This window comes from Phyllopteryx taeniolatus, chromosome 3, assembly GCF_024500385.1.
Source record: "Phyllopteryx taeniolatus isolate TA_2022b chromosome 3, UOR_Ptae_1.2, whole genome shotgun sequence".
Lineage (NCBI taxonomy): Eukaryota > Metazoa > Chordata > Actinopteri > Syngnathiformes > Syngnathidae > Phyllopteryx > Phyllopteryx taeniolatus.
Window position 1 is genome coordinate 32,376,202 of NC_084504.1, and position 144,179 is coordinate 32,520,380.

At 43.6% G+C, this 144,179-nt stretch overlaps 5 protein-coding genes and 1 long non-coding RNA gene across 23 annotated transcripts in view; 4 read left to right on the forward strand and 2 right to left on the reverse strand.

The window, feature by feature from the left end:
• Nucleotides 1-255: 255 nt before the first annotated feature.
• Nucleotides 256-23,245, reverse strand: slc15a4 (solute carrier family 15 member 4). 10 transcript variants are annotated; one of them, XR_009787886.1, is made up of 11 exons: nt 22,367-22,896; nt 21,569-22,202; nt 18,564-18,856; nt 17,862-18,006; nt 17,603-17,683; nt 15,147-15,327; nt 13,200-13,358; nt 10,633-10,791; nt 4,634-4,803; nt 689-725; nt 256-606 (listed from the first exon to the last, which is right to left on the reverse strand). XR_009787886.1 is itself a non-coding variant. In XM_061768756.1 (10 exons), the coding sequence occupies exons 2-9, from the start codon at nt 22,151-22,153 to the stop codon at nt 4,652-4,654; spliced, it is 1,755 nt and encodes a 584-aa protein (XP_061624740.1). In that variant the 5' UTR covers nt 22,154-22,202; nt 22,367-22,896; the 3' UTR covers nt 256-606; nt 4,634-4,651. The 10 variants fall into 10 exon arrangements, 6 of the variants coding, with proteins under 6 accessions (XP_061624740.1, XP_061624741.1, XP_061624739.1 ...); XR_009787888.1 differs by having other exon boundaries at nt 256-609; XR_009787885.1 differs by having other exon boundaries at nt 683-725.
• Nucleotides 22,898-41,012, forward strand: glt1d1 (glycosyltransferase 1 domain containing 1). 2 transcript variants are annotated; one of them, XM_061768763.1, is made up of 12 exons: nt 22,898-23,096; nt 26,729-26,880; nt 27,006-27,111; nt 27,709-27,760; nt 28,687-28,723; nt 29,671-29,727; nt 34,566-34,664; nt 35,143-35,192; nt 37,291-37,334; nt 37,714-37,855; nt 39,675-39,773; nt 40,506-41,012. In XM_061768763.1, the coding sequence occupies exons 1-12, from the start codon at nt 22,999-23,001 to the stop codon at nt 40,650-40,652; spliced, it is 1,083 nt and encodes a 360-aa protein (XP_061624747.1). In that variant the 5' UTR covers nt 22,898-22,998; the 3' UTR covers nt 40,653-41,012. The 2 variants fall into 2 exon arrangements, with proteins under 2 accessions (XP_061624747.1, XP_061624748.1); XM_061768764.1 differs by having other exon boundaries at nt 22,899-23,096; nt 37,735-37,855.
• On the reverse strand, nt 41,009-70,770 carry LOC133475628 (transmembrane protein 132D). 2 transcript variants are annotated; one of them, XM_061768744.1, is made up of 9 exons: nt 70,245-70,770; nt 64,806-65,685; nt 56,530-56,667; nt 51,942-52,128; nt 48,932-49,075; nt 45,133-45,338; nt 44,677-44,941; nt 43,447-43,638; nt 41,009-43,358 (listed from the first exon to the last, which is right to left on the reverse strand). In XM_061768744.1, the coding sequence occupies exons 1-9, from the start codon at nt 70,315-70,317 to the stop codon at nt 42,051-42,053; spliced, it is 3,393 nt and encodes a 1,130-aa protein (XP_061624728.1). In that variant the 5' UTR covers nt 70,318-70,770; the 3' UTR covers nt 41,009-42,050. The 2 variants fall into 2 exon arrangements, with proteins under 2 accessions (XP_061624728.1, XP_061624729.1); XM_061768745.1 differs by lacking the exon at nt 70,245-70,770 and adding an exon at nt 67,300-67,531.
• Nucleotides 70,771-79,589: 8,819 nt separating this feature from the next.
• LOC133475888 (uncharacterized) lies at nt 79,590-87,071 on the forward strand. Of its 3 annotated transcripts, XR_009787975.1 has the most exons (5): nt 79,590-79,755; nt 83,570-83,743; nt 85,568-85,623; nt 86,148-86,246; nt 86,334-87,071. It is a non-coding gene; the product is annotated as an uncharacterized LOC133475888 (long non-coding RNA). The 3 variants fall into 3 exon arrangements; XR_009787974.1 differs by having other exon boundaries at nt 86,148-87,071; XR_009787976.1 differs by lacking the exon at nt 79,590-79,755 and adding an exon at nt 80,630-81,591 and having other exon boundaries at nt 86,148-87,071.
• Nucleotides 87,072-108,739: 21,668 nt separating this feature from the next.
• Nucleotides 108,740-111,171, forward strand: fzd10 (frizzled class receptor 10). Its single transcript, XM_061768766.1, has one exon. It carries the CDS (start codon nt 109,242-109,244, stop codon nt 110,991-110,993), a length of 1,752 nt encoding a protein of 583 aa, XP_061624750.1. The 5' UTR covers nt 108,740-109,241; the 3' UTR covers nt 110,994-111,171.
• Nucleotides 111,172-135,945: 24,774 nt separating this feature from the next.
• Nucleotides 135,946-144,179, forward strand: part of piwil1 (piwi-like RNA-mediated gene silencing 1) — a 14,418-nt gene continuing 6,184 nt past the window's right edge. For 3 of the 5 annotated variants that reach the window (XM_061768768.1, XM_061768772.1, XM_061768773.1), the window contains exons 1-9: nt 135,946-136,024; nt 136,371-136,463; nt 141,688-141,790; nt 141,976-142,104; nt 142,574-142,788; nt 142,962-143,083; nt 143,180-143,260; nt 143,388-143,585; nt 144,124-144,179. The exon at nt 144,124-144,179 is cut by the window's right edge and continues 53 nt beyond it. In XM_061768768.1, coding sequence (XP_061624752.1) covers nt 136,398-136,463; nt 141,688-141,790; nt 141,976-142,104; nt 142,574-142,788; nt 142,962-143,083; nt 143,180-143,260; nt 143,388-143,585; nt 144,124-144,179 — 970 coding nt within the window. In that variant the 5' untranslated portion in view covers nt 135,946-136,024; nt 136,371-136,397. Of the gene's footprint in view, nt 136,025-136,068; nt 136,293-136,370; nt 136,464-141,687; nt 141,791-141,975; nt 142,105-142,573; nt 142,789-142,961; nt 143,084-143,179; nt 143,261-143,387; nt 143,586-144,123 lie in introns of those variants that run through there. The other 2 variants (XM_061768771.1, XM_061768769.1) reach the window with 2 other exon arrangements.

Sequence of the window (144,179 nt, forward strand, 5' to 3'; positions counted from 1 at the left end):
TCGGTGTACTCTGGTAAAGTCTCATTCTTAGATTGTCATTTGTTTCTCTTATGTGAAACAAAGACTAAAAACAAAAAATCTGCCTGAAATTTGTTTGAAGGTAAAAAGATTTTTTGCGTTCTGTGAAAACAGCTTCAGTGAGTGCTACTTCCTCCAAGAGATTCATTTCATTTCAGACCGAAATGATCGCACAGCAATGAGGAGCGGTGTGGAATTTAGCTTTTTGGACTCAAATAAAGACTTACTAAACAGACGAAACATCTGCAATGCATTTAATTATATGGCTAAGCAAGACTGAATTGAATAAGACAGTCTTATCCGAAAAAGATTGCGACGTACCGCAGCATCAGACAAGGAAAACACTTCAAATGAAGAGCAAACTTTTCCTGCTGACTTAGTTGAAACATGCAACTGTAGTCACTACGAAGATATATCAGGCCTGACTCTAAAAGCCAAAGGCAAAAACACAATTGCATTTGCTGTCCAAATCCTTCTCGCAGCCGAGGCCGGAACCCCATCCACCATGTCGCTATCAGGCCTGCAGTACGGTCGGGCTCCGTGCGTGGAGCAACATATCACCCAAAACAAATCAGGGTGATTTGCTGCCTGCTGGAACACAACAGAATGTCAGAGTCACCTGGCACGAATGTGGTAAGAGGATGAGATGTGTTTATCCTCATACCTGTACCTTCTTATGCAAATCAAGCTCTGCTGTAAAACTGGACCTGCAAAATATTTTTCCACATGAACGCTGTAAAATGCATTCGCCTCCCACGTCCTTCCGTGATTAGCATACCGCTTGTTCTCAACAGGGTCGCGGGTGAGCTGCAGCAGACTTTGGGCGAGAGGCGGGGTACGTAAAGGCCCATATTCTCCTGTTCACACACGTCCCGTTTAGCGCGCCTGGGCTTGCGAACTTTTCAATGTGTGGCGTGGATGTGTACTGCGATTGGCTGGCAACCAGCTCAGGGTGTACTCCGCCTCCTGCCCGATGATAGCTGGAATAGGCTCCGGCACGCCCGCGACCCGCGTGAGGAGAAGCGGCTCAGAAAATGGATGGATGGATGAAATAAATCCAATTAAAAAAAATTTTAAAAAAAAGGACCAAAAATCGAATATTCAGTATAAACGTACCCTTTCCAGAAGTGCTTGTTGCATGACAACTTTCTTTCCTCAGTGCTTGTAACAATTTACAACGGACACTACATTTTCATTTGCAAATTCTGTCAAATCGTATCACATCTTCATTGGAGTGAATTGTGTCATATTTCACCGGAAGTTGCTCCACGCATATCTTAAATGTCGTACGAGAGGTGTATCGCTTTGGCCTTTGTTTTGGAGATGCATAGCCGTAATCTGAATGCGCTCTTATGCAATCTCAAGCAACAAAAGTAACATGTTTGTATGATGAAGGAAACTCTACAAAGTTTACTCTCCATTTTCAGGAGAACTCTCTGACCAGTCACACAAAAGCCTCCAGGACGCAGATGAACAAAGACCGCTCTGATAAGATAATTAGGCCTCTTTAAATGCAAGCGATTATCACACATAATGGTGACGTCTGCTCGGCTATATTCTTAAACATTGCGTCTGCAGTAGTTTATCTTAATTATCGTGCTGCTGGTACCCACTAATCCCCCAATTACTGAACGACCGTTGTCAGCAGCATCTGCCGTCGCTCGTTAGGCAGGTGAGAGTCAGTAATATAATTAAAAGCGTATATAGCGCATGATGTCAGTGTCTCGCATGCCCCATGAATGTCATCTAGAGTACAAATGTTGAGTTCACACATGTACTAAGAATAACCGAAGTGATGTGATATGCCTGCGCAATTCTGCCTGTATGACCGCATCAATGTGTCAGATATTCCTCTCAACACGAAAAACACTTTGTCACACTCGAGTTGTGAGCCTGAGGTATTGGTGTGACTTTCAAACATCAGGCCGTCTGCTCACTCACAGCTAGTGATTGACCATATTATTTAAAACGGGCCTTGTCACTTGGAGGCTTTTCGCATTCAAGAACGATGACTCGTTTATTTCAATTTGTATCTGACCAAATCAGGAAGTAATAGTTTTCATTCTTGAGTCAAGCATAAAGTGAGGCTTGATACAAATTTGTGTGACATGCTTTTATCTCAAGTAGACTTGACTATTGTAATGGTCTTCTGACTGGACTCCCCAAAAAGAGCATTAAACAGCTGCAGCTCAGATTCTTACCAGAACGAAGTCTACACTTGCTTCCAGTCAGCTTTAGAATCGATTTTAAAGTTCTGCTACTGGTCTATAAATCACTAAACAGTTAGGTCCTGAATACATGAAAGAAACGCTAATGGGTATGTAAACCCAGTATGGCTCTGAGCTCTGACAGGCTCGGGTGAAATAGTGCAGCGCGCAGTCCAAAGCAAACGGGGTGAAACAGCATTTAGCCATTATGCTGCACACAAATGGAATAAGTTGCCAACAGAAGTGACGTCAGCCCCAAGTGTGAATGTTTTTAAGTCCAGGTTAAAAACTTCTTTGTTCTCATGCTTTTTAGAGCATTTCCACTTTTAAATATTTCTTGAACTGTACGCTGTTTTAATTGTACATTTATTTATTTTTGTTTTAAATGTTTATAAGCTGTTTTTTTCAGTTTTTAAACGCTTTTAATCATGTAGACCACACACAGTTACCTTGTGTACTATATAAATAAATGTGCTTTACTTTGGTTGTAAACCTTAGCCAAACCCTCGCCTGCCTAAGGGGATATTTTTGTTACTCCACTTTGAGTTCACCCTAAGGCCAATAAAGCTCTTGCAAAATGGTTGTCTTAAACAATAAGACAACTTGTAATTATAATCACTACATATAAGTACTACAATTTGTCAGTTTTGTCACTAGCACGGAAGTGCCAATTTGAGAAATGATCAAGCACAACTGATTCAGAATCTGAAATCTTTTAATGGACAAATAAACTGTTTGATGCAGCAAATAATTCCCAAATCGAGAATTGAAAGACTCACAAAAAGGATGATTTGTTCAATGGATCAAACGCAAACAAAAATGACCCTAATGGCCGGCATAGTTTCACAAATGTAACTCAATAGTGCCACTGTAAACCCTGAAACACAAAAACTCAAAAGGCAGCTTTAAATGCACGAAGACACACTTTTCATTAATACATTGAACGGTTTCAAATTTTGGAGAAGATTTTGCAGAATTCGAAATGGAAGCTTGACAACAAGTCTAACACTAAAATGGCAGTCCTATAAATAATAAAAAAAATATATACAGAAAGACAGTAAAATCGCAGTCTATCCTTGTGGATAAATTTGTTGAACCAAATTTTCCATGTATTTTTCAATTACAGTGGAGGATTATTATTATTATTATTAAGTTTTTTTGACCACTGATAGTTTAGTTCCAGTTGTATTTCCGTTCTCATTTCTCAAAGTGACCTGAATATTGCAGCTTTGCCCCCGCAAAATAATACAATAATCATCATTAAGGCTTCATTGAATTCATAAGGAGGGATCGATATTTCAACATGTTGCTTTCAGTGTAGAGCCAGTGGATTTCAAATTAATCAAACATATGAAAAAATATAGAAACGATCAATAACAATGCAAATATTTTCAAAGTCCTATTTAATTCTAAACGGCATTCCAGAATTTGCATATTAATGATGGACACCATTTGTGCATACGATCGGTAACTGACGCTCGCTCCCCGACGGCCCTTCAAAAGAAAAGTGTGATTAGTACATTTAATGCATGTCGATACATTAGTTGAATGATTTGACTAAATACTGATGTTTCACACCAAGATCAGGAGTGAAGGTGGTTAGAAAAATAGTGCACCCATGACTGAATATTAAGAACGACAATAAAAAAATATTTTCACAATATTGAGTGGATAGAAAAAGTCTAAACACCCCTGTTCAAAGGCCAGATTTTTGGAATGTAAAAAATGAGACCAAAATAAATCATTTCAAAACTTTTTCTCACCATTAATGTCATCAATAACCTGTACACAATACATTGTCAAGGGGGGAGTAAAAATAAAGATAATGAGGTTGCACAAGTGTGCACACCCTTTTATAAGTGGGCCTGTGTCTGTGTTCAGAATTAACCAATCACTTTTAAACTCATGTTAAAAAGAACTTTATTTGGGGTTGATCAGAGGCAGATGTGTGCTAACTCCCATTCAACACGAGTTTGAATGTGATTGGTTAGTTCTGAACGCAGTCACATCCGAAGGTATAAACGAGACTGTGTAGACTTGTGCAACCGCAAAGATGTATTTATTTTTTTTAATTGAGGTTTACAATTCACATTAATGGTGGCAAAGTTTAAAAGGACTCCTTTTTTTTTAATATCACAAACACCTGCATTTGAACAGAGGCGCGTAGACTTTTCTAACGTATCTTCCGACACCATTGCAGTTCTAGTGCAAATGAAGGCAAGAGAGTAAACAGATGTAGCACCAGCCACACAGTCTTATAAAAGCATTTTCAAAGGGAAAACGGAGCCCCTTAAAACGTACGATAACATTAACATGTATTGATTCCAGTGAGTGGAGAACTGAAGGATTTGATTAGTAGGTACAGATTCGATTGGACTGGAAACCGCCAGGTAGGATGTGAGCCATACCGGGGTCGTGTGTCAGGGTCAGGACGAGATGAGTCTTTGCCTTTGGCGTCCTGCTTGGCCTCTCTGTTTGTCGTATTTCACAGTCACGATGAGGAAGATGAGAAGAGTGACGCCCTGAATCCCGGCCAGCAGAAAGAAGTAGTAGTGCAGCGAGCAGTCGTTGATGTTTCCTACACAGACGGAGAGAGAGAGAAAAACAAGACAATGTTTATTCCTCACGTCTGCTGCGAGTTCAAACAGGCAGGAGATACTTTTTAACAGAGTGGAGGAATGACAAAATGACAAAAGGTAAATTGTGAAGAATAAAAGAGGCCTGCAGACAAAGTGAATGACCACAGTTTTTTCATGTTTTCGACAGATGACATTCAGTTATGTAGTTGAGTCTCGGCAAAAGACAAGACTGTCAGGAGGCAAGCCAGCTTCTTACGTTTCAAAATCAAATATGGTTGATCTCCCGCTTTGGAGCCACAACAACAAAGTGATGACTGAAGAATCACAAGTTCCAAATCAATTGGAAAACCGTCTTTGATACCGATTAAAGGAAATACAGGGAATGGGACACGACAAAATAAGCTGCCTTCTCTTTTCAAGCTCAACTGTGATAAATACATTTTTTAAAACAACAACTTCCACCTTACATCAAAAGCACAATGAAAGAATGAACCATCAAATATGGTAAAAATATTTTATATGGGAGGAGAACAGAACACTTGCGATGGTGGTCAGCGGCGTAATGCAGAGGCTAAAGTCAGTCCTGGCCAACTAAAGGATACATATTATAAATGACATTTTAAATATAATGTCCCCTTTAAACGAATGTCCGTAAATGTGGTCAATTATTATTATTTTTTTTTATATAGCTACCAAAATCAGAACTCGCCACTTCAAACTGCCGAGTAAGTCGAGCCCAATTAAATAGGTACGGTATACCAGCGTTTGTAGCAGCCGTGCTGATCACACAGCAAGCATACCCCTAAAATGTGCACTTCTCCTCTTCGTAGGCAATGGTGTCAGAAGATATTCTGTGCCAACACAAAACCTTCATGTTCTTATACATGATTTAACGCCCTGTTCTACCCAGCGGATCAAAGTCCGGGATTAACTCGTATGAAACGAGATCGTCAAGCTGTGCATGATCAGTTGGGCTCAGTAAAGCGTCACAACATCGCAATGTGCTTGCGCAAAGGTTATTTTACCAGTCTCGCTGTTGTGTGCACACCCTTGTAGATCATTAGAAACTCAGTGGAAGAAAGAAACGCTGGGATGACAGGATGCAACATACACAACTGATGCTTCTATCGATGCGCCTTCAACAGAACAGAGCGTGAAATATTTTGTATAATAATAATATTCTTTAAAGCGCGCTGGTGAACGACTGAGATGTTGTGCCACATCATAAATAAAAGAGAAGAGGCAGAGAGAAAAATCTGTCGCAGGGCATATTTATTCTGCTGTCATCTTAATCTGGTCAAATGTTTAGATTGTGAGAGGTGGACCAAAATACCCAAAAGATGTGTAAATAATTCATAAAGTGCAAAACAATGTGGTTGACAGAGGACAGCTGGAGGAAAATGGGGGGCGCATTTGCTGAGAAGGTACTTGGATTATCATTCAATAATTGAATTTAACTGGCGAAATCTCTCTAACCCCTGGCGATGACTGGCGAAGGGGGCAGTGACAAAGAAATCTTGGGGACTTTAAATGTCACAATGTCTTTTTTGTGTTTTTTTTTATTTATTTTTTTTTTTACACAAGATGTCAACACAGCGGCACCAAAGATCACAATATTTAATGTTTCGGCTTTGTTTGTGTTTCTATATATGTCATATTTGTATAAATACATGTAACCTTTGTCTGAATACACCAGCCGTTAAGAATACGAAATTTAGCCTCAATCAATCATATTATCAAACCGGTCAGCTATCCCGTTTTCACAAGCTGTTTCCCATAAAGCCAAATTGGGACCTGTTGTCTGAACTGTCGAAGCGGGAGAATTTGCTAAAATTAACAAATACACAAATTGTATAACAAATCACCATTTGAGGATATTTTAATCTCTTCAAGGGAGGTTTGAAATGTCCAAGGTCTAATATCATCATACGCAGGCTACATTAGAAGTTTCCAGCTCACTTGGCAGCCAGGTGATTTCACAAACATGGTCAACATTCCACAAAGACGAGCTGTTAAAACTCTTATGATGCCTACTGAGAAGCAAATCATCACTGGCTGCACAATTTCTGGGGCCCTGTTTGCACTGGCCATGAATATGCTTGTGAATTTGGTGGAAGTTGAGTGCAGAGGACCTTTGCCCAGATCTGTCACTCGGCAACCCCCGGTGAAAGCATTTATGGATGTTTGAACAACATGCAGTGCCTGGATGCAGGGTGGCCTCTCCAAGGCCTTGAGTGGCTCACTGCAAGGGCAAGAATTGGCTTCAAGCCTGCAAAGTCCAGGTTCTTCGTCTTGAGGAAAGGGAAAGTGACTGATCGGTTCCGCTTTACCCTGCAATGACCTGGACACGAGGTACGCGTCGAGGTGGAGGCACGTCAATGATGTGCACGTCCAAGCAGGGTGCCTGGACCAAGTGGGAATATGTAACTACCCGTAAGCACCACGATCAAGTGCTACGGGCAGTAGCATTAACTGCCATCTGCAGTGGCATTACCAACAGCAAGCAGCAACATCCTATCCCAAGTGTACCATCTCCTTTGTTCGAGCAGACGAGAAGCCCCAGCCCCCGAAGAAGGGCTTTTTTGGACATACTTGGCAAATAAAGATGATTCTGATTCTGATTCTGATTGAGACTTCCCTTTGACTGGGCCCGTTTACCTCACCAAGTCAGCGAATGACAAGACTGTGATTACACAGAGGGCCTTTTAGTCAGTATGTGGGACAATTTACCTGACCATGGCAATCCAGATGAAATGGATCAATATCAATTAAAAATTTGAAGATGGATCAATTGATCTAAACCCAGAAATGTCATGACTGAACATTGTAATGCTTCAACGCCTTCAATATCAACTTGAGCTGCAGAATCAAATTTGAGGGGAAATCAATGCACGTTTGTTTCAGCTATAAATTTGGTAATTTTCTGCAGTCTGTCACTTGTTCATAAAACGAGTTCAACATAACATAAAATGAGTTTTGAACAACAGTCTAATAACCTGTACTGCAAACCACCTTAGCTCTTACAAGTTACATTCAAAATCTAGCCTATTGTGATATAAAAGGCCTCCATTAAAACACTGACATTTCACTCAATGGAACCCTAAAACTGGTTTAGCGGGATGTGTGAATGTCATCTTGCTCTAAATGTCTTAAAACGTCCTGGACATCTGATATTAGATTAGTGACAACTTGAACACTGGTCAAATGGAAGACCGTTTGCCATCATGGGACTGCTAGAAGATGTCACAAAAGAGCTCATTCTGAATTAAATTGACCCACATAAAGGGGTTTCAAATTTTTGATTCAGAAAACGGCATTTCAAGAAACAAAAGCTTTGTATGTGAAGGACATGCTTGTGAGAAGAGTCAAAAGGTGAAGAAGCTGAATAGACTGCTTGTGAAAGTAAAAAGCATCACAGTGGAGGGCATAAGGGAGTTATTCCAGACCTATATAAAGCACATGGGGAAACAATGTATGGTAGGATGAGAAGGATCGCTCGCTTTTGCACATAAATCATACACATTGAAAGTTTAACCAGCAGAAATGACCGAAATAAAAGCATTTTCACCACAACTTTGTCAGCTGATGACAATATACTGCAAGAATATGCTGAACAGCCACAAAATTATCAGCCCTTGCCCAAAATAATGACAATCAAGTATTTCGCCCTTACATAGATAATGATGTTCAGTTTTGACTGACACTGGCAGAGAAGTATAAAAGGTTCCCTTCCATCAGAATCCAATTTTTTGTACTGTTTTATGCCCATCATAAAACTCCTGCGAGGGACATGAATCTCAATGTCGCATCAAATGTGAAACGACATTTTTTGCATTTCCAAACAGTTATCATGCAAACCCGATAAATGGACATCAAAATTAAAAAGTGATGACGGGGACCACTCATTTAATATGTTATCGATTGTGGTCGATTACAGTACAGTGGTAAAGAACTGTACTGCTGCATCATGGGAGAAATGCAGACTATTTGGCTTAGATGAGTCAAAAATACATACGTCACAATATGTTGTTGTTGAATGAATACCTCTCTGACAGTTTCAATCCAAAACTGAACATTATCATCTTTGTAATTGGAGAATTTTTGTTACTCTTTGTTGCTCTCGATTTGATTTCATTGTACTGTGCAAGCAGACAAAATGTGTGGGTGGTCTCGGTACTCCTATGTACAAATTGGTGATGTAGACTATAGTGTTATTAATCCATTACATAGCTGTTGTTTTCTTTTTGACTAGATCCCCTCCTATTTAAAACATTGGTACACATTTAGGGAGCTCAATCCACTGCTCCGACTGGGCCATTCACTGGAAGCTGTTGCAGCAATGAGGCCTAGAACCTCTTATCACACACACTCTAGTCGAAACATTTGTGTACTCATTCCTTTTCTCCTCCTTTTCCAAATGTTTTATCTTGGATAAAACTAAAAATATGTACTTTTCTATGCCACTCAGATTACTGAACGCAGCTGGAATGAAGTCATCTGAATATATTTTTCCAGAGTCTAATTCAATCAAGAGTTCAAATAAAATATACTTTGAATATTTAACCTCATCGTCATTTATACCTTCTTGCTACCTAAACCTTTTGGTTGATAACCTGTGCGAACATGTTTTTTAGCAGAATGTACTATTACAAATTGAAACCAGTCCAAATCAAAATGACTGTTGACTTCTCTGTAAGCATACCTGCCAACAACATCAAACATGGGATTTCAGCTTTTTCCTACAAGATGGGAGACTGGAACTCTTAATGCAACACTCCACACATGCTGACTTTTTTGGGGCCGAGCAGGGGGAGCCAGAGTGACAGCATCAAGCCGTGTGATGCCGGACTAGCACTTCCATCTCCATGTTAATGCTCAGGGGACAGCTTTACTAAAGTCGAGCAGGGAGGTGTAATCAGACCCCCGGCCTGTGATTAATGTTGCTCATCTATCTTCAGGCCAGTGCAGCTCAGTAAGACTCACAACAGTTCACCCAGGAAGCTGTTTACTGAATGCTGTTATGCCTGAAGCCATGGAAATGAGTTGAAGCTTTTCCACCTTGAGAGCTAAGAGGACTGAATGCTAACATCTAGCAAACTGTGGAAAAACAGCCACAAAACCAACTGTACAATTTCTGACAGTACTTAATACCCAAGCTTTGTCATGTGTGTTTTTTCCGTTTGTTTTTTTTTTTTTTTTTTCATCTGTGGCCAGGAGGATGTTTTGTTCCATTTCTTCATCTCACCATTCAAATGACTTGCTTTTGAAAAACAAAAACGTCATTCAGGCAATCTGGCTCACCTTTAACTGCCCCTTAAATGAAGCTAAGCTGAGAAACCGATGGATTTATGAAGCGTGTAACACACCTTCCAGTGCTGTATTAATGAGCGATTAGAGTTTTGTGGGTAAATTATTTTCATGTTTACATGCTCAGAGAAATGTGATCTGGTTCGGCAACCTTCTGTCGGTAGGAACCCATCAATGTGCTGCCTGCGCCTCCCGATTCAATCTGGCACTTGGGCAGATTCGTCATTCACCTGACCCGTCTAGTATTTATTGTGCAAAACAACAGTAGTGCAAAGGGTTTCCACAACTAATTTACAAACTCCTTAAGTGGTTTTAAATCACCACATTATTCATTATTGTGGTTTCAGTTTAGAGCTATTTTTTTATCTTACCAAGAACTATTTCTAACATTTTAACCCTCCCATGGGGTTAAATAATAACATTACAACAACAACCACAAAAAATTTTTTTTTTAAAAACATCCGTGAACCACAGTAAGATGCAGGTGTTTGTAACCTCAGATTGTAATAATATTTACTGACCAAAATCTTTGTGGGATGACATCCAGCCGATCTCTTTGAGGGACACGATGGCCAACAAACCCGAGCCCACAAAGGAGCCCATCCCAGAGAAAAAGAAGAAGAGCCCCATGATGGCGCTCTGCATAGACTTGGGTGCAGCGGAATACGCAAACTCCAGTCCTGCAGACGAGAGAGAACATGAATTTCATTAGTCTGAATGAAAACTGTGGGTTGCTTGGCTGGTTGCTTAATTGGCTGAATGGATGGCTGCAAGGGTAGGTGTATTTATGCAGTTGGGATGTACAAAATAACTGATTAATGGACTGATTGGTAAGGATTGATTGTGTGGATAAAAATATCTGAATAATCGTGTCTTGAAGCAATTGAGGCAAAATAGAATCAACTACTTGGCTGCGACATCAGCAAGACATTTGTAAATTTTGCATTCTCTGGATTTCAATATACATAATCGTCACGCGACATAGGTGACCTTGCCATCGGTCTGGTTGCATATTCTCGGTTGGCTATCTGCTAGGAAATAGTCTGGAGGGCAACCACATTTCTGGAAGACAAATTACACTGTTTGCTGTCGTGAAAGGTAAAATACTAAGAAAACTGTCAAGAGACAGATGAAAAGTAGACTTGCATGAGGGGAAGGGGGGGGGGGGGGGGGTCTTATTTTCCACCAGCAGACCTGTCTGCCTGCAAGCTGACATTGATAATTTCATGGCACCTCGTGATTTTTCAAATAAGGCCCGATAGCTACATCTGTCTGGGGAGATTACACAAGGGTGGTTGAATATGTTTGCTTTTTAAGACTTTAAGGACATCTTCCTCACAGATATCCATGTTCTGGAAAAGGGGCTACAAATGGGTTGGAATTAGAACACTGCAGACCCTAACTTTCCTAAGCATTTAATGGTACATTTGTATCCGAGGATAACCTTTTGATTGCAGGTCACAAGCGCATTCATTTTGCAGACCCACAAACGTAATCCAGTATTACTTTAGGTAAGACTTGGATACAATTCTACCTAAAACCCAAGAGCCATACTCTCTTCATGCATAACCTGAGAATTTGTGTGCTAACACCCAAGCGGCGTGAATCATTGGGGTCTGCAGAAGAGGAAGTCCACGGGAGAATGGACGCAAGGGCCACATTTGACAGGGAAAGCCCACATTGATGTTAGTGATTTTTCTTCCAAAGCAACAAGAAAAAGTCATTTTCCAGCAAACAAAATGTCATGGATCATTCCAGGGAAACAAAATAAAACAAAGTGGCACGGTACACAAGTAAAAGTTCCCAGTTGTCTTTTAAGACAGGGAAATGAATATGTTTGGCGGCAGTGGCTTCTAACAGATTTATTCAAACAAAAGAGGACTAAGGGAAAATATTTTCTTTCATTCAACATACTTAATGTCACAATTCTGTCAGACTATTCTCCTTGAAGTAAGCTCTAAAGAATGACGAGTGAGAAACGGACACTTTAAGGATTTTAGGGAATGATAGTTTTGTCTGCGTTTGGATTTGATATAAAGCCTCACTTTTTAAACAGACCCATGAAGCGCTTTTAAATTCAATAGTTTCATTTATGGAAAAAGAAATGTCTCTATCCATGCATTTTAGTTACAAAATTGAATAGTAAATCCTGTTCAAACGTAGTGACATGACGCTGATTTCTGTAGTGGGTTCTGTCAGATCAGAGTAGGCTCAAGCTGCAACATGGCAATGAACTCAAATACAAAGACAAATTTAAAATGCAGTATTTCTTCAACCCCGAGGGGGTTTATTACTGAACTGCAGAGGGTCCAGACATTCAGGGGTTAGAGAGATTTCGGTTTTGCCAGTGCAGACTATGTCGAAAGATCCCTTTTCTAAAATGCTATGAATCCATTTTTATATTCTCAGGAGAAAAAAAACAACATTTACGCACACATGCAAATTTTACAAACACTGATGTTATACTGTTAAAACAAAACAATTCACAATTGTCAGAGTCTTTCATTCATGCGTTCATCTTCCGTTCCGCTGCTCTTCACGCGGGTCGCGGACGTGCTGGAGCCTATCCCAGCTATCTTTGGGCGAGAGGCGGGGTACACGCCGAACCGGTCGCCAGCCAATCACAGGGCACATACAAACAAACAAACGACCATTCGCACTCACATTCGCACCTACGGGCAATTTAGAGTCTTCAATTAACCTACTGTGCGTGTTTTTGGGATGTGGGAGGAAACCCACGCGGGCACGGGGAGAACATGCAAACTCCACACCGAGCTGAACATCAACTTTCAGCAGAGACAACACAGCTCGGTGGGTAACTTGATACTGGTGAACGGGGCAGTGCCGACTATCTAACTACCCGGGCTTCCTCCTACCGTGCTGCTGTCGTCAGGTGCAGTGTTCGGCTGTGACCTTATGTCACCGATAACGAGGGTAACTTGACTTGTGTGCTTATTTATTATGCTGTCGTATTCCTGTCACTTTAAACTGACAATCCAGTTTGAGTGACATGAGCTAAGACTAGTAGTTACTACTTCATTATGTCTAATTGAAATGAAAGGTCACACAATAGCACCAAATTCAGTACCTGCAATGCTGGCAAATATTTCACTGATGCCTATCAGCACATATTGAGGCACTTGCCACCAAATGGGTAAATCTGCTGCGTAGTAGATTACGTTGCCAAGCACTTGGTCAATCGGCCCATTTGCTTTGATGATCTCCAGGCGTTTTGTCTCCAGCAGACCTGATGGGCAGACAAAAACAGGCAGTAAATATGGGTACAAGTAGAAAGGAAACAAAAACAAAAAAAACAGACTTGTGGCCTCACTGCCAATTTAGTGACTGAGCTATTTTGGATGAATCCTAGCTATTTCATTAAGATCACATTTGCGTCCTTTTGTGTTATGGCCACTATTAGAACTCCTCTACGAAAAGAGCTTCTGTCAGTGGATCATCAACCACGTCAACATTCTTAATCTTATTTGATGGCCTTTATTATGCAACCAGCAGCTACAGTGTTTGCAGACAACAGCCAAAGGCAGCCTCATATCATAACTACACGACTTAATGCTGCACCATGAGAGCAGTTGGAGTCTTGTAATCCGACCGTGCAATAATACCAGCTGCCCATTTCACGCCATGCGGCGAGACTGGGCTGCAGAGACCAAGTCCTGCACGACAAACACACAACCCTGCTGACCCCCTCCATACTAAGCACCGCACAGCCCAACATGATCCATAGTCCTGGACTTCTAAAGGCAATTGAACTCCAAAATCAGCACATTAGAATACACACTTAAAAGAATAAAGTATAAGATACATTGTATAAAAAAAATACATCACACGCAATGTCAGCCATGCTTTCTTCAGCCTCCCTCATTGTGTCAAAAGCTTAGAACCATTGTACAAAAACCAAAATCAAATAAATCAATCGCTCTCTGCAGGCCAGCATATTTTTTGGTGGCCTCTTCTGTTTTTCTCTATGTGCCCTGCGATTGGCTGGTGATAAGTTCAGCCTCTTGCCCACCGACGACCCTCGTGAGGAAAAGCGGTATAGAAAACAGATGGATGGAAAATGTAGAGTACATTTGTGTCAACATGTCATCCAAACTGACTGAATCCAGCCAGGCTGCTTGTGTGTAAACTCACTGTCCTGTGACCAATGCTCCATCGGAAACCCTTTCTCTCCACTCCTAGGAATTGCTTGATGCAATATTCAGAATTTATTTGGCTGTGAAGCGGCTTTACTTTCCTCCAAGAGGTGGGGTGATAAAAGCAGATACTGGAGTGGTCAGTCAACATCATAACTGAGTATGTTACAACATTTTGCCATGTAAAATATCTTAAAATTAGCTAACATCGCATATACTTTATAGAAACCTTTCACAACGTTACTGATGGAAAAGAACTAAAATATTCTCCCCTGACAATATGTCTTACCTCGCACTTCTCAATTTTATCCAAACTATAGAACAAAGATGCGGGCCCATTTCTTTTCATAATAAATACATGACAAACATCTGTCTCCAGCAAAAAGACGAGACGCACATCCACATTTGTTTCGACTGTCATCCTGTGCTGTACCTGTATAGTCGACCCCCCAACAAGACAGGCTGGACTTACATTTTCAAATAATCCACAGGCTAGCACGGAAAATGACTCAGTGGCAAGGATGCAGTCATTCAGCGCCAACCAGTGGGATGCCTCAACTGCTCAAACAAGGAAAAATAACTAGGCTGCCGGTGGGAAAGTGATGTTCACATTTAGGAACAGAATATGATGATATCAAATACATACCTTAATATTACATTTGGATCATATTAAAAATATGGTGCCATTTTTCAAGCATTTGCAGTTAGGCTACATGTTTTTAGAGACATGAAGATGTATTGTGACGTAGACGGGAGGCAGTTCCACAACGTATGTGCTTTGAAACGTGACAAAACGATCCATAACCTTTTTTCTCTGTCCTTGTTTGCCAGGTCAACTTACAAGAAACAGTGCACAGAGGAAGTCTGCTTTGTGTACTCACCCGCTGCCACAGCCGACCACATGACAAAGAACATCCCCACTGCAATCCTCTTCAGAGAGGAGGGCAGTAGGCCACGCCGTTTCAAAACAGGGTCCACCACTTTGTCCTTAAGCGGAATCAGCATGAGGATGAGCACAGCATCAAACATTGTGAGCCAGGCTGCCGGGAAGCGAAACATCATCTGCAGGATTCAGAGGAAATAGATGAGACCAAACTGTACAAAATGCAATAAAGCATGAAAGCTGTAGAGAATTTCTGCACAGTCTAACACCACACTTGACTAAGTTTGTGTGTGTGTGAGCGTTTGCACTTTGGGCTTGCTATTACTTTGGCACCCCCAGGTGGTCATAGTTAAATGTGACTCAAAACTGTTATATGCATTTTATATACTTGCCTTATATGATGCATTTCTGTAACATTGTATTATCGAAAGAATACATTTTGGTCTGCAAGCAGACTATGAGACTACACCAGACAGGAAATCAAACGGAATTTACGAAGCACATTTACAACTTTGAATTATGTACACAGAAACTGCCAAGATTTCAGTTCAAACGTTAAAGTGCCATCTGAGGTAGTGTGTCCCTGGTTCCTAATTGTGTATTTCCACACTAAGCTCACTTTTGTTCACTTCCTCTTTTGTTAGAATATTATAATTTTAAACTGGATCAATTTTCTTTCCCAAAGAAAGCCTGTATAAGCAAGTGGTGCTAGAGCTCCTTTCCACTTATTCATTGTGTATTATTCCAGAAATAACAGTACAATAATTCTATTGGATGAACAAGATAACATTTGGACTCAGCTCAATTTTATGTTTGTGTGTATCTAACGTTTGGGACAAGAAAAAGCACATGGAAATCTTATATAAGCCCTAGGGTGCGTTTGATGTGCCAGATTAAAATAAATGTAAACTAATAAAGCAAGAAGGTGACTTCAAGTCATGTGTCATGAAAAATCAGACTAACATGCATTAGTTTTGCTTAAAAGTCCTAAATGCTGCCATTCCTTTTTTAGCAATGTGCTTAACATTACAATGAACATACTAACCGACTGCACACGGCCGATTCTGCTGCAAAAGTACATGACAAATTGCTCCGTTCCTACGCATGCATATGAATTCACAAGAGGCCCCAAAGAAAAGCATGAATGAGGATGCATAAAGAGAATCTGATGATATATTCTGTTACACCTATGAAAACAGCAGGGGAATGCATATTGCTGTCTATCTATTTTTAGATCACTCACCCTTGAATTCCTGTTTGTTAGTTTAGTTTGTGTTGCAGGTGATTCAATGGATTTGCTCAGTTAGGACGAACACAAATTGCTGTTAGAGGGCAGTGATGCGCTCACTACTACAAGCAATCAGCAGTAGAAGATTATCGAAATGTATATTATACAGTATACAGTACAAAGACTGGGCATGCACTTCTTACATTGCCCACCCTACCTCAGTAAATAATGTATATAATATCTATCCATGCATTTAATAGCACTTAGATAGATGGGTAGATGGGTAGGTGGGTAGGTGGGTGGATGGGTAGGTAGTTGAAGACATGAAACAAATGCATTTAGCTTTGAATGCAACACACCATAAATAATTACAACAGATTCATTTGCTTGCAGCTCTGCTTTTAGTGTGCTCTGTCTCCTTGAATAGATTGAATTTGTTCACTTGTGCCATCGAACTGTGTCAGGTGAGGAAGTAAAAACACTGCAGCATCTAATCTCATTTCCCTTTTCATTTTGAGAACTGTCAAGACTTGCAGCAAACAAAGTCTGCATTTTATTTTTGATCAAAAGTATAATGTATGTGGGGAAAGAAAATAACATGCCATGTCGGTTCTGATACGATTAGTCAAACTGCTGATTGATGCTGTCTTGGAGAAATATAAAGGCAGATAGATTCACAAATGACATTACATTTGTTAAAATCACTAGATCGCTCAAAAGGGTGCATGAAAAACACAGCTGTGCTTTATCATGCGACTATGTTGTACTTTTACTCTGTAGACTGGAATGCAACACTGAAGATGTAATTGGCAACGCGTCTCATTAAATCCTACCAATATCTACGTCGTGATGGAAACGCAGGTAACTCAGACTTACTCTTCGAGAGCCATCGGATGGAGGCGCTGTTGCGGAGTGTTCCAACTACAGACGGGTTGCTAATCTGCAAGGTATTAGTCTGTTATGTAAACTTCTGCCTTAATCCCCAAGGCATTACCGCAACCTTTGCCGCAGCCTCCAGCTGTTACCGACCACTGTCACTGTGTCACTGACCTACACTTTCAAACGTGAATAATCTAGTTTCGACCGACGTTTGGCAGGAAACACCGCAATAGCTATTTATCCACACGCAGATACTTTGTCTTTATGTACACTACAGTATACAAAGGAAATAGCCAGCCTTTGCTAAGAAATGTATAGTATTTGTACCATTCCTTGTTTAAAGTTACCGTGTGGGAGTCAGTAGAGCTATTGGAGGCAGCAACTGGAATCTTTAGATGGAGGCCTTGCAGAATGTATGTTGTCTGCATCTGCAACATCAAAGCGAGACAAACATTGTCGCATTAGAGAATTTACTTTACACATATATATATATATATATAAATGCTCTCTTATGTTAACACATGACAGTGCTTTACCTTTATATTTTGAATAGACTCACTTTTGCCATTGCATAAAATACACATCAGAGATTTGGGGTTGATTTACCTGGAAATACACCGTCCAGTATGGAATAAGGGCTAAGAAAACTGGTAGTATTTTCACCAAAGACTTCAATTCCTCCACTTTCTCTTCTGGGAATTTTCCTCCATAGGTCACTTTGGCACCATCCAATAGTGTTGGTTTATTGCTTCTAAAAAAAAAAATTAAAAAAAAAAATAAAAAATAAAAATAAAAAAGAAGAGAGAATACAATTTATCTGTGACTGGCAGTGGTAAATGATCAAAGTAATTACAAATGAATTCAGCAATTCAAACTCTAGATGGGAGAATCATAATTCTGCCTTTTGTAGAACATCTTACTTAACAGTGCTTTTAAAGATGGAAAAGAAACTTTAGAGCTTTATAAATCTTATAATCTCCATCCCAGGAGAAGTAGTTTAATAAAGCTTTCTTAACGGGCACTGGGATTTGGTAATTTAAGATTCGACGTCAAGTTTTGGGACATTTCAGTTTTTATCTAGTTTTGGTTTTACCGCAAGTCAATTAGAATCTCAGAAGAAGGGTCTACTAGGGGAAAGGAAGTTACAGAGAAAAATTATCATCAGGATCAAACAAACTATAAGGTTTAACTGCACCTTGCTAACTGCAGCAGAGACCTTTTGGCTTTGTTACATTACAGTCCCCACAGCAGTCATTTGAAACAAAGCACATTCATTTTAATATTCTATTAAAAGGCGTAACGTCTTACCGAAGCAGGTCAGGCTCCTTGGGTTTTGAGGAGCAACAAGCGAAGCTCAGTATCTTAAACATATCAGTGAAAGCGCTGCCATCAGCAGGCTTGGTGATAAAAACGGTGCGGCCCAAGAGGAAAACCAGGAAGGAAATCCCAAGGCACACAGTGGGAATGATGTAGCCGAGCTCAAAGCTGTAATTTTGCTGGATGTAGGCCACACCTCCCAGTGACAGGATGGCTCCCAGGTTAATGCACCAGTAGAACCAGTTGAAGAATCGGCGTGTGGCCTCTGGTCCTCTGTCTTTGACCTATTGGATAACACAAACCAAACATCACTGGCACATACGGTACTAAATAAATCATAAAGTCACCTCATAAAAAAATGCTGTGGCCTCCAATAAATCAACAGTGAACGTTTTAAGCAAGTCAACTATCATCAGTTGCACTGGACAAAAAAAAAAGGACGAAACACATCTTAAGTATAAAAAAAAAAAAACCTTTATGTCCTCATTGTACTGAAAAGATTCAAAAAGTTTGACCAATCAATATTAAATACATCAGCAATGCAAAAATGACGCATGTCCTTCAAAACACAGGAAAAATGTTGTGGGATCACATATAAGGGGCATAACATGCATTGCCTACATCACAGGTGTCATACTGGTGGCCCGGGAGCCAGATCCGGCCCGCCACATCATTTTATGTGGCCCGCGAAAGCAAATCAAAAGTGCTCATTGTGTTCTGGTGTAATACCATTGAGATATTTGCAAGCATTTTTTGGTTACCAATCCCCCTTTGAAAAGAAATTTAATAGTTCATCAATGTGTTGTGTATACTGTATGTAATGACAGTATATGAGGTAATCTTTCATTTATACGGGTTCACAGTCGTAGCTGCCCTCCGAGGGAAGTCATGACTACGATGTGACCCGTGACAAAAATGAGTTTGACACCCCTGGCCTACATCATATTGAAGCGACGGCTCTGTTCTTTTCTTGTAATGCAGAATTTGAGTTTAGAGGGATGCCAAAAGCTACATACTATAATAGCTTTAAAGAAAAATAAACCTTACAGAGTCATTTTAAATCTGAATGCTAATGTTTAACACACAAGCAACATTCTGCAGTTCATGAAAAAAATTCACAAATATCAACCTAGCCAGATGTTTAGCTAATGGAAACACTCGTAACAATATGGACAGGATATGGATACACCATGTCTGCATGGTCTGGTGTTCACTCCACCCAAGCAGAGGACATATGCATTTTATAAGCATGTTCTCGTGTAGTGTGTGTGGATGGCAACTTCAAGTGGGAAAAAAGAATATCCGCACCTCTCTAAAGTATCACTTATTGAAATCGAATTGCATATATGGAACTTTTAAATGTAAACAGTACAATAAATAATCGGTTGCTACTTTGCGGACTTTTGTCTATTGCAGGGGTTTTCTGGACTGTAACCGCCACGATCAATGAGGGATTACTGTACATCTTGAGTGTAGTGTGGAGGTAATCCATCCATCCATCCATTTTCCGAGCCGTTTCTCCTCACTAGGGTCCCGGGCGTGCTGGAGCCTATCCCAGCTATCATCGGGCGGGAGGCGGGGTACACCCTGAACTGGTTGCCAGACAATCGCAGGGCAAAAACAAACAAACAAACAACCATTCGCACGTACGGGCAATTTAGAGTTTTCAATTAACGTGCATGTTTTTGGGATGTGGGAGGAAACCGGAGTGCCCGGAGAAACCCCACGCAGGCACGGGGAGAACATGCAAACTCCAGGGCCGGGGATTGAACCCCGCACCTCAGAACTGTGAGGCTGACGCTCTAACCAGTCGTCCACCGTGCCGCCGCCGTGGAGGTAATGACGAATGAAAATAACACAAGTCAAGTGCTGACAGCTACACTGATTAAGCAAGGCATTCTAATTTAACCAACTCTGCTACTTTTACCATGCTGCATACTTAACATAAAATGAGTAAAATAATACATTTTAAACAGAAGTACAATGTTCATAAAGTAGTAACACCATCCACCTTCACTTATTGGAATGTTATACTGCCACTAATTAGTCTATAAATAAAAGCTGCCCATGACAATCATTTAAACACAAATGCTGTATACTGTTGTTGTGAAATGCAAGATCCATTTATATCTGTTCCTCTCTTTTGTTTTCTCTCCTGCAACATAAAGTTTCTATTTGAAGCAGCGTGTTGGTACATGATCAAAAGCATTGACACAAAGTCAGAAACCTGTAACAATATCAGCCCTTCTGTGACAATGTTTTCGAAATCATGGCTGCTGTGATTAGGTTCAGAAAAACAATGACCCTGTTTTTTAACCATTTATATGCATCTTTACAGTAAAGTTTTTTTTTCCCACCAAAATGGCAGCCACGTTTCATGCAAGGTACTGCTCTTTGCTCATGTTTTTGGCTGTGATTTTGTGTTTGTGGCTGGACTTCTGTGTGTACGTGTCTGTCTGTTTATCCATATATAATTTTCTCTAACGCTTATCTAGAGGTGTCCTATTTCATCGACAAATAAGCAATCATCAAAATAATCGACAACTATTTTGAGAACTGATTAATCGTTTAGAGCCATTTTTTAACTGAAAAGTGTCAAAATCCCCTCTCAATAGTTTAGATTATTTGATTAATCTATGGAATAATCAATTTAAAAAATATTTGCAAGTGATAGCGCTACGCTTATCCTCATTAGGGTCGTGGGTGAGCTGGAGCCTATGCCAGCTGACTTTGATCGCCAGCTAATCACAGTGTGTGTGTGTGTGTGTGTGCGCGTGTGTGTGCGTGTAATGCAATTAGTTGGCTGTGACGATGAAGGACGTGCTTGTCTTAGTGAACCCTCATTGCAAAGATAAAGTAAATCACATGTCTGACTGCATTCCCAATTATATAGGCCCACATCAAAAGACATTGAGAGACATTACAACAGTGGGATTAGTATTTGCATTCTGAAATTAAACAGTTCAAATCTTAATGCAATGCTATTCATACTATACCTGGTCTGCCCCAAACGGAGTGATGTTTGACTTGACAGTCCCGACACCCAATGCAATTAAAAAGAGTCCACTGTAGACTACGGGGCCACAATAGGGTGCACGGATGGGGCAGGTCACATTGCTTGGAGGGGTACTGTTTGTGCTGAGACACTCAGCGGGTTGCACAGGAAAAGCCGCCTCTTCTCCACATATATTTACTCTGGTGTCTTCATTTGAAAGGAAAGGGAAAAATAGAATGCCAATCAAGTACAAAATCAAACTCGAGGCAATAGTCCAAAACTTTCCAAGGTATGCATCTGCCAACCAGCCTCCAAATGGGGATATCAGGTAAGTCACCCCCATGAACATCAGAGGAGCCTGGCTGGCTTGTGTGCCCTCCCAATAGAAAGGACTACTGTTTAAAAAGAGAACAAGGTTGGAAGTGATGCCGTAGAACGCAATCCTTTCCAATGCCTCGGCCAGCAAGATAGCAGCACATGCTAGTCTTCTTCCCTGAAAAACGGATGGTGGTGACGCTCTCACATTAGTCCCAGTGTTCGAGTCCAACAGAGGGGTGCTCTCGTCGGCATGCTTGTTGACAGCCATCGTCTCCGGAACTGATGAGAGCTTGCTTCTTTCAATGAAGAGTTCAGCCCTACAACAAAGAGTACGAGCGATGTTAATAATGAACACATCTACTCGTATCTGTTAAACAGTGTCGGCATGAAGACTAGTTGGCACATAACAGTCGTCAAGTAACCGTAAGCTAACTTTAGCATACTGACAGTTCGGCGCGAGTTGAGGTATACATTACATTACCGTCAATATTACTGACACACGTCCAAGGGGTGGGTTATCTCCATTAACCTTTAGGTTGTTTATCCTCCAAATGTTTACTTTGTCAACGGAGATGTTGAAGTCGACCAAAAGTGTCACAGCACTACCCCGTGACACACGAGCCCAGTCAACAAGCTGTTGCATTTGCGCGTGGTTCGACAAGCGATCTATAACTACAGCGCTACACTTTTCCAACTGCTAGCTACTACATCCATGTCGTTTGGATATCTGCTAAAGCGCTTATGACGGCACAGGATCGAAAGAAGGAAGTGGTGCTTCGGCGTTTACACGCGAATACTTTTTTATTTATTTATTTTAACGCCGCGACCCCCTCCACTGTTGTGATCAACTTGCGAGAAATTATATTGTTCTGGTTAAAGGTTTTGTTTTCCGAGTCATTATATCGTGCAGCTTTGAAGGGGTGGAAGTCAGGCATCTGTTTTCAAAGCTGTTTCCAGGGACCCAAATGGCAGACGGACACGTAAACAGTCCAACAAGCACTGAGGTAAATTCCAAAGTCATGAGTAAGCCTCCAGGAAACCTGTTCGGTCAGGCTTGCTAGTCTGCAACATTAGCACACACAGCCTCTCTTCCCCTTATATTTATTGAAGCATATGCGTATATACGAAGCCGTCACTGAAATAATGAAATTACTTTTTCTCGCTTGTCTCGAGCCCAAATCAGGGAACCACACCACAGCTGAGCGAATCAGGTAATTGACCCCCTACCCTAGTTAGGCTGCAGCTGAGCTGATGCATTGATACTTCGGGCGAGATCGCATTAAATGGACCAGAGCTCTCAGCTCACGAGTTAATTGCTAACGCTGCCAGCATCCATACCTGTTGTTAGAGTTCTAGTCTTGGTTTGTCCACACTCCCACTCATTCTTCTGCTTCTGCTTGTGACTGCTTCATCTTAAACAATATGGATTGTGTACAGAAGTGCTCTGAAAAATGAAACGAACTTTTAGTCATCTTAATCACCCTAACAGGGCACTGCAAAACTAACTCCCGTTGAAGTGTAGTTGAAATTATTATTATTTATTTTTTAATTATTATTTTTAACTGTTTTGACATACAGTGGCCTGCCAATGTAGCCTATTCATAACTCTTGGACTTGTCCACGTCAGCTTTCAAACACAAACGTAAATGTATTTCACATCATTAGGATTTCATGTGACAGAGCAACACAACGTGGCGGACACTGTAAATGTGAAGTGGAAAGATAATAAATCATGGTTGTGTTTTGATTTGTTTTAAAAAAAACACACTGAAAAGTGTCGTGCCGTATTGAGCCTCTGTGTACAGTCCAACCACCTTTGACTGCAATTGCAGCTGTAATTCCTGTATGAGGTCAATCTCGACCACCTTGAAACATCTCCTCACGGAAATGTTGGCTCATTCGTCATGCAAAATAGTTGGCGCTGAGTCAAATTTGATAGACGGCGTCTGTGAACAGCAATTTCCATGTGGTGCTGGAGCCAATCCCAGCTATCATCGGGCATGTGGCGGGGTACACCCTGAACTGGTTGCCGGCCAATCGCAGGGCACATACAAACAAACAACCATTCGCACTCACAGTCACACTTACGGGCAATTTGGAGATGTCAATCAACCTACCTTGCATGTTTTTGGGATGTGTGAGGAAACCGGAGTGCCCGGAGAAAAGCCACACAAGCATGGGGAGAACATGCAAACTCCACACAATGCATATTAAAAAATTGTAAAGCAGGACTTATATTGTGTAAAATACCTTAGTAGATTTACCAATACTGTTTTAAAAAAAAGTAATAATAATGTATACGCCTGTATGTGCATTTCAATACTTAAAAAAAAAAGAAACATTCCTGCATAAAAACTCAAATAATATTCACTAACAAGCATTATGCATAATGCATTATACCCATTTTCAAACATCAAAACTTTCCTTCAGTGAGAGGACTGGCGCTGCTTGGATTCCACCAGAGAGTTGTGCGCACGAGTGCGTCTGCTGACGTTCCGCTGGGATGGAATCAGTTCAATGCTCATCCGTCAGGCCGGTTGCGAATTCGGATTTGATGGCATTCTTGTCACTAAAGGCCGACTCACACAGATACGTCGACCAGTCTTGTGTTATTGGGGTCGGAAAAATGATTCCGTCAGCGGGGTCATAGCCTCGGATAATCCCGCCATCGGTGAAGGGCTTGGTCAGGATGTGAACCACTTGAAATGATGCTTATGTTAACGCAGTGACGGTCTTTGAGACTGTGGTTTTTGGGAAATACTTTTGAGCTCGTTTACGTTCTCTTTACGGAAGGATTTATCTTCGGTAAAGCCTCGGGAGAAGTTACTGTGGACTTCGGTGAAATGACTCGCACGACAGGACATTGGCGCTTGCCGGACGGTGCCGCCATAACCCGTGGGGCGACCGCCTCTGTTGCCGCCAAAATGGAGTTCGTCATCCATTTTGCGGAGCATAATTTGCAGTCGGCTAATAAAATGTTGTCACTCGTGTTTACCTTAAAATATCTCCACACGGCTGATACTCCACCTACCCGGAAGGTTTTTGTCAGGCTGGTAAAATGGTCTCGATGTCATAGTTTCAGAGCATTTTTTTTTTGTTTTTGTCCGAGTAAGAGTACAGACGGCACAGATATCAATACTGGTGTTGGTACTGGTGCATCCTTAATCTTCTTTCCACTTCGCAATTATGCACCATGTTGCGTTCTAGCACATGAAATTCCTATATGATACATTAAGTTTGTGGTTGTTATGTGACAAAATGTCAGAGCGTTCAAGGGGTATGAAGACTTTTTCAAGGCACTGTACCACTTCTCCAAAACCAATCCAATCCAATGGATGGATGAATGGCTGTACCAATTTTGTGAAGCCAAAGGGAATTAATTGATTCAAGTTCATTCTCCTGGCCAAATATGATCAACAATTCCCCTTCAATACCTAACAGAGAAGTAAATTGTAAAACAATGTTAAAATTGGATACAATTCACACTAGTAATCAAACTTCAGCAATACGTTTTCAAGAAACCTTCCCAGCTTTGTGTAAATTACCAGGAAATGTGCATTAGGTTTTGAAACGACCAAGAATATGAAACACTTTTGATGGGTAAATATATAGGAAACAAACAAGTTTGGCACAGGTTTGGATAAGTTATCTTGAAGCAGGAATTAGTCATACTTCATCTAGTGGTGTAGTACATTAAAGACAGTCTGGTTTGAAATTGTTGCAATGTTCCAGTCAGGCTCCCCGTGACCCTGCATAGCAGAAATGGTGGAGCTAATGGGTAGATTTCCCCCCCCCCCCCCCCTCATTAAAGTCATACCACAGCATCACATTTGTATTTAAGTCCAGACTTGGTCACTCCAAAACCTTCATTTAAAAAAAAATATATTTTTTTTTTAGCCATTCAGAGGTGAGAACGCCCGATGTCAGAGTTGGACTTGCTGGTATGTTTCCGATCACTGTCCTGCTGCATAATCCAAGAGCACTTGAATTTAAGGGCACACACTGATGGCAAGACGTTCACCTGCAGGATTTTCTGGTAGACGGCAGATTGAATCCATCCATCCATCCATTTTCTTCCGCTTATCCGAGGTCGGGTCGCGGGTCATCCCCGACCCGGAGAGGGCACGCTACCCTTTTCCAACTCAGGACCACGGTTTCAGATTTGGAGGTGTTGATTCTCATTCCAGCCGCTTCACACTCGGCTGCGAACCGCTCCAGTGAGAGTTGGAGATCACGGCTTGATGAAGCGAACAGAACCACATCATCTGCAAAAAGCAGAGATGCAATTCTGAGGCCACCAAACCGGACCCCCTTTACGCCCAGTTCTTTCCATTTGTGGATAATGGCGCTGGCTGTGGTTCTCTGGAGTCCTAAAGCCATTTGTCATTTGTTTTTAAATGTGTTTGGGTCGTGACATGATTTATTTCTTTTGTAGATCTTGTAGCCTACTTCACTTTGTCTGACATGTTCTATATAAGAGATTTCTCGATTTAAAAAAAAAAAAAAAAACTGGCTGTAAGCAAGCCAGGATGTGGCCAGTTAAATTGAACTCCACTTTCCAAAAACTGGTTAATGTCAGTTAACTCGTGATTTAGCAAGGAGGAAGTTTACTTTTTCACATAGGGCCAGATAGGTTTGGAGTTTTCCCCCATAATGAATAAAATCATCATTTAGAGACTTCATTTTCCATTTACTTGGGTTATCTTTGTGAGGTTTTCAAAATTGTTTTGATCCCCAAAAATCAAGTGTGATAAATATGCAAAAAAAAAAAAAAAACCTTTTGAAATTAGGAAGGTGGCACGTACTTTTCCATGGAACTGTATTTAATTCCCCTCATTTGTAGGTCTTACATTGAATCAGCAGGACACACATGTGAGCTCAGACATGTAGAGGAATTTGAGTCATCTTCTGATGTGGCAAACCTGGTTTCACAAAATCCTCAATTCGAGGGCGCGCTGGCCATTCATCTATTCAAAGCAGGCAGACTTCTACTAGGTAAAACGCTTGTTTCTCTTTCAAACTATTGTGTCATCCTGTACACCCATCAAAAAGATCAGGAACCCTGTTAAGTTTCCCATATCTGCCTGAACAAATGTCTTTATGTGTAACCTTCACGACAGACGTCCAAGTACCCTTTGGCATTGTCTTTGGTGGAACAGACATCAATGAAGATGTGAAAGTTGAGACGAGACGTGTGGTTATGGAAAAAGTTCTACAGAAAGCACGGTGATATTATAGTAAATCTAGGAATCTCATCATCTTTGGTTTGACACATCACACAAAATGGGGGGAAAATAAGTGAAAGGCGCTGGAAAATTTGCTCCTGGTTCTGCGATATATTGCCTTGTAAGTCATGGGTCAAAGAAGACTGTTGAATTTCTTGCTAAGTTTAATTGAAAGGCACTTTTGTTTTCTTTCGTATGCAATACTGATCTGTGTTTGCCGAGCTATACTTTGATGTGGCGGCTGTGCACAAACATATAAATCTATGCAATCCCCTTTAGAGCTCTGACAATTCTGAAATGCAGTCATCTTTGTTAGCCTATTGGCCTCTTTAGAAGACTCACTTATGCAAGCGAATCGCCATTATTTTTGCTTCTCGTTTCCCATCGACTTAATTTGGGTTTCAAATGACGAACAGATTTTCCTAGCTTTGTGACTTATTTTACCGTTGATGTTGCTTGCATTTAATTTCCTGTTGGAATTGTTGCAGCTGCTTAAGGCAAATCGATGGCAAGTTTATTTGTTTTTTTTTAATTCTTTTTTACTGAAATGGCATCTGCAAGGGTAAGTGACTATAAATTGTGATTTTTTTTAAAACAGGTTTGCGGTTGCATTTACGGACAAACTGAAAAAAGAAGCCGAGCTATATTTGGTAAGGATTTACTTTTTTGCATTGCATTGGACTATCTGCTGTATTTAAAGTGCAGTTATTGCTTCATTGCTAGTTCTGTGGTCTACGCGTCTCTGATTTTCCCAAACAGTTACAATTATTTCACTCTTAAAAGGCGATCTATTCATGTGCTAAATTATTCACAGCTATGTTTACTGTCTGTCAGTATGCATTATTTTTCCTGCTCACACAAAGTTACAGCTAACATAAATATGTAACTACAATGAATGCTAGAGATGGTATTTTAATTTGTATAAAATGTAGCTCTTTAGACTACTCATTTAATACATAAGCAGTGAGAGGAAAATGCTGTTTTTATTATATATTTATTTGCATTTATGGCGCATCAACAAACAGCAGAAGCCTGATTACTTCAATAAAAATAACAATGGCTTTTACTACACAGACAATAGGCCGCATACCCCATGCCAATCTGGAATTAAAACAATATTGCATTGTTTTATTTTGCGATTATGTTCCAGCAATAAATTGAGGCTTGTGGCGTCCTTTATGTGCATCATTTAGTGCGAGTAGTAGGTTGACAGGACGCACGCACATTTAGAGTCACGGTCACACTTTTTACTTGACAGAAAGAAAAAAAAAAAAAAACAAATGGGTCAAGTGCGTTAGCACATAGTCAATTTCCTTTCTATTTACTCTTGATTTTTTATGTAGAAATTCCAATTATTCTAACTACCTGAGTTTATCTTTTTGAAGGGCAAATTTAGTCTGAACATTTTGACAGTACAAGATAATTGCCTTGTCTGTCATTTCATTCACACAAGCATTATGAAGCAGTTACTGTACTAAATCATAATCCAACTGCTCTGAGCAAAATGCAAAACTATGACCTGTGTTATTTTACCCAATTTTATCTGCCCCCCTGTGCAACTACCCCCACCCCAAAGCATTCCCAGAGCAGCAAAATCTCTGTCCAGCCGCAAGGTAAGTTCTACAGAAACAAAAATTCATGGCAGATGTGTGCATTCTCTGATTCACTTATTTACATTTTTTTCCTTTGCTGTCATGCTTTCACTCATGCTAAGTTGCAGACTTACTTCTGGATAGCACGCCAATGTTAGACAGCTCAAGTAACTTCCCGATGTTGATGCCTGCTTTGAGCTTTATGTCAATAGCCTTCATTTTGTCTTCTTGTCAATAGGTTTCTAGATTCATAAACACAAACATGTATATAGGTGTATATATATATATATATATATATATATATATATATATACACACACGCTACACTTCTAAAACAATTCCATAATGAAATAGTGGCCGCCATCTTTGTGGAATTTTCAATTAAAAAAAAAAAATAATAATAAACATGGAATGAGCACGTCAAAAACCTCTAAAATAACAAATACATAAAGGAAAAGAACAAGTGATGAATAAAGTACATGACCTATTCTACTGTCCATACTGCTCTTTTAACAGCTAGTGTTCCATTTGCACTTTTTATGTGGAGTCTTTAGGGCAAATGACGCTTGGACTTGGAGAACCCCTCGGAATTTCAGCCCGTACGAGCTTATTGGTGGATAGTTTTAACTGAAACTTGTCAGCTCGCAGAAGGGCTTCCCAATGTAGCAGATGAAATTAAATAGATATGTTGAGAAATAATGTTTTGAGCAGAAATCACACAAAAAACATTCCCGCAATGTTTCCCCACACAAAACAACTCAATTTCTCCACAACCCATCATCTGGTTGCATTTTGACAGACTGTCATTTTTATGAAGTCTTGTCACATTGCCACTGAAAGCCTCTTTCTAGAATTTTGTGAAGGTGGCCAATCGATTTTGTGAAGGTGGCCAATCGATGTACAGTAAAATCCTGAACTGAACTTTTACTGCTTCATGATTTTGGTCTTTGTCTGCATGTATGTTAAAGGTATTGAGACGCAAGCAGCAGAGGATTTCAGCTGGTCAGAATTCTTACAGAAATCAGGTACCCCAAAGCATGGAATGATTTCAAGTAAAGAAAACAAATAGTAATTGACAAAGTACTAAAAGAACAGTCTAAACATAAAGCACTACGAACAAATAGGAAGAAGTCACAAAGTACAAACAAAACACTTCTAACAAGTAAAGAAAAGCAGGGAGTATTTACAACAAAAACAATGGAACCTAATACCAGAAAGTCCAACATAGAAGTGAGAGCAAATGCACACAGTGAACACAAGGGACAAAGGAATGACCCAGCACAAGTTTGCTGTGGTGGTGAGGCTTAAGACTGGGAGTTGATTGCAATTGCGCCTCCATGCTCAACTCCCCCCCCCCTGCGTCACCAAGGGGAAACTCACCGAAACACCGGCAAAACTGACAGGGAAAGGAAAAACATAACATTGCTCAGACAGAACATGACGCCACTCTCACGTTTTGTTCAGACTTAGTCGAAAATATGTCTATCAACCGTTCCCTTCAACTCTTTTCAAGTCATCCGTTTCAAATACAACCAAAAAAATAAACGTGAAGCTTTGTAGTTGATGTGGTTACCTTTTCTACACAAAATCATGCTGGTACAAACGTTAAAACAGTTTACACAATACAAAGAAAACAAACACTTGTTGCCAAATGTTCAGTGACTCAGTGGTGGAGTGTAAAATAAAAGTAAAAGAAGCCACGTGATCTTTCACGAAGACAGAAAATTAATTGAGTTGCCGATGTCTTTCATTAACACATGGTACAGAGTTCATCATAAAACATCCATCCATCCATCCATTTTCTGAGCCGCTTCTCCTCACTAGGGTCGCGGGCATGCTGGAGCCAATCTCAGCTATCATCGGGCGAGAGGCGGGGTACACCCTGAACTGGTTGCCAGCCAATCGCAGGGCACATACAAACAAACAACCATTCACACCTACGGGCAATTTAGAGTCTCCAATTCATGCATGTTTTTGGGAAAAGCGGAGTGACCGGAGAAAACGGGGAGAACATGCAAACTCCACACAGACGGGGCCGGGGATTGAACCCCGGTCCTCAGAACTGTGAGTCTGACGCTCTAACCAGTCGCCCACCGTGCCGCCATCATAAAACAGTAATAGTAAAAGTATATGCTAGAAATGACTTGCAATACAAGAGTTTTGAATCTACGTCATGCTTACTTTCATCTTTAACGTGGACTCTGCAACTGGACTGAGGACCATACTGGTAACTCAGTGCTGTGGACAGAGAGGAACGCTTGATTAATAGCGCTCCAGCCTTGGGCCATTTGTCACCACACTTCGCAACTGCTGCAAGTCATACTAATTGCAGTCTCTTCCCCATTCGTACTCAGTACGAAGTAAAAGCACCGTATTATGACTTATTTTTCTTTCACTGCTATTATCTAAAATCTACCAGCTCATGATGCACATCACCGTCAACATTGTTTGTCATTGGGTGACTGATTGAGTTCTACAAGATACAGTATTACTGATATCCTCTTTTCAACTTGGACCACATGAAAGTGCCGAAACATATCCAGTATTCTCCAGCATTCGATCTTTTAGTTTACCACAAATGTAGAAAAGCAACCTGACAAAAATCCATAGGATATTAAGGGGAATTTTTTTATTTTTTTTAAAGCTACCTGGCCCTGTGTGAAAACGTAATGGCCTCCTAAACCTAAGAACTGGTTGGGCCACTCATAGCAGCAACAACTGAAATCAAGCCTTTTCTAGAACTGGAAATGAGTCTTTCACATCTTTGTGGAGATATTCTGGCTCACATTTCCTTGCAACACTGGAGGCTTTTCCACCATGAACGCCCTTTTGAAGGTCATGCCACCGCATTTCAACCGGATTCAAAGTCGTGACTTTGACTACGCCACTTCAGATCCTTCATTTTGTTTTTTCATTCATTTCATTCATTCAGAAGTTGATTGTTGGTGTGTTTTGGATCATTGTCTTGCTGCAGAACCCAAGCGCGATTTAGCTTGAGGTCACCAACTGATGGCCAACCATTCTCCTTCAGGATGTTCTCGTAAAGAGCAGAATTCATGGTTCCATCAATCACAAGTTGTCCAGGTTCTGAAGTAACACGGCAGCCCCAGAACATCACACTACCGCCACCGTGTATGACTTGGTATGATCTTCTTTTTCTGAAATGCTGTGTTACATTTACCCCAGATGTAGAGAGACACACCTCCCAAAAAGCTAACCTTTCATCTTGTCAGTCCATATAATATTCTCCCAAAAGTCTTGGAAATCATTCAGATGTTTTTTTGTTGGAAAAGTAAGACGAGCCTTTATGATCTTTTTGGTCAGCAGTGGTTTTGGCCTTGAAACTCTGCCATGGATGCCGTTTTTGCCCAGTCTCTTCCTTATTGTTGTGTCATGAACACTGACCTTAACTGAGGCAAGGGAGGCATGCGGTTCTTTACAAGTTGTCCTGAGTCCCTTTTTGGCCTCCTGGATGGTTCATTGCTGTTCTGTCGGGGTAATCTTTGTAGGCTGGCCACTCCTGGGCAGGTTCACCACTGTTCCTTAATTTCTCCATTTGAGGTTTAATGGCTCTCCGCATGGTTCGCTGAAATCCTAACGCTTTAGAAATGGCTTTTGTAACCCTTTCCAGACTGATAGATGTCAATTACTTTATGTCTTATCTGTTCTTGAATTTCTTTGGATTGTGGCATATATATATATTTTTTGCAGCTGTTTTTCGATCTTTTGGCCGACTCCTTTTTGTCAGACAGGTTCTTTTGAAGTGATTTCTTGATTGAACAGGTCTCTCGGTAATCAGGCTTGGGTGTGGTCGGTGCAAATGAACTCAGCTTTCCAAAAAGTGGGAATAGCCACAGTTAATTGCTGATTGAACAAGGAGGGAAATTACTTTTTCACACAAGGCAAGGAAGCTTTGAATAGTTAATTTTTTTCCCCTTGATGAATAAAATCACCGTTTTAAAAACTGCATGTGTGTTTTTGACAAGTACTGCACGGAAGATAAATACTTTACGTTACCTTGTTGATGTAGTTGGTTGCATTTGATTCATATAAATTAAACTACAGTTATTATTTTGGCTCTATGTATTAGTGTCTGCTAACAATACAACCATTTATTAGAACAATAAAAGTCAGGCACCGTGACACACACTCTGAATCCCGATTCTGGTCTGGTAACCTATTAGTGAATCTGTTTGTCCTTTTAATAAGTGGTTGGCTCTTTTGTCTGCATGTCGAACATATTCAAACACATTTCTTATGATGGTTGAAATGGGCATCAATTAACACCCAAGACACGCACTTTAGGTTGTCTGCTAGAAAGTATACAGTATTTTACCTGATGACAGCTGCTGGATTTGATTATTGCCACAATGCTACAGTGCCAAAATGTCTCTCTTGCTATGACATAAGGTGTCATTATTTAAACCCTCGCAAACGATTTTGCATGATCGGGGCGTGAGGGAGAGATTAGTTCGAGCAGTTCAAGTAAAGACCACTTTCATGCATACGCTGACACCATCTAATCTTCTCCTCAAAGCATCAGGGTAGTGTACAAAAAGCCCCTGTGCAGTCAAAGGCAGACAAACCAAAAACATTTTTCATAGAGCTCGGTGAACTCCACAAAAGAGTGGTGAGGGTTAAGTGGTGCGACTGGCATATTAGACGACTTTTACATCCCCTTTATCCCCTTTGAGAAAATGAATTGTGGCAAGGTTTTTGCTCATACTGACAGGCCTCCACCACATTTCCAACTCTTAACCATTATTTTCATGCACCTTGTTCTGACGTTAGAATTTGGGTGTTAACCTGAGTCGATGTGCTTTCTCATGACCAAAAAAATCACCGCAAGGACTTCCAAGAGAATGCGGCGCTACATTGACAATAGGCTCCAAGGATCAGGGTCAATGCCCCGACTCCATGCTGTCACATTTACATCCTTTTTAATAGCTTTAAACCACTGCCTCAGCCTCCTGATCTGGACTTAACTGGCAGCAGGGGATTTCTCCTGAATGTCGTGGTAGGCTACTTTTAGCATGTGCCTGTGTGTGTTTGTTGTGTCATAGTGTGGGTGTGTTTACAATATACTCTTATTACCAACATCGAGGGAAATATGAATCAGTTTCTAATGTCGAGCGGTAGCCATTTATCGAGCTCGCTTGCGTTTGTAAATTAGTGTTGCGACGACCAACAGTTTTTCTGACAGTTGAATAGCTCTAATAGGTCAAACATGGTGAATGTTGACAAAAAAAACACTACTTGGCAAAGGGTTCTTATAGTGTGCAGAACCTCTGAACTGTTACTGCATGACAGCCTCCTCCAGCACACGACTGTGAAACCAACTGTTTCTAATACAAGAACACGCAGTGTAGCGTAAGTCAGCTGTGTGTGTGTGTGTGTGTTCACGCGTGCGTGTGTTATAATAATCATGCTGCGTGCTTGGGTTATAAGAATTTACCCCTTTTGAGGGTCAGCTGGTGAACAGTAGTTATTGGCATTGTTCTCCTGCAAATAATCTCTGGCTCGCATCCAACCTCGGACGCGTTGGGCAAAGAGCTGACTCGGTACTTTCCTCAAACAATTTGACATCGCTACTTGTTTTGCAGCAATTCGACGCTGCTCTTGACACTGTCACGTTGTGGCTGTGTAGTTAGGACTTTTTACAGTGATTACGCCTCCCAATTTCCCTGCTGAGCATTACAACTCTCATCAGGGAATTGCGCAAACACATTCGTCACCGCTGTCTTCTTTTCTTCATGACCTTGGGTGATGTATCGCTTTCATTACCTGCCAGTACTTCGGCTGCTCACTATGCAGTGTTTTGTTATTTTAGCACTGTCGTTCTGTGTGTCTGGCCCCTTTCCAGGTGTAAGTGGTGGGCATGTGGAACGTCTCCATGTTTTCCTGTTGATCTGCGGCCTCAGAAGAATCAAGGACCCTCTCTATTTAGTCAAGAGATTCTCAGGTACTTCATACATTCAAATTATTTTAACTCCAACTTTTAAGGGAATGAGTTTCATTGCTGTTGTTGATTGTTCGCTTATTTTCAGAATCACCTAAATTGCCAAGCTGTTGCTATTCTAGCTTGTAGCTAAGGCAATGAATTATGAATGTATTATGAATTAAAGATGGTGCTTGATCTGTGGTTGAGTAGGCTATCATCAAATTCATTCATCCATTTTCTACACCAATGAAAAAGTCTGTTGCTCATGATGGATCTTCTGAGACTGTTTTATGCAAGATTGTTTTTTTTTTTAATTTCTTCATATTTTTTTTTAGATGTACCACCACTTTTTCAAAATCAAACACGATTCCACACGGTCTACATATGTCACCAGAGGCATCACATTTTATTTCAGCGGCCTCAAATTTCAGAGACACAACAACAGAAAGATTTAGGTGCCATTGTTCCTCCTCCAAATGGCCTGTTTTTTGTCTTGCAGAGTGGCATAGTGAGAATCCCCAGAATGTGCTTGTTATAATTGGTCCAAGGGTAAGTACAGACACACTTAAATGTCTAGTTGTGTGGTTTTTTTTTTTGGTCCAACATTTGTCAAGTGTATCTGTTCTCTTTGTATCATGACCATTACCATATCGGTGCTATTACTCTGAGACATTACCGGGGCCTTCAGGCAGCTGCTAATTGGAAGTCGTAGAGATACTGCTTTAACTATTTAGCTGCAATTGTATTCAGCACTGAGCGTAAATCGTCTTCAAACAGGCTGAGTCATCAGGCATTGTGCCTGTTCAATTCCCTTTTGTTTCAAACGGCCATCTGCTTATTGCATATTTCAGATGAGCACTTACCTAAGTAGTCATGTATACGGTAGAGCGCTGCGTCTTTTTCAATGCAACGGATGGATGAGCCTGGAGCTGCACAAGCGCTGACATGTCACATGACAGAAATCACCCGTTGCCCCGTTTCTCACATTGTTTCTGTCCTTGATATTATTATTCCTTCATGTCAAACAGGGAACGGATCGACCATAATTTGATATTTAGGCACTTTTTCAAAACTAGTAGCACAGTAATGTCAGAGTCCTGAATTGTGAAGTCACAGGCACAATGCATCCACGGAAGGCAGCAGCTGCTTTTCTTTTTCTCCCCAGTTTCATTCATTGATATCACACTGCATCTTTATCTCCTTTCGAACTGCTTTGATATAACATCAGTGTAAAGTATTTTTGACTGTTCTCCATTTCAAACCACAGTGTCAAGTGAAAGTTATGTTTGCTTCTCGAAAACACGACGTTAGACATGGCCAAGGTCTTCTCCTCTGCGTTGTGTTCTTCTTTGATAAAATGATTCAATTGAAGCAGAGATGCGTGATTCATCTCAACATGCCTGAATCACAGTGGACACGTTCTTGTTTGGTGCTATGAGAATTGAAAAAGAATTGATTTCAATAAAATAAATGTGTGTTTGTATGATTGTCACATTTGGCCAAAATTGTTTTTTGGCTCTCACAGTTAAGTAAAAAAAAAGCATTTTCAAGAGGCCTAATAAGGTAACCGTGAAATCTGGGGGGGGGGAAAAAAAGACGAGTGACTGTTTCAAATGATACATGCTTTGCCCAAGGTGTTGTGGTGTGCCACAAATCCACAGGAGGAAAATTCAGGTCAGTTTGTCACTGATGACACATCTGTCACTGCACCGCAAACTACATGCTCTTACACAGTTGTATGAAAACTGTTCTGAGCATGCTGCTGTATTTGTTGCAGTAACACTGGAGACTGCAGAATCTAAGTGAAATATGTTTGATCATTCTTCCAAAATGTTGCACTATGATCTGACTCCTGCTGGCACAACGACAGTATAACCACAATCACATCACAGATTATAGTAGGTTACTAAAATGTCGTGTTTATATTATTACATGTTGCCACACTTCTTTTTCTATTGAATTAAACATGTCATGTGCTTTAATGAAAAAGCTCGCTTGGCAACATCCATCCATCCACTTTCTTTAGCGCTTATGCTCACGCGGGTCGCGGGCTGCAGGAGCCTATCCCAGGGAGGCGGGGTACACCCTGAACCGGTCAACATCTTTGACCTAAATTGATATGTGACTTTTTCTGAGGTTAAGCTAATGCACACAAATCCCACATTGCAATTAATCAGATTGGCCATCCACCCTACGCTGACCCCAATCTCTGGGGGGGGATTTTCTGAAAATGATTTGCTCTTGCCGACTGGTTAGCACATCTGCCTCGCAGTTCTGAGGACCGGGGTTCAATCCCCGGCCCCGCCTGTGCACAGTTTGCATGTCCTCCCCGTGCCCGCGTGGCTTTTCTCCGGGCACTCCGGTTTCCTCTCCCATCCCAAATACACGCGTGGTAGGTTGATTGAAGACTCTAAATTGCCCGCAGGTGTGAATGTGAGTGCGAATGGTTGTTTGTTTCTATGTGCCCTGCGATTGGCTGGTGTACCCCGCCTTCCGCCCGAAGATAGCTGGGATAGGGTCCGGCGGCCCGCGACTCGCCTGAGGATAAGCGCTAAAGGAAATGGATGGATCCATTTGCTCTCTGCAGAAGTCATCAACTGTGTCATTGTTTATTTTGTCGTACGTATGAAGCCTTTCTCTCTCCCAGATCGATCCTGTGCTTACTGATCAAGTCGAAGCTGTTGTGAGGAGGTAAGTGCCCGTTTAATTTTCATAGTCAGTTGCGCACTATATAAAAGACCGTGGGATTTGGGAGGCTGCTGAAGCATCTGCTTGGTTGGTTCTTCCTAAAATGTTAGCAAGTGAATGCAGCAAAACAGCAGACGCCGCCGCATCATCTTAAAGGAATGTGAACGGAATGCAAATCTCAGGAATTATTATTATTTTTTTACATTGTTCCATTCTTGGTCTGGGCTTCTCTTTTAGTTTTTGGCCATGGGATTTCACCACCACAAAGTTTGTGCCCTTGTTCGTGTCACGAGTAGTGCAGCCGTGTTTCTTGCCCTAATCTCGTCGCTGCCGCTCACCGTCATTCATGCCTTTGTGAGCCCTGAGTCACACCAGAACTCAGCTTTTGTCACTGCTTCTGCAGAACGGCAGGGGTCTTCTTGGCCCGGGAGAGGAGCCAGCCGGAGCTCCACGCTGCCATGAAAAGGTGCTTTGCTGTGGTCAACAGCTCCATTTCAGAGGGCATGTCAGCAGCCATCTTGGAGGTATACGTCTTAAGGCCTCATGGCTAACTGGGACACAAATAATGTCATGAAACGGCATCAAATTTGATCTAATACATCGTCAAAACTGACGCTAGGACGATTGAGCAAAACTTGCAAACCCACATGATCTGTTCTAAGCACACATAAGACACTCCGTTGTAGGCTTAAGGTTGCATTTCTGTGTCAGCGCGTTTGTGTCAACAACCTGCTGAATGAGCTGACACAGAATCTTGATTCTGAAGGAGCTCGAAAAAAATTAGGTATGCTGTTTAAACGTCACATGGTTCAATATCTCCAGCCCGAGATTGCATGCATGGAAACATTTGCAACAAAGACTTTGTCACACACACAGTTTAAAAAATGTATTCTGTGGGAAAGATTGAATTATTTCACATAACGCTTCGAGTCAATCACGCGATGACTTTAAACTATTTCACTGTATAACCTGGACAATGTGTCACCTTTGTGTGACACTGCTGCATTTAAATGCCTAACGTGCACTGTGCGGATTTGCATTTTGATCAACCATTTCAACTTTCCTTACGCAGACGGGCTAAAAGCTTAAACACCTGCCGTGAGGCAACTGCAAAATGGGGCCGCAAACTCGAACAAGCGTGTGTGAAAAGACCAGCAATACATTTTATTTCACTGTGGATGACATTTTTGATACCTCTGCAGCTTTTCTATGACATTGCCGTCAAATAAAGATATTTTTTCCCCCCCCCAATATCCTTGTTGGAAGAGTTACTTATCATGGGAAAGATTGTCATATTAATTTGGAGCTTAATATTGTGCATCTGAACCATTCGTTTTCTACAGTGGGATAATTATACAACATACATTTTCAATGTGTTTTACAAACAAGATTTAGCTACACAAGTTTGAATTCATTTTTGCTTTTCTCTAATCCACAAAGGGTCTGAATTCTACATACAAGCTCAAATATGTACATAAATCCACCTAAATCAAAACAGAGGTGTTACTGAATGTTCAACATTCTCAAACGTAAAGGTCATTGGCCGAACACGATAAACAGGAACTAAACTGACCAAAACAAAACGTTTTTGAACATGAATGTTTTTCGAAACATTAGCGGAACATTATTACATTGCCATGCTCTGAGAAGGTTTAGAAGAAGAAGGAAGCCCTCGCTCTGAATGGGACACTTTCAAGCTTGACTGAAATTAGCAGCGCACGACACGGGCAAGCTAAACGAGATGAAGATTGAGCCAGTTGGCCACAATGACAAGAAGTACGGTAGGTTTGGACGTGTCAAAGAAAACTGTACCACTTGTCAAGCACGGTGGTGGTCGCTTCAGTGGGACTGCACAAAATGGATAGAATACTCGCGAAGGACCAAAGAACCAAATAGTGGAGTATGTACAATGTATGTTTGAGCCTGTTGTATAATTTGTATAAGATGTATGCTGTATAATCATTGCAACCTGGAAAAAGAATGTCAAGCTATAATCTAAAGCCCAAATCTAATACGGTATTCATGTCCATGATGTGGGAATGTCAACTTCTGACCGGAACTGTGTTCTATATGAGTCATACTGTACTGTATATTACACATAGCCTGAATAGCAAATCATTTGCAGATTTTTACTCCCCTTAATAATGGCCAGGTGTTTTGTTATGGATGAATGGACAAGAAATGCTAGTGGAGGAGTTGCTAGGTTTGCTCTCCTGACCCATACGTGGATCCTCATCCGTTTTAACAAGGCAAATAAGCCGCCAGTTACACCACACTATTGTGCTGGTGAGGAATCTTGCAATGACCTGCGACTCGAGAATCTAATGCTTTGTCGTCCCACAGGCAATGGATCTGGGGCTACCTGTGGTGGCCAGGGACATTCCGGGAAATAAAGCTGTGGTACAACACGAGATCACTGGTCTGCTATACTCTTCCCCTCAGGTATACAGCAAAAGCACGGATCGCATGTTAAGCTTTAATACAGGCTCACTCGATTTACACTGCAGAGACTTTAGCCAAAAAGCTACTGCTGCCACCCCACCGACTATTTTCTGCTAACCAAGCTTATGCCTTATCTTTGACAGTCTCTTCGCGTTTCGCCATTTCAACGCGAAACGCGTTGCACACTGGACTTGCAATTTGTGTCATTCCGACAGATACACCAGAGCGAAACTGGGATTGAAAAGTAGAATATTACAAACCAGAGGAATTTGAAATAGGACTTTTAGGACCTCACGTGAGCCGCGATGGGCTGAGCCATTAGGTCCACGGATTGCGGTGTGGATGCACCGTATGCCAAGTAACGGGGCCTTCACTAAACATTGATCATGTTTTTAATCCTCGCTCTGCCACCCAGCAGGTCTCCGTAACAGACGGTGGCTAATGGTCTTCAGAGTTGGGAGTTCGTTCTTCATAAGAAAATTGCAAGTGACAGCCATTATAGGATAAACTGAAAAAGCACTTTGGACTCGATTTGAGCCTGGGGGCGACAAATAGCTCCATCCTTTTGAAGTATTGACTTATCAATGCAAATACTTTTATCCGCATTCTACTCTCACGTCTTGTCATATTTTTTTGCTTTCTGCTTTCAAAACCTCTTCAGGCAACTTCAATGGCAGCCTTCAAGTGGCATTCGGCAGTAAATGAGATTAATTTTGCCTTTATCCCTGCCAGGAATTTGTACGTCAGTCTCAGAGGCTGTTGTCAGATCATGAGCTGAGACGGCGAGTGATAAGGAATGGAAAAGTCTACGTGGGGAAGCATCACAGCCTGAAACAGGAGCGAGAAACCTACCAGAGGTTGCTGGACACGCTGCACTGAGGCCACGTCTCACAACTCCTCTGTTTACGTCGGCCGTGACCACACTCACGCAAATATTTTCTGTACGTTTAGTGCTCTTTTCTTTCGTTTCGTATGAATGACAACTGTTGATGTGGCTGGATTTGGGCAATGCATTAAGAGTATTTCATTGGTGGATATAGATTTCGAATAAACACTGCTGTATTTTACAACGACATGCTGTAAACGTAGCAAAATATATTTTTTTGTATTGGCGCTTGGATCCAAAAGGGATGACTGAGGCAAGAAAACAGCAAAATGTATGTTTGCTACAGTAATGTATTTTATACATTTGAAAGTGTACTATTTATTTCAGATTTAATAAAGTAAAATGTTGGTGCACTGCGTTCTCCGTGCCTTTATTTGAATTGAAAGCACTCGTTGACTTTTTATGTCCACTCTGTGCACAACCACTTTTTGCTTTTTCCTTTCCACCAAGCACACGGGCAACATCTGCTTAGACATACAGTAGGCTACATACTATTCATTGCAGGTAAAAAAAATGTATATACATTCCAATCATACCTAGACATATTATAAGCAGCTGCCTTTCACGACAAATCTTAATTAAAACTGCCATAAATGCGTTCCTAGCAAGGGTTAGAAGTCATTTTTGATTGACCTGTAGAGGTATTAATGTATCTACATTTTTACTTTTGACATAAACGTTTACAGCGTTATTGACCTGCATTGGGTTGTATTTTTTTTTTTCTCCTCATCTATTCGTGTCCTGGATTAAATACATGGCAACATTTGCACATTAGGAACACATTTGAACATAACAGACTTCATAGCACATAATATGACCTCCATCATGCACACTTGAACATTTTAATATTGTTTTGTTTAAAAGGCCCAGTACTAAAAAAAAACAAAAAAAAAAACAATGGTTACTTTAGGTAAGAATCATGTTAGAAAAAAAAAAAAAGTCCTCATACATTTCAAATTTATAGTGTGCTAAAATAAAATATCAAATTAGAAAGAAAAAAAACTGGCTACTGTTTAAAAGAAAAGCGCTACTTGTGATTATCATATGGATTTAAAACCCATGTTGGTTTCTGTATGATAACATTTCATTTCAAAAGCTCTTCAATTCCTGTAAGTCCTGTAGGTTGGTCATCAGGAAGTGCAAACATTTGAAGAATTGGATATCCACATGCAGCATAGCATTTGGTGGCTTTATCTTTGTGTAAAGTAGGACATCGGGCTCATTTCTTCAGTGTTAACAGTATTATAGAATGCATCTAAAAGGCCTTGACAGGTAATGAAAAGGTTGTGTGTTTTTTTTCCCCCTCCCATTTTTGTGACACTGAGTCAACAAAGGCATTGAGGCGATCAAAGCCACATTTTCTGCAACGTGAGATCTGATCAGACTCCCTATTACGAGCCGTCCCGAGATTGTGCAACGGGCAGTCGGGGTCCCTCCTCACAAGTGTCTTCCTTCCCGACCCAGTGGATGCCGTGTCCATTCTGCCTTAGCGGGAGATGCGGCGAATGCTGACGCTCCAGTGTGGAGAAGGTGGTGAAGCGGACTCGCTTCCTCTTGCTGGTCGGCGAGTGCAGGGACTCTGTGGGCATCGGTTTGCTCCTGAATGAACCCGCACAGCTAACAGGAGAGTCTGTGACTGATGCCAAGCAACTGGGCCTTCTGGACAGCGAAGTAGTTTTATCAGGCCCAATGTCTATCACAGTGGTCATAGTCTGCGAGTCTTGTTGAACAGGACTTCCCGGGACGGTCATCACTAGTTCAGCGTCCGTACCGAGCCACACCCAGTCATGCCTGTGACCTGTGGGCTCCTGGCCGTGCGACTGAGACTTCTTATGTCTGAACTTAACAACATAGGATATACAATTTACGAGAAATACCATGATGGCCAAGCAAAAGACCCCCAAAAGAGCATACATGCCAATCTCTAAGTCGGAAAGGGGTCTGTTCGTCAACATATCTTCCTCACCGCTGATCTCGACCTCCACAGACTCTTGTCCGGGCACAACAATTTTAGTGGGAAAATTATTGAAGTTGACCAGGTTACCGGGAGCCTTCGCAGTACTTGCGTAGTGAACACTGTCCACGTCCAATGCTTTACCGGCGTCACCGGGGCTGCTCTTCATGCTGACGCCGATCGTGCTGGTGGGACTGCTTCCCAAAGTGCTCGGTTTCCCCACGCCCCCGAGGCTGCCGCTGGTCCCGAACGTCCATTCAGTAGATTTGATAGTGGTCTTCGCCAAGGTGCTGGCGTCTCTCTCCGATGTTGTGATGCGCGATGAAGGAACCTGTGAGGGCTTCCTTTGCTTCCTGTCTCTCTCCATCTCTTCCCCATCATTTCTGAAGTCCCCGCCGCTGTTCTTATTTTCGGTGGCTTTGCTGACGGCGCTGCCGTCGGAAGCTCGGCCGTTGCCGTCCGGTCGCCGACTTTTCACCTGAAACTTGACCTTAAGACTGCCGTTGCCCACGGCGACAGTGCTTTTACGTTTGGACTTCTGGCAGGCCTCGCAGATGGACATTTCCACCCGGACCAGAAGCCCTTCGCCCTCTCCCTCTGCCACCACAGCTGGAGGGGTGCCCCGCACTGACACCACGCCCTGATCCAGGGATGACACCGTCACACGGTAAAAGGCGGGATCATAAATGTCAAGAGGTGTCTGGCTGCCATCACTGAACTGCAACCGTGCACTGACCGTGGCTTCCTAATGGGAGAGAAAACCAAAGAAATTGTCATTGTGTTTTGGAACAAGCATTTATTCATGGTGGGCGTAGGTTGATGAAGAATGTCACCTGTTTGGGCAAGCGCAGAACTTCCTGTGTCGTTGTGGTTGCCAGAATGGCCCTGTTGCTTCCTGGGCTGAGCTGTAGGGTCATTGAGAGACCCGCAACCATCTGGACCCCCAGTTCAGTAATGGTCACTTTTTCATCTGTGACCTGCACCGTTGTTTTTGCCAAGATTGTGTCAGAAAGTGGAGAAAACACCTGTTGCACAACAATATCACATACAGTAAGGGCAAAGACCATTTTGTTTCATCCAACTTTATATATATATATATATTTTTTTTTTTTTTTTTAACTTTTATTTTTTTTCCCAAGGCAATCGAGATCAGTTTCTCATTTATAATGCCGACCTGGCTGAGTGAAACAAATCTCTACGTGCCAGTATGTCATTCGAGTTACGCTCATAGTTATGAGTTTCAAAGTGTGTCGTCTGGCCAAGGACGAACTTTACAGCTCGTCCACTTCGGATTCGATCATTTTGGGGCCAACATACAATATGGCTGGTCAGTGAGAGATCTTTGCAATGAGTGATACTCGTCAAATGTGAATGCCGGACTCCAATGTCAACATCTCTTCGAGGAATGAGCGACTATTAGGCACGCATAATCCCAACTTTGTAATTGACTTTACGCGGACCTGTCTGCTCTGAGCGTCGCCTTTTAATCCCATTTGCATAAGCCACTTTGACAGCTGTTTCAGTCCCGGGAATGCCGCTCTTCTATTGAGCTTACTTTTGCTTTTTACCATTCTGTAAAAATTGCATGGAAGGCCAACATATATTGGTGTACCCTACTTGACCTTTTTTTGGTGCAATATCGAAATACAAATAATCTATGATAATAATAATGTGATTGCGGATGGTTGTTTGTTTCTACGTGCCCTGCGATTGGCTGGCAACCAGTTCGGGGTGCACCCCGCCTCTCGCCTCAAAGATAGCTGGGCTAGGCTCCAGCACGCCCGCAACCCGCGTGAGGATAAAGCGGAATGGAAGATGAATGAATGAATGAATGAATGAATCCAACATTGGCTAAGTGGGCTTTGCCACTATGTTGCACCATATTTCCCAGCAAAAAGGAGTTCCGATAGCAGTCAGCTTGTCACAATACTGAAATGTAGTTTAGTCTGTTCTTGCTGACCTTGACAGACAGGTCAGACCCAATCCTCGCGCAGTGCTCGTGTGTTCTCTTTTCCATCCCCGGGGGTTCTCATTTTATTGATTTGATGCTCATGCTTAGTTACCTGGATGGCAGTGGTCCCAATGTCGCGGCCTGATAGCACCCTCCCCGCCTGCAGCCTCGCCACACGGGGATCTTCCACCTTCATAAAATATCTAACCAGTCTTGTTACATCCACCTGCCAGTCAGAGCCCAGGAAATAGGCTTTAGGGTCCCGAGGGTCCGCCTGCTCGGCCACAAAGTGGGTTAGCACACGCACCAGAGCGTGCTGAAACTGCAACGTGCAGCCCTTTGCCTTCTTTTCATCCACTTCACTGTTCCAGCCGGATCTGAGCCATAGAAAACACACCACCTGTTAGATATTGGACTCGTCGGGCAACCCTGTTTCTGTCTGATTGGATCACAGAGAGTGTTATGCAATGCAAGCAAAAGCATCGAACTGAGATGATTTGGATTGGAGAAATGAATGGTTTTGAGGGCACACAAGGTGGACTTTCACGGACACAAATGTGTAACCCACCTCTTGGAAGTTAGTATAGGGATCCTCCAGCTTTTGATTTGGCTCAGCTCTGAGTCCGACACCTCGATCTGGAGGGGGAGTCGCGGCATCCACACATTCAGCTCAAGTTGAGCACTGAGGTAGCTGTAGGTGAAGTTCACCACCATCTTGACTTTGCCTTTTGTCTCCTTGCCATTGACAAAAACATAGTCACACCTGTCCGAGACCTGGAGAGGAAGACACATGCGGATACTTGATCATTTTAATGTCCTTGATTAAGTCAACGAGTTTGTCCAGGCACATTTTTGTGAACTAGCTGCATCTGCAGTTGGAATAGGGTTGTCAATGAGGGTTATGTTAGTCATTTACCTAGTGACTAACATGATCAAATGGTCGATTCTCCCCACGACAAATGTCCTTGAGGGAGTTTCGCACTGCATGTGTTACCGTAGTGACAAACAATAAACTACTGTGGTGACCACTGCTCCAAAGCTTTAGGAAGACGCGGCATTGCAATTTTATGTTAATCAATCATGTGCTATCATGTGGTACAGCGCTCAACAACAGTCCTTCACAGCCAAGTGCATTCATCACACGATCATTTCAAAAGTGACCTAGCTAGTCCAGAAAGATCACATGGCTAAGCTAAAACTTGAAGCAGGAGCTTTCCGTTGGTCCTCACAACAGCCAGCGCTCGCGACAAACTTGATAACTATAAGGCCGCATTTCAATTCAGTCACCAGCCTCTGGAAATGCACACAGGAGTGGAAAAAAAATAATGTGACTTTGACTGATAGCCTAAGGAGGAATACAAATAGCAAATCTGGCTCTTATTTGCACGAATGCAGCACGATGTGCAACCATGTGCACGTGCTATTTTGGAGAGGATCATCAGTGCATTTCAGAATCGTCCCGCACCCGTGTCCGCAGCTAAAGCTTTTAAATGACCCCGTCGCTATGCGTCATCCTGTTGTGGCCTAACTTCCTGACAAATAATCTCATGCATGAATTCAATCCAAACAGCCCATTTACAGTGTGGCAGCGATGGAGAATTCCAAATGCAAACGTGGGATCATAGACAAGAGTGCAGTTGTTTTTAAGCGTTTCAATCTGTACGCAGTCCTCGTATTTTCATGCATTGTGAACGCCATCATCTGTTCACCCATATTCGGACACACATTGATCATTTCCGCTTTTGAATGAGAACATCAGCTTCACGCTTAAACTGAACTGCGAGCTACAGTATGTTCAAATAACACTTCAAAAGATCATTTTAGATGGAATACATTTTAATGTGGCAGCCGCCCACTCTTCTCAGTCCCAATCTCATTCTGTCAACAATAACAGCACCCAGCGGGTTTTTTGTGTCATAAATCGAAATTTGTTTGAAATTGAATCTTCTTTTCATGAGGCACTACAGACAGACTGCTTTCACTGATAATTATGACTGTCGTTTCTTCTGCAAATCTAATTTAAGGATTTAAAGCAGGTTCTATTATTCTATTAGGAAGTCAACTTTAGCAACTGGGCAAATGAAGTTCAGCCTTGATAAATTGATGAGTAACAACATAACACACACACAACAATCGGTCCCCAAAACCAAAGAATTTCTTCACAACGTGTCCGAAACCGTCTCAGGGTGCAGTTCACCATCCGTCCATCCATCGCCGCTTATCTGAGGTCAGGTTGTGGGGGCAGCAGCTGAAACAGGGAAGCCTAGACTTCCCTCTCCCCAGCCACTTCATCCAGCTCTTCCGGGGGGATCCCGAGGCGTTCGTCTCTCGGCTGGCCTGGGTCGTCCCCGGGGTCTCCTCCCGGTGGGACGTGCCCGGAAAAACCTCACCGGGGAGGCGTCCGGGAGGCACCCGAATCAGGTGCCCCAGCCACCTCATCTGGCTCCTCTCGATGTGGAGGAGCAGCGGCTCTCCTCTGAGCCCCTCCCGGATGGCCGAGCTTCTCACCCGTTCTCTAAGGGAGAGCCCGGACATCCTGTGGCGGAAACTCATTTGGGCCGCTTGTATCCTGGATCTTGTTCTTTCGGTCACGACCCACTGCTGGTGACCAGAGGTGAGGGTAGGAACGTAGATCGACCGGTAAATCGAGAGCTTCGCCTTTCGGCTTAGCTCCTTCTTTACCACAACGGACCGATACAAAGTCCGCATCACTGCAGACGCCGCACCGATCCGCCTGTCGATCTCCCGTTCCATTCTTCCCTCACTTGTGAACAAGACCCCGAGATACTTGAACTCCTCCAATTGGTTGCAGCATCTCATCCCTGACCCGTAGAGGGCGCGCCACCCTTTTCTGACTGAGGACCATGGTCTCAGATTTGAAGGTGCTGATTTTCATCCCAGTCGCTTTACACTCAGATAGGAACCGCTCCAGTGAAAGCTGGAGATCGATGCAGCCGTCAGAACCAAAAGTAGAGACAAGATACTGAAGTTGCCGAACCCCCTCACTACTCCGACTGCACTTACAACAGCCGGAGCCTTCCAGAACTCATCAACTCATCAGATCTCGTCAACCCCTGAGGTGCCTTTTGCCACTTGAGTGGTTTTGTGACGCAGCCCAAATTATAAAACTGCACATTTTAGAGAGGCCTTTTATTGTGGGCAGCCTGAGGCACAACTGTGCAACAATCCTGTTGTCTAATTAGCATCTCGATAAGCCATACCTGGGAGGTAGATGGATGATCTCGGCAAGGAAAAAGTGCTCATTAACATAGACTGAAACATTATTGTGAATGACATTTTAGAGAATTAGTTGTTTTGTGTACATAGGAAAAAAACTAAGCTCTTTTAGCAAAGCTCACATTGGATAAAAACAAAAGTTTTGCATTCATATTTTGTGTGTGTGTGTGTAGATATCCAGTCTGTTGGAGGTGGCAGTCCTCCATTTTGTATGCCTAAGTTCTGGAACATATTTTATGATGAAAATGTACAGTATGCTCGCTTTAGACTGGAGCCCATTGTACTTCTTGAATGTACATTTTGACATCCTGAGACCCCACAGGCCTGGGCCCTGACTTTCAATTTCATCAGTGAAAAAAAGCTAGCCATGCCCGGGTTCACAGGATAGAAGGGAAAAGTCACAGGACGAGAGCCGCGTGGCAGACTGCGAGGTCATTGGCGCTGAGCGATCTCGCTCAGCGGCTCGTCGTGGAGGACGAGATTGATGGGTGATCCTGTTGAAGCCCCACTGACACTTTTGTTTTGCTGAGTGGAAAAGAGATGGCGAGAACGGGTGACTTTGGTAGGACGTATTTGTCTCCATTTGTGCTTGCTGTCACACACATGGCCCACCACTCCTGTGAACAGTGTTGGGAAGATGACTTTGGAAATGGTCTTGGGTACAATTACAAGTTACCCTGTTGAAAATGGAATAGTCGTGTCACTATTTCAATTATTTTCTCAAGGTCATATAACTAATTACTAATTTGATTACTTTGGACCATCGGATGTTTCCTCTCAAAAGTGGATTAAAAGCATATTCAATAATACACTGATAACGAAACAGGATTCATTGTAAATACATAAATACATTTACAGCAGTAACTGTAACTTCATTACAAATTTTCTCGCGGTAATGTAATGGATTACAATTGCATACATTTTGTAACTGAATGATGTCATCTTGTTTCATGCCATTAGTTACTCCCCAACACTGCCTGTGGACAAAATCTTCTTTTGTCGTTTGCAGAGTTTTGTGTCATAGAAGAAAACACTTTAAACTATAGCCCTGATTAAAATAAAAGATACAAAGTTTGTATCAAAGCAAGTAGTGTAATGTGTATTGTATATGCGAGTGAAGCATTCAGTACCTTGAGAGCATCTTCATCAGTAGAGCTGCATTCCGTATATTCCGAAACATCGGTGAGCCGGCCGTCCTCTTCCACAGCGACCGTTCTTACAGGCACCGCCACCTTCTTGCCGGTCAGGACTGCGGTGTTCAGGACGTCAGGGTCCTGCAATCGAAGCAATACGCGAGTCCGTTGTCGGTTCAGGTCGACATTTTCAAGAAAAAAATCAGAGCAGACTAGTGGACACTCCATTTTATTGTGCATAAAAATGTATGTAGGCAGTAGAAGCTGCACTGTCGAACACTGTCACGTCATGTTTGTGTTCTGCTTTTTCTTTGGCTTTTGGGGTTTTAGTGCAATACTTCATGTATTGCAATAAGATGGTCATTATGGATGACGTCATACAAGCCATCAGAATACGTGCGGGACCAGAATACGTGCCCCTCGACGACTCCGAGAAACATTTCGAGCAAACATCAAAGGATGAACCTAAATTTGGCTTTTTCTTTGGCTTTTTGTGGCATTTTTGGACAAGTGTAAACAAGGGGTGTTAAGAGAAGGAAAATAGAGAATTAAGAATATAAGCCAGAAATTCCAGTATGTAGGCAAAGTCACATTCAGAGCAGTTAAGACTCCTGTTTCACTTTGTTGTTAGGTTTACTGTTTTGAGAAATGCCATGCCCGGAAGAGAGAACATAATACTGTATGTACAGTACTAAGCATCTAAATCCTCCCTAAAGCGCTCACAGCACCTTGGGAACACAGCATCGCTTTTGGACGGAATCCTCTTATGTCCAAATTTGGTCACTTCAATTTTTTTTCCACAAATCAATACTGTTGGTCTGTCCCCACGTGGGTGGGTGTGTTTTTTTTTTTTTTTTTTACCAATTATTTCCTGCTCTGAAGTGTTTAAAATAGCTTGCTTGCTTGCTTCGACGATACAATGTGATTGGCTCAACAAAGATGGCGCTTTTTGGGTTTCCCGAAATGTCGTGCTTTTGGAGATGTTTTGTAGAAGAGCCCGTTTTCTTTGTGTTTTAACACTTTTGGCTTGTCAACAGTATCCCTCATCACATTCAATTGTAGCGGCAATTGCAATGTAGTTAAAAGGGCACACCCAGTACATTTCGAGGTAATAGCTCTTGTTAATTTCTCACGGAGCAATACGCATGAGGCACATGCTTGTGTGCAGCCCCAAATAATCAAATTGAAGCAGATGACCGTGTGTCTCGTGTAAAATCACAAAATCACATCTAAATGAAGTTGAGTAGCGCGTGTGTGTGTGCATGACAGTTTGAGAGTAGTGGAGCGTGACCAGTGAAATTCTATGATGGGCCGTTAGGGACATTATTCAGGATTAGCTCTCACACTTACTATTCAAATGCTTTCACACACACACACACACAAACTACTCGAAGGCTCTCATAGGGACGACTCAAACACTCTCATACGCACGAGTCTTGCTCTCATTAACACTACTCCAATGCTCCCATTTACACGACTTCAATGCTCAAATCAATAGTTAGTGTGAGAGCTAATCCTGAATAATATCCCTAACGGCCCTCATAAAATTCACTCAGAGGACAGAATAAAGCAGATGGATGCTTTTCTCTCAACTGTAAAACGGGTCGAAATGAGGGAGAAGTAACTTGTCTTTCTTGTTTTTTCTTTTGACTGGCATTACAATATTGTTCAAAAGCAAATATAAACCCAGTAACTGTGTGGCATTTGGCATTGTCGAGTATATTGGAGTATTGAGAAGTAAATCTCATGTCTCTTTCCATTGCCTGGGGTCAACTTCTACTCAACTCTTCTTCTTCTTCAACTTCACAAATAGGGATAACCTGTCCTCGTAACTTCAGGCCCCTCAGCATTATTACAGTCCAAAGCGATATGAATGTGAGCCACTATGGTCAAAGACAAATAAATCCGGTTCAAGAACATGATTGGCTGACATGTGACAGAAGAAATGGCACACTGTGACACACATCACTCCTACACTCATCCTTCTCTGGCACCATATATCCATCCATCCATCCATTTTCTGAGCCGCTTCTCCTCATGCGGGTCGCGGACGTGCTGGAGCCAATCCCAGCTATCATCGGGCAGGAGGCGGGGTACACCCTGAACCGGTTGCCAGCCAATCGCAGGACACACATAAACAAACAACCATTCGCACTCACATTCACACCTACGGGCAATTTAGAGACTGCAATGAACCTCGCATGCATGTTTTTGAGATGTGGGAGGAAACCGGAGCGCCCGGAGAAAACCCACGCAGGCACGGGGAGAACATGCAAACTCCACACAGGCGGGGCCGGGGATTGAACCCCGGTCCTCAGAACTGGGAGGCTGACGCTCTAACCACTCATCCACCGTGCCGGCTGGCACGATATCAAGTTATCGGAGTTATTGTTATTATGATGATTATTATTTTCAATTATAGAGGTAGAATGGGCGGCACGGTGGACGACTGGTTAGAGCGTCAGCCTCAGAGTTCTGAGGACCCGGGTCCAATCCCCAGCCCGTAGGTGTGACTGTGAGTGCGAATGGTTGTTTGTTTGTATGTGCCCTGCGATTGGCTGGCAACCATTTCCGGGTGTACCCCGCCTCCTGCCCGATGATAGCTGGGATAGGCTCCAGCACGCCCGCGACCCTAGTGAGGAGAAGCGGCTCAGAAAATGGATGGATGGATGGATGGATGGAGGTAGAATGATCAAGGCCCACAAAAATAGAAGCATGTGAATCAGGTAGTGAAGGAGAGGATGACCACATTAGTTCATGTCTGAACGCGGAAGAAAGACATCAGCGGGCTGTCAGTCAACAACACAAGGTCATTCTTTGCTTAAAATAGAACCCATTTGCTGAACATCGTCAGCCAGACAGGAATGGATCAGAGCAAAGTGCATTTCATATTTTCATGCACTGACGCTCAAAGGACGCAATCCGCGCTTTAGAATTATCGGGAACGTTATTGTCAGTAATACCAACACTGGTTCATAATGGGACGTGCAAGCTGATGCCGACTCACCGTTATAAGAGGGGCCAGGCCAACAAAGTCTCTCTGAGTGGTGTAGATCCTCATAGCTCCTTCCGTCTTGGCCACATTTTTGGATTGGACCTCCAACTTCCATACGATGACCTGACTGTCGACGGGACTGCTCAGCTCATCCACCTCAAAATCCATTTGAAGCACCTCCAGCAGATTGCCTTCAAGCCTGCGAGGGGAACCAAGCATCTTGTTAGCTTGGCATCTTAGATCATTGCTGCAATGATTATTATTTTTTTTTCAGCAATTGACTATACATATAGTTTGAATGGAAACTGAATAAAGCACAGAGCTCCACAATTGAAACAAAAAATCCTTTTTGTGTTTGTCCATCCACTCGTTACTTAGCAGGCTATTTGTGGTTCATGGAGGGTGACAAGCAAACCTACGTTTCCATTACGGTTTTTTGCAGGTCACTTCCATCGATGCCAGAGGGATGTGAAAGCGTGAAAATCTATTCCTGTATCTACAGCTTTATCCAAATCCTTTCCTACTATGTATTGTTTTACTTAAACAGGGGTCACCAACACGGTCGAACATTTTTTCTATTGCTATTTCTTTTTTAAAATCACACTTGCATTGGTGTACATTTGATAATGACCCTATTTTTAAAAAATCGAGAATAGTTCAAATGTCAGTATTGTAGCACATAGCATCTGTAGAGACAAGCAAAGCTGATGCGATGTTTTAAACCTAAATAATATGAAGCAAATCTGTTATTTCAGAAGTTAGTATCAAGCTGAGCCCTTCGCATAAATCAGTGCCCAAGAAGTAGTTCTCAGTTTCAAAAAGGTTGGCGATCCCCATTTTCGATTCTATTTGAAATATTTTCGGTCAAACAACGCCGCGAGTGGTTTTGCACAGGACTTTGTTTTGGAGATTATTTTGTTTCCTCGGTTGCGACGGTGCAGCAACAGAAACAGGCCTGTATGTCTATTTTGGAATCAGTTATGTTGTTTGTGTGTTATCATCAGGAATTCCTCGGCACATTCCTATTTAGATATCCGCGGTTGAGTAAGCATGTAATGATTTTGTAGGAGTACATTCTGCACTTTTAATCTTTGGCCTGGCTTTGCTCTCAGACTGGAACATAATTTATATTTTATTGAGTCGCTGACAGTCAGAGTAAAATGTACTCTCTGTTATTTTATTCATTGGCCAGCAGAGACCAGGTTTTAGGTCAAGACAAATTCATGTTTACTATACTGTAAATCAACGCCTGTTGTGTTCTTCATCACGAATTGAACGAATGTGTGTACAGTTAATGTTGCACTGTATATTTTCAACTTTTTTCAAAGTCCTGAGGAACCACATTTCTAATTTGGGTCTTTAAGAAAAAAACAAATTCTGGGAAAAACTTGCATTATACAATCAATTACATTGCAGTCAATAAAAGTAAAATGACTCAATATAATGCGCTGTGTGACTAAAAGGATCATCTTTAATGAAGTGCAGGAAAATGATAATAATTGCTATATGGATTCAGACGGGATCAGTGGTCTGAATTGAAGCATGATCAGAATCGGAATCCTCTTTATTCGCCAAGTATTTTCAAAAACAAGGAATTTGTCTCCGGTAGTTGGAGCCGCTCTAGTACAACAATAGACAGCCATTTTGACTACAACAACAAAAATACTTTTGAGACATAAAAAAATAAAAACACACAACGGACAGTCACTTAGCCTCTTGCAATTTATTGGCAAGAAGCTGTTGGAATGTCTGCTTGTTTTAGTTTGTGTTTATAAGCTGCAATAAATGTCAACATTCAATTTCTTCAGGGGATTGCTGGGTTTGTGCAAAGGTAAATACTTTGGTGATCTGTGAAGGCACCATTAAAGCTGAAAGGTACATACAGGTTTTGGAGAAACATGCTGCCATCCAAGCAAGGTCTTTTTCATGGACGCCCCTGCTTATTTCAGAAAGACAATGTCAAACCACATTCTGCACGTGCACCAACAGCGTCGCTTCAGAGTAAAAGAGTGCGGGTACTAGATTGGCCTGCCTGCAGTCCAGACCTGTCTCCCATTGAAAATGTGTGGCGCATTATGAAGCGTCAAATACGACAACGGAGACCCCGGACTGTTGAACAGATGAAGCTGTACATCGAGCGAGAATGGGAAAGAATTCCACCTACAAAGCTTCAACAATGAGTGTCCTCAGTTCCCAAACGTTTATTGAACGTTGTTCAAAGAAAAGGTGATGTAACACAGTGATAAAAGTGTTGCAGCCATAAAATTCTAAGTTAATGAGTATTTGCTAAAAACAATCAAGTTGATCAATTTCAACATGAAATATCTTGTCTTTGTCGTGTATTCAATTAAATATCGGTTGAAGATGATTTGCAAATCATTGTATTCTGTTTTTATTTATGTTTAACACAACGTCCCAACTTCATTGGAGTTGGGATGTTGTATAATGGCTTCTCAAGCAAGGATGTCAGCCTGAATGGTGACTTGGCTGTGGATTCAATTTTCTCGTGTGGCCAAAGTTCCCATGGTGTGATTCATTTCAGTACAAAACAACGAATGAGAAAAAAATGTAGTCGTTTGGGAAAAAAGACCGCTGCAATTAGTATTGAAAAGAGCTGCTTTGGGGGACAGGGACCCTTGGAAAATCTTTATTTCTTATATATTTTAGGAATCCACACTGACCCCGAACCTACTTAATAATCACATCATAAAAATGTGACCCACAACATTGTTTAGTTCACCAAATGAACTCTTGACAGGCTACATACTGGCCGTTGGCCTACATTACAGTAACAGCAATATGAAAAACACCAGTGATGATTTGTTAATCCGCCATTAGTCGCAAACTCAACAACAACAACAACTGCAAAGCTGCGTCTCTCCTTTCTTGTCACTCTGTGATCTATTGTATTTGACATAAGTCAAGCAAAAGCAGGGACTTAAAATAATTGAATAATCTCAACATATTGCACCAAGACCTGCTATTAAAAGACCGTGCCATTCTAATGACATATCAAAACAAGAAAAGCTTTTGACTTGACATAAGCATATGCATCTATCCCCTTAAGTATGCATTAACACAAATGTGTAAGACGGGATGAGGCTGCTCTATTCACATTCTATTCTTTGAAGCTTGTAGCACAAGCACCTTGTTTATGGTCTGTGAGTCGCTGTCCGTAACAATAAGCTCCAATTACTGTCACACGGGATAAATACGCTTGAAATACAAGGATACAGCAAATGCATTCAAAACAAAAAGAAAGTCAAGGGAATTCTGCATATGTGGGGTGACTGTGGATGAACTCTGCAGGGGTTCTGTTGGTTTCATGACATTCAAGAAGAGATTAGTCGCTATGAAAAATACTGTATGTTAACCAATAAAGACTGTGTGGTGAACAATGTTTTTGTTGTCGTTTTATTTGAGCTGTGCTGAATAGTGAAAACAACATAATGAGGTCAAATCAATAACAGGAGAAAAGATCTGATACTATTTAGTAAAAGCATGTTGTATGCGTTAGTATGACCTGGAGAAATCTGATTGACAAACTTATTTATTTATTGCTATCATTGCATCTTTTCATATTCCTTTCAAGGTGCAAAGTATTGCACATTCTTATTCTTTTGGCTTCCTGCGCGTTTGTCTTTTCCCTCCATGCACAGATTAGAGCTTCACTTTTTGGTGAAGTATTTCTCCGAGGCAGAATTAATCTTGCAGCTTGAGTTGAACCTCAGTAGATCTCTTTTAGGGGAATACTCGGAAGCTTGAATCAAAAATGTGAATACTGTACACGCAGGACAACAACGATATGCTCAACGTCATTCACATTACAGAGCATTTGGTTGGTGACCATTTGTTCATCTTCTTCCTGATTCGTACCAAGACTGCAGATCTAGTTATGGCCACATCTGGTATTATGGTATAAAAAAAAAAAAAAACATATCCCATGAAAAGAAATAATAATAATGATAAAAAAGACACAAATATTCATGTGCTTTTGACTGGAGTGGCTGCGCTCAACAGAACCTGCAAGTGGATGTGTGACAGCCGGAGACCCATTTAGTGAGGTTTGAAGGCTCATTAAGTACCACTTGGAAGATGTTCAAACAACACACACGTGTCATTTTTGTTGCTGTTGTTGTTTTGGATGCATGAACAAGCATTCAACATTCCACAAGTCTCCCAATATGTTGCACATGAATTACTTATTTTGAAGCGGTTTGCTGAGAGTATATTTGAGGTTTGTGTTGGCAAAATGTTTAAGAGTGTTGACACTTTTCAGCCCCTTCGGCCACCGTGTGCTTGTAGAGGCTAAGCGATTGCGTCTTGGGACACGGTCCGTTTTTTTTTTGGCGCTTGACTCTCAGGTGTTTTGTCTTTTACTCCTCAGCTGCCAACAAACAAAACAACAACGACAAACAAATGATGCGCCACCGGAGCAACAGTAGCAGAACCGCTTTTAAAAGCCAGACACCTCACAACAGCTCTTCCCACATTTCCTTTGGACTCTTGAAGTGTTTGTTTATTTAGACAATTGCAATTTTAACTGATGAAGGCGCGCATAGATATATCCAAGCAGAATGTGAAACGTCGACAAACTTGCCTTTTTCCCGCTATGGCAGCCTTCCTCTGACAAAACACCGAGATGGCTCCATCCGCACCCGTGTCCGGTGTGATGTCCCACAGTAAAGCGTTACTTGTTGTTGCCGCACGAAAGGTCACGCCATTCTTTATTGTCGCTCTGTAAAGGTACAAAAAAAAAAAATAATACAAATAAAAAATGGAAAGGTCAAGAACGTGGTAAATAAAAATGTCCCCTGTTGAGAGCCAGTGAAATACAAAGAAGTAACTGACCATTTAGACTGTGTTATTACATTAAAATGACACCTTTATCAATGCCATAAGCAAAATGTAATCCTATGTGACACCTGCAGTCGAAGAAGCAAAAAAAATAAATAAAAATCTCTTCCTGCTCATCCATGCGTGGAATCATTCATCCTTCATTCATCATTCATGATATGATCCAATATGTAGTTTGTTTCCGCTGAAAAGCAATTTGCAGCAGGATATATTGTTCTACCAATTTTACAATCAAGCTAAGAAGGCAAAGCGATGCGTGCACTAATGAAGTCACTGTATCCACACAAAGAATCCATATGTTAACGAAGCTTCCAACACAAAGGAAGCGACTTTCATATCCAGGCTGACGTCTTTGGCGCAACCCCCAAAAGACTCGGTAAGCTTCCCCCCCCCCCCCCCCCACCAGTCCAAAGCCGCCGCATCCTGGAATTCTTCTTGGCTTTCATCTGCACGGTTGATCCTGGAATCTTTCCGACAATGGCTCATCGACTCTGATTACGACTCTCGAAGCAACGGCAATTATGCTTCATGTATGGCTGGAGCAAGTCCAGCCAAAGGAACAAGGAGAAGAGACAGTACTCCTTGACAACACATTCTCTCTCAATTTAAAATATTCAACATAACCTGCAGATGTTTCTGTGCACACTTGCGTGTTTGTGTGTGTGTGACACCATGTTCAGCTTTACTGCACTCTGAAGGAAGTCTCGAGTGGCGAGCGATCTCGGCATGCGGGCTTCTGCTGTATCAACGGCGAAATGGTGCCGCCTGCTTGCGCTTCACGACAGCCTCTGCCCGGGCTTCGCTTTCCTAGAAGACCGCAGTTGGCCGGCTTGGGAAACCGGAGCCAATATGGATTTCATATTTGATACAGAGGTGATTCAATCGCGACATTAGAAGAAGCAGGTTGACGTCACAGTCATTTTCTTACATATTTTATTACCTTTTTCCAAGAAACACTTTTCTTTTTTCTTATCAACCACATACTGTAGTAGAATTTTTGGACGAATCTCTTTGGTGCGTGCTCGTGACACAAGTTTGACTCTCTCAATACTCGCCTTCAAATTGCAGAGTTGTAAAATATGGTCCTCCCAGCAACGCCGCTGGCTATTACCAGCGCACACACAAAATGTGTTTCTCACACAGTATTTGTTTTTATTTGAACCCTGACTGTTTGTATGAATAGTGTGACTGTTGTTACTGTTATTGTCGGCGGTAGTTGTAGGAAACTAAATACAACTTAGGTGAATTAATATTTGGACAATATTCTAATAAAACTAAGGCCGTTATATATTATGGTTAATGGGATAATTAGACTTTTCTATGACTATTCTTAGTCCTGTTATGATACCAGTTTTATATTAAGCAAAATAATGCTCCCCAGCGGATATAGCAACTGCATAAAGGTAGCTAAAAAACTTCTTAGATTCTTTAGACCACAAACTGTTGCAGTTCCGAATTGTCAGACCACTTCTTCTTTTCCTTTGGGCTCGTCCCGTTAGGGGTCGCCACAGTGCGTCATCCTTTTCCATGGAAGCCTATCTCCTGCATCCTCCTCTCCAACACCAACTCCCCTCATGTCTTCCCTCACGACATCCATCAACCTTCTCTTTGGTCTTCCTCTCACTCTCTTGCCTGGCAGCTCCATCCTCATCATCCTTCTACCAATATGCTCACGATTTCTCCTCTGGACGTGTCCAAACCATCCAAGTCTGCTCTCTCTCTAACTTTCTCGCCAAAACATCCAACCTCGGCTGTCCCTCTGATGAGCTCATTTCTCATTTGATCCAACCCGGTCACTCCGAGAGCGAACCTCAACGCCACCTCCAGCTCTGCTTCCGGTTGTCTCTTCAGTGCCACTGTCTCTAATCCGTCCATCATGGCTGGCCTCACCACTGTCTTCTAAACTTTGCCCTTCATCCTAGCAGAGACTCTTCTGTCACATAACGCACCTGACACCTTCCTCCACCCGTTCCAACCTGCTTGGACCCGTTTCTTCACCTCCTGACCACACCCACCATTGCTCTGGACGGTTGACCCCAAGTATTTCAAGTCCTCCACCCTTGCTATCTCTTCTCCCTGTAGCCTCACTCTTCCCCCTCCACCCCTCTCATTCATGCACATATATTCTGTCTTACTTGGGCTAATCTTCATTCCTCTTCTTTCCAGTGCATGCCTCCATCTTTCTTACTGTTCCTCCACCTGCTCCCTGCTTCCACTGCAGATCAAAATGTCATCTGCAAACATCACGGTCCACGGGGATTCCAGTCTATTAGTCCAGTCTAACCTCATCTGTCAGCCTATCCATCACCACTGCAAACAGGAAGGGGCTCAGGGCTGATCTCTGATGCAGTCCCATCTCCACCTTAAATTCGTCTTTCACACCTACAGCACACCTCGCCGCTGTTCTGCTGCCCTCGTACATGCATGTCCTGTATTATTCTAACATACTTCTCTGCCACTCCAGACTTCCGCATGCAGTACCACAGTTCCTCTCTGGGTACTCTGTCGTAGGCTTTCTCTAGATCTACAAAGACACAATGTAGCTCCTTCTGACCTTCTCTGTACTTTTCCATCAACATCCTCAAGGCAAATACTGCATCTGTGGTACTCTTTCAAGGCATGAAACCATACTGTTGCGCGCAAATACTCACTTCTGTCCTGAGTCTAGCCTGAGTCTAGACTACTTTAAATAATTCGACTCATCGATGACTATGTCTATGTCAAATCATCGCACTAACTACGGCTCCAGTTACATGATATTGCTGTGTGTCATCACAGTATCTGAGGATTGCAATGATATACAGTGAAGTATTAACTAACTATTTGTTTTTGCACCACCAATCAGAATCCAGATGCTATGTCTGCGGGAAATGCAAATTCTGCCACCAAAATTATTTGGATACAAGAATTTATTCAGACTGTACAATAATGATAAAGTGGATATTTGGCAAAGTATCTAAATAGAGCTTCCTGTGAGACAATTGACTTGACTCAAGTATTGTTATATTTATTTGTGTTTGCTTTAAAAACTGCTTTCATGCCATTTTCATAGGATGTTAGACCCAATGTGGGAATAAGAAAACCAAGATGGCATTCAAGCCAGGCATAGCTGCGTATTAAGCCCAAAGGAACAGGATTTAACTAATAAAAAGCGACAGCAACAAGAAGACTTATCCGCCCTTTTCCCCCTTTTCTCTCTCCCTGGGAAGAAGAAAATCCCCTGTGATTTGAGGAGTTTTATTTTATGAGCGGTGGGGAGTAGGAAGCAGTGTCCACGGCGGCCCCGAGGAGGCGGCAGGCGAGATGGACGGCCACGGAGACTGAAGCTGACACTGCGTGCAGAAAAACAGCTCTCAGGTGCTGCACCTGCCATCCATCTCACTTGTGACCAGGCAAGGCGTGAGTGGCACCTTGTTTCGCCTACTACTGTATATACTCTTCATCTTCTCACATACTTCATTTTGAAAAAGCCCATACAGCATGTGCTCACTCACTTAGCACACGCTCACATCACTCACTGTAAATATTTTTCCTCACTAATCACATCTGGGCGCATATGCATATCAGAGGCAAATTGCTTGTGTATCCCCTCACTCATACTCGCCTATAGTCCTTTAGACTTTTGGAATTGACATAGTCAATCCCACCACACTTCAGTTGCACAGCCGGGTTCACGACCCTGGTCCCGCATGCGTCTTCTCCTGTCCTCGTCCTGTTCCATCTTGTCCTGTCCTGTCCTGTCCTTCCCTCACAGGGTGCAGCGCTACAGCCCCGTGCAACACTCATATTTCATGTTTCATTGTTGTAGGTCATGTAATGACTTACTTTTCTCATCCTGTTTACAATTAGTGCTCTGTCTTTTGTCTTCGTTTCTCTCTCCCCCCCCCTAGAAACTTTGTTCTGTTCGACTGATCGACTCTCATTCTCAATAAACCTCAATTATAATACAACAGCGGAAGCTTAAAAACTCCACTGCGACACAATAAAACTGTTCTGAGATAAAAGGGATACAGATCCTCCATAATAATAAACAGCCAATAACCGTTTTAGGGGTTACTTCCAAAAAAAAAAATGAACAGAAAAATGACAAAAGAATTGAAAAAGATATATTTTAATGAAATTTAAAAAAGAAAAAATAGGTCAATCCATGGGTGCCAAAGCAAGAGTATGTGGGGGTCTACAGTACAGTATAATAAATTACTGACAATAAATTGTCCAGATAGATAGATAGAGAGAGAGAGAGAGAGAGAGAGAGAGATAGATAGATAGATAGATAGATAGATAGATAGATAGATAGATAGATAGATAGATAGATAGATAGATAGATAGATAGATAGATAGATAGATAGATAGATAGATAGATAGATAGATAGATAGATAAAAGAATACGTTAAAAGAAAAAATAAATAGAACAGCACCACTGCCAATAATTTTTTTTAAAAATGAGATGCAACTGAATACAAGATATCTTTGCACAGATGCTCTAAAAGCATATTTTTTTTTTTTTTTCACCGAGGCTAATTTCAAGACGCTGCAGTGGGTTTGTAACGATTCTCACATCTCCATAAATTATTTGTGTCTCTGGTTTTTGTGAATGCATCACTGCTGGGCCAGCCAAGTAGACAGTCACGAACCGATGCAATCATTTATGCGGGCAGATGTCCAGTGTTTAACCAGTCCGACGGCCAGCTATCAGCAACGTGCTTATCGTACTTGTGGAGCAGTTTAGCGGGTCGAGAACCAGTTGATGCCAACGCTGCTGCCAGATGGCACTAAAAATGCTTGTAAATTTGTCACAGGCTGCAAAGGATGAGGCTTCTTGCTGGAAGAGATCACTCACACATCATGCCATACGACTGTGATGCCTTCCTTACTTTAAGTCAAAGCTGTGCGACCGTGACAAATTATTGCGTGATCAAAAAGGACCAAAAGTACCAAGAAAGAAGTGGACATATTGAGGATGTCATGCCAAATGAATTGGGATGGCTACTTTTTTTCAAAAAAATCTTTAAATGCATTCCATTTTCCAGTTTGAAAAAAATATATATATATATATATATATATAAAATATGTTTATTATTTTGGTTGCAGTTAAGTTTTAGTATGGCTACCCTATCGTCTTATTGACAATTATCATTTTAGTGCAACATTTAAGAATTCAATCTCAATGGCAAGTTTAAATAATGTGATCGGTGAGTCTAAGTCTAAAACGAATGAATCAATACGCCCGGTTTGAATTAAGTGTCTGACTGAACCGATCATTTGCAAGGTGTAGATGAATAAATAATGTCCGAATAGCTTCTCGTCCCCTCACCTACTCGCCTCCACTGGAGCATGTGATCACACATGGAAATCTTTGAGGAAGTATTGATTGATTCTTCCACGAACTGGAAGGACTCTGAAAATCGTCCAGAAGCCAACACCAACATGCTTTAGGATCTCGACGGTCTCATTGATAATATCTAAAATGATCGCAGAGCTTATTGTTGAGAAGATCCTTCCACCAGCTTGCTGACCAGCCTTCATTCTATGAAGCCTGACATGATCCAAATGTAAACACAAATCAGAAACGGAAAACAAAACAATAACTGAAAGAAACTCAGTGACTGAAACATTCAATTCATTTCTTACCATCTGACCTGAAAGATGATGATTTAATTTGAAAGTATGCCGACAGTATTTGGGATGATAATAGAAACATCTAGGCGAGTTATTGTGGTTGATTACGGTGTGGTTCATTTTTGATGTTATCAATGACGATTAATGTCACGCTTGTAAACATTTAAGTTGCAATTGGTTACATCATCAAGTTGCATCATCTGTCAAATGTCATATTTGGATAAACCAGGAACCACATTAACACCAACAGTCGGGTTGGGCATCGTTTGAATTTGAGCGATGACGGTTCCGGTTCCTTATTTCGATTGCGGGTCCGAACGATTCTCGATTCCGATTCTTTTAGGGGGCTGGGTCAAAAACGTTTGCATGGTTTACGGTAAATAAAGGGTGTCCAAATTATGAACATCCATTTTCTTAGCAGCCCGCTACATAGACTAAAATGAAAAGCTAAATATAGTATTGTTAAAATCGTTATTTGGGACTGTTTTATCACATCAAATGGTTTATAGTGCAAGTTTTAACTTTAATTTCCTGTTTTAAGCTTGTAGCCTTATATTTTGAAGGCTACGCACCGGAACTCAGCATTTTGGAATGAAAAGTAACTTCACTGAATTTTTTTTTTTTTTTAATGGATGGAACCAAATGCTATAATACACTGATTCCTTTCCCTACCAACCGATGAGGCACAAGATTAGTGTTTGTGATACTGTGAGACAACGTTTATGGGAATTTTGTCCCAATTCATCGTGATGTAAAGTTGCTACGGTGAAGTTTTAGCCCAATGTTAAGCTTTTTTTTTTTTTCTTTCTGTCACTGGCTCTTACGTTGATTTGAAGACTAAAATAAACGGTGAAAACCATCAGTGTAAAAGTGCAAGCGACCGTTTACCTTGTTAGCTGTCTCAATACTGGCATCGACGTAATTGATTGTTTCACTCACCCAATTGACTGAGAGTTGACTGAAGCACCGCGAGGTGTCGGCTGAGGCTCGGAGCGCGTCAGACGCTACACATCGGGAAAAACTCCTTTGCACAATACAATACAATCTTAAGTGTTGCACTGAGGTGACTAGTCATTCATTTGAACAAAGTTAAGACACACTCTTGGTCGCCGTTGGGCACAAGCACGTCTTCTTGTTTGTTGATTTTCACCTCTTCTTTGTTGGTTTTCGTCACTTCTTATTCGGGGTCAGCGGACTCGGCATGGAAGCTGAGAACCAAAAATGTTTAATTTGAACGATTGAGGGACAAGTTAGTCCCCGTTCCAATTGGTTCTCGATTCTCGATGCCCAACCCTAACCAACAGTCTTGTGTTTCGATGTTCAAATTGCTGTCGGTAAGACTGCTGCATACAAGAACACACTTCCAGGCTGAATGTGAAGTGTCCATCCATTTTCTGCACCACTTGTCCTCAACAGTGACTTTGGCGAGACGAGAAGCTGAGAACACCCTGCAATGGTTGCCAGCCAATTGCAGGAACTTATACACCAATAGCCATTCACACTCAATTTAGAGTCTTCGACTGAGCGAATATTCATGTTTTAGGAACGTGGAAGCGCGTACAAACCCAGGCAAGCACAGGGACAACATGCACGCTTGACACACTGTGCTAAAGCTCCAACCCACAACCTCTGATTGTTGATAAATCAGGTGTTGAAGCAACAGAAGTAAACATGGTTGTGCATTCAGTCGCAAATAGTTTGTGGCCTAAAGATGAACAACGGAAGTTGACTTGCAGTACATCCAGGCGAAATCCAGCGCTCCTGTTTGGCTACGACGTCCAAACAGGAGCGCTGAGAGAGAGATTCTGACACAATTTTTTTTAAACACGAATCAATTAATTGTTTGTTTCCTGGAGTTGATCAAATGAAATGTCAAAATGCCCATGTTTCACATTTCTTCAATCAGAAATGCGAGAAACGAGCCTCCCAGCAGACTGAGGCAGGTCAACTCCGTATCCAAATAGAAGGTCAACGACCTTGAAAGCATTTAACAGGAGTCCCAGGAAACCGTTTCAAGTCGAGCCATAATGAAATTCAGGCTCGAGGGGATTTCGTTTGATCCGTGTCAGTCTTGAGGAATAGGATGTTTGAACTCTTAATGTCATCAGGCTGTGCAAACTCAAATACGAATGTATGCAATTTTTAGCATTAAACATTTACCGCTATTCCAGGAAAAAAAAAAACTCAATCTTGGTTTCCGAGAAATTGATTTCCTTTAATGTGCCATTGTTTTCAAAGCCCTCCACGAGGCTGAAAGACGAGAGCGCACGACGAGTGGCTCGCTTTTTGGAATACTGCGTGAGCTTGTGAAGTACAGTATTTTTCGAAGCAAGTGGGTGATGTCATCCAGATAAGCACTGAGCAGGCGAAATTGTAATGAAACAGGAAGCGCAATCTTACCTAAGAGTGAAGTTAGTCAGCTGAGCAGAGCTGGCCATGAGGATGTAGAAGGTGGCGACGTCGGTCTTCTTCAGCGGTTTGGAGGACGTCCGTACGACGATGGAATTGCCGAGCTTGAGTCGCGACAGGGTGGCCATCCCTTTGGGCACCTGCAGGAGACGCACGCTGCCGATCCTCCGCATGGGCGTGACGGGAACGTATTCCGCCTGCCGTTGTTGTGAGCTTCCCCAACGACTGCCTTCCGGGGTGTTGCAGTTGCCGCCGACTCTGGGCTGCGCTTGGTAGTAGAGCTCTACGAGGTTACCGGCGGCCGGGTCCCGTTTCTCGCCGCTTGTGCGCTCAGAGCCCTGACCGAACCAGCCGGGCAAAGGTCGCAGGTCGGCCAGGCAGGTTCCCCTCTCGCCTGCCACGGCACAGGAACACCTCACCTCCTGCGTCTGCCAGAAGGCGTAGACCGTCACACACGGTAGCTCATCCTCGGCTCCTTCCGCCCTGGTCCAGTCCCTCCCCGCCACGTAGAAGAGCACCCGCACTTTGGGCTTGTTGGAGAAGACTCGAGGCGTCAGCACAAAGGCCTGAATCTTCCAGTTGAAGGTGAAGGCATCCGGGGCATTGAAGAGCTGCACGGACCGGACCAGATCCAGAGGCACGAGCCGCTCGGCGGACACGACGCCGTAGCTCGCGTTGACGGCCGGCTGGCGGCACGCTCGCAAAATAACCAAGGGCTGCGTGCTGCTCTGCGTGCTGAAATTCCTCATAAAGTCCTGCCCTGCTTCCTTTAAGAAAAGGTAGTCCGCATCCCGAACCTCGTAGCTGACGGGCAAGAAGACGGTGAAAGGCACTGCGCTCTTGGTGTCAGTCAGCTCCTCAGTGCTGAAGTCTGGAAAGTAAAGGAAAAATCACACTTAATAATCGCACATTAAATCTCAGCGGAAAAGAAGACGAATCCAGTTCACATCGTCCGAATGTACCCAGAGGCTAATGATTGCAAGAGCACGTACAGTATAAAAGGGAATAAGAAATATTTAGCCAAAGCTGCCTTAGAAAGTTCGAACAAAGAATGAAAATTACAACAAGAAGCGACTTGGTTTCTTCATGGACCAGCAGTTTCCAGGATCTCTGCTGAAAAACACCCAGGGAGCTCAGACACAACAGTGCATACATTTTTTTTTTAATTCAACGCTTTTACTTGATGTCTGAAACGTATCCGTCAAGTCAGCTCGTTTGCCTGTCATTTGCCGTTGTTCTGCTTTCTTCTTCGCTGCCCTAGTTTCTTGTCGCGCACGCCGATGGTCGGCTTGCTCTTTGTGTGTGCGCGTGCGGTTGGGCTTTGGGTGGGGCCGGCGGGCGAGGGGGCTTGGGTGAACGTGAGATCTGATACATCTGGCTCAAAGATGAAGTCAACCATCATAAAGCAGGATTAAAGCAGCCTTTCGGATTCAGTCAGTCGACTGCGAATCTGATCAAAAACAAGCGCACGTGTGACCAGAAATTGTAAAAGTACTGAGCTGATAAAACACACTGGTCACAAATTCAGGTTACTGTAAAGTCAGTATTACTATAAAGTACCTTTTGAGTCCTCAACACAATCGCTCAGTTATCATGGAAATGTAGCAGAATAAAGAAATGTTGACGTTTTAGTATACTGTGAGTAGGCAAGGTTTTGCACACCAACAAGTCCAACGATACGTTTCCCAAAATGGGTTTTTCCTTCAGCTTTTGCCACCTTTGCTTCATTGGAACGTATGTTGTTTTAGCATGTCCCGCACAAACCAAATTTGAATAAAGTGCTTAAATGATACTGAATCCCATTTTTGACATGGTTTATTTCATAAATCATGTGCAATATATATTCTATTTTCATAACCATGTTGAACATTTTGAATGTCACTGAAGCTGAAGTTCACCCTGTCAATATGATTCACTTTTATTATTAAAAATGTTATAATTACGTGAACAAATTGCATTGACAAGTATAAATCTCCTATATGTTTACGTTTTAACAGCATACACAGTCCGTGTTAATGTCAAGTCTCTCCCGATTTTCCTTTCATTAAACAAGTAGGGATAGCACCGGCTTTTTAAAGCAACCTTTTTGCATCAAAACAAACCAATTAAGTGAATATTATATGATCTGATATGTCATCTGCTTTTAGTGCTCCAAGCGTATCAGCCACGCATTGTGCAACGTGTATCCATCCTCCTTCTACGTCAGAACCGGCATGTGCTCAGTTTGCAATGGGGGGCTAATTTCCTTAGTGTGTTTAGTCTGCAAATGAACATAAAACGGATGACGCTGCATCAAGCATGGTGTTGCAATTGCAACACACTACTAGAGGCAACTGGGCCCCAAATCAAATCTTAACGGCACCGCATTGAAGTCGAAACGTTGCGCAAAGACGCATTAGCGTGCGTCTTACACATCCACGAACGGAGTTTCACCCTTCTCGTTTTCATTATGAGAGAGAAAATAAGACAGATGAGCGTATATTACTGAAAAGCTCCGAGCTTTTGTGTGTCCGACTCGGTCACCGCGCCCCTCCGAGGAAGTTCACATTTAAGTAGTCCGTCTGCCGCGCTCTCCTCCGCTTTTCATCTCGACTCATCCCGAAAGCCCGCGATGGCGTCTGACAGTTCACGGGACACGTCGCCAGTACTGCATGTGTCACCCGCTGACAAGCCGCAAGCCTGGAGAAGAGCACAATGGCTTCTTTGCCCCCTCCCTTTTCACCTTGCTTGCAAAGTGCAAGGAGACGGCGAAGCGAGCCGGAAACAAGGCTGTCCTGACTCCGCCCGTCAGGCCCCGCAGTGACAGATGTGCGGCTTAATACCAGAGCTGGCGGCATCGCTGGCCAGAGGAAAATAAACTGGATCACCGCCTCCTGAGCGAGAATGCAGTGCAACAAGCTACTTAACATGCAACCTCATCCCTTTACAGGCTGCACATGCCCTTCGCAGGACTTCACCGACTTTGCAACGCACGCAAATCACAATATTCATCTCGGGACCGTTTCCAAAGTCCACCCGATGATGTGTTTAGCACATTAAAAGGCACTAACTATTCCTCCTTGGCACCGAGTTAGCAACTTCTTCCTTTCTGGGCATGTGAGTGCCGCTTTCAAATGACAAAACCTGAGAGCAAATATGTTGCCGCAGCTGCTCCACTCTTTCATATCTGTCATATTCAGACGACCGCAATCTTCCTTTTTCTTTCCTCGCCCGGTCACAAAGCATCAGTGTTGCCGTGCAGAAGTCACAGCAGTCTCTGAAAGCCACCTCTGCCGTTTTGCACAACATAGTGTTTTGGTTTGGGTTGTGTTTAGTTTTGTTCCATGTTTTCCTGTGTTCCATGTTTGTCGTGCGCTCACTAGGTTGTTGTGTCCGCCTGTTCGTCGTCTACTTTGTGTCGACCAATCAGCTCTCTCCAGCCACTCGTGTCTTGTCCAGGTGTTCCTCGTTGTCTCGTCAATTTGTTTGGATTTAGTTCCCCGGTTTCTTTCAGTTCTGGTCGGTTCATTGTCGTCGTCACATGTCTTGCCTTGTCATTGTCGTTCAGGTATTTCACCAGTCATGTCTTGTTTCTTGTTTTGGGTTCACTCAAGTGTTTCTTTGTTACTTTGTGTTTAGATTTTGGACTTTGTTAATTTAGCATTTCGACTTTTCCCTGATCTTTGTTTTCATTTTGTTTTTGGAATTAAATATTATTATTTTGAGATTCCCGCACTCCTGCCTTGCCTCCCTGCTTCCCTGCAATTGGGTCCACCATGTTCTTGCCTTGCGTTCCTCGCCTTCGCCCTAACCACGTACGTGACGGCAAACAGCTGCCACACGCCGACGGGCTCCCAAAAGCATCGTCGGAGACAAAAACAAAGCTAATACAGTGGACGGATACAAATGTTCCCCTCAAGCTGTCGGTCAGGAGGACACGCAAGTCAAGATCAAATTTCTTTTCACAGCGGACGACTGGTTAGCACATCTGCCTCACAGTTGTGAGGCTGCGGGTTCAAATCCCGGCCCCGCCTTTGTGGAGTTTGCATGTTCTCCCCGTGCCTGCGTGGCTTTTCTCCGGGCACTCCGCTTTCCTCCCACATCCCCAAAAACATGCGTGCTAGGTTGATTGAAGACTCTAAATTGCCCGTAGGTGTGACTGTGGCCGGCGTAGGCTCCGACACGCCCGCGACCCTCGTGAGGAGAAGCGGTAAAAAAAGAAAATGGATGGACGGATGGACGGATGGACGGATGGACTGTCCCGTTTTGAAATTGTTTCCCTGCGGGTGGCAAATTGAATCCAATCTTTGTAAAGTAGTCGTCTCTGGTTTATGATGTCACCCGAGCCATTCTGCTTTCCAGACCACTGATGAGATGTTTATCATCACTTTGGGAAACGGATCAATTGTCCAAATGCACAGTGCTTATTAAAGCACATACTGTACAGTAAATACACAGATATACATGCAGCTGTATCACAAATGACTGCATGACATATGATATTTCCATTGACATTAGGCTGACACGTGACGTTGACCTCGTCTACATTATTATTTAACTACATCATTGGGGCGAGCAAACAAATTACAAACCGCTCCCAGTATGATGAAATGCTGTTCTACAGCAAACTACATCCACAATAATGGAAAAGATACGATCAAAGCTTCACAGTTTTATATTTTCCTTCAGTCTGAAAATTAGCTTTAAAACTGAGCATAACTGTCATCAAAATGGAATTATTATCTTGGAATTATTTAATGCGGCAGGTGAGTGTATATCATCGTTTATATGAGCTGTTGATATAAAAGTCTTAAAAAAAAAAAAAAAAAAAAAAAACATTTCTCTGATTTATCGTGACCATAAATTATAAATCATGCTCTGACTGTGTTGAGGCTTTCCAAAAAAAAAAAAACAAATACTACAGAAAGACTTTGTACTTGAGAAAAAGTCCTCTTGGAACATCAAACGTCATTTGACGGCCTATATATCTATTTCTATATATTTATATCCGTATATCTACGAAGCATGCACAAAGTGAGAAGGGAAGGAAGCAGGCGGAGTGAGCTTTCAGCTCGAGATTGTCACTGACCCATAAAATTGGTCAAGCTGCTTTACATCATCCTCCTCATCATCATCGTCATCCTCATCATCATATCACATTGCATTGCACCCATATAGTTTCACCAAGAAACGCGGCAAAGTGTGCAATGCTGCAGTTGCCATTGGGAAAGTGTGCATTCGGCGCGGGCGCTCGATGTTCCCTGTGTGACGTGTCCGGGACGCAGAGAGAGAGATGGAAGTTTCGGATCTATTATTTACACTTGCAGGAAAAGATCAATAGTACATTCCCGCGGTCTTTTTTGGTCCATGTTCGAGACCCAGCCTCCTCGTAAGTGGAGACTTGGAGACTTGATCTTCCTGAGGGAGGTGATTCTGATCATGCGGTCTTACCTTGAGGGACGACTGTTGTCAAAGCGGCCAATATCAGGTGTAAAATCCTCCACGTGAGGCGGTTGACGCTCATTTCGGCACCGGCGCGGCTCCTCGTTTGCTCCAGAGACAACGTCCGAGGCTCGCTCGCTGGCGCGCGCTTCGGTGAACGTCGGCGGTGGCGCGCGCGCGCTCATCCGCGCCTCGACGCCGTCGCACCTGTCGGGATCGTGACGGCGACGAGATCCGCGGGGCGCCCCGTGGCCGACTGCGCCGTGCGTAAAAGTTGCGCCTGAGGAGCCTCGGAAATGTCAACGTCGCCCCTTCAAGCGTCGCACCCAGACGGAGTCAATAAATCCTTTTAGATTTAAAAAAAAAAAAAAAAACAGAAAGAAGTACAAGGAAATGTGGCTGCGTGGATTCTGAAGCTGGAAGGCAAATTTGGTTGTGGCTCCGGATTGTGGCGCTCGCTCAGCGAGGGTCTTGATCTCCGAGTTATCATCTGTCGCTGTTCATCATCCGCCCGCACGCGCGGGAAGCAAAGTGCGCAGTGAGTGGCGGGCGGATTAAGGCTGCCTCAGGCGCGGCCGGGCTGCGGAGCCAATCGGGGCGCGCTGCTTGTCCTCTCGCGGGAGGTCACACGTTCACGAGGCGCTTCGGAAATCATTCAAAGCAAACGACAATTCGTTCCGTCACCTCGTTTGGCAACCGAAACGCTCGTAAACCGAGGTAAGGCTTTGCATTGACATGAATGGGAATGGAGGAAATCTGCGACGGTATATTTGCCTAATTCTGATCGTCGGGCGCTTAAAAAGAAACACTGTGCCGTACAGAAATAGATGAAAACAGCATTTCTGACGCGAGCGGTGCCTGAAGCTTTGGAGGTAGCCTACAGTCATGTTTACGTTCGCTGTGGTTGCTGCTAACCTGTTAATGGCCGACATCTCCCATAATGCGAAGCGGCCTTTGCGTTGCATTGTGGGATGTGGCGGCCATTTTAGGCACACAAAAAAACCACCAAAAAAAACCAATGCTACCTAAGGCGCAGAGCCAAGGAGGTTAATGCAGCACGAGAAAAGGTTCCGAGAATGTTCGTAAAAGAAAACTTTTTTTGTGTGTGTGTTGCGAGCAAACAACAAAAGTTGTCCAGTTTTTCAACAATATCCGATGAAACACATTTTCATCACGATTGCACGACGCGATGGCATTATCGAGTTTCGGTAAGTACTTGTACTCGGTCTGAAAGAAAGTGACATTGGTGCATCACCCGGGTTTTCATATGATACACGATATAGTCGCGCTCACGTTTGATTGACATTGTCATAGTAACGTAACTTGTACACTTGTAGAACGACTGCGTGTTACTAGTACATTGGTTTCACTACTGCCTTAAACTGCTGTATTTCTGCACACTGGTAGGACAACTGTAGCAAACTAGTCGGATAGCTATGTTACTAGTCAAATAAAACTACTACTAGGCATTTTGGTGTTGCTAGGAGAGTCCAAGAGGCTACTAGTGCTCAACACCTCCCCACAAGTAGTTGGAACAAGTAGTACGACTAGTGGAGAACAGTAATTTTCTTGTAAGGTTTAATAAAAAAAAAAAAAAAAAAAAAAAGTCATCAGGATGGTGGAAACCTTGCTCACACAAATCCCCTGTTTTTAGAATGGGGTACTTTAAAATTCCGTGTCCTAGTTACATTTAAAACGGTGTCAGATTTAGTACAAAGCCTGGAATGATTTGTTGTTGTTCCGAGCAACATCCAATTGCTGTTCGTGGTCACAATCCAAAAGGGAAATGTCATTTCAAGATGCCCCATCATCCATTCCAGTTCGAAAAATGGGAATATTTGTGTCTGCAGTGCCAAATTATGAAATGATCAAATGTGCATTCACTCAAAACAATTGAAACGGAACTACAAACAAACACTGTAGGCCATAAAGAACTGAACAGGTAAATGGATACTTTTCCAAGAAAGGATTTGACTTGGCCTTACAACGTTGACCTGATCTCTTTCGTTGAGATGCACGTTGACGAATGTGGGAGGAAGCCCGAGTACTCGCAAGCGTGGGCATCACACGTAAATTTCGCTCGTCCACAATGCTGCTCGGCGTATAAACAGCACTCGCCATTTTGAAAAGCTGAGAGCAGCCAGATATATTCCCCCAAAGCTGAAATTTGAACTACTCATGGAAGAAAAGCCTTGTAACTGAATGGCCACAGATGCCGGATCAATCTGGCCTTGAACTAGATCAGTGGTTCTCCAACCTTTAGCAACAAGCACCACCTTGTCACTCCAAATAACACCATTATTAAAATACAGTGGCGTGGTGTTGGAAAACAAACATTTCTACATTATTAAATGTGAATGTACTGGATTTTCAAAGTTAAATACGACTGAACTGTACTTAACAAATGCACTGTATTGGACTTAAAAAAAAGGTTAAAGCCACTCATTAAGCATAGCTCGAACAGCTGTAATTCAGTGATTCTTTCACCTGCCATGAGAGGGAGCCAGAGTACTACTAGTGCAAGGGTCACCAACAATATTTTGTACACCAGACACTTTTTGTAGCGGGCATACACCCAGATGTTGGCAAGCCACCATACACCACTCAGTGTCATCGTCGCGATACCTTTTCCGAATTGCGTATGTCTAATAGCCTTTGCCAAAAGCATTTTAGCTATCTTTGCTAACATGCGTAAATGAGAAAGCTGCTAGTTCAGGAACAATCTGCCGAGTGACTCATTCACTCCCGCGGGCGTCTGCTCAGGTGGATTTCGCCGCACGCGCTGCGCTAATGTCCTCGTTGCCAGTCTCCAGAAAGCAATCTCCGAAAGTCAGTTCAATACAATATAAACCTCTTCGCTATATGACGGTCGCGGTCGTCGAATTGGAAAAGAATTTGTTGGCAATGTGCAAACAGCGCTGTGCGCGGCGCACACTCATACATCATTTTAAAGTCATAACCCACTGTGAAATGTTCAAAATACTCTGAATTGAGTGCATTTTTAAATGAATACTAAAATAGGCCCATTTAGGTTTGATTAGCGAGTAAGGGAGGCATCAGCTGTTGTTCTGTAGTTCTCCAAGAGGAGTCTCCCACACTTGAAAATCCCCAGTTTCGTACAGTAAATGTTTTGTTTGATTAAGTGGATTCTTCATGGCCTCTGAGGTGGTTTTTCTCAGTATTAAAAAAAAAAAACATCAAATGGCACTGTGTCAATACTTAACACTCGCACTCAGCCTTCGGCTGCAAGCATTGGTCCCATTTTAAGCTGCAAACGTTGTGACGAGAACCTGGTGGCGACGTCCGACGTGGACAGAGGAAAGGAAGGCCAGTCGGCATGCGGACACATCCCACACCAGACAGTCAAGTCAAACACAAATAAGAATATAATAAGAATAAAAACCGCATTTGCCAAGTCAAACAATAACCCTTGAAATGTGAACGTCAAGCAGACGACACAAAACTGAATCTGTATTTGTTCTTTCTCACCCACTAAAGCTTCCAAAAGTCTATCTTCCTCAGCCTACGATAAATAATGAGCTCTCTGCTCATGTCGCGGAGGCTGTTTTTGCCCTCTTTTCTTCTGGTAGTCTATCTTCTTCCGTGGATACAACAGTGATAGAGACGTTTGATATGCGGGAAGCATGCTACCTATTATCTCCTCAAAGAAAATGGCTTTTGCGTCCTTCACAGGCGGGAGGCAACAGGAGGTTTTTCTATTAGAGCGGCCGCTGCGGGCTGCTCCCAAACATTAATGGCAAGTCTGGAAAGGTTGAAGGGTTGCAAAGCGGAGGACCGAACAAACTGAGCCGCTGTCTAACACGCGCCGGCCTGATTGATCTCGCCGGTCGGTCGAGGCGCCATCGGGTTGACTTTGCATTCATAAATATATCAGAACAATGTCTTGCCATCCGATTCGAGTTGGAAATCGTATGAAATGTTAAGCACTATATGATGTTTTCCAGCAACGTGAGCCGCACTGCAGGCACGAGTACGACGTGCGTGCACGAGCCTCTGCGGGAATGCAGACAAATCCCATTCAATTCATAATAATAATAACAACAACAACAACAAGAAGAAGAATAGTATGCAAATACGCTTTGGCAGAACGTGAGTGACCAACGGTGACCCCAAGAGATCCCAAAAAACCTTTTAGTAATCTGAAACTGAAACTATGACAGAAATGTGTTGTTGTGTTTGGAGTTGCGCCGGCAGAAATGGTTTCATCATCGCTGCTAGCTTCGCGTGAGTGAACGTTGAGCCGAGTAAATTGACAGCGCGCTATCCATTTCGCTGTCAAAAGAGTGCGGCGGTGCCATTAATCCGAGCAACGGAAAAGTCGAGCTCGAGCGATCGTAGCCTTCGTAGTTAGATAACGGGGAAACGGGCCGTGCCCCTGAGCCGAACAGATGGGAAGTCATCAGTCACCAAAACAACCAGGAAATGCTAAGCTCCGTCATTCACAGATGACGTTCAGGCCACCACGACCAAGGTCGGCCATGTTGTTTTTTGCTATGTCCTGAATTAATTAGCCAGGGCCTCAATCATCACGTTGCCTGTGTCTGAAGTTCCACTCCATCTACGTTGGAATCAACTTGCCTGTTTTAATGTAACCTCATCTCTCAAAGTTGCACATTTCAACTATGGCGCTAAACATTTCCTTTACCACCCTGCAAAAAAAAAAAATCATAATAATCATTCATTCAAGACATTCACCTTGTTTTGTTTTGTTTTGTTTTGTTTTGTTTGCTTGTTTTTTCAAACACTCGGCCTTGCTCATGGAAGGCGAGTTTTGCAATTTCCATTTATTTTTACTTCAAAATAATAATAATACAGGCACATCTTTCAATGCATTTGATTGCAATGCAGATTGTGTTTGAAGTTGCCAGGATCCTTTTGAATGCCACTAAATCATTTTGTTTTGTGTTGCAAACTTACTTGGAAAAAAAAAACAAAAAACTATACAGTATGAATACTTTCAGGCTTAACTCGATTCATTTTGCCATGGAAACATTGCTCTGTATTAAATATGTATTTAAAAACAGTGCCATCTCGTGGGGCAAAATAAAATTGAGGTCCAAAGTGAATCTTCTTTCAGGGCTCCCAAATCCCTGGCAGTGCCCAAACTGGGCCACGAGAGACACTGTGAATACCCGCAGGCGGGTTGAGGAAGAGTGCGACGTGCGACTTCGTCCCCTGCTACAGTCCGCTCATAATCCGCCGTTTGTGCCGCTTTCAGACCTGGGAAGGCGAAGGTCGAAGCGAGAGATCACACGATGGGAAGTGTCGTCGTCTGTGTCCCGGCGACGCGTGCTGCCAAGATCCTGATAATCCCGGGCCTAATCGCAGCACGACAACAGGGACATCAGATTCGCCGAGGCGGGACGGGGCCGCACGCGCGTGACACACACGAGAGCATCTTCGCTCTTAGCAGGGTGACAGCAGACACTTCACGTGAAAATTGCTGCTCACGCTTGACTCGGGCTTGACTTGATGTTTACATGCCTTGACAAATTGAAAAAGAAAATGCATAAATCAACCCAGATTGTTTGAATTGAGAAGGGAATTGAGTCACCTGATGTGATGTGGGTTTGATCCGTCCATCCATTTTCAGGGCCGCTTGTCCTCACAGGGGTCGCCGGAGTGCTGGAGCCATCCCGGCTATCATCGGGCAGGAGGCGGGGTACACACCGAACCGGTCGCCAGCCAATCGCAGGGCACACATACACAAACAACCATTCGCACTCACATTCACACCTACGGGCAATTTAGAGTCTTCCTACTGGGCACGGGGAGAACATGCAAACTCCACACAGGCGGGGCCGGGGATCGAACCCCGGTCCTCAGAACCGTGAGGCGGACGCTCTAACCAGTCGTCCACCGTGCCGCCTGATTTTTTCTCATATGCCTGTTAAAATGAAAAGTGTTCAAACGATCTCTCCAGGAGAAAGACAAAAACAAATGTTCAACTTTTCAAATGAATGAAGGTGTTTCACCTCACAGAAGGGAAGCAAACACAGGAAATGTCTGATGTCACCTCTGTGTGTCTTAAAAGACGCTTGCAGATCGGTAAAATGTCTCAACAGCTCTTTTTCATGAGAACGTGGAAACATTTTCCACACGGTCTCTTTTGAACTAACGAGGACCGTTTGACGTTTCTGTTCGACAGATAAAGGATGCGTCCAAAATCAAGAGTGACAATGCTTCGGGCCATTATTTAAAAAGTACATTGTTTCCACACGACGATCACATTTTCTTCATCATCTTCTTCTTATTAAATTCCAGTTTAATTGTCTGGAGGGGGGGAAAAAAATCAATGATGCAGTAGTTCCAAATTAAGTCTTGCAGCCCTGCAGATTATAATTATTTCTTCTCCCATTTAGCTCAATCATCTATCATTTATTTCTATGAATATACAGTAATTCTCACAAATACAAGTACAAGATGGCGCCTACCCGGCTTGGATTTTTGTGTTTTTCATTCACATCTTTGGAGACATCACACGACTCACTTACACAAGGGAAGACTTGTCAAACATCAGGGAGTCTTCCCCGGACTTTGTTTCACCAACTTTCGCAAATCCGCTCAGTTTCCCCCCCCCCCCCCCCCCGAGTTCCTCACCGGGTCAGCGACTGCGGTCTTTTTGGGCACGGGTGCGAAGGCGACGCCGCAGGTGGAAGCGAGTACACACTGCGGTCCGCTTTTAGAACTGTACTCGCTGTTTGTGAACTGTAAGCCATTCTACTCGCCTCGTGAGTTCGCATCATTCATTATCGCCGGTGTCTACGTTCCGCTTCAAGCTAACACGAACGTCGCACTGCTAATGCTCGCCGAACAAGTAAACGAAATTGAAAAGAAACCCACCCAGACTCACCCCTCATTATTCTCGGGGACTTTTAACAAAGCTAAACACAATACAAGCAGCACATCGGTTGTCCTACCAGGTAAAATAACATTTTAGACCACCGCTATACTACGCTAACCAACACATACCGAGCCAAATCTCGTGCAGCCCTGTGCTCGTCTCATCACTGCTTAATTCACTCCAGTGAAAACAGTGAAAAAGTGGACCGATGAAGCAAAGATCTTTCTGTGACGATGTTTGTGCACCAACAAAATCATTTCGCACATTCAACAGCAACAAGAAGCCGTGGTTCACTGCCAAACTTAAGCAGCTTCGCCGAGCTAAGGAGGACGCATACCAAAAGCCGTGTATAATCGCGCTAGAAACCAGCTGACTAAAGAAATGAACATTGCAAAGAGGAACTATGCGGCAAAGTGGGAAAAACAGTTTAGCGCTACCGACTCTAAATCAGTTTGGCATGCATTCCAATCGCTGACCAATTACAAGCGAAGTAAATAAAATCAATTATGTGTTCAAATAAAGTGGTTCACTTCAGAATAATTCTTTGAAAAAACGGACAAAATACAGATAATACTTAATGTTTTGATCATATGGGTAGAAGCAAAATCATGCATTGTAAAAATGCATTCTACGTAGGTAGAAGGGTTTTCCAGAATTTTGAGCTCAACTTTGGGGGTACGCATTATACACGAGAAATGACGGTCCTTTTTATTTCCGTTAGAAATAAACACGGACATGCTAGTCAAGTGTTGTCAGCGCACCTTACGAGAACCAGAAGTCAAAGTCATGTCAGCCTCGCTTGGAAAGTGAACCAAAGGGCAAAGATAACGGCTTTCTTAAGTGCAAGGACAGTTAAGATGGACAGCAAAGAAACGAAGCCACTGGCGGCCAGAGTGGCCTATAAAGGCCACCCGAAGGACCGCTGCGGCTGATGAGGTTTACGGGGGGGGGGTCACCGTAAGTGAATTGCAACAGCCCATTGGTTAAACATTAAGGTCATGCTGGAATCAGACTGTCAAGGACGAAAGGTGCTGAGGGCAACGTTCAATAAAACATGCGAGTAATCTTCTCACCAGGAGGCGAAGTGCTTTTCGGTTCAACTCCTAAGCAGCGCAAACAGATTTCCCCTGTGAACCAAAAGAAATCACGAAAAATTAAATTTGCTGCTTTATTCACCATCGGCAAGAATAGTGCTGGAAATTGGTCAAAGCATCACATGAAATGTGACCTCTGACGGCTTGCCTTTTTTATTTGAAAGAAAGAAACGTTCCGGGGGTCATTCGCGCCAGCCTGGCAACACGCCGCACGGTTGGGAATGTGGGAGGAAACCAGACGACCCGGAGAAAAGCCACGCAGGCGCGGGGAGAACATGCAAACTCCACGAAACGGATTTGAACCCGGGTCGTCAGAACTGTGAGGCGGACGTGCTAAGCGGTCGTGCCGCCGCGGCTTCACATCTTTCGCCTCAATTCCTCTTTGTTGATAGGACCAAACTAGGAATTACCCGGAAAACGCCGATCAGGTCCAGAGGATTAACAGGAATGTTCTTGTTCCAAAAGTCAAACTTCTTTCATCTCCGGAGGCTGGTCGAGTTCACGACCCACAACCAGAATCCAACTTTGATTGATGCATATTTCTTTCAAGCGAGCTCACGGCAGGCTGAGAAGTTCGTGTCAGTGCCGTGTTATTAGATTTTTCTCCTTACCGGGATGACGGTGAACACATGAGGAGTTTTTAGGGCAGGCGCCATGACAATCTAACAGTGCAGGTGAATGGAGAGAAATGACACGTGTGTAATCGTGTTATGTCGTGCAAATAATCAGGGAAAACGCAGGGGGGCTTCAAAATAGTCAAGCGCCAAGCGGCTGCAGCCGCCGCCGCTTTGCTGCCACCTCGTGTTCCAGGAGCTTCTTGTTCAGCCTTGCATTGGAAATCAGGTGGCGATGCGCTCGAGCTTACTCTTTACATCAGACATTTGGGAAGTGGCGCAGGTGATGTCGTGCAAATGAAGAAGAGTAGTGATGTTTTGCCTCACTGGAAATGCACAAAGTCAACAACCAGCACGCACAAATTATGCTATGAACACTCTTTTTGTGTGTGCCTCTTATTTAGTCCTCGGCACATGATAACGGAAGCATTGCTCTGCTGATAGCATTGTTAGCATTAGCCACAGTCTACAGACAGTTCCATTTTCTTCTACATTACAAGTGTGAGGTGCTAAGTCATTGCAGATTCCTGCATTTAAGGCAATTTGTTTGGAATACCAAAATAGTAGCTGTGAAATAACAAACAACAAAATCTATGGATAGCAAACAATGGTGAGTGCTGGAGCACCAGGAAGTTGGCGGTTGGCATGAGAATAAAGCAAACGATACATGCTTAGTCATGCACGCGTGGGATAAAAGAGCGCTAGGGAGAAGAATCATCCTTATTGTCGTGAACATGCACGCAGGCACACACAATTTGTTCTCTGCATTTTACCTGCACACACTTGTTAGTGGAACACACTGGAGCAGGCTCGTGACGGTTGGCGAGCGCGACACACACAAACACGACAAGGTCACGGTCAGGTTGAAACCTTTGAGGCAGCATAGTGAGTACCGGTCAACACGCTGGTCTCGCAATTCTGAGGTTTGGTTTCGAACCTCGGCCGAGGTAAGGCCGCCCCGTGTGACGTTGGTGTGAAATTGGGAAAGGCTTTCAGTCAGCTGGCATCGGCTCCAGCTCATTTGAGACCTTAACGAGGACAAGCGCTAGGAAATTGATGGTCTCCAAATAACGCTTCAGCAAAGAAGAAGAAGAAGAAGAAGAAGCGTCTCAGTACTTTTGCCAGGATGTTGCAATATTTATATTTTCATCTTGCCTCTGCTATCTTTGATCGAGCCAAAAGCAAAAAAAGCTCTGCGAGACTACAAAGGGAAACACTGAGAATAAACAAAATTCTCACTTAGCATCCGCATTGAGCTTAAGTGGATTTGAAGAGGAACTCCATCAATTATTGGTGGTAGATATTCCATTCAAAGCAGCATCATTGAGATTTGAGTCCACAACAGCTTTATTATGTCAGACGGAATTACATTTTGGACCATTGCTGACGATTTACTGATGCTGAGTGAGTTGAAATTTCAAAATACAACTTCTCAAACAGACGGTGCCCAATTGAATTGCAATGACCTGCCTGTGATATATGTCCATGGTGTTCATCCATCCGTTTTCCATCGCGCTTGGCCCTAATTGGGGTCGCGGGTAAGCTGGAGCCGATGCCAGCGGACTTTGGCGCAGCCGCTACGACCTGTACACGAGGACAGGGATCTTTGGAAAACAACAACAACAACAACAACAACAACAAAAAAACCAGCTCTCGCTAGCGCCATCTTGTACCTCTAATTCAATTACAAAATTATTATTATTTTTTTTTTTTTAAAGCACTGAGGATTCCGATTTGTCACGGCATTAGCAACATTTCTGAATTTGAATTCATTGTACATTCCAAAAACATCAAACGTCAAACCGATAACATTTCGTGTTATAGTAACACTCCCGTTATGACAAAATCCTGCTACCGACGTAGCAGCCACGCTAACAGAGACGTGTGTACAGTGCACATTAGAGGGGCGTGGCTTCGGTCAGAGACGAGCAGAGGAGGGGGCGGTGCTTCGTGAAGTGAGGCGACTTTCAAACCTCGCGGCCACTTTTGAAAGTGCAAACTCGCCCTCGAAGTTGGAGACGAGCTGTGGAACTTGGTAAAGTCTATTCAGGCCCAACCAGATCATGTCGATCTCGCACTGTGTTCAAATGTATATCACGGTTAACGTATTCCTGATTATTGATCTGTGGGCGGGAGATGGGTACATCCTGGACAGCTTGCCAGTCAATTGCAGGGCACGTGGAAACAAACACACATTCACACTCACACCTGCGAATGAGATTTCATTTGTCACTGCTGAGGCAAAAGTGCACCTGAGTCACTCGTGCGGCATTTGCATTCATTGGAAGAGGGCAAATCAAATCAAAGTTGACTTCAACTGAACATCGGCAGATGCTGGAGGAGAGCCAGTGATAATCCCACATGACGACAATGAGGATGATGATGATGATTTGTTGTCGGGTTTTGAGCAAGCCAAACGATTTTCCTGATTTTCTGATGTGACGCGGGTTCACCCAGCGGGCACTCAAAAGAATGATTTTGGATGTATGTCGGCGCTGTGGCCAGACAAGGTATCAGCAGGTGAATCTGCTTGATAGAGATGAGTGATCTGTGATTGCTTTTCTCCTCCACTACAATCTTCCGGCATCCGATTAATCGTCCCAGGGCGCAGCCACTGGCAAAGACTTGATGTTCCAGCTCTGCCCGTCTGCTTGGCTTTGGCATGCACGCATCTTGTTAGACTAAACGTTTTGGAATATTACTGAAGGATTAAATCCAAGAAGATGATCATACAGTACTGTGAGGTTGAACTGTATGCCACCGCTAGATGGCAACATCGGGACGTAAGAAGATTTGTTTTATTTCTCCATTCTGCCTCAACATCCTGTTCCAGTAAATTATACTTGATTACGTTTTGAGATGTTGCAGTTGGTTTGGTTCAGTCGAGTTGCTCGCGTTATTGCAGAAACAAGATGCCTGAATCAGAAAGTCAATTGTAGAGATTATGAACAAAAACATTTTCATCCCGTGTATCAAGATGAATGATTGCTGTTTTCCAATTTGCCAGGCACGCAACTGCAAAATAGCTCACCGCAAATCGTTTGATTTAAATAGCTTCAAATAATATCGACTTAAACTTGAACTTGATCCAAAATAACACAGTCTTAATTGCTCACAAATTGTGACAATTGGGAATATTTCTTTTCATATATTTTGTAATCTACATGAATGCATTCATTTTTTAGTTGTTTTTTTTAACTACACAGGGGAAACTGGGAAAAGGTAACCTAGTGCAGTATACATCTATTACTAGTTCCTGTCCTTTCAAAGTAATTAGTTCGATTACAATACAGTATTACTGTATCCGAATGAAAATGTTTTACACTACTTCTGCATCACTTTGATTTAAAAAAAAAAAACTGTAGAATTCTGAAGCGTGACATCGAACTTGAATACACTGGTAGCCATTATGAACAGGACGATAATGCCAAAACAGACGAGCTTTGTTTTTGAACATTTTCCGGTTTTTTCCTGGTTTGCTTTGCCCTTCTTCCATGTTGTTTTGTTTTGTTTGTAATATGGGCAGTCGTGCCGCCTACATGCCACAGTAACTCCCTTTTTTACACTGCAACGGAACAGAGCTATGTATCACAGCTAGGAAGCGAGAGTTGACCTCAGAACCAGGATATAGCCCGGCCCGACTGTCAGAGAGTCGGAACGTCTTCTGTTTTGAGGTGTTTTTTTTTTTTTTTTTAATCATGTACCATGAATAAAATGACATTTCATTTGTCACTGCTGAAGCAAAAGTGCACCTGAGTCACTCATGCGGCATTTCCATTCATTGGAAGAGGGCAAATCAAATCCAAGTTGACTTCAACTGAACACGAGAGAGGATGCCGGATGCTGGAGAAGAGCCAGTGATAATCCGACACGATGACGACGAGGATGAGGATGTTCCAGTAAATTATATTTGGCAGGATTTCAAATTGAATAGCGATTACCATTTGAGATGTTGCAGTTGGTTTGGTTAAGCCGAGTTGCTCGCGTTATTACAGAAACAAGATGGTCGAATCAGAAAGTCAATTGTAGAGATTATGATCCAAAACATTTTCATCCCGTGCATCAAGATCTATGATTGCTGTTTTCCAATTTGCCAGGCCTGCAACTGCAAAATAGATCACCGCAAATCGTTTGATTTAAATAGCTTCAAATAATGTCGACTTAAACTTGAACTCGATCCAAAATAACAACAGTCTTGTCATGTAAAAGTTGGCATTGTACCGCCTTTGTCCGTATGGCTGGCTTTTTATTTTATTTTATTTTTTTTTCATAAAAGACACTGTTGACTCAATTTGGGGATGGGGAGCTGGGGGACGAATTCGTCAAGGCAATATTCCATTTTAGTACTGTACTTAGTACTGTAAGAGACGTAACAGAGGCGGTGGACAACGCTGTCAACTGACACCCGACAAAGTTTACAGCGTTTTTCTTTTTCGGGTCAGCCAGATGCCGGAGCTGACGTCGTCCCGTGAAATGATCTGATTGTTGCGCGAAGGCACCTGATGCCGTTTCAAAAGGCGAAGGCGGCGGATCTCACATTATGGCTTTGATACAGCAATTTTGGGGCATCTCTGTGGAAAATGAATTTGCTTTAGCTTCCGATCAATTAGCGCCGATCGTCGGTAATATATAAGTGTAAGTCATATTCCCGAAGTTCATCCGAGCAGCAATAAGCGCGTACCGTCTAATGGTTCTCGGACCCGAGCCGCGATTGCCTCCAGCTCGCTGACTTGGGTCGTCTTTCTGCTGGCTTTTTCTCAGCGGGTGAAACGCAAAACAGCCCGTGACATCTTCAAGGCCGGCTTTGGTCAAAGTGTCGCCGAATGTCGCCGAATGTCCCGCTGACCCTGCCCACCTCAGCGTAGACGAACTCAGGCCTAGGAACTCCCCGAAGGGTTTTTATCCCTTTCTCTCGAGCGTGGGATCACGACTGAGGTGAGTATTTGGATCATTGTATCAGATATCTATTGAAGCGTAGCTCGCGTTCTCCTTTCTGGCTTTGCCGGGGCCACCAAAAGACGTCTTATCTTGTGTTCGCCTCCTCTCGCCAAGAAGATGAGTGACACATCAGAGAAAGCCTTCAACTAATGGGTTCCTTTATGCTGCGAGCCCGTCGCCCTTTCACACTTTTATTTGCTGCCCTTTGAAATCGTACGAAATAAATGTCATGCTCAGCTTTAAAGTTCACTTTTCCCCAAACAGCAGAAACATACACATGAAAGCCAGCAAAAGGTAATGCTTGCAGTTTCATTGTCGGAGTCTCTCCAGGACTGGACAATCCTGATTCATTTACGGGCTTCGTCTTTCAAGAGGAGACTTGAGGAAGGTTACATTTTCAAACATTTTTTCATATGACTTCAGAGAAAAAGAAAAGAGACACGCTCTCCAGACTCTTAATGAGGCCTCGGACCAATTGGAAACAAAAGGGAATGCACCTTGGCACAAAACGTTTGCAAGGTTAATTCTGTTTGACTGTAAAAGAATCCATTTTGCACCGTTTGCGTTCACCATTCACGTATTCACTGAGCGGGAATGGAGCTGATCTAGCTCATCCCGGCAGAACCAAAGTCAGTCAGCTTTGCGTACCAGTGCCACCTACCAGTGTGTACGAGTAGCATTTGCTAGGTCAACCTTTAATTTCAGTCACTGACTGGGATGAAATAAATATGTTCTCTTGTGAGCATGCGGCCTGGTTTGTAATCTCCAGCAGATGGCGGTGGCAGGTTAGAGACGCCACAGACTGTGACCTCCCATTCCCCTCAGCTGCGCACACCTTGTCAGCAGGTTGGGCCTTATCGCTCTCTTGACTCCGCCGAGCCGTTCAGTTCGCACTTGACCTTGTTTATTATCATGTAGCACACTTAGTTTTGACCCCCCCTCTCCCTTTTGTCTCCTGCCTGACTTTCCTTTTCCACACTATTGGAACAAAGATAAGAACAGAGTTTGCTTACACAGCTCCTGTCAGACACATACACACTCTCGCGCTCTCGCTGGTTTGTTTACCGACAAAGCGTCGTGTTTTACACAATCCCCCGACGTGACCTCCCACAGGTAGGCTGTGAGGCCTCGTGTTAAGCAGTCGACGCGCTGATTTGTGTGATTTCGTCTCCAGAGCGAAGCACGTTCAACACCGCGTCAAGCTGAGCAAACAATGTCCACCGCGTCTATTCTATACATGTTTCCTATTTAGCAGCAAAAACAACAGATCTGACAATCATAACAGAATAAATACTCAGTCGTAGTTTTGTGTTTCTTTTTCTTGGCATGAAAAGAAAAACTTTTGAACATTTACGCACCGTACCATTGCGCCCGGCACGAGTTTCCAAAACTCTTACAGTACTATATATCTCCTTAAAAAAATGGATGGATGAATGGTTTGAAAATGTACAGTAAAAGAGGCCATATTCAACACGACTATGAGTGTTTACATTTCTATTGTGGTTAAACCAACAAAACGCTTGTCCAAGCAGCTCTATTCACTTCAATGTCTTTGTGCTTGCTCTTCAGACAATGTGAGCGTGGGAGGATCATTTGGGAGTCTTAGGTGTACTGTAGATGAAGGTACACACAGCTGTGCGCTCCACAGCACTGTTTGCTTTCACACAAACAGAGAAATCGGCCGTGAGCTTTCAACCAACACAAACGGGCCCAAATTCTGGACGATGACCAAAGTCATCACATCCCTATTAGAGAAACAGCAGGTCGGTCGATAGGCTCGATATGTATGATGATAGGTTGTGTCTTTGTTCTCTTTGTAAGGAACGATGCAGTCAAGTGGGAAAGACATACCCAGCCCACAATCCACGCGCCGGTCGGTAAGTGCCCATCAAAAGGTTCCCCGAGACCGTGAGATGGCGTATGCCTTTTTCATTCTAATGCTAAGAGCATAATTTATGCAAGATGTTTGAGTGTTTCTTTTTTGGGGGTAAAAATAGATGAAAGCAAGTTTCACGTTCGAGGAGGCCGAAAAAGTGCGTGCAAAGCAGTCTTTTGAAAACTCCAGGGGCTGCATGTGGGTTGACGAACAAGTCGGGCGCAAGCGGTGATTCGCTCAAGCCGTTTATTGCTCCAACAACAGCGTGCCAATCACGGCCTTCCCTCGAGTTTTCCTCTCTTTTCTGTAAATATGAAAGACCTCGTCCCGACAGCGACTTCAAAGGGGGCAGCGGGCAGGCGGGCCTCATACCGGGACGCCGGGTCTTCGTCAAAGTCTGCACCCTGCGCACATCAAACCCGACTTGACAAAAGAAGCGCTCGGTGGCGTAATGAGACATAGGGCGCCTTTCAACTACGTGTGAAGTGTCACATTCGCTGCTTCTTCCTCGTTTTGACGTTGCAGACCTTGTGCGAGTTAGGAGCTGACCAGACGGTCCAGGCGGTCTCCCTCTTCTTGGATTCCAGCCACCGAGGGCGTCCTCAAACTCTGCAAGCTCCTAAGGTCAACAGTCGAGCCTGCCTGCGTACGCGCACACGTGCTCAAGGGAAACAAATGGAAATATTCTGGATGTTATTTTGTCGCAAATAGATTCCTGAAACCGAAAGACTGCTTTCAACTGAAAACAGATCAAACAAGAGTCATTATGGCCGTTCATCTCCAGGACAAAAAGCATTTTGAAGTCGCAAGATGTCTCCAAGTAAACATTTTTGGTAATGGCTTTATAATTTCCTCCAAAACATGAGGAACTCCAAATACATGATAATAATGTTGTTTGTTGAATTATGTGTTCAGCATTTGGAATACATGATACCATGTTGACCTCATGACAAATATGCACAATTTAGAGACAATCGCATATGAATGTTCCATAAAAAAAAGTCCAAACTAACGAAGATGAAACTGTTCCAAAGTCAATGTTCTTTTATGTGTTTCGAAAGTCTAACTAGGATTTGAACCTTTTCAAAGTCTCAGACCGACTAATAGATTTCACCACAAGGGGGCGTTTCGAAGTCATGTTTGCAAAACGATGTCACGTTTGAGACTACTCAGAATGGCACACGACCAGAGAGAGCCAATCACAAGCGTTGGTTTTTAGAAGGAGGAAGTGATATGAAAAAATAAAATCCTGGCTATTTTTGAAATGTTACTAAAATTGGCTTCCGAGCCAAAATCTTTCTGCTTACGCCTATCGGAGGCGGCAGCATCACTCATACACTCTACACTCAAGTAGAAGTACACATGATAAAAAAACAATGACTGATTCTAATGCTGTACTTAAGTCAAAATGTACAGACTTAAATGTACTTAATTACAAAAGTAAATGAGCAAAAATGAATTTTTGTGTCAATTATTTGATAACTTTGCAAAAAGAAAAGAACTTCTCTGCACACAAAATAGTTTTTCTTTGAATAACTGATGATTTTGTATGTGAAGGAGCGTTATGTTTATCCGTCATGAGGAGTTCACTGGCACAAGAGGCTCAATGGAAGTGTACAAATGAAAAATAGATGCCTCAAAAGTCAAAGTGATCTCGAGTTCAAAGGTGACGAATGTGAAGTTAAAGATGAGGGCGCATCTGAAGGAAGCAGTAATTATACTGTAGGTCTCGTCTTGCTTCATGTCGCGCCAATGGCGCAGGAGATACCGGAAGCTTCTCTTGCCTTGACGGTTCTGGGAGCTGATGCGGAGACTATTATGAGTGGATTAGCAGACAGTGAGATGGCCGAGCATACCGCTCTTAACTCCCCATCGCGAGATCTCTTTTCGAGCCCGAAGCCACGTCGTACGACTTCGTGCAAGAGGCTGCGAACAGACGTCCTGCGAATGGAATAGACACCACAGCAACATTCAATATGTCAGCGCCGTCGTAGTTTCGAAGTTCACCAAAAACACGGGCCATCATATCCACTTCGTAGTCATCCCAATCAATCACATCGCGCAAATGGCCCGGAGCATCGCTCATCTTATATGGCTGAGCGTGATGTGTTTACTGCCCACTTCCTCTCAGTTTGAAAGCGTTTGAGGGTACGAGCCATTCTGGGGTTTTTTTTTGCGGCCCCCGAATTACCTCCGAGCGCGCAGTGCCTAGCACGCTGCCAAAGATGGAGGCCGGTATTGTTTTCATGACAGAGATCAATGGGCGGGTGAATATGCTTTAATTCCGCAGGAGCTCCTCTCCCAGGCTAATAAATGCAAGCCTCCCTGTTGACTGGGCTGTCGTGCTGAGCCCAGCGGGGGTTTGCCTTTTTGTCTTCCTGTGCCCAAATTATGGAAGCATCAATACGCTGCCTGGAACCAGTCAATAGAAGGCCGCTTTGTGGCTGAAGGGAGACCGACTTCAAGGCTGATCAAAAAGGGGGAGGGGGGGGGGGGGGGGGGGGGGGGGAACTAAGCTCTGACACATTTACCAAATGGAACGAGGATCAAAACGCAAACGGGTGAGTCCGGTGTGACTCGCAAATATAAGAAGATACATTTAAATGGGTGCGCCACGCCAAAACAAAAATCAAGGGATCCGACCAAACCAGTTTTTAGAACAATATGCTCAAAGTCGTTGATGAGTTGCACACCTTTCATTTGCAAAGTGTCGGCACAGCATATTTACACTTTGAAACGGTTGATTATGGTTAACGAAAACACTCCCAACATTCACAACTCATTTGGGTTTGTGCCCGCCGCCATCCGGCTGCACTCGAGCTGCGTGGGCCACAACTCGTAACGTTGCAAAAAGTTGGCGTATATAATTTCCCCCTCTGAGGTTCATTAAAAGATGATCTTATTTGACTGAACTTTGCTGAAATCTGCCACCCGATCCCGAGGTTGTCGCACACTTTCACAGGTGATGAGTACCGTTGTTGCGCACGAGGATTTTTCCATCCTGCCTTACCGCCGCTTGTAGCATCAAGTGAATTATTAAGTATCCGGCTTCAAATGCCTTGTAAAAGTCTGTCCTGCTCAAAATAGGAAACTTTCTTTCCCTTTTCCTCACACTTTTATTTTTGTTGGCTTCTCAAATATCAAGTTGTGTGTGGATTTTCAAAGGGCTTGAAAAATAAGAGTTCCCCCGCTCGCAAGCGCATTCAAAGGCGGCCGTCTTCAGATGTGCCGCCTTGCAGCGTGGCGGCGGCTGCGCAGGAACACGATCATTCAGATATGCTAATGGATCAGCGGGGTAGCTCGCAGCGCGGCTTACCCCGCTTTAAAAGACAGCTGCCTTCTCCCTTTCTTTTCATGCCCTACTCTCAGCCCGCCTCTCTTTTTCCCCACTCGACACTGATAGCGGGTTGAAATGGAATAAGCATTACATTTCTACTAATTAGACAGATCGAGCAATTAGTCGGGTGCATGTAATTCCGGGTTGGGAAATACGCCCCGCAAAGGGAGTTCAGACGATGAGTTTGGGCGGGCATCTGATGTCGGCGTGCGCAGTGTCATGATATCGCGCTCAATGCGGAGACTCGCGCAGAATGGAGCCAACGGCCGCCGGCCCTCCCCCCTCCGCGAATGCGAAGCGTCGCCTGCGTTGCCCGAGCCCCCGGTCCCACACTCTCCCGGGCTACCTATTCTCTGCAGCCAGAGTCATGCTGCGCAGGAATCCTGGGCGATTGGGTTTCTTTCAGGGGCCTTATAGTCAGTCATAAATCGGAGGGGATCCCGCCCGGCCCCTCGCTCTCGCCCCTAACCCTGGCTCCAGCTGGCAGGGGACGATTGTTGGAAGGCCGGGGTCATTGCGGGGTCGCTCTCTGTGGCGCTTCTCAACTCTCCTTGCCGATCTTTTTTTTTTTTTCCGACCCCTCCTCTGCACTCGACCCCCTTTTCTCTCCGTCTCCCGGCTGAGGTTGCTAGGGCTTGGTATTTGCGTTTTAGGAGCATGTTGTAATTACAGAGAAGCCGCCGCCTCTGGCTCCCGCGACTCTTTCACGACCGATCGGTGCTTAGAAGCTGCTGTCCACCGCGACGGGCTTATACTATATTGCTTCCTCCCTGGGCGCACATGGAGCGGATCCATTCACATACGTCGTATAATTTACACAAGAAGAACCGGAATACGGTGGAGACGTTACAAGGGAAGTGGGTGCAGCCTTCACAGGCAGACACTTGGCCACAATGTGCTAAGGCTACAACCACGTTTCCATTTAGCGGTACGCTTGATTGTGATTTGGCACGGCAAAATTTGGTACGCTAAACCTACGCCTAAAAAGTGTTTTGGCGATTCACTGGTAGCGTCGCGACGTCATGCCAGCGCAACATGATGTAAACTGCCACTAAAGACGATACAAAACATTGAGAAACAATCCTGCTTGGTAAAAACAACCTCCGATGGATTTCTGTTGCGTTTTTAAACGTTTCATGTACACGTAAACATTTGCAAAATCCTCCTGGTGCTGCCATTTCATACGCCGCATTCCAGACTGCGTCATCGTAGGAAACAGCCCACTTGGAACTTCCGAGGTTCGACCTCAAAGCGTTCCAGTCAAAAGTAAACCAAAACATGACATTGCCGATGACCTCGATAAGCACGTTGTTTAGAGGCACATACTGTATTTTATATATATACTGTAGTCAATCGTCAGAAGTATAAGTAAAAAGTAGATATACAGACAAGTAATCTTTTATTTTTTCTTTGTCTTTTTTTAACCAAATTACTGGAGTGGATATACTGTAGCAGCCACATCATTATGCACTTGCAAAGATAATCATGTCCAATACAAGAGCTGGATCAAATATTCGAAACTTTGCAAAAGTAATCATAATGCTCGGTTTTGATTGATGCTTGTCAGCTCTTATATGGGATATCATTATATTTTATTGTGTATTGAGACTCAGAAAACGGAATTCATTTCCACGGTACAATTATATTGTATTATATTGTGTGGGGGTCACAGTGTTCTGTTTGGTTGGTGTATCTTACAGCAATTTCTATATACTGCAAAACGAGTTGATGCTAAATGCCGATATCTTGCGTAAGCTAATATCTTTAAAAGGGGGGACCACCACCCCAGTCTGCCAATCCAGAGGCACCTAAGCTGCATTCCGCTTGGCCAGCCGGTACCCATCAGCTGCCTCAGGAGTCTCACAGGCCAAAAAGCCCCGATAGGATGCATGTCGTTGGTGAGGCACGCCACGACAGGCACCGACCACCTTACGGCCACAGGTCCGGTCGGCCGCCTCAGAAATGGAGGCGCGGAACACGGTCCACTCGGACTCGATGTCCCGAAGCAGAACGAGCGGGAACGCTCTCCAGCACCCCCTCCAAGGACTACAAGAAGGGTGGGTACTCTGAGCTGCTGTTTGGTGCGGAGGCACAAACAACAGTCAGGACCCGTCCCCCCCACCCGAAGACGGAGGGAGGCTCCCCTCTCGTCCACCGGGGTGAACCCCAATGTAGAGGCGCCGAGCTGGGGGGCAATAAATATACGCCTCTCACCGTGGGCAACTCCAGAGTGGAAGAGAGTCCAACCCCTCTCGAGAGGACTGGTACCAGAGCCCAAGCCGGAACTTCTCGACCTCACACACCAGCTCGGGCTCCTTCCCTGCCAGAGATGTGACATTCCACGTCCCAAGAGGAGGAGTTCAAGTATCTTGGGGTCTTGTTCACAAGTGAGGAAAGAATGGAACAGGAGATCGACAGGCGGATCGGTGCAGCGTCTGCAGTGATGCAGACTTTGTATCGGTCCGTTGTGATGAAGAAGGAGCTAAGCCGAAAGGCGGAGCTCTCGTCTCCTACCCTCACCGATGGTCACGAGCTGTGGGTCGTGCCCGAAAGAACGAGATCCCGGGTACAAGTGGCCGAAATGAGTTTCCTCCGCAGGAAGCTCGGTCATCTGGAAGGATCTCAGAGTAGAGCTCCCGCTCCTCCACATCGAGAGGAGCCAGATGAGGTGTCTCGGGGCATCTGATTCGGATGCCTCCCGGACGCCTCCCTGGTGAGGTGTTCCGGGCATGTCCCACCGGGAGGAGACCCCGGGGACGACACAGGACACGCTGGAGAGACTACGTCATTCGGCTGGCCTGGGAACGCCTCGGGATCCCCCCGGAAGAGCTGGAGGAAGTGGCTGGGGAGAGGGAAGTCTGGGCGTCCCTGCTAAAGCTACTGCCCCCGCAACCCGACCTCGAATAAGCGGTAGAAAATGGATGGATGGTTGGATGGATGGATGGCTCCACAGATAATAGACAATACTTTAATATATTTTTTTTTATTGTACCACAAAAACATGGCGCGATTGTCAAGGAAGAAGCAGATAGCCACAAAGAGAGGAAATGGGTGACCTATATTAACAATGATCATTCACCCCATTCACTTCATTTCAACGACGGAGACTTCACGCTTTGCTTTCTGGCTGCAATTACATATGAAAAAAAATATATGGTCAATTATTATTGTAAAAGACTACATATTTATAATCTATATATTGTATTAGTTCAACTTGGCGGCACATCTAGCCGGCTGGTTCTCAGTAACACTTTTTTTTTGTGTGTGTAAGCTAATTTGCATTTTCAATTGCTTGTTAAATCTGAGACATGTCCTCCATTTTCACAAATGAGCATTTTACATCTTGAAACCATTTGTCAACATGTCCTCATGTGTTGTTGTGTTTTCGCTCTCAATGCATTGTTATTCAAATGAATAACCAAAAGCGAAAACCAAAATTGTTTTGACTTTTCCAGTCATGTAATTGACACTCACAGGTGAGACGGTTGGGTTGGAATGTGAAAATGTGTTTGGGTTGAGTCAAAGCAGAACAGGTTGCCACAAGCTCATGTGGAAGCGTTTGTGTAATTCTTCAGCCGCAATCGTCTGTGCCAACATGTGGGATCGTAAAAACTGAAATCAAAGGGGCAAAAAACAACAACAGTAGTGTCATTGCACATTGTACGAGTCTCGTACAATGGGCATTTGCAAAGTGACTTGAATTCAAGCATGTCTCGAATCAAACCAGAAAAAAGCGGTTCAAAATTACAGTGGCCCCTCTGGATTGACTTAGATTCAGCAGCGGAACATAAATGTACTGTACATGTAACACATTAAAATTCAGTCTGGAATCAAAGGATTTTATCTGCATCATAAATCCTTTCGATTGAGCAAATCGTTTGAGACTACGCAGAAGCATCGTTATTGTCTAAGAGACTTCAACGAGGCCATAACTCAAATCTCACAAATATGCACAGCGCTTTATGCGATAGAAGCGTGACTTGTCCTTCATGCCTATGGAAAGAAATGGAACAAACACGACAGTGTTCCGTGTGAAATGGGAGACGGGCTCGGAGGAACCATTGTTCTGTTTCACTTTGCTGTTTGGTGCCCGACGGCTCGTCGCCGCCGCACAATTCGGACTGACTGCGCTTCCTCCCACGAGGCAGATGGGAACAAACCCAGTCGAAGCGCTTCAAATGAACAGGATGCCATTTATTGTTTGCCCCGCCGACTGAAGCGCTTCCCTTGGTCGTGAATGAGATCTTGATGAATCATTTGAATGTTTTTGACTTCTTACATGCCAGTAGGGAGAGATGAAATGACTGGCAGCGCACAAATCACACGTTCCAGCCGCACGTGCACGTTCACGACGGAGGGCCCGTTTTTCCCGTAGCTCACATGTGACTATCGCAAAGCATCAGCATGTCTCGGAAATTATGCTTAAAGACCCTGTAAAGCGAGGACAAAAAAGTCTTGTTCATTGGACAAGAGTGTTGTTCTGCTTTAAAGTGAGCTCTGATTCTTCTTCTTTTCCTTTGTCCCTTTAGGGGTCGCCACAGCACGTCATCCTTTTCCATGTAAGCCTATCTCCTGCATCCTCCTCTCCAACACCAACTCCCCTCATGTCTTCACTCACGACATCCATCAACCTTCTCTTTGGTCTTCCTCTAGCTCTCTTGCCTGGCAGCTCCATCCTCATCATCCTTCTACCGATATACTCACTATTTCTCCTCTGGACGTGTCCAAACCATCCAAGTCTGCTCTCTCTAACTTTGTCTCCAAAACATCGAGCTCTGATGAGCTCATTTCTAATTTGATCCAACCCGGTCACTCCGAGAGCGAACCTCAACGCCACCTCCAGCTCTGCTTCCGGTTGTCTCTTCAGTGCCACTGTCTCTAATCCGTCCATCATGGCTGGCCTCACCACTGTCTTCTAAACTTTGCCCTTCATTCTGTCACATAACGCACCTGACACCTTCCTCCACCCGTTCCAACCTGCTTGGACCCATTTCTTCACTTCCTGACCACACCCAACATTGCTCGGGACGGTTGACCCCAAGTATTTCAAGTCCTCCACCCTTGCTATCTCTTCTCCCTGTAGCCTCGCTCTTCCCCCTCGACCCCTCTCATTGATGCACATATATTCTGTCTTACTTGGGCTAATCTTCATTCCTCTGCTTTCAAGTGCATGCCTCCATCTTTCTTACTGTTCCTCCACCTGCTCCCTGCTTTCACTGCAGATCACAATGTCATCTGCTAACATTATGGTCCACGAGGATTCCAGTCTAACCTCATCGGTCAGCCTATCCATCACCACTGCAAACAGGAAGGGGCTCAGGGCTGATCCCTGATGCAGTCCCACCTCCACCTTAAATTCTCCTGTCACACCTACAGCACACCTCACCGCTGTTCTGCTGCCCTCGTACATGTCCTGTATTATTCTAACATACTTCTCTGCCACTCCAGACTTCCGCATGCAGTACCACAGTTCCTCTCTGGGTACTCTGTCATAGGCTTTCTCTAGATCTACCAAGACACAATGTAGCTCCTTCTGACCTTCTCTGTACTTTTCCATCAACATCCTCAAGGCAAATAATGCATCTGTGGTGCTCTTTCTAGGCATGAAACCATACTGTTGCTCGCAAATACTCACTTCTGTCCTGAGTCTAGCCTCCATTACTCTTTCCCATAACTTCATTGTGTGGCTCATCAACTTTATTCCTCTATAGTTCCCACAGCTCTGCACATCACACTTTTCCTCCATTCCTCAGGCATCTTCTCACATGCTAGAATTCTATTGAACAAGCAGGTCCAAATTTCCACAGCCACAGCCACCTCTCCTAGATGCTTCCATACCTCCACAGGTATGTGCCTTTCCATTTTTCATCCTCTTTAATGCCTTTCTAACTTCGCCCTTACTCATCATTGCCACTTCCTGGTCCACCGCACTTGCCTCTTCTACTCTCCCTTCTCTCTCATTTTCCTCATTCATGAACTCCTCGAAGTATTCTTTCCATCTATCTAGCACACTACTGGCACCAGTCAACACATTTCCATCTCTATCCTTAATCACCCTAACCCGCTGCACATCCTTCCCATCTCTATCCCTCTGTCTGGCCAACCTATAGAGATCCTTTTCTCCTTCTTTAGTGTCCAACCTGGCATACATGTCATCATATGCCTCTTGTTTGGCCTTTGCCACATCTACCTTTGCCCTACGTCGCATCTCAATGTATTCCTTTCGCCTCTCCTCGGTCCTCTCAGTGTCCCACTTCTTCTGAGCTAACCTTTTTCCTTGTATGATTTCCTGTACTGTGAGGTTCCACCACAAAGTCTCGTTCTCTCCTTTCCTGCCAGAAGATACACCAAGTACTCTCCTGCCTGCCTCTCTGATCACCTTGGCTGCAGCGGTCCAGTCTTCTGGAAGCTTCTCCCATCCACCGAGAGCCTGTCTCACCTCTCCCCGAAAAACTGCACAACACTCGTCCTGTCTCAGCTTCCACCACATGGTTCTCTGCTCTGCCTTTGTCTTCCTAATCTTCCTCCCCACCACCAGAGTCATCTTACACACCACCATCCTATGCTGTCTAGCCACACTCTACTTACAGTCGGTAACCTCCTTCAGATTACAACGTCGCTTCTACCTCTGCTCTTGTAGGTCACCCTATGTTCCTGCCTCTTCTGGAAAAAAGTGTTCACTACAGCCATTTGCATCCTTTTTGCAAAGTCTACCACCAATTGTCCCTCCAAGTTCCTTTCCTGGATGTCGTACTTACCCATCACTTCTTCATCACCCTTGTTTCCTTCACCAACATGTACATTACATTCTGCACCAATCACGACTCTCTCTTTGTCTGGGATGCTCAGAACTACTTCGTCTAGCTCCTTCCATAATTTCTCTTTCACCTCTCGGTCACATCCTACCTGTGGGGAGAACCGCTAATCACATTATACATAACACCCTCAATTTCAAGTTTCAGCCTCATCACTCGATCTGATACTCTTTTCACCTCCAAGACATTCTTAGCCAACTCTTCTTTTAAAATAACCCCGATTCCATTTCTCTTCCCATCTACACCATGGTAAAATAATTTCAACCCTGCCCCTAAACTTCTAGCCTTACTGCCTTTCCACCTGGTCTCCTGGACACACAATATATCACCCTTTCTAGTAATCATCATGTCAACCAACTCCCGAGATTTTCCTGTCATAGTCCCAACATTCAAAGTCCCCACATTCAGTTCTAGGCTATGTGCTTTCCTCTTCTCTTTCTGCCGAAGAACCTGCTTTCCACCTCCTCTTCTTCTTCGACTTCGACCCACAGTAGCTGAATTTCCAACGGCGCCCTGCAGCTTGACGACGCCGGTGGCGGACGTCGTTAACCCGGGCCACGACCGATCCGGTATGGAATTCTTTGGATGAACGCTCATATTTGTTTGGCAAAGTTTGAAGCCGGATGCCCTTCCTGACGCAACCCTCAGCATTTATCCGGCCTTGGGACCGGCCTACAGTTTGCACTGGCTTGTGCCCTCCGTAGGGTTACATTTAGCAGTAGCTACAAATACACCACTGACTATGACCACCTGGAGCTTCCTCACTCTCCTCAGTTCCCTGATCACACTCTGGCTCGAACTGAAATGGCTGAACAGCGTTCATCGCTGCCAGGGGCTGCTACTGTGGCTCCTGCTAAAAACTCCGGGCGTCGGGCACATCCCCATTTGCCTACCCAGAATGCACTGTGACGAAAAAGCAATGGTGGCCTATGTACAACCCCAATTCCAATGAAGTTGGGACGTTGTGTTAAACGTAAATAAAAACAGAATACAATGATTTGCGAATCATGTTCAACCGATATTTAATTGAATACACTACAAAGACAAGATATTTCATGTTCAAACTGATCAACTTGATTGTTTTTAGCAAATAATCATGAACTTAGAATTTGATGGCTGCAACACGTTCCAAAAAAGCTGGGACAGGGTCACGTTTACCACCGTGTTACATCACCTTTTCTTTTGACAACATTCAATAAACGTTTGGGAACTGAGGACACTAATTGTTGAAGCTTTGTCGGTGGAATTCTTTCCCATTCTCGCTCGATGTACAGTTTCAGCTGTTCAACAGTCCGGGGTCTCCGTTGTCGTATTTTACGCGTCATAGTGCGGCACACATTTTCAATGGGAGACAGGTCTGGACTGCAGGCAGGCGAATCTAGTACCCACACTCTTTTACTACGAAGCCACGCTGTTGTAACACGTGCAGAATGTGGTTTGACATTGTCTTTTAACTGTTGTGTGCATGTGGCGGATGGACTCATTGCCGAACGCTACCCCACCGCCCACCAGCACGCAGACACTTTCCCACCACATTGACAATCAAATAAGTGCCTACCACATAAAGGATAATTTGTGCGTTCAACAAAACATTTTTGCAATGTCTCCACTAATTATTTAACCATACACCCCATTTCCCTCCTGATGGATGGGCAGGCACTCCAGACACACAGCTATTTGCATAAAATTGGCCCCCATAATTCTTCCCTTTTAACAAGTATTTGTGCGGAACTCCACTTTGATGTTTGCGCTGGCTTTTTAACATTAACATCTTTTCTCTCAGCCTTTACAAAGATGAATTTTAACTCATTCACTGCCATTGATGTCCGTCACATTCAAATATCCATGTTAACATGGAGGACTGGCAGTGATTCATTGACATAGGGAATCAGTATCATGCATTCTTGTTTTACACAACAACCACCTTCACCAATACTAACAGTGATCAGAGGTGGGTTGGAAGGCGTTACATTTACTCAAGTAACAGTTTGGATCAATTGTACTTGTCAGAGTAGTTTTATTTTTAATTTTACTTGAGTATTTATGTTAAGAAGAAACCGTACTTTTACTCCGTGACAATGACTTACATGCCGTTCGCTACTTTCATTTATCAATAATTGCATGCACGATCTATTTTGAGACTTTTTCGTTCAACTTCGGCATCGGGCACGGTTGCTCCAATGTTTGACTCAAGTTCACCAATCAAACGACACGAGAAAGTCACATGTTCTGTTGGGCTTTGCAGGCCAATCAAAGTGAGTCGTGACAGCCGTGCGCGACTCATGTTTACATTACAGATGACGAAAAACAACAGCTTTAACATGCAGCGTAGTTTTGTCACTGCCCAAACTAGGAAATTTCAGCCCACTTGTAACTTTATTATATTTTTGCTGTTGTTTTGGCTGTGCATATAGCAACATTAGCACTATTTTATGGTCACAAGTAACTGTAAAACATGCATCATCTTCTCTCTCTCGCTCGCTCTCTCTCTCACTCGTTCTCTCTCGAGTTTGAATGTGATCTGTTACTTCTGAACACAGCCACGTGCCGGTTATAAGAGGGAGTGCATCCTTGTGCAACCAGATTTATTTGTATTTATTTTAATGAAACTTTTATTTAACCAGGTAAAAGACCAGTTAAAACAGAACATCTCTTTTGCAACGGTGACCTGGCCAACAAGTCAAGTCCAAGTCAATCATGTTGAAGTTTATTTCAGTTGTTTATGTTCACCTCCCCTTTAAAAAAGATACAAAAATAAATGATTTGAGTTGTACAAATTGTAGGTTGCATTCATGGTAGAAAAAGTTTTAAAATGATTTATGTTTGTCAAAATTATTTTACGACACAAAAACCTGGCATTTGAACAGGGGTGTGTATACTTTTTATATCCACAGCAGCCTTGTTCCTGTTTTTCTGATGTGCCTGGTGCGCCTGCAGTATTGTGCTGTTTCACTAGTGGAAACAATGTAGTATCAGACTATTTCTTGGAGCTGAATTTGCCTTGATTTGTTATTTTACAAAGATTTCATTGATTGTGATATTGTTCAGCAATATCTGAATTTGCATATTATTTTGTTTAGTTATTTGTATTTATTTATTTGATGGTCATGCCCTTATTTAAAAGAAAGTTTTCATTGAGTCCTTTCTGACTCTTACTCATAATTATTTGGAGGACTACTTTTTGCTTCGACTTGAGTCATCTTATTTTAAAGTAGCAGTACTCTTACTTGAGTACAATATTTGGCTACTCTACCCACTTTTGCCAGTGATCGTTTTTATAATCATCAAGAAAAGAAGATGAATCACCACTGATGGTTTTAACGGCCCATGACCGAGATGTTCAACGTGCGGTAGTGAGGCGGCGGGGTGCGCAAACGGCTGCTCACAATCTCATGAAATGATGTTATTTCTCAGAGAAACTGAGCCAGTGAGCAATCAATCTTGATGAGAGATGTCACACAGAATCTTTAATGTCCTACTGTGACAAGCTGAAGTGCTTTATGGAGTTGTTTTTGTGCTAATTATCAAAATGAATTCCGTTTTGTTGCAGTCCCCCAAACCTCTCAGGGGAGTTGGAATATCAAAAGTAAACCCCAAATATTGTTTCCCCCTGCAGCAAATGTGACAAAAGAGAGAGAGAGAACAAAGACTGCATCCAACTAACAAACTCCCAACTCTTCATACTTGCGTAGTGTGTCAACATGAATGTTTGTGCTGCTCTCAAGAATGATGTTTTATAGAGTGTGAAGCTGATTTGGACTCAGTGCGGCTCGCAAGTAGGTGGAGTCTATGCGAATCGGGTCCAACCTGTAGCGACATCTAAAAACCGGACGAGCGCAGCAGCCGCCGACCGAGAAGATTTTGGCCGGGAACTGCCCGCCCGACCGTCGGATGTCGTCAGGTTCTCGCCGTCACATTGAGCTGCTCGGTGCCTGCGGGCAGGAGGACATTCGAGGACCAAAAGAGATTGGAACAATTATGATATTTATACCCATTTACTGTAATTCCAAAAACGAAATGATTTTTGCAAGGGTCCATATGACTCTCCGTACTTTTTTTTACGTTTTTATGAGCAATATGTATATTTTGTCGTCATCGTGTCTTGTTTGCTGTCCTACTACAGTGGTTCCAACTACTACTATGACTTAACAGTGTGTTGGTGTGGGTTTCTCGGGAAACTCGACTTGAGGACTTTGTGTCATCACCGTCACGCAAAGTTGAAGGTGTGATGGTCGTGACGGCGTAGGCGGTAGGACGAGACGGGTTCAGTCCGAAATGGCGGCCGGCGTATGCGTCTCACGCCTCGCGGATGCCGAGGCGTCGGGAGGATGTTCTCCATTTGCCTGCGGAGGAAGACCAAAGGCGAGATGATGTCGACGGGGGCTGTTTTGGGTGTCAGAAGCCGTTGACATCTGTGTAGTGCTCTTTAAACAGGGTGAGAACTGACAGCTCTCTGAAGTTCGAGCAGGTAAACGGGAGTGGAAGTCAACAGCAATTGCACTGACCCTGCCCCAACGCTGCAATCACAAACAGGAAGTGCTGTCACCACAGCACCGGAGGATTCCTCCAGTCGGGACAGGCAACCAAAGCGCCGCCGTCTTTGTTCTCTTTCACCACTTCTCCCTCTGTGGGTTTGACATGTAAGCTGGTATTTCGAGTTCAGGGCGCTTCCATTCGCACCTGGCACAACCCTTCTGATCGTATGACCACGGCCGTGCAGGTGAGCCCCGCGACTTGAAGGCAGATAGAAAGACCACTGACAAGAAGCATCATTTGCCACTGCAGCAAAAGATTGGAAGGGTTCATCTCAGATGCGTCCTTTTGTTTCCACAAGGAGGGTGGGACCTGGCAGAATGGGGATTGCTTAATCGTCGACATCCGATCGGCGCCGCATTATCCTCAAACTTCCATTTTCAGACCTGTGGTCAAAGGATGGCATTTCTCCTCTCCAAAAAAGCCATTGTTGTTAAAAAAGATTTTTGAAAATGTATATATGTATTTGAATTCAAACTGATGGCAACAATTATCCCAGTTTTCACAAACCTGCAAAGACAACCGAAAACAGTGTAATCCATATGCCAGGCCCGTAGTTGCTTGTGATTGTTTTTTAAAAAAAAATTTTTTTTTTTAAAGAAACACCACACACTGCTTGTCCTCTCGCACATTTTAAATTGTCCCCCTCGTCTTTGGACTTTTATCGTTTATGCATGTATGTAATGCACCGTGGCATTATAGTAAATATACACTTTGTTGGAGAGGTGTCAGAAGCACAATCTGAATTAAAAAAAAAATCATTCAAAAAACGATTTTGGGGTTAATGTCATACTCGCACTGAACTCTTTCCAAGCGTGCCAAAATCACACGATTACGGCATAATCTTGAGAAACATCCTTTTCGAACGTGCATTTTCAGGCTACAGCGAAAGGCCGAAACAATAGTTTTGATTCTGTTTGCGGTTGAAAACTGTCATACAGTCAGACGCGTATTCTGTACTTAAAAAGCATACCACCACAACAAAGTGTAGCCCGCATACGAATTGAACACATGCAATACAGATAGATCCAAAGCGATATATTTCATGTTCATGAGTTATTTGATAAGACGGGAAAAGTGTCGTCACCGATGATTATACAAATTCAAGCATATCAAACGGGACGTAATGAAGTTCCAATTCAAGTTCCACATGTCAAAGGTTCCTCATTTGATCACTCAGAAAGCACAGACACACAATGTGGAATCACTAAGTATTAAGTTGCTCTCTGTGTCTGGGACACGTCTTGATCCTCACATACAAAGAAGTTAAGCAGCCGGTGCGCTTGCAATCAAAAGCGTGAGAGGGAATAAAGCCCAGCAGCACATTCCGGAACTGGGTTACCAACAGCTGTCGCTTTGCGTCGGCAAGAACTTCCATTTGTTAAAGCTTAAATGTTTTCCCCCCAAATTATGTGTGGAGCATCACACTTTCTTCCAGTGTTCTTTTCTTGGACTTTTTTTCAAACAAACACTTGAATATGACTCCTATATGACTTGATATTTCTTTGGATACCTTTCCGAGTTATGCAGTCACATCTGTCCCACATGCTTGATCAAGCGCTAATGTGGCTCGTGCATTATTGCGAGGAATGAGACTGACAAGTTATTTAGTGCTGTTTTGATATTTGAGCCCGAGGAATGCCTGCAGATGCAGTCGTCGCCTGTCTGGGAAGGAAGCCTCGCAGATGAGGTAAGACCGCTTCCAGCAATGAAACCATATCTGAAACAGATTAAAAGCCATTTTCCTCTGCGTGACGCGCTTTCCTTTCAGCTCGCCCAGGTGTTACAGCTCACAACAGGCAAGGTGAGGAGAGCAGGGTGGATGTGCAGCCGCAACGCGGAATGTGTTCTGGATGCAGAACACAAAGAACATTTCATTTTTGTCAGTTGTTGTAGCCCCCAGTGTCGGCTGACAAGACATTTGAGATTTCTGTTCGGCAGTCTTGACATCTCGGCTTCATTGTTCTTCTGTGGAGAAAGATTGATGTGCAAGAATGAGCAAAGATCCGGAATAAGGAAAATGACATCAGAATGGCAAATACTCTTGGTCTGCAGACACTCTTGCTTCCATCTTGTCTTCAAACATCTTCGGGTTTCACGGCGATGAAGTCAATCCCTCCCAGGACCTCAAAACGCATCCCTTAATTCACACCTGGTGACACCCTGAAGAATAACGGCTCATAAATAACCTCTACGTGTCTACATTGCACTTCAATGAAGCCAATTTTGTTAGCTTTTTGTGTTCATCACTGGTAACACGTAACACGTCTGGTTTTGAAGGCCGACAACTCTCCGAGATGCTGATTGTCTGCCGTGCAGCAGTGAGAACGGTCGCCCGTGCCTGCTTCTTTGTGCAGCATGAAAGCAAATGCAAGCGACCGGAGGAATGCCACGGCCAGACTGTAAATAAAGTGCAGATCGATGCGCCGCTCGTGCGCTTCCTTAAAAAAGGCCCGCGAAGACGGTGTCGGCCCTACGCGAGAATCCCAAGGCAAAGCTGGTCCCGTGCTCATTCCCGTGATTGCCAGTCCAAGCGCTCCTTGTCTTGCCCCACCGCGCACTTGCTACCGATGAAAAACCACCAAATCACTTCGATCTCAGCCGCTGCTCTGGAAAACCCGCCCGTTCCAGTTTGTTTTATTGTTCCTGTCTGTCTTGATAGCCGTTTCCGCTTTCCCCGCAGCGGCATCGGAGTCTCCCAACTGGCGCTCAGCACAGCGCAGCGTGGCGTGCACAGCCCCAGCGAGTGCAAGCATAGGAGGAAATCAATAGAGAAAATATTGCTGCAGGCTCACACATTTTTATCTCGCTTTGAACGAGTCAGCTTTAATTTTGCTTTGATCTCAATTACTGCTTTTGGGATCGCTTGGCTGCACATAGAAGCAATGGGGAGGAGGGAGGGGGGTCTTCCACCAGGCCTTTCACACCAAACGCCCCTTCAGTTGAAACCTTGATTTTGTCCATATGCGTCAGTGTCCATTACAGGTTCGCTCGGACCTAAGCTAGCTATCAAAACGACGACGGTAATTCTACGAGACTGCGGTCGATCACAGCAAACGTCGGACGATCGAGATCCTTCGAGCGGCCGACGGGTCTCAATGCAGGCGCAGTGTCGGCCGCCTCCCCGCCCGCCCGACCTCATTGGAGGTGACACACCAAAGGGATGATGATATCATCGCATCACCTAAGGCCCATTAAAGACGCCCTCGCTTCATCCTTTTCCAAACCGCTCCGTTTTTAAAAGAGGAGGTGTTGGGGAATTTGTTTCTCTTTTATACAGCGGAGACAAAAGGGAAGAATAAGTGACCACGGCAGAGAAAAGACCAGCGCCTTGCTGGGGAGAGAGGGAAGGGTCTAATCTAATTTGGATAGAGCAGGAAATGTGTGTGTGTGTGCGTGCAGACGTGCGTGTCTCCGCCGCACAGTGTGAGGGGACTGTGGGAATGGGACGGCGGGGCCGCGCTCTTGAATGGCGTCTCCGCAGCCAGAAGCAGTGGGGAGTCTTCCCTGACGCGGCCCATTCCGGCCGGCCACTCGAGGACGGATTAGGCCAGCCGGGCCTGCCTGATTAACAATTCGCACTCAAGTACCCGCGCGAGGACCCCGGCCGGCTAATAACATCGCCATCGGTGTCCTTCACTCACGCAAATGCGAAAAAATCTTTCATGCTTTATGGCTTTTCCCCTCCCGGTTGAAGTGTCAAGGCGGCTAATCACTCTCACGTCTCGTGTGACTCGGAGGAAAGAGTCACTTCTACAAACATCTTCACTCGGTCTGATGTGCATTTCAAGCATCTTTTGATTTGAAATTGTCAAACATCAACTCTCGCTCCTCCCCGAATGTCTTCGTCATCCCGTGGATCGCCATTGGCCTTGATAAACCAACAAAGAAAACCTCAATGAAACAGACTTTCTTGGCAAACAGCTTCTCAGCTGTCGCCATCATTACGCTAATCTCGGAACACTTACGAGGTTGCAATAACTCTGTCACTTCCTCTTAATTAGGCACAAGGCACAAAGAATGAGGTCATAGGTTGCACCCTCCATTGATGGCTGTGCTTGAACCTTCTGAAACAAAAAAGACACACACAAAAAGTAGTGAGACAAGTTAACCCTCATTAATAACTTACTTTATTGAACTATTTAAAACATAAGAGGATGAATACCGCAGGCTTGGCTGTAAGCATCTCAGCCCCTTTACGAAAGCTGGAGCTCTTATTCAAGCAACTCGGGCACACAGGACAGCAAAAACAAATGTGCGGCATGATGCCAAATGACTTGAAACTTTCCAACGCAAACGTCTGCCGCGTCACCAAATTGTTCGCAAATAGTAGCGCGGCGAGAGGGGAGAAAATAAGAGATGGTGTTGAAAAAGAGGATCATCCCTAGCTAAACGCTGAATGTGTGCGATCGGGAGGGAGGACAGGATCTCGGGACAATGCGCGGAGCGTATGAACAAATAGTCTCACCTCCAGCTGAGCGTGTTGTTTCTTCTCATTGTGCACTGTGAAAGAGAAGAGGAGGGCCTCGGTTAAGAAGATTAGAGCCCGACCCCACCCGTACGTTTAATCGACACGGCCTTTTTAATGGCGCCGACAATAGCAAACATGTCCAAAATGTCCCCCGTTCCCCTCGCGGCACACCTCGCGCGTCGGGACGGAGGACGAGCCGTCCGATCGGGGCCGAGAGAACGTCGATCGAGGTCATCGCGTGCCGGGATCCGTTTGAAATTTGTCACCATCGCGGTGGACTCTTTGATATCCAACAAATTCAAAGCGGGAACAAAATGCATCAGCTCCTTTTATTCATCAAATTCTCATAAAAAGCTTCCTGTCTTTCATCTGTGGTTAAATATGTAAATAAAACGTCTAAAGTCATTCTTCAAAGGGGAACAAAAGAAAAAAAAAGGGGTCTCGGGGAAAAGACAGCCATAAAATTCCTCCGATTCTCCATAACATTGGCCAGAGGGGGGCCAGCTTCCAGCCAGAGCCGAGCAGCGGGGGGGCCAGCGGGATCGCAAATCCCACACACAAAATAAAATCTCTTTTCAGCTTCAGCCGTCAGAGCCACTTGATGGCGAAGACAATTAGCTCACAGTTTGTGATTTCTGAGCGATGGCCCTGCGCCGCCTCGTCCCCCCTTCTCTCGCTGTTGTGCTCGCAAAGATGAAATCCGCTTTCTGATGTGCGCGCGTTGCACGCGTATGAGAAAGGACGTCTACGAAATCAGGTCCGAGGATAAAATCAAGCCCGAACGTGCTGCGAACGGGCAGCCTTGAATCACGCCGTCCGTTTCCGACTCGATTTTGCAAACATCGTCGTCACCGCGGCCGGCCGAGGCACACCTGGACATGACGCGAGTGGCTGGAGGGAGCTGATTGGGAGACACAAGGAACAGGTGGAAACCTAACCAGCGAGATGCGGACTTGAGACACAACACGAAAGAGAAGTCAATGTAATCTGAACAGAACAGAAGCACATCTGATCATGACAACCATCGCCATATGTGGCGAAACTAAATGGCTCGCAAATACCGAAGAATTCTGACCAAGCAACAAATGGTTGGAAGTCATCGTGACCCGAACATGCTCACGTGCCGCAACGTCGTGTTTAGATCCGATAATTGTTTGAATCTGTCTGTCCAAAAAGATGCACCGCATCATACTGACAGACGTTAATATACAATGTTGCTCCTTCTAATGTCGCTAAATAAGATATTAGATATATTGTTCAATTAATAACTCTCTGACAGTGCCAATAATAATCAAGCATTGTTGTTGTTGTTTTTTTTATTATTATTATTATCTGATGGACTGTAAATGCGAAACGGTCGGGCTTATTTTTCTGTAGGAGATCCAGCTTACTTATGAACTTATGTGCGTATTGTTTTCCACACGAGTATTGGCAGCCCGTACATGTTGCTGACCCCGAACAGCTGAAACGTCACCGGAAAGATACATTGGGCTGAAACCCTTTCGGCACGCTGGTGCCAGGTTTCTCTTCTTGCACAGACACGAACGAAATGCTTCTCAAAGCACTTCAGGTATCCTCTTGTAAAAATGCACTTAAGGCTTTGCTGCTACATGCGATCCGTATTTCATAGCCAATGAAGGCCAGGGCTGACTCTTTTTACGAGGCCATGTGGGTGAGGTCTGGAAGCTCTCGCCGAAACACGCAAAACGCAGAAGGCGCGTTCTGACGCAGCAGCCCGGCCGACATGAAAGCCATGCATCGGAGCGATGCCACGTACGATTGATTTTACATCCCTTGCGAGCCGCACTGCCGTTTTCACGGACTTCCACCCCCAAAAGGAATTGTTATGCTTTAACAGGGCAATAAAAGCCAACAATTTCGTTTCATTTTGACAACACGCCCTTTTGTGTGTGTGTGTGTGTGTGTGTGCTGACCCCGGATGTGTCGGGGGTCACAAACTGGACTGCAATCACAGAGACAACCAAATTAAGAATAGAAAAATGCTCCGGTGGGCTGTCCTTGCAAATCCATCCATCCGTCCATTTTCTTTAGCGCGCCATCTTCGGGCGGGAGGCCGGGGTACGCCCCGGAGCGGTCGCCAGCCAATCGCAGGGCACATGGAAGCAAATCAAGTCGATCAAATTGTTTGTGGCTGCGAAATGCGTCAGGATATGAAAATTGAAAACAGTCACAAAGTGATTTGTTCCACCTGCGCAATTGAATGTGCGCAGAATTGTTCAACGCAAATTCCATAATGGGCCCAGTTTTCTTTGACACTGTCAGAAAGTTACCAATGTATGATGCTAATTATTGCGATTTAGGGTTACTTTGTGGAACCGCACTGCCTCGTGCCGAAAGCTGTTTCTGAACTTTGAATATTTGATCCTCGTGTCTAACTTTGTATGGCAACCAAAGTTACACCTGAACATATGATGACAAAGCATTTCAACTAAACTTCATTCAAATGAATACCGACTGTACATTTGTCAATCTTCCTCATTGTGTTATTATTTCTGTTGCACCTTTGCTCCTTATTTTGTTTGGACGCTAGTCCATCAACAGTAGTTTTGTGTTTGCAATTGTACTGAGATCTTTTATGTTCAGCTTTTCATGGATTGATTGATGGATTGATTGATATGCAAGTTTATTGCCATTCGATTGTTCAGGCCCAAAGTCTCGACCTCGAACCCGAGAGGCTATTCTGTTCATATACTGCACCGCTGTCAAACCCGAGGCCCGGGGGGCCAGATCCGGCCCGCCACATCATTGTATGTGGCCCGCGAAAGAAAATCACGTGTGTCAACTTCCATAAAATCTGTTCCAAATTTGTGTCTAATATTCATATGTAATAAATAGCAACGAACTAGTGTACGCATGTTTTGCCTCCAAACCCCTTTTACAGTTACTTGAACAATGTGTTGAACAAACCATTATCCCTGACTTCTGATTTCAAAACTAGTCCATCAATTTGTTGCCTATGTGCAATAATATGATGAGGCGATGAAACATTGATATGGTTTTACAATCATAATGGCCCTCTGAGGAAAACCGAGTGTGTGTCTCCCTATTTTCATTCTCCATAACAGGCGAATACGAATGCGGGAAGTTGATTCATATCTCAGGAGAACGACACCACATCGGTACGAAAACCTTTTGGGAATGTACAACAAGTTTTTGTATGCTAGGAGCCCCGCTAAATGCATGACACGTTTATTGTGTATGAGCATTTATCCATTGCAAGTGTCCGTTTCCAGGTAAAAGTATGCAACACATTTTTCTCGATAGTTATGTGCATTCAAAGCCCACAACGCCGTGTTGATTGATCCAAACTGTATCCAAAATTTGATTGACACGGTCAGAGATGTATTGATTGAGTTTTCTCTTTCTTTTTTTTTGTCTTTTTTTTTATGGTGGTTGTAATTTGCTGCGCTGTGCAAATACTGTATTTAATAATGCTGGGAGTTTTTTTTTTTTTTTTTTTTTTTACTAACGCTCTGTTCAGGTTACATTAAATGCAAATATCTCTAACGGCTCACTGCAATATGCTGTACAGTTATAAAACATTGAAAGCCATGACAGTACAGTTCAATGAAGTATCAATACAGATGTTCTCTTTTACTGGCACAAATGTGACGACTGTATGTGCACCTGTTAAAAGTATTGGTGTATATTCAATGTCATCGGGAAAACATTTGAAAAAGATGAGAAGCAAGATTGCGCAACAATTCCGGTGTAACGCGCCTGCTTGAAAATGGCCACATTGGTGCTCCGAGCGAAGTTTGGAGTCGAGCGCGTCCAAAGAGAAGAGGCTGCAAGATGCAGTAACCAACGAGCTGTTCCGCGCGATTAGGAAATAATCCGCGTGTCAGTGTCATCTTTCTTATGCTAAGTGGCTGCAGTCTTTGAAGGCGGATCTTTTTTTTGGCAGGTCGGAGCGGGAGCGAGCAGCTCAGACGAGCGCATCCGCAGCCGCCGCAGCAGCAGCAGCAGCAGCCGCCGCCGTTGCCGTTGCACGCCACTTGTGGCGCACCGGGACGTCGTCGGGGAGGCTCCTGCAGCAACTTCTTGCGCTGGGACGACGGGGAAGTCGCGTCAAACCGCAGCATGGTGACTCGGACTTTTGCGACTGATTTCTTGCGGAACGCATGAACAAAAAGCGATTCTCCACACACCACCCAGCCACACCACACCACACCACACACCCTCCTCACAGCGAGCACACATTTGAAGCTTTTTGGACACTGATGGGAATTGACTGAACACGCACGCACGCACGCACGCCGCAACTCAAAGAGCAATGCTGCGCTGGGAGGCAAAACTCTTTTTTGGGACCTTTGCGGGATTTGTGTTTTGATGCTCTCGCGACAGGAAGCTGCGTAAGTTCCGCCACTCTCGTCGGCTTTCATCAAACACTTGGCAATGACGGACAGTTTTTGCGTTTGTTTCCAACTCAAGTAGTCAGGATGCGTTCAAGTGCCGAGCTGAACCTCCAAGTGTTGGTCTTGCTGCTGCTGCGCATCGGCGGGGGCTCGGCCATTAGCTCCATTGAGCCCGACTGGCCGGGAGAGGGCAAATGTCAGCAAATCAGCATCCCCCTGTGCAAGGACATCGGCTACAACACGACGCGCACGCCCAATCTCATGGGCCACGACGACCAAAAAGAAGCCGCCATGAAGCTTCAAGAATTCGCAACGCTGATCCAATTCGGATGCCACAGTCATCTGAAATTTTTTCTTTGTTCGCTCTACGCCCCCATGTGCACCGAGCAGGTGTCCAACCCCATCCCCGCTTGCAGAGTCATGTGCGAGCAGGTCAAAGTCAAGTGCTCGCCCATTTTGGAACAGTTCAACTTCCCCTGGCCGGACTCGCTGGACTGCTCTCGGCTCCCCACCAAAAACGACCCCAACTACCTGTGCATGGAGGCGCCCGACGACGGCTCCGACGAGCCTCCCAAAGTCTCGCACACCCAGACGCCCGATTTCAGAGCGCAGCGCCCCCTCGACCCGCCGGAGCCGCCCCCGAGGGACACCGGCGGCGGGCGGTTGTGCGGCAACCCCGGCAAGTTCCACTACGTGGAGAAGAGCGAGTCGTGCGCCCCGAAATGCTACCCCAAAGTGGACGTCTACTGGAGTCAGGGAGACAAGCGCTTCTCCTTGGTGTGGATGGCCGCCTGGTCCGTCCTGTGCTTTGTGTCCAGCGCGTTCACCGTGCTCACTTTCCTCATCGACCCCCAGCGCTTCAAATACCCCGAGCGGCCCATCATCTTCCTCTCCATGTCCTACTGCGTTTACTCGCTGGGCTACCTGGTCCGACTTTTCGCGGGAGCTGACAGAATCGCCTGCGACCGAGACAGCGGGGTCCGCTACGTCATCCAAGAGGGTCTGGAGAGCACCGGCTGCACCGTGGTCTTCCTCATCCTCTATTATTTCGGCATGGCGAGCTCCCTTTGGTGGGTCATCTTGACCCTCACGTGGTTTCTGGCCGCCGGAAAGAAGTGGGGTCACGAGGCCATCGAGGCCAACAGCAGCTACTTCCACCTGGCGGCGTGGGCCCTGCCGGCCGTGAAGACCATCGTCATCCTGGTGATGAGGAAGGTGGCGGGGGACGAGCTGACGGGCCTTTGCTACGTGGGCGGCATGGACGTCAAAGCGCTCACGGGCTTCGTGCTCGTTCCCCTCTCCTGCTACCTCGTCGCGGGCACTTCCTTTCTCCTGTCCGGCTTCGTGGCTCTCTTCAACATCAGGAAGATCATGAAAACCGAAGGGGAGAACACAGACAAGCTGGAGAAGTTGATGGTTCGGATCGGCGTCTTTTCCGTGCTTTACACCGTGCCGGCCACGTGCGTCATCGCCTGCTACTTCTACGAACGGCTCAACATGGACCGCTGGCGCGCGCTGGCCGTCGAGCGCCAGTGTAAGGACGACGGCGGCCAGGGGTCCGAGTGCCTTTTGAAGACGTCCGTGCCCGCCGTCGAGGTCTTCATGGTCAAGATCTTCATGCTGCTGGTGGTGGGCATCACCAGCGGCATGTGGATCTGGACCTCCAAGACCTTGCAGTCCTGGCAGAACGTGTTCAGCAGGAAACTCCAAAAGAGGACGCGAAGGAAGGCGAGCGGCGTGTTCGCCGGCGGGCGGCCTTGCGCCAAACCTCAGCCGTCTCTCAAAGGGCACGCCGCCAAGTACCAACCCACGCGGCCCCCTCCCACATGTGTATGAGCTGCCTCTTTTCCCGCCTAGTAACGCCATAAAACCCCCTCACCGTGACACGTTTATGATAGATTTATGCGAGCTGCATTGAATATCATGCAACATGTTTTGTCGTTGTTGTATCTCATGCAACGAGAGCTGCCTTTGTTTGTGTGTGTGTGTGTGTGTGGGGGGGGGGGGGGGGGGGGGCTAATAAAAAAGGAAAAAAAAGTGTTGTTTCAATGATGAGAAGAGGAGTGGACTCACCAATCGAGCTGTGCCATGGGGTGACTTGAATAATGTGCAATAGAGGTGTTGCTTCCACTCGACAAAGACACTTGGACTGTTTAGTGACCAAGAAAGGACCCCAGAGACAATGGCGGCAAACGGTCGGAGACACCAGTCTTGCGTTTGGAAGCTTTTGAATGGAAATGGCGGCAGGCGGCGTCATACATGTTGGAACCGCGGCGAGAAGAGCTGTTGACCTTCTCCACTGGCCTTCGTCGGGCAAGTTCATGAAGCACTCTGGATTGAAAAGTTGCCACTTGCTGTTTTATAGCACAAGGAAATGTTTGTATGTATTTCTAAAACTGCAGATTTTATTAAAAAAAAAAAAAAAAAAGAAACGTTATCGTTTTAAACGCGGGTCAAGTTTGCCTCGCTGTCTTCCAACACCCACACAGAAATTGGTTTCGTTTTTGCGGCACACTCCGCGCTGCTACGTCAAAGATCGCGTTCGTGGTTCCGGTCAGGAAAACAATTTTGTGCCGTAACATTAGGCACAGCTGCTATGAGATCCAAAAGAAGAGCTCCGTGGAAAGTTCTGCCTTTCCGGCAATAATAATGCTCGCTTTTCACTGGTGCCGTCGGGAAATTCTTCATGTGACAATATGCTTATGCTTATTGCCGTGCTCGTAGTTTGCAGTGCTGCTTGCTTTGTATTTCTATGTTGAGAAAAACGGAATCTCATGTACCAAATATGAACTATATGGTTGAACATTATTCTATTTGTAAAGGCGGATTTCCGATGCAGCTCTTGTATTGGACTGCGCTAGATGGTGCAGCTGTACCTAATGTTGTGGCCAAGTGAGTATAAATGATCCTGCTCTCGTAAGATATGAAATAGGGCTTCAAAACACGGCATGTTTAATCGTTCATTGCCACAGGGAATAACCCAATGATTATTTTTCAAGTCCAAAAATGAAAGATGAATTTTGGGAAGATGATCGTTTCCGACATTCATCCGCGGGTTGGTCGCAGCCCGTTCTCGCCTTCCCCTCTTGAATGCGTTGCTGCGTATCAATGGAGGGGCTTGTTCCATAATCCCGCTCTCATTCAGAACAGGATTAGACAGTTTGAAGGGTTTTGACTTTGAAAAGAGGATTTCTGCAAACCCAAAACACAAAATATCTGTCATCTCTTCCCTTCTTTATCAGCGGCGCATGGTGACATTTGTAAAGGCGCATCTGGTTGGGTTTTAAAATCGCTATTATTGACTGAAACCTGTTTCCAAAGCATTAAGAGTCAACGGCGATGTGGGGAATTGGAGGTGCCTGCTTGAAGAACTCATAGTCTCTTGGATAGAAGAAAACATAACATTGGATACCTTCATGATCGCGAACACAACGTACACGTCGAAATCACTTGACGTTCGAAAGATAAACGCACATGTAAACTAGGATTATATATAAAAAAACTCTTTTTCCTCCAGCATCACTCATTTCGAACGTACATAGAGTACATGAGAGTTGCAAGCCGATGGCGCATGCGGTCCCGCGTCGGTGAGACGAGCGTTTCGTAACGCTTTTTTGTTCCTGAGGGCATTCAAGTGCCGGCGTCAACCTAACCTGTTTGCACAGTCCAAAGCACATGACTCACAAGACCGATGAGGCTGAATCAAAGTGCACCAGTGCCTATTGATACTCCAGCTTGCAAAAAGGAGAAGAAGGGGAAAAAGAAAAAAGAAAAAAAAAAGGTGTGAGCTCTTTCTTCTGAGAGCTTCTACGAGGGCCACCTGGATAAGAGCATAAGAGCCCCCGAGGTGTCTGGGAAGGCTGTAAATAGAAGTGACAGTTAGCGCCCCCCGCCCTCCGGGGTTTCTGCAGCCATGCAGGCTTCACTTTTCTTCTTCTCTCTTCAAAGGGAAGAAATTCCGCTCAGAGCAAAGGCAAAAAGTATTGCTGTTGAGAAAGGTTTTTTTTTCTTTTTCTTTTTTTCAGGAAGTATGTATGTCTTTGTGAATTTGAGTTTTTTTTTTTTTTTTTTAAGTCCAGATCCATTCAAGCATTCATGCAAAATCTTTTTTTTTCTTTCACTCGTGTGGGTCATTCAATTCACGAATTGTGCGCCCCTCACCCTTGCACTGAATTTTGCTGTCGCCTTATCTTGCGGTGACAAAAATGATCTCCTGCCCGTCAACCGCATTGTTGCGACAACAACAAAAACATGTTTGCTTTAATTCCGTGAATTACGCTCAGCTGACAGAATACGCAAACATACTTTGAGACGGGATTGCTAGTTGAAACCTCGGGGGCACGCGCGCAACAAGTTCTCTTGCGTAAAAAGGCCGACTGGCAAAGTCAGTCAATGGACACACCTTCTTCTTCTTCTTGGCTCTGCGTACATAAGGCCGCCGAGGAACGTGTGTCAATGGCCGTAAAGTTGTGTGACGCAGTGACATAAATCACGGTGCCGGGTGACCTGGCGTCTGAGGCAGCTCCTCTTTGATCAGACTTTCTGCAAACGCCCTGCGTCCTCATCCTCAGCTGCTACAACAGCACCTGTTTACTAGTTCAGGCCTGCCCGCTTTGGCAAAGCTGTTCCGAGCCTCTCGATGTCATCGACGTGTACATGACACGCAGACATACGCACAAAGGAATGCGACTAGCACTCGGGGGCGGGCGGATGCCTTTTTGGAGCATATGCGCTGCTAATGTGCTCGACCCGTACTCGTCCTCGCGCTCGTTTGACAGCTGATCTTCACGTAATTCTGCCGCCTTTCAGAAACCTATTCCTGCTTTGACTTGACAAGAGACAGAAAAGAGTCGCTGCATTAAATGAAATGGTTTGTTTTGTCGCTGAAGAGCTATTTGTAACTTGGAGAACGATAGTTGGAAAATAAAAACTTTCGAGAGTCGGAGGAGCAAGTTTCATAGACCCAAAGACTTATCAAAGACTCCAATGAAAGCTCCCTCACATCCCTCAAGTTCTTCTGGTGCACAAATCCAGATTTCAGAGGATTATGGTTCAAGCATGTGTGGGTGGCCTTCATGTTCAGAACTGATCTGTATAGCAACGAATCAAGGGCAACACAAGTACTGTATGCATGCCCGATGTTTCTGCTGCAGCAGCCGCGCCTAATAGCTCCCAGACACACAAACGCACAGGAGCGCGCGCACACACCTCAGTGTGCCACGCAAACGGTTGCTCATCCACTCCTGAAGGTGAGAATAATTACATCCCCCCCCCCCCCCCCCAAAAAAAAGGGCAACAATGAAATGTCCTCGTGCGAGGAAAGGGCAGAGCACGTTTCCAAATGCTTAATGAAGGGCCCACTTGCAGGCCCGCCCGCGATCAAACGAGCGTTTGATAGCGGCTTTGGTTTGAAAGACGATTTGCGTGTGCGGAGGACGCGAGTGACTTTGAGGAGGAGGTCAGGCAGATTAGCGTTAACCGGCGGGGACCTGGGCAAACGATGATGATCGATGATCATTTGGAAATGGAAACACACACGCGCGCGCACTCTCGTGAGAAACCGTTAACATGAGCACTGTCTTCGCATGCACGGATGAATGAATTAACAGGATCATAACAACATATTATTCAAAGTAATATAAGCAAATTTGTTATTGAAGAAAAAGTGTATCAAACTGGTTCAAATACATGTCAACGGCTGCAAATAACGATTATTGTCGCGATAGATCAAAGTGACTATTCTTTTTTGCCATAAATCGACGATGTTTCTGTGGCTGGTTTTGGTCAGAAAAAACTGTTGATCAATGCTTTCCAAAGTAAAAGCAGATTTTCTTTTTCCAAAGTCTTCTTTTGATTAAACACAAAAGATGATGATAAGTCTGCTCTGGTGAAAAACTACATAAATCAGAGAATATTTTTTATGTTGAGAGGCTAAAAATGGAGGATTTGGACACTTTAAAGTTAAACGAATGGCAAAATAGTTTTACATGAATTTGAAGATCTTTGTTTTGGTTGACTTTTTTTTCCACGCGATTCCGTCGGTGTCATGTTGTGTCAACTTTTCTTGTTACGTTTACGTCTTGTCTGCTCGTTTGGTTTTTGTCTCCGCCCGTTCTCGTCAGCCCTCTACCTTGTCACCCAATCGGCTCCCTCCAGCCACTCGTGTCTTGTCCGGGTGTGCCTCGTTGTCTCGTCAGTTTGCGTGTTTTTAGTTCCCTAGTTTCTTTCATTGTGGTCTGTGGTCTGTGGTCTGTTGCTGTATGTCTCGTTTCTCTCATCATGTTATGATTTATGTTGCGGTGAGTTTACGCCAAGTGTTTTTTGTTACTTTGACCCTTGTTTTTTTTTTTTTTTTTAACTTTTGTGAACTTGCCGTTTAGATTTTTCTGTGGGCTTTGTTTGTCCCCTTTTTGTGTTTTGAGGAAATCAACCATTTTTTAAAATATTTATCCTGCCTTGCCTGCCTACTTTGCTGCTTTGGGGTCCAGCCTGTCGCAAAGCGTAACGCTGTACACTTTTTCAAGAGTTTTTTGTCATGTAATATACCTAAATGTTTATCATTCTCACGACCGTGTTTCCTGTCCTACAAGGGTTATAAGATACAAGTCATTCAGTGCCTTTCCTAAAATACAATATTAGCCTGTATTTTCAAAACCTAGGCAGTCATATCCCTTCAATTTCAAATGGAATTTGAGTTTCAAGAGAATACGAGAGGCGGTTTTGCCATTATCTGCAACATTCGTAACCCGCTCGACAAAATGATGGCGATGACGACGAATGGGCCAGCTTATCTTTTAACAACCGATGCAGACACAAAAATAACAGCTCGTATTCTCAATAAGTGATGAGACACATTTATGTCGGGACTTGACACGCCACCGCATAATCATGTGTGCAATTGCATGAAAAAGTCGGAGCAAATCTGTGCGCATGTGCCTGCATGCAAGCGCGTGTGCCAGTCAGAATTGATGGTGACACCGGGAGAGCGAGCACAAAAGACAGTCGACATGTGCCCGGATTTTTCAATATTTTTTGGTAGTGAGTGTACGGACGGTCACATGAGCGAGGGAAGGATGCACAGGAGGAGAGAAGGATGGCGGATGATCCGCCAGTGATCGTGAAGACTGCTGAGAGAAAGTGCATGTGGGTCAAACACGCGCTCGGCAAACTAAACAAAGCGCGACGGCGCAGAGGGAGAGCACATAAAAGAAAACAACACAACCAAGTGTCATATAAACTTGGAGACAACGTGTTGGCAGGAAAAAATGGAATGCAGACCTTTGAGGTTCGCACCAGGCAATGGACGGTGACAAATCAACATGGCTGCGTATGATAATCGTCATTATCGTATTTTCACACCTGAAACAGTGGAGACAATAAACAATGCCGCGTACTTTTTATAGCTAACTCGTGACAGAAATAAGAATTAACCACTGCAACCCACCTGGAGAACGTGTTCACTTCTTCTGTCTTTTGCTCGACATTGCCCTGGACATTTTGATTTTATTGCTGCCATTAAATTCCTAATTTGCAAAAACACAAGGCAATGGACAAATAAAATAGAAGAGAATCCACTTTATTGGCCTTGTTGCAGAAGCATCGGCGCTGTCAAAATCTATACGTGTGTAAAATATACCATGTTATAGTACGGCAAATATACAATATACAGTCATTCAGATTGTTAATTCACTAAATATATATTTCATAAATATGCACACAAGATATTACATTGATTATTATTTAATTATTTATTTTAAAAATTGTATTTTAATGATTCATTTTTATACAGCCGGCACGGTTTAGACTCTAAATTGCCCGTAGGTGTGAATGTGAGCGTGAATGGTTGTTTGTTTCAATGTGCCCTGCGATTGGCTGGCGACCGGTTCAGGGTGTACCCCGCCTCCCGCCCGATGATAGCTGGGATAGGCTCCAGCAGCCCGCGACCCTTCGTGAGGAGAAGCGTTGAAGAAAATGGATGGGTGGATTTTTATACAGAAGTGTCTAGACATATGAGTTGAATTTGTTCAAAATCATCTTTCCGCACTGAAATGATTGCAAATGGCATTCATCTGTTCCAGCCTCTCCCCCCCAAAAAAACAAATTAAAACTTGTAATGTGTTTTAAATAAGAAAAATATCACTCGTTAACATTTTACTTTGTAAGAAAAACATACATTAATGATGCAATTAAAAAGCATTTTTTTGCTTCAAGCTTGTGGACATTGTGCTGCTCCTTCTGGTCCACGCGCCTTGGCCATATGGAGGCAGTATGGTACAGACATACGGATATATACGGAGGTGCTCGGTCCTCGTAGACAAACGTAGAAGTTCAATGAGGAACGTCATCGGCTCCTGCTCATTGCGTGTCCGGCTGTGACAGGCTGACGTGTCCAAAATCCGGCTGAAAATCAAATATTTTATCAGAAATTGATCTTGAAATTACCACTGAGTCTATTTTGGGGTGGGATTTGTTTTTTTCAGCAAACATCCTTTGTAAGTCCAGAACTATCGAACAAGCGCCAATGTTGACAGGATTAGAAAGGTCCTCTAACAACACTTTCCGAAAAGTGTATGGCTCCGATATTTTGAACTGCTTTACATTGGAAATGCAATAAAATTGCAAGACATACCATACCGCATTGCAACTGGCACCCCAACCTCTAGTTGGACATCAAACTTAAACCATACTTTTGCTTGGATGAAACAGCTCTTTAATCAGCTACCGTATCCGTCAGTATATCCACTTACTCGGTTGCAGTGTTTTAAAAGCCATATTGCAATACTTATGCTGTTTGTCAGATGGCTTTCAGGTTGTCATAAGCCCCTGCTTTTTCTTTCATTCCCCTTTTACAAGTAAATATGAACTGGCAGGCAGAGAACGAAAATGAATTCCAAGATAATGTCTGAGTTTGCGTCAAGCTTGCTGAACTCAGGCACAGGACTGGAAGCAATTTGAGATAAGTACTGAGGGGCAGGAAGACTTTAGCATTGTTGGGCTTGCAAGTGTATCCGATACCAGCGCATGCGATCATTTGAGTACTGAAACAAGTGCACGGCAATTGCACAAGAATATTGTTTACTCGACACCGGTGGCGGGCCAGATTGTCTGGTGCTGATAATCGGGCCCATGGTAGCAGGCGCCCACTTATCTACCCATGCCGACAAAAAGTGTCTGGATCCTTCCGTTGAAGAAAGGAAAAGCTGTTATGGTCACTGAAAAAAAGCTTACATAAATCAAATGAACTAATGGCAAACTCGTACTTTTTGTGGTCCATCAAACTAATGAAACTGGCTGGTACCCTGAAATGAATGTTTTTGATGCAGAACGTTTTGAGGCAAACAAATGGCTTCCATGACCTGCGACTGGGTTTTCGGACACTTTCTAGCACATTTCGCTTTAAGGACATTTCGGTAGTCTTATGATTTCTTCGTATCAGGCACAGTTTGGAGACATCAAGCAAATCGGTTCCAGAACCGAACAAGCCAAGCCTCCTTCATGTTTCAGAATAGGGTGGCCTTTTTGTTGCGTGCTTTACTGTAACTCGACAAATTTCCAATTTTGTATCTGTGGCACCTGTCCAAAGTACATTCTCCTAAAAGCTTTGTGGCTTGTAAATATGCATTTTCGTAAATTCCGGTCTTGTCACTTTCAAAATATTGAAAGTTGCCATTGCAGTTTTGTCTTTCTACCAAAACGTATGGTAAGAATTAGATGCACATATGAGTCATCCTAAGGAAATGTGTGAATCATTTCTGTCATCCCACTTGGGTCATTGTTTATCCAGTTATTTACTGTCTTCAAAATGCTTAATATCTGCTACAGACCAATGATTGCCTGTTTGGAACAAAGGTTGGCATAGATGGAGCTCAATATAGCCGTCCGATAAGTGTCTTATCCCAAACCCAAACAAAACCAATGCGATGCTTCTGTTATCGCCTCTTCACGAGAGCAAGAACTCCTGATGACAGTTGGAAGTTGAGAAAGCAGACAAAGACAACAAATGTTCGATCGGGAATTTATACTATTTATTTTAACTATGTTTGTACGGTGACCTTGAGTGTCCTGAAAGGCGCCTATAGATAAAATGAATTATTATTTCAAACATTATTGTTGCAAACACCTCATGCACATCACATTCATGTATTGTCATTGTAAAAAAGGCTTATTTATGTAGATTCTCACAATTGAATTTCTTTGAACAATTTTGCATGACTGTTGCATTTTTCCTATACTTGTTTTCATTAGAATAGAAGAGAATTGAATTGTTATGGCTGCGACAGATTGGACACCAAAGCAGTAACAGAGCGTCCAGGTAATTCTTTTTTTTTTTTTACAAAAACTTAAGGGAACCAATAAAACGGACAAAAACTGGGCAACACAAAGCACTACCAAACAGGTAGGAAAAGACTAACTGAAAAATGACGGTGCAAGGCAAAGGCAAAAGCAAATAAAAGGAAAACGTGTCTTACGGTGAAGGGAAGAGGGAGCGAGGATGCTCACTACGAAGACTCCAAAACAAAAAAAACAAAGAGTAATTTGCCAATTTACCTATTGGTCGCCAAACTGGTCGTCGCTGGCTGTGGGCAGCGGGAGCTGTAAAAACGCTGCGCTACTCATACCGGGACCGTAGCGAGACGGTGGAGTAATTTGGAAATGTATTTACGTTACTTGATTACAGCTGTTGGTTGTAATTTACTGCGAACCAAATTTGGCATTGCACAGCCCGCCACACAATCACTGACCACAGGTGACACCAACTCACTGATTGTCTGATTGATTAGTGTTTTTTTTTTTTTTTTTTTTAATTATTTTTATTTTTTGAGGAGTGGGAGGAATTGATTTATTTTTATATTTTTAACTCGTGTCAAGTGCTTTGAGTTGCTTTTTATGAATGAAAAGTGCTGTACAAATCAAGCTTGATTGACTGATTTTCGTTGTACATTGTTAAAAAAAATGTAAATGTTAAATGGTACAATAAATGTACTTTATTTTTTGTCACGCTCTCGTTTATTTTTTTTCCCAAACTAAATTACAGTTAAGACATGGAAACAAACATATGCCTATTTTGGTTATATCAAACGTACAGCCAGGTCAGTGTTAGGTTTATTTTCTGGATTCATCTGCGGTGTACAAATCGTTTGGATAGCTCCAAGATACCTTCCATACATTTGCCCAAGGCCAGCCCGATTTTGGTGGCTCTAAACGACATTTTACACGTGGCCCCAAATTTATTCATACAGCATGTGTCCCAACCACATCTTAGCTTCGCATCCGGTGTGAACGCTGCATGACGCCTACAGGCAGAAATACAAAATTTCTAAATATTTTTAAAAATTTGGGCGCGAGACAGGCCGCAAATGACAAACAACTCCAAACAAAGGAACAAGAGGAACGTTCTGGCGCCTTCCTGCTGGACACGCCGCCTCTCCCAGGCTGGGAACTGATTACCAATCGCTCCCATGTGTGCGCCTTCTCACTCCCTCCACCACTCACCACGCTCCTTAACGCCTAGATCAGACTACAGGATTTTCGCCACAATATTGGCCTGATTAGCTATCGCAGGCCATTTCCCAGATCGGGCGCGACATATTTTGTCGGAACCGATGAATCCTCTTGTAGTGTGACATAATTTATTGGCCCTACGATTTGGCCCTACGATCGCCCTACGACACCAAAATGAAAAGTCTAGCATGTTTGATTTTTTTGGATCGCTTCCATGTAGTGTGACATATCAACGACAACTCTCCGACAGCGCACCTTGACGTAAGATTGCGTATTGAGACCGCCGCATCGCCTCCCGTGCTTGTCGTTGTCACGTGTTAGTCACGTGCACAAACCAATGTTTGCCGACGCTTTAGAGCATGATTCGACAGAACGCCGGCATGTTTATGTACAAATGTTAGTGCTAGCACTAGCTTGCTAGGCTACATAACGTTTTGTTGCCATATCATATTAAAAGTTTATGAACATACCTCAAGCAGTCCTTGAATGGACAGCCCAAAACATCCTCTCCCGAGTACGTTTTTTTTTTCTCTCTTTTTTCCCAAACTTCCATGGCAACAGCCATGAGCCATGGTAACAGTTGTATCCAGTTGCGGTGAAAGGTGACACGTTTTCTTGTTCAGATTCCCCGACCGTGTTTGATTTGACAAGACAAAGCCCAGTGATCGTAAAAGACGGGGTATGGTAGGATCAGAATACACATTGTGTATAGTGCAATCGTGAAAGACCAAATTTGTCTCGTAGTCTGATCCAGTCATTAGAGAGGAAAAAAAACCAAAAACAAACAACAACAACACAAAACCGCAAGAAACAAAACACAACTCAGACAGAACATAAGAAGAACAGAATAGAATAAAACAATGCAATACAATACAATAGAGCATAGTTGTCACTGTCACAGGAACAATGAAAATCAGTTAGGCATCTCCCAATTTGCAACATTGAGGTAAACAAGAAAGTAGACATACAACACGCAATTATCAAAAGTCACTTATTTACAGAATATACAATTCCTCGAATTTGGGCGAATGACCATATTATAATATGGTATTCGGTAGTGCGACCAACGAACGAGTGGAAATTCAGATTCACTCGCAAGTCCACTTGAAAAAAAATCCTGAATCATAATTTTCACATTTGAATGAAAATGAATCAAAGTACATATTTTATTCTGAAAATAATTGCAATGCTTAGTTTACTTCCACCGCCGTTTTGACTTATTGCGAATGCGCATGAGCGTAGCTGTAGCCACAGTTGTACCCGATCACGTGCATTAAGGTGCCGTGGTCTCCCACAAGATGATAATCTCCGCGGAATGAGGCGTCCGATGGCCGTGAGGAGCTGCACGGACATTCATGGCAGACTGCAACCGCAGCAGATGAATTGGATCAAGTTATGTAAGAGTCAGTCAACACATCGAGGCAGATGATTGACGAGAGCCAGCCAGCTACCGATAATTAGCAGCTAAAATAGCTAGCTGGCCCACTAGAAGCAGATGTTGCCAGCGAGCTTAGATGTACGCATTTTACGGCACTGAGGTCGGTTGAAAACAGACCACGGCCACGATGTGGCGAGGGATCCTGGCTAAAGTAAGCCATTTCAAACCAAAAAGAAGCGTTTTGACAACGGCTCTTTACGGAGGGAAAAGCAATTGCTAAAATGTGCCAGCCAAAAGGCGTCAGCTGTCTTCTCTGGTGTGGACACAAACTCTGCGACCCCCCCCCCCCCCCCCCCTCGACTCCCCCGCCCCCCTCCAAAAAAAACAAAACAAACGGAGACAAAGACTTAACCAGAGGGAGAGAAATAGTTTTCAAATGATCAAATTGGATTTTTCATTTGTTGGACAATGACATGTCTTTATTTCGGACTGGTACAAGCAGTCATGATTTGAGTGTGATTCGCTAGTCATTCGTTACTGTCAATACGAATAGCGAGGGGGGGCAGATGCATTTCATAGCTTGGTGGCAGAAGCTGTTTTCAAGCCCAAAAAACTTCCAGACTTTTATGTGCTGTGGGGTTTTCCTTTCACATTGCCCATTAAAGCCATTTCTTGACAGCTTTTTCCTGTATGAAAGGTATTTATAGAAACGGGTGGACACGTGACTTTGCTTCCAACTTAGTGTCAGCGATTACTGTAGAGTAGGTTGTACTGCACTGCTGTCGTGCGGAGCGGTACACAGAAAAAATATTCAATTGTAGAAAACAGTGCTAACAGTGATGACTATTCCATATGCCGTACTAGTATATTTTAGGGTATTAAAGTCAAAATTGTGCAAATTGGCTTCATTCGTTGTCTTTTTTGTACTGGACAGCCTTGATAAGCCCTCTGCCGAAGTCAACTTCAAACTGGAAGCAGGGGCGCACCGGTGCTGATGAAGTGTTGTTGAACTTTTCTCAATGTGAACGCAGCAAAAAAGCTAGAAGCAGGTCGGGGTTAGGGTTAGAGAGGACAGCGAGAGCTTCTTGCGTGTGACTGAGACACTTTTGAGGACCGCTGCAAGGGGCACCGAGTCAGTTCATTTATATTCAAGGATTTGACCTGCAGACAACAGTGGTGTCAGTTAGGTTAAGACAGCTGTGACTTGTTGCATTGTGCCCTTGCCGAAAAAGCCAGTTGGTCCCCTGACCCCTGGCCCCCCTGCCTTGCGTGGTTGCCATGGTGAGCAAATGAGTCCAATAGCATTTTGTCACACTCATGTAGTCGCAGATTCTCCCTCTGTTCCTTTTTTTTTTTTTTTTTTTACCTTTTACCTTACTTTTTTTTTACTTTCCAACAAATGGTCAAAAGACAATAGTTGCTGTGTCTTAAATATCCTCATGTACATCCAGTACAAAGAGGAGTAGTCTCCCAACACGCAAGCGCTGCCCTTCACAAAACACATGGCAATTATTTTTGCGCTCCCTTTTGTGGGATTTAAGTGGGTGGATTGTTTCACCATTTTTGCCGAAAGACAAACAAGACAACGTAAAAATGTAAGCCAATTTGATGATATTCAACAAAAATGATTGTGGTCCAGCATTCAGAAGAAATAGCAAGTGGAACCCAACTGTGATGTTTCTAATGGAAACTAAATGATTGGCAGGATGCCTGTTCAGTGTTTTGTTGTCACAGAAAAATGTTCCTCAGGCCAATTTCAAGGAGAAGCTGCGTTTAGCAGTCAAGCTGGCGAGTGGCTGATGTCAGGTGGGTAGGGCATGTCTGTGCCTCACCAAACATGAGTGTGCCGGCTGCTGCTATTGGCACTGTAATTACAAGCTCGGAATAAATCACAGAGAGGTAGGACCGAGAGACTGAGGCCGGGAGAAGCGTGTGAGCCCTTCCTGGGGCCAAGTGGGTCATGATACAGAGAAACATTCTGCCCCCTCCGAAATCCCAAATGTTTCAGTTTCTCCCTCTCAAACCAACACGCAATCCCTGTGGGGCTGACAGGGGCTTTAACCTTTCTACAGCTGCGTCAGTCAGTCAGACAATTCAAAGTACTTATTAATGACTCGTGTCATTTCCTCATTCCACCGCCCTTTTTACCTACGTGGTGCTCTTTTGTAAAGCACCTCATATTTAGCCTCAAGTGCTGAATACGCTGCTGTGAATTTTTGAGTGACTTTATTTGCACATTTGAACAATATATACAGTATTTGTGAATTTAGGCATATACTAAATAGCTAAAGCCAAGTCAAATGCTACACCTAAATGTTAAATATCAAATCCAAATTTTAAATCCAAATTTCAATCTAAATGTTAAAGGGTCGATATGCAGTTTTCAAACTGCGAGCAGTATTTCAATGTAGCCTCATTCCCGTCCTCGCCCCAGCCCCCTCACGTCTCTGCCCGAAGAAACGACCCCTGCTCAATAAACTCAGAGAACAACAAAAAAAATTCAGGAAGAGATCGGTGTGTCATGCTGGCTTGGCCGCCCCAGAGTGCACCTCGGGGTCGACGGCGAGCACGCAACATTACACGACATGTTACCGGTTTAATGCTGTATTTTTGGGAATGTACAATCAATTACAACTATAAAAGAGGTGATCAACTTTCCTGACGGCTCGGTGAGATCAGTGATGTGATGTAAATGGTGGTTTTCCCAGCTCAGCCTTGCAGCCTTACAGCCTGGCAGCCATCCACCTACTGGACACACATCAATGTTATAGATCTTTACCCTTGATTAGAATTTTTTTTTTTAACTTTTGCTGTTAACTGGCGTTAAATAATCTGGCTGAGAAACTCTAAAAGTCTACTCCGCGAGAGGCTGTGCTGCATTCTGTTGAGCCTCTGTGTGTGGGGTGGTTGTGTGCAAATGATTGACAGACAGTTCGTTCACGACTCCACTCTACTACACTCTCTGATTGGCTATTCTTGTCCCGCCGTCCCCGGCTGGAAAATAATAATTAAAAGAAAATTAAAGGCATTTGGACAGTTTTAACATAACTATAGGACCAAAAGTGTTGATTTTTTTTTTTTTTTTAAGTGTGGGGGTTGGGTGGGGGGTGACTACAAACCTTCTCTTTAATCTAACGTAAAATCTAAATTGAAATGTTAATTGTAAATCTTAACATTAATATAAATGGTCAATCGGAATATAAATCTAATAGCTAAAAGCTCAATTTAAATGTTAAATCCATCACAAGCAACCATGAGGGGGCTCAATTTGACTGATCTGTCCTTTGGGAGGGTAAAGGCCATGAGAGATCAGTCAAAGTGATTTGTGGCTGGCTGTTGTGGCTACAGGTCGTCAGTCCTGCACCCTTCCTAAAAGTGACACTAAAAACTCAAAGTACACGGCATATAAAGTTTCTCCAAACATGTTTCATATTACAGGTAATTATTATCACAATAATCTACATTCTAGAGTTGATGAATGATATTTATGATTTGATGCTGCAAACACACTGACCTCGTCAACTTTTATTTTTGGTACTTTGTGCTTGCCATCATTTTGAATTGGGATGGGAATTGAAAACGGGTTCTTTTTGTGAACCGTTTCCCAGTACACTGATTGATTCTCTCTTAAGTCGCAAATGAGGGATGACACCACACGCAAAAAAAAGTGTAAGTATCTGAATTTTTACAACATGGCATCAAGGCAGAAGTTTGGCTAGATTTGAGGTGGAGAGATGATACTGAGGCAACTTGCAACACTTGCAAAGGTTTGACAAAAAAAAGAACCCGCGCTTTGACCGGGCTTGTCCACTGGTGAGGCCGCTTAAGGCGCTCGTTCTCGGGTGTCATTCAGCTGACACAGAAGAGGGGAAAGCAAGGAGCTAGAGGAGGAGATAGACAAACAAAAAGAATTAGCGATTTGACCGCGTTTCAAAAGTCGAAATGTTGAGAAGCGGCCGTGACAGGCAATCTGCATCTCGATATGCCGCACCTGCAAGGTGGATGGGTTTTGGGGGGGAAAAGGTTAAAGAAGGTTTGTGAACAATATTTGAAAGAAATAGTCCTTTTTTGTACATTGAAAAAGCGTAAGACTTTTTCAATGTCTTTGCGTTCAGCTCATAGAAAATGGGAGCAAAAACAGTGTTGCGTTCATATTTCTGCTCAGCCTAGTTAACCCTAATTTCTTCGACTTCGGGGGTCATATGGTTCAAAAAACAAAAACAAAACTGAAACAGTCTTGCAAACCACCTCAACAAAGGGGGACATTTCTCTGTCTGTCTCTACGCTCACACAGCAATGTGTGGCAACGTCTGCGTCAGCATCCACTTTTTATCTTATGATAAAATAGCCTGGGCCGTGTGAGCAGAATTTTGACTAGGACAAGTCTATGTGAGGAAACAACAGCCTTTCTGTAGTCGGGTGTTAGTTCTTCTCCATCTCTTTGGTGTACGTCTGTGTCCTCAGGCGATCTTGGTTAGACTTGAACTGGGCCAGTTCTGTTCAGTGTCAGGGGCTTGACTTCATAGTTACGACAACAAATCTTACTTTGAAAAGATCAAATCGAATACGTTTGAAAATAAACAGTTCTATAGGAGTTAAATTATTATGTTTCGCCTCGTTGAACTATGTAATTATGGGCAGCACGGTGATCATTGATAGTGTAGTGGTACAGTGGTTAAATCAAACATTAGTGCACCACCCGATGGAAGGTTTATGCCACATCTGCCCTAAATGAATAGCATGGAAACATATTTGTGTTTGTATTTCTGCAGTGGTTAATACACCAGGTGACAGAAGCGCAACCAACCTAAAGAATGTCTTCATGCAACAATATCAACAGAAGTGGCAAAGGTCCTCACGCCTCATACTTAATTAAGTAGAAGTAGAGATACTTGTGTTGAAAGCAGAAGTACTGAATCAACTCATGTACATAAGTAAAAAAATGTTCAGACTGAAATAGTAAATAGTAAAACAAAAAAATGAGTTGTATTTTTCAATTATATAGCATTTGATAACTTGACACAATGAAAAAAAACCTCTGCACAAACATAGTTTCCCTTGTTTACTAATTTGCTAACAAGAAGAAAATGTAAGTGCTAGCTAGCGTTGACGTGACTTTTTCATGCTATCAAAACTGCTAATGTGAGCTGATTAACAAAAAAACACCTTCCCTTTCAGATTAGATGGAGAACTTGTGGCTTTCAGGCTTGAACAAGATAAAACGCATTCACAAAAAAAATCATTTTTAGAGCCCGTAGCGTCCAAATATGATTTAAAATAAGGCCATGAATCTGTTGCCGTCGTCGTTAATGCTCCCTGGTTCACATTTGTCCAGGTCACTGCTGTTCTTTTTTTTTTTGCCTTATAAGACCCCAAGATTCAGAATCAATCAAGATCTCAAATGGGTTGACTTTACCTTTCTCTATTAATGTCTAATTTACATCATGTTGTCACTCGCAGAGATTGCAAAAAAGTAAAAAGCCCATTTTGACCAAGTAAGGAATAGAAAGTACAGATATCTGTTTTCAAATGTAGCAAGAAAAAGTAAAACGTCAATAGAAAAAGAAATATTCCTCAAAAGGAACCAGGTATTTGTACTTGGTTACTTCCCACCAACCATACATTTTCAAATTTAGCAGTCCCCCCCGAAAAAAAAACAAAAAAACAGTAAAGCACATTATTATCAGTACCATTATTATCGTGATCAAGATGTACTTCAGATTTACGTAAATTCCCGAATCGAACCGTGTTGTGCTTCTTTTTTTCTGAATCCTCACAATGGTAAAATGTTAAGCACTCACTTCATTCATGATGCTGTTTATGCTTTCTGTTTTTTTGGTTTTTTTTGACAGGTCGTGATCGAATATTCTGGTTAAACATTGCACACGTCCGATTTTTGCGATTCCCCCTCAGTGACTGCAGGTGTGCGTGTGATTGTGGATGATACCGTTGACCAATCGAAGGTGCAGTCTTGTCGCTTGCCCAAATTCAGTTAGCAGATTATTAAGGGGAACTACAGTCTATGGCAAGACGACTGCGGGGGAATCTTTTAAATGCTGTGCTTGTAGAGCATAGGATCGGTGAGTTCAAACATTAGCTAGCCCTGACCATTTTCCATGCGGGAGGGAGGGCCGAAGAAGGGCTGTGCTGACCACAGCAGCGTCCCGGAGAGGCCGAGCGCCACAGCGGCAGCCCCAACGAGAATGCCATGTGATCTCTGGAAAGTCAACAAGGCTTGGTCCACAGCTGGGCTTCAGGAGAACACAGAGCCCTCACACAGCAACACCCTCCTGCTGTGAGAAGCCGACAAGACGCAGGACTCACAGCCAACATTCGATTCCATCCAGCAGAATTCCACCCTGTGAAATGTGACAGGACAGAAGGTTCTCCCCCAATTCATTACCCTTCCTATTTTTAGCACCAGCATCATGTTTGTTTGGATACACGCTCAAAGCTTTTTATCGCTCGTGTATTGCTTTCACACCGATACGGCAGTTCTATTACCCGAAGTCTGACATTTGAGAAAAAGAAAAAAAAGGCTCTCAGAGTTGATAGATTCTCAAATGGCTTCAGAGTGTCTCCATGTGTACAGGCAATAAGCCACATTTGTGAAACAATGATGTCGCAATCCTCTCGTTACAATCTGTGGCTTGTGTTGACGCCAGAAGAAAGGTTATGTAGATTTCAGGCTTGTGTTAAAAAAGGAAAAAATGGGTGCCAATCTGTAATTTACACAAAAAAATGAAGCTGCCTTTTGCATCAAGTCGAAATCTCAACGCTTAAGCCTCTCCTTGTCCAAAGCATCGGCTTTGAACAAAAGGTGCAGGGGAAGCGTCACTAGCAAAGAATATAAAAAGCACAATGTGGGAATAAAACAGAGGGGAGTTGAGCATCAAAGGCAGCCAGGCACAGCAGGACTGGCATCGGTGTGAACTCCCAACTTAGGACACTCAGCATGCTCTTCACCAATCGCCCCCTTTAGATCAGTCCCGGGCAGTAATTAAAACCATCATTCCCACTGCCTCAGTATCTCATTAGCCGCACAACCCCAGGCTTTCCTCCCTGCTTTTCCAAAAATATCACTGCGCACAAGCGAAGATGAGACACTCACAACCAAAACACATCTGTGAGTATAAAGCCATGTCCACATGTAAACAGGCTAAAAAACAAACAACAACAATGAAAAACACAGACACACACGCACAGTTTAACCACTAAGCAAAAACTTGAAATATATCGGGAAATGCACTCAAAGGCTGTTAGGGGGAAGGAGTTACAGAAACGCCATTTTAGCCTATCAGAAGCCTGAAAAAAGGTTGGCACTTGTGTGGACCTGATGGTGAGCAAAAAAATAATCAACAATCACAATAAAGCCAAAGGGGTGGCAGAAGCTCATGAGAAAGGACTTTGGCTTTGGAACCAGAAGGTTACGGTTTTAGAGAGTTTTCGGGAGAGATGTATCCTGAGTGCCGAGCCGCCCTTGAGCAAGGCCGTCCGTCCGCTGCCTCTGCTCAGGGACACGACACCGTTTTGTGTTTACTTCCCTGTGCGGCGTGCAACAAAAGTACTTATCGGTTAAACTAAACCATTGAGGGGGAAGTAAAACAAAAAGACATGAATAATGGCACACTAAAGTGGAGTACACACTGTAGGAATTAGGCAAATATTCTAGCTAAAGACATAATTATACAATATTCTATTGTTTACCACTGTGTTACATCGCCTTTTCTTTGAACAACATTCAATAAACATTTGGGAACTGAGGACACTAATTGTTGAAGCTTTGTAGGTGGAATTCTTTCCCATTCTCGCTCGATGTACAGCTTCAGCTGTTCAACAGTCCGGGGTCTCCGTTGTCGTCTTTAACGCTTCATAATGCGCCACACATTTTCAATGGGACTGCAGGCAGGCCAGTCTAGTACCCGCACTCTTTTACTACGAAGCCACGCTGTTGTAACGCGTGCAGAATGTGGTTTGGCATTGTCTTGCTGAAATAAGCAGGGGCGTCCATGAAAAGGATGTTGCTTGGATGGCAGCATATGTTTCTCCAAAACCTGTATGTACCTTTCAGCATTAATGGTGCCCACACAGATCTGTAAGTTACCCATGCCATTGGCACTAACACGGCCCCATATCATCACAGCTGCTCTTCTGAACTTTGCGTCCATAACAGTCCAGATGGTTCTTTTCCTCTTTGGCCCGGAGGACACGACGTCCACAATTTCCAAAAACAATTTGAAATGTGGACACGGAACACTTTTCCACTTTGCATCGGTCTATCTTAGATGAGCTCGGGCCCAGAGAAGCCTGCGGCGTTTCTGGGTGTCGTTTTTTGATGCAGTGCCATCTGAGGGATCGACGGTCACGGGTATTCAATGTTGGTTTTCGGCCTTGCCACTTACATGCGGTGATTTCTCCAGATTCGATGAACTTTTTGATTAGATTCTGGACCGTAGAGGATGAAATCCCTCAATTCCTTGCAAGTGTACGTTGAGGAACATTATCCATAAACTGTTGGACTATTTTCTCACGCACGTGTTCCCAAAGAGGTGAACCTCGCCCCATCTTTGCTTGTGAACGACTGAGCAATTCAGGGAAGCTCCTTTTCTACCCAATCATGGCACCCGCCTGTTCCCAATGAGCCTGTTCACCTGTGGGATGTTCCAAACACGTGTTTGATGAGCATTCCTCAACTTTCTCAGTCTTTTTTTGCCTCCTGTCCCAGCTTTTTTGGAACGTGTTGCAGCCCTAAAATTCTAAATTCATGATTATTTGCTCAAAACAATCAAGTTTATCAGTTTGAACATTATATCATATCTCGTCTTTGCAGTGTATTCAATTAAATATAGGTTGAACATGATTTGCAAATCATTGTATTCTGTTTTTATTTATGTTTAACACAACGTCCCAACTTCATTGGAATTGGGGTTGTAGTTACCAGATAAGCTAACAATATTAGCTACCTTCTTCTTGGTTTTTAAGGTGAAAAACTTTGCACCCTGCTGCTTCTTACAGGGCAGTAATGGTACTACGCCGTGTGTGGTGTGCTGTGTCGGTCATCATGAGTACAACACACACTATAGAGCAGTAAGGACACATGGTGATTTTTCTTTCTCTTCATGTGTATCGTCTCTCAAATTTTTAAAACCGGTTAGGATGTTTAAAATCGCTATGCATGTAATCCAGGTTCGGAGCTGAGGAAACAGGCGGTTATAGTACAATATACATGTGCTCGGGTGGACATGCCAATAAACAATATGCTATGGCACTGCTCTCAAGCATTCAAGAAAATAGAGACATGTTTAATTTGAACTGTGCACCTGAAAAAAAGAAAACTAGAACGATATAAAGCAAATACAATGTGCAGGGCAACGTGAACAAATAACGCCGCAAATGTCAATTGCGCTCGTTGAAAAGGAACAGACGACCAAAAAAAGTGATCAGACTGCCATTGTAGCATCTGCAAACATCCAGCAGCGTTTGCAACTATGAGACCTTAAAATGAGGACAAACGTATATATTTGAAGCTCTTACAGTTTCCCTATCAAAGGGAAGATTTTCGAAGTGGGTGAATCTGTTGCAGTGGTCAGATTTAGCACTGTGGCTGGAGATAAAAGGAAGCCCGTCTTCCCATGTTTAATTCAGTGTGAACCATGATTAACTCGTGATACTGGCCTTCTTAATTCAATCGAAGGCTTCTTCAGTCGTGTGCTTCAGACAAAAATAATGTTGCTGTATCATGACCGTGTTAAGCACGGGGAGTGGGTCAGAACAATATCGAGAATCACAGGAGGTTCATTTTATCCGTTATTCGATTAGTTTGACGGGGTAGCAACAGTGCGTCGCTGTACTAAACCTTAATCCATTGCATGTCATTAACCTACTTGGCATGGCTGCCAGGCTGTTTCGTGCGTCCGCTGCAAGAGAGCTCATGGAAAAAAAAAAAAAGGATGTCATTCACGGCATCGTTTGTGCTTCATTCAGGAACTATCAATTCTAGCATGAAGGGCAAAATGATGCCGGGAGAGCACAGCCCATTTTGATGCATAATACAGAGAGCTCTTGTCAGTTTTGGGCTACGGGTGACCTCTGACCTTTCTTTGCCGCAATGATTGGAGATGACAATAACTGTGAATTTATGTCTGATTCTACGAAAATAGATCTTGATCTGTTGAGTTAGTCGTTATTAAAAGGCAAACGCAAGCTGCTTCCCAGCCAAATTCAGCTAACTGCGTCTCTCCTCTCTGGTTTTTTTTTTTTTTTTTTTTTGCGACGCCTTTGATGTTAGCAGGGGGCTTCTGCACTTGCACTGATGCTAACGAAAGATACTTTAAGCGATTCTTTTTTATCTGGCAAGCTTAATGAAAGATTAATGGGTTTGATATTGCCCCTTGTTTATATTTGATTCCGAAAATGAGCCGTGGTCCTTAGAACCTGTTAAAAGCTTCTTGCTCAGGATTTTAAGGCTCGGTGTAAGTCATATCACGCTCATTGGCCCCAAAGACAATGAGAAGTCTTGACTACCTTGTCGTTGCCTTTAAATGACGATTTTGGCGCATGGCATCCTCCCAAAGCAAGGTTGAGGAGTGATGCGGAGCTAGATGGGCCAGGAGAATGGAGACGTTCTTTCTGTATGCATGTTGCTCGAAAGAAACGGACACTACAGTTGCTTGCTTACTTTGAACTTTGCTTGTGACGCCATAAACGCTGTGATGGCAACATCTGATCAACTTGAAGGGGGACTCCAGACCTCCTCTTTCATGAAAAATGGCTTCGGACACCAAAGAGCATGGATGCTTTTTATGGCTTTGTTTTATAGTTTGTTTTACAACCCTTTATTGCTGAGTGACTGTTTTTCTCAGTGTCTTTATGTCTCCAAAGTGTTCTGTTGTCGTACTCGAGCGGCTCCGACTACCGGACACAAATTCCTTGCGTGTGCTTTGGACATACTTGGCAAATAAAGATGATTCTGATTCTGATTTTTGTATTGTTTTGTTCTGACAGTGCCCTCTGTATGTTTACGATATATTGAGGATTGACAATCAATGCTAGCATACCATCATAATATATCATGTGTGGAAATTGAACTTGGACACATGGATTCACCCACATTTGTCAGCAATGCTGACATCTTTTTCAAAACACAAGTTCTGCCAACTTACTGCTTTATCTTTTCCTGCGCCTCCTTGAATCGCACAACCCTTTGTACAGCGAGGAAGTCCAGCGGGCCTGATCGGGTCAGAGGAACTGCAATTTGCTCTTACGTGCTGTTGGTGACCTGCTGGTTTGATTCCACAGAGCATTCCATTTTGCAAAGCAGACTAAGACGACCCCTCGTGTCTTTCTCAAGCGCCAAGAGGAGTTCTTGTAAGCTGAAATGCTGACATTTGAGGCAGACACACTTAACAGCACTTTTTCAGTGTCCTTACATCCATTTTCTATACCGCTTATCATCACTCAGGTCACTGGAGCCTTTTTGTTTGTTAAATACAGATTTCTGCCATGTTTCACGGAAATAAGTCACTTTGAAAACCTTGCTTATGTGTGACTGGTGAAATGAAGTCAAATTCCACGAGTAGTTAGTTACGTTGGATTGGTGAAACAGAATCATGTGCCACAAGTTTTTTTTTCCAAAATACAAGTAGTGAAAATAATGATTTGTAGCTTGATGTTCATCCATCCATTTTCAATTAGCGTTTATCCTCGCTAAGGTCGCCGGTGAGCTGGATCCGATCCAAGCTGACTTTGTAGACAAACAACCATTCACACCTAGAGAAACATGTTCTGGGAAGTGCCATTTATCGATAAAGAGCTACTCGAATAGCTGTAACGGAGTAAATGTCGTTCATTATTACCCACCTCTGCTCTTAAGATACCATGTAGCACTATGTCATTAGCGCACCCAAGCATTCTCGTTTTTCACGCTGTGGCTTTCACTGTCCTCTGTACTTCAGGGACAAAACAACAACACAGTCTGCACTTTGTTGTCCACGTGTGTTGGAGCCAGCGGCGCTTTCTGACATGGACTCACGTCCAAGTCAATCGCGTTCAAGTTTTTCCCAGTAAGACACAAAAATAAATCAGTTGAGTTGTGCAAATTGTATTTTATTTGACATCCATGCTCTGATTTAAAAAAAAAAGAAAAGCGAAGTTACTCAGTAGTTACCCAGTACGTGAGTCGTTTTTTCCACTGAGTACTTCCTTACTCTTACTCAAGTCATTATTTGGAGGGCTGCTTTTGAATTTGACTTGAGTCACAGTATTCTAAAGTAACAGTACTCTTACTAGAGTAGAAAATGTGGCTACTCTACCCACCTCTGTCGGCGCACATGGCACCTACACTTCGAGCAGCTGTCTTGAAAAAAAAAAAATTTTCTTCGTGGGTGGCAATTATTTTGTTTCTTGGAGGCAAACCTCCCCTAGCCCCCCCACCCCCCAACCCACGCACACACAGGCCACCATTCTGTCCAGGACCACCTCTCTCTGGTTGTAGCTTTTTTGTCTTGTAGCAATATGCAAAAAATGTCAAAGTACAAGAAGTGCTGCAGACTTTTTTCATGTGTCGACTGAAATACATGAAGTCATCAATGCCCCTGGCAGGTTGCAGCCCTCTCATATTGTTCAGCTTGCAGCCCTTTCCCTTGTTCTCTGTATTTTTTCAGCTTTTTAATTGCCTTTGTATGTTTATTATTAACTAAATTTGTTACCTGTCAAACACTGGACTGTTAGTGTCAGGTGCGTGTCTTGTAGCAGTACCTGCAAATGCACCACTACCATATTGTATTCATCATTTTTGAAGTGGCTCCTGGTGTAACTTTCCCTCGATAAATATTGTACTGGATGAAACTGTTGTCCCTTCATTCTCTCTGTCCTCCTTCAGCAGGTAAACGCACAGTCTCAGAAGCAGGTCCTCCCAGATCTGAATCTGTTGTCACTCTTAGATCTCAGACATGAAAGTCTTGTATTCATCTTCCTCAAAATTTCATGGGGCTGGGATTTGAACCCCTGTCCCCAGAACTGTGAGGCAGATGTGCTAACCAGTCGGTCACCGTGCCGGTCTACAATGGCATATCCATCCATGCATTTTCTGAGCCACTTATCCTCACAAGGGATACAATGGCATCATTTTATTAATTAAAACCTGATGAAGTAATGGCAATAACTGCACACACTGTCATCATGAAGCAAGATCTATTTTTTAAGTAATATGTTGAAGTAGAAACTATTATTTTACGTATCCCAACATTATAAATCAGGTTTTCACAGTCACATAACTGCAACAAAAGTCCTGATTTATTTTTACAGAATCTTGAAAATCCTTCTTTACTATTTCTACTATTACTATTATAGTAATATTTTGTTTATATTCTCAAAAACGTTGCTCAGTGAAAAAAACTTTCCCAAAATGTAGTTTTTAGACACATGGAAACCAGAGTCGCTGTTTGCGACCGGGCTTTGCTGCCACCATGTGGCATTAACTCAAACTGCACATTTAAAATTTGCGCCCTTAGAGTCAAACAGATTACTGCGCTAAAAAAAATAGTTCTCAATAACAATTCGATAACTTTTTCTAGGACTTAAACTAAGATCTGATTTTATTAAATTCAGAATAACATAATTTTTATTTGCAAAAAAAGTCGTTTGTAATATGTTGAACTGCGGTCTATTGTGTGTTGCACGCGGAACGATGTTGTTACTTTTAAAATTAAACAGATTACTGCGCTGAAAAAAATAGTTCTCAATAACTATTCAACAATAACTTTTTCCAAAACTTTAACTAACGTCTAATTCTACTAATTCCGAATAGATAAATGTTTATTTGCAAATGAAGTGTTTTTTAATATGTTCAACTGCGGTCTATTATATTTTGCACGCGGAATGATTTTGTTAGTTCCGAGGCCAATTAGGAATCGCGCCAGTTCAAGTGACGCAACCAGGGAGGAGACCTCATCAACTCGCAATCATCCATAAAATTCATTCTTTTTGGGTAGGTATGCGAATTAAAATGCATGTATTCTGTTATAACTTCGCTGCTATAATTCGTAATAGGCTGTCGACTTCGAAAAATAATTGGACTCAGTCCGTTAACGCAAATGCAAAAAATATATTAAGTGGCCCGACTACTGAACTTCTCTGCCATATGCTTATGCTAACTATTTATGTTTGTAAACTCAGGTTAGCAACCTAGCATATTGAACACGTGTCAAGGCTTAACGTAAAATGCGCAGGCCCGAGCAATATTTGATGGAGTAATTGTAATACACCCTCGTCATTAGAGATTTGCTGAAGTGTGTGTGTGACTCGTGCAGGATGGTAACTTTGCATATTTGCAGATCAAAAGAAAAGAACATCGAGGGAAAATGGCCAGTCGAGCACGTGCGAGATCACGAGGCAGAGCACGTGGCCAGGAGACTGCTGCACCAGGGGTAAGCAAACTTTAAATGTCGTATAATCAAAGTTCCAATGTGGAATAAATAGCCAGAGTCCAAATGTAGAATAGTCTAAAGTTCCAATGCTGAACAAAGCAAAAGCAAATTTATACAGCACATTTCATTCACAAGGTAACTATGTGCTTTACATGGTGAAAAGCATTTAAAAACAAAGAGAGAGAAAACAGCTTATCAACATTTAAAACAAAGAAAACAATTAAGTACAAGTGAAACAACATACAGTGCAAGACATATTTAAAAGTGGAAAGGCTCTAAAAACTTATTTGCAACTTATTCCAACAGCCAAATGTTCAAATGTGCAATAGCCAGAGTCCAACTGTAGAATAGTCAAAGCTCAAATAATGTGTAATAGGCATTTCAAATGTGGAATAGCCAAGTCAAATGTACAATCGTCATTTCAAATTTTGAATATTCTAAATTCAAATGTGGAATAGCCAAAAGTTCAAATGTGGAATACCCAGAGTTCAAATGTGAAATAGCCAAAGTTCAAATGTATGTTGAATAGTCAACAAACATTCAAACAAAATTGGTGCATATAGTAAGTATTCACCCCCTTGGCTTAATATTTTGTTGAAGCACCTATGGCAGCAATCAAAGTCTCAAGTCTTCTTGGGTATGTTTCTACAACCTCGGCACACCTGTTTTGGGGCATTTTCTCCCATTCTTCTCTGCAGAGCCACTCAAGGTCAGTCAGGTTGGATGTGCAGCGTCGGGGGACAGCCATGTTTAAGTCTTTTCAGAGCTGTTCGATCGGATTCGAGTCCTGGCTCTGGCTGGGCCACTCGAGGACAGTCACAGGCTGCTCCTGAAGCCACTCCTTTTGTTATCTTTGCTGTACGCTTTGGGTCATTGTCATGTCGGAAGGTGAATCGACGCTTTAGTCTGAGTTCCAGAGCACGCTGGAGCAAGTTCTGTTTAAGAATTTCTATTTGGCAGCTGTCATCTTTCCCTCTATGCGGACTAGTCGCCCAGTTCCTGCAGAAGCGAAACAGCCCCACATCCTGATGCTGCCACCACCATGCTTCACAGTAGGGATGGTGTTTGCCAGGTGATGAGCATTGCCTCTTGTTATGCAGATGTGATGCTTGCAATTCAGGCCAAAAAGTTCTATTTTGGTTTCATCAGACCAGAGATTTTTGTTTCTGCAGGTCTGAGAACCCTTAAGGTGCCTTTTGGCAAACTCCAAGCGGGCTGCCATGTGCCTTTTAGTGACAAGTGGCTTCCGTCTGGCCACTCTACCATAAAGGCCTGATTGGTGGAGTGTGTTAGCAATGGTTGACCTTCTGGCTGGTTCTATCTCTGCAAGGGAACACGAGAGCTCTGCCTTAGTCACCATCGGGTCCTTTTTCACCTCTCTGACCAAGGCCCTTCTTCCCCAGTTACTCACCTCGGTCAGAGGGCCAGATCGAGGAAGGGTCCCGGGGGTTCCAAACTTGTTCCATTTTTGAATAATTAGACCATGATGCTTTTCGGGACCTTCAATGCTGTTGAAATTCTTTTGTATCCTTCCTCAGATTTGTGCCTTGACACAATCCGGTCTCAGAGGTCTGCAGACAATTGCTTAGACTTCATTGCTTGGTGGCTGCTCTATGCACTGCCAACAATGAGACCTTATATAGGCGGGTGACATTACAAATGTTCAATCAACTGAATTTACCACAGGTGGACTCCATTCAAGTTGGAGAAGCATCTCAAGGATGATCAGTGGAAATCAGATGCACCTGAGTTTAAGTTCGAATGTCATAGCCAAGGCTGTGAATACTTATGTACCTAATATGTTTGAATATTTCCTGTTTTTATAAATTTACACAAATGTCTGAAAATGTATTTACTTTGTCATTGTAGGATATTTTATGTAGATTTTTTTTTTTTTTTTAAGCAAACTACTCAAAACATCTTTAGAATGAGTCTGTAACAAAGCAAAATGCAAAAAGTGAAGGGGTGTGAATACTTTCTGGTGCCACTGTATGTGGACTAGTCAATGGATGTGGAATAGACAAAGTTCAAACGTATGTGGAGTAATCAACAAATGTGGAATAGCCAGAGGTCAAAAGTTCAAATGTGGAATAGTGAAGTTCAAATCCATGTGTTGTGACCAAATGTGGATTAGCCAAAGTTCAAATGTGGAATAGTCAAAGTTGAAAAGTATGTTTAATAGCCTGTGTTGCCTTATAATGAGTTATGTGAGACCTTATCTGTTTGGAATCAATTCATTTTCAAAAAGGGGCAACGTGAGAAACTGAAATGGTTATCAAGGTCCATGACAACATGCTAACATGTGCGCCATGTTTACTAAATTTAAAGTATTTATAGTAAGCGTTTCATTGATGGAATAAGCTGCTACTTGTATTAGTTAAGATAAAGGGATCTCGTTTGCACAAAAATTAGCAGCGACGCATAAAGTGCTAACAAGTGGGTGCTAACGTACTGTAATTAAATTACTTCACACACACGGAAACCTTAGAGCATGATTCGACATAACGCCGGCATATTTACGTACAACCGTTAGTGCTAGCACTAGCTTGCTAGGCTACATAACGTTTTGTTGCCTGCTTGCGAGCTGTATTGTATTAAAAGTAGGTGAACATACCTCATGAGTGTTTGCCAATCATTTCACCCTACGATGAAATGCGAATAATTTTGGCAAGGTTATCTCCAGTGCATCCTAATTATTGATTAATATTAATGCAACCAACCGCCCTTATGTCTTCCCTCACTCCATCCATCAACCTTCTCTTTGGTCTTCCTCTTGCGCTCTTGCCTGGCAGCTCCATCCTCATCATCCTACCAATATACTCACGATTTCTCTTCTGGACGTGTCCAAACCATCGAAGTCTGCTCTCTCTAACTTTGTCTCCAAAACATCGAACCTCGGCTGTCCCTCTGATGAGCTCATTTCTAATTTTATCCAACCTGGTCACTCCGAGAGCGAACCTCAACATTTTCATTTTCGCCACCTCCAGCTCTCCTTCCTGTTGCTAAAACAATTCTTGAATGACGTGTCCAACGCATACTTGTGTGGAAAGTACATGCAACCAAAAGTTGCCATTGCAGAGTGAAACCTTGCAGTCTTTGTCTGCCGTTGACCCGCTTGTGAGAGGGCACTCTCAAACTGCTGTACAACTGAGAAAACTGGTAGAGATTTTGAGTCATTTTCTGCCTGTACATGCTGACACACACATGGAGATTCTTCAGTATAATGTGGACAGCACTCTGCCTAGCTTTAAAGATGGGAAAGTTGGTGTCAAGTGGTGGGGCTTAAGTGTTTGATACAGAGAAATGATCCCGGTTTGTTTCAAGTTGTAAAAGCTGCCATGTCAATTTTCCATGGTCCCTTGGTAGAATCGTCTTTTAATCTCATGGACAGTGTCATTGATGGCGGATCTACACGAATGAACATTACCACCATCAGTGCAATTCAAACTTCCAAATATGCATTGTGCAGAAAACAGACAGGGATAAACATGTTCAGGCAGGAGGATGTAAAGTTTGGAGCAGTGGACAAGAGGCTGTGTGAAAACATGAGATCTGCAGCTAGAAGGGACAAAGCCGAGAGACAGCAGACGATGCTGAAAATGGTGGAGAGGAGGAGTGCTTTTGACTGCTAGCCATCCACTAGTGCAGCTGAGAGCAAAGAAAAAGCAGTGGAGAAAAAGACGGTGGCTCGTAAAAGGCACATGAATCAACAAAGGAAGCTGGCTCATGAGAGGCTTGTCCAGGCCAAAAAAACAAAGAAAGAAGGCAAATGTAATTTCATTCTTGAATTTGTACATCATGTAATTAATATAGCGGTGTAAATAAATGTTTTTGTGCTTGTAGAAAATTGTGTATTTTGCCTTATTGCACTCTTCAGTGTTCCAGATTGCTTCATTTATGTCAAAAAAAAATTCTTGGGCGGGGATCCCCCAGACCGCTCTACAATGTTTTTTTTTTTTTTTTTTTTTTTTTTTTTTTTTTTTTTGCGTCTCTGTATTTATTTATTTCTGAAATGTAAATTCCATCCATCCATCCATCCATTTTCTGAGCCGCTTCTCCTCACTGGGGTCGCGGGCGTGCTGGAGCCTATCCCAGCTGTCATCGGGCAGGAGGCGGGGTACACCCTGAACTGGTTGCCAGCCAATCGCAGGGCACATTCAAACAAACAACCATTCGCACTCACAGTCACAGTCACACCTACGGGCAATTTAGAGTCTCCAATTAATGCATGTTTTTGGGATGTGGGAGGAAACCGGAGTGCCCGGAGAAAACCCACGCAGGCACGGGGAGAACATGCAAACTCCACACAGGCGGGGCCGGGGATTGAACCCGGGTCCTCAGAACTGTGAGGCTGACGCTTTAACCTGTCGGCCACCGTGCCGCCGAAATGTAAATTATAAGCAGTAATTTAAGTCCATCCATTTTCCACACCGCTTGTCCTCAGTAGGGTCGTAGGCGAGCTAGAGCTTATCCCAGCTGACTCTGGGTGAGAGGCCGCACGTACAACCTGAACTGGCCGCCAGCCAATCGCAGGGCGCAAATAGACAAACAACCATTTGCACTCACATTCGCATGGGCAATTTAGAGTCTTCAATTAACCTACCATGCATGTTTTGGGGATGTGGGAGGAAACCGGAGTATCCAGAGAGGAATTAAAGTCACATTTACAGGGCAAGGAGGAGTGTTGGTGCTGAAGCTGCCAGACGCGTGTCATTAGTCGATACGCACTCGGGGATTCGCGGGCCGAACGAAGCAGGGCCATTGTGTGTTTTGATGTGAATTCCATTTCTAGATCAAATTCTTTGTCCAGTGAGCGAACGTTGTAACGTAGGAGCGGCTTTGCTGTTGTTACCTTAGCTGTTAGCCCACTGCGACAACCGCGCTTCTGCGTGAGGCCAAGCCAACCCCGCTGCTCCTTTGTCTGCTTGAGCTGTGGCGCAAGTCTGCTGCTTCGTAGTTGTAGTTACAAACTCAAAGTCACTGGGTGGTCATAATTTCAGCAAGTGCTGGCGAGCATAAGCTAATTCTGCTAGCTAATATTACTATTTTGGGTCGTAGGCAAAGAATTCTGAATACTTTTCGGTCTGATGATTATTGTGCATCCCCATAGAAAATATTTTAAAATGCGTATAATTAGGCAATGTAGAGTCAAGAAGTCACATTAATCGGGACGTGCAACCTTCGTGGCAACTGTGCAACTTGTAATCCTCATTGCTCTTGCAAGATTCAGGCTCGAGAGCCGGCACCAAAAGTTTCGGAACAAGCGGAGGCTGGGCTGGTTGGCCGAGGGAGGCAGAAGACTGCACCGGTAGCCTTTTCTGAAGAAGGTACGTTGTCACACAATGATAAGTCATGTTTCTATGACAGTAATATTGCTCGCTTCAAATCATTCAAGCCATGTCTCCCTGTCAAATGCAAACTAATCCACAAGAAATATGCTGACTGCTGTGTTGTACCCGTACTTTTGTTAACAATATCAACTGCTGGTTCTTGTATCCGACCGATATTGTAGCTGCTCTTGAGATCTCCGCTGGATTTCACCAGGTGAAGATAGGCGACAGAGGTGGACGCAGAAGAGATTTCCATGATGCCGAGGTTAACACCCGACAAACGATGGAGCATGTCAAAGCTTCAAAGTCTGGTGTGCCACTCTTAAAAGTTCACAAACATTCTGTTCCAATCATTTTTTGGACTATACAGACTAGGGATGCAACTGCTGGTTATGTTAATAATCTGTCATATATTTTTATTTCCTTCCCTTTGTTCAAAAAACAGGACATTTTGAATTGCACAATGCACAAACATAACTATGATTCAGTTACTGGTTTGCTCCGAAAAGTGTCAGAAAATAGGCAAAACATTTTATAATTGTAAAGTATGTTTCCAAATTTTATTTTATTTGTTCAATTTTATTTTCATGAAACACAAAGCTAGTCAATCTGCTTTGTCATTATAATTATTTACTGTTGATGCTGAAATTCAGAGCATTTAGTCAATTTGAAGTTTAAAAAAAATCTAGCTATCGACCTTGGGTTCCTTATTTTGGGTTTCAGTCAAGAATTTTCACTAGAATTAATAAAGTATCTGAATGCATATATCTGCTTTTTCAGGAACAAGTGGCTCCCCTATTCAGTTGTCTGCCAACTTCTTTCGCATCCTATCCCGCCCTCAATGGGTTCTGTACCAATACCACGTGGACTTCAAACCACCGATGGAGTCCCGGCGCCTTCGATCGGCCCTTCTATTCCAGCATGAGCGAACTCTGGGCAATGCTCACTGCTTCGATGGAGGAATACTCTTTCTGCCTCAAAGACTTCCTAACAAGGTGCTGTCACGCTCCACACCACATACAACATATACTCTCGAATATAGCATAGAGCAATCTGGGCTCAGGTGTAGTACATCCATCCATTTTCTTTACCGCTTATCCTCCAGAGCGTCGCGGGCAGATATAGTACATGTAACATTAATTGACACAAATGTGTGCCGTGTGTTCAGGTGACCGTGCTGCAAAGTATGACAAATAATGGCGAGAAAGTGGAGATAACAGTCACCCTGACTAATGAACTGCCTCCAACATCACCAGTTTGCCTGCAATTTTACAACATTATATTCAGAAGGTCAGCGTTCGAGTACACTTGGAGAACACTTTATTTTCCCCAAAATGTGGAAGTTGTCCAACTATGACGACATTGTTTTTGATATGTCTTCTGAAGGATTTTGCGACTCCTTGGCATGCAACAGATTGGACGCAATTATTACAATGCCAAAGATCCACTCAGCATCCCGCAGCACAGGTCTAACTTTTTTTTTTTGCTATGAAACTACCGACGAATACAATTAGCAGAGGGATTTAAATGTAGCTGAACATGTTTTGCAAGCATTGAGTTCTCATATGAAAACTTTTTCTGGGTTCCCTCCCAGACTGACCATATGGCCAGGCTACACAGCGACCATCTTGCAGTACGAGTCGGCCATCATGCTGTGTACCGACGTGAGCCACAAAGTGCTGCGTAGTGAGACTGTTCTGGACTTCATGGCCAACCTGAGGCAGAGGTGTGGACCTCATTCCTTCACTGATGTCTGTGCCAAGGAGCTTGTTGGACTCATTGTTCTCACGAAGTAAGAAGCACATTATACGACACGTGGTTTTCTACACAATCAGCAGAAGTCAGCCTGAAAGAAACACATTTCTGATTATGAATTAAAGGTCCCGTATTTTGCCAAACCAGCTTTTTCTAATAGTTGGGATGTAGTAATGTCTATGGTGCCTCGGTATACAGTATATGTAAAATATGAATTCAAATGGTCTGACATTTTTCTCAAATAAGCTCATTGGAATTTCTCGAGCTTATCTACGCCTACCTCTGCGCTCCCGAGTTAGCGCTGTCAATATAACGTGTGCTCTCCCAAATGGGTCTTCTACACGGAGGCAACCAATCAGAGGAAAGGGGGTGGTCGTAGCCAAATATGTACAAAGCGGATACAAAACTGGCTCAAACAGAAGGGGCCTTTTCTGGACACAAAACCGAGGGATTTTTGGAGATGAAATTGACACTTTTATACTAAGTCCATGTTAAAGGGGCACTCTATAGAAATCTAAATAGCCAAAATATGGGACCTTTAATGACATTCGTTTGTTTGTTCACTATTTTGTTAGATACAACAACAAAACCTACAGGATTGACGACATTGCTTGGGATCAAACACCCTGCA

What these genes read in the sequence shown, in the direction of transcription:
- slc15a4 (XM_061768756.1), bottom strand. Translation starts at nt 22,153, where the DNA reads ATGGCTGTCAACAAGCATGCCGACGAGAGCACCCCTCTGTTGGACTCG. An exon ending in AAGGAGCCTGACCTGCTTCG is followed by an intron (nt 18,007 to 18,563) that starts GTAAGACGTTAC and finishes TTTTTTTTTTAG; the next exon opens with AAGCAATAAACCAACACTAT. An exon ending in GCTCTACTGACTCCCACACG is followed by an intron (nt 15,328 to 17,602) that starts GTAACTTTAAAC and finishes TGAATCCTGCAG; the next exon opens with ATGATGTTTCGCTTCCCGGC.
- LOC133475628 (XM_061768744.1), bottom strand. Translation starts at nt 70,317, where the DNA reads ATGAGCGTCAACCGCCTCACGTGGAGGATTTTACACCTGATATTGGCC. An exon ending in GCCTGGCCCCTCTTATAACG is followed by an intron (nt 49,076 to 51,941) that starts GTGAGTCGGCAT and finishes CTTCGATTGCAG; the next exon opens with GACCCTGACGTCCTGAACAC. An exon ending in CTGATGAAGATGCTCTCAAG is followed by an intron (nt 45,339 to 48,931) that starts GTACTGAATGCT and finishes CTTCCTCTCCAG; the next exon opens with GTCTCGGACAGGTGTGACTA.
- glt1d1 (XM_061768763.1), top strand. Translation starts at nt 22,999, where the DNA reads ATGCGTATATACGAAGCCGTCACTGAAATAATGAAATTACTTTTTCTC. An exon ending in AATCTCTGTCCAGCCGCAAG is followed by an intron (nt 28,724 to 29,670) that starts GTAAGTTCTACA and finishes TGTATGTTAAAG; the next exon opens with GTATTGAGACGCAAGCAGCA. An exon ending in GTCGAAGCTGTTGTGAGGAG is followed by an intron (nt 37,335 to 37,713) that starts GTAAGTGCCCGT and finishes ACCAGAACTCAG; the next exon opens with CTTTTGTCACTGCTTCTGCA.
- fzd10 (XM_061768766.1), top strand. Translation starts at nt 109,242, where the DNA reads ATGCGTTCAAGTGCCGAGCTGAACCTCCAAGTGTTGGTCTTGCTGCTG.